The sequence below is a fragment of the Squalius cephalus genome, assembly GCF_949319135.1.
Source record: "Squalius cephalus genome assembly, chromosome: 1".
NCBI classification, from domain to species: Eukaryota; Metazoa; Chordata; class Actinopteri; order Cypriniformes; family Leuciscidae; genus Squalius; species Squalius cephalus.
The window spans coordinates 55,892,692-56,013,078 of NC_137122.1; the positions used below are offsets into that span (position 1 = coordinate 55,892,692).

A 120,387-nucleotide genomic window follows, 5' to 3' on the forward strand; every position below is an offset into this window, starting at 1 on the left:
AGTGGCTGAGGTTGCTGAAAGCTCACCATGTTTTATAGCGCTTTTCCACTCCATGGTACGGCTAGGTACGGCTCACTTTTGGGGAGTTTTCCACAGTGTACAGTACCTAATAATAATAATAATAATTTGTTACATTTATATAGAGCTTATCTGGGTACTTAAAGTGCTTTACATAGAAGTGGGGAATCTCCTCATCCACCACCAATGTGCAGAATCTCCTGGATGATGCAATGGCAGCCATATTGTGCCAGAACGACCACCACACACCAGCTTATTGGTGGAGAGGAGACAGAGATGAAGCCAATCAGTATATGGGGATGATTAGAAGGACATGATGGACAGAGGCCAAGGGGCAAATTTAGCCATTTTTAATGACCACAGAGAGTTAGGACCTCAATTTAACGTCTCATCCGAAGGACAGTGCTTTTTTGACATTATAGTGTCCCCGTCAATATACTGGGGCGTTAGGACCCACACAGACCAAAGGGTGAGCATCCCCTACTGGCCTCACTAACACCTCTTCCAGCAGCAACCTAGTTTTCCCAAGAGGTCTCCCATCTATTTACTGACCAAGCTAAACCCTGCTTAGCTTCAGTGCCTTAAGTCACATACCATCTCCACCAAACGCAGCTTGATAAGATGTAAATAGCCAAATGCCTCATCATCTAATTAGTGATGCACATGAATGGATGAATGTGATTCCCACTGTCTCTACCTGCTATCTAATGAAAACACAGCCAAGGGAATGGGCTTGGCAGAATCAACAGGGAAAGAAGAAAGAATACCTTGTTGGGCTTGACTCTAGTCTGGCACTGTGAAGAGACATGAGGGGTGTAGAATAAGTATGTTTCTTTACCCCCGGACCTCACTTTCCTTCTAGATTCTTGGGGTTTTAAATAGTCATTCAAATATGGCTGCTGTCTACTTGGATGCTGAAAGTATTTATCAAGATTACATTAATGTAAGCAATAATATAAGTTTTTTTTTTTTTTTTTTTTTAAAGCAATACTATCAAAGGAATGATGAATTTAGCACCTTTACCTCAAAAACAGTAAAAAAAAAAAAATAATTATGTTTTTCTGAATGGTCAAGACAATGTGAATCCTAAAGTGGCCATTGAGCTTCAAGACAGGACTTCCATTCCTACAGCTGCAATCTTTATGTAAAATGATCAGCTCTCGTTGAAAATTCATGAGTTCTGGTCACTTTGTTGCTACAAATCAATTAGTGGGATCCATTCAACCGTAAGTGCCCTGCGAAGTGGACTACATAGAGTATTCTGCCATCTTAAGTGAGATTCCAATCTGAAGGGAGTGCACATTCATTTCGAAGGAAACTGCAAACAGCATGGGGAATAAGGGTACATTGCAAAATTGCTTCTCAAGAAGTGGAGAGGGAAATTTATCCACCAGTGAAAAGTAGTTGAAGTTCCAGCATTTTTATTCTAAAATCACTACGCAATAATGAGTGTGTGAGCTGAATGAGTGTAAACTCTATGAATGAAATCAAATAGCCGCATTGCCTCTCAGAAATCAGGGCTTTGACAAGAGTGATATCAACTAAAATACAACATCATAGAGATTTTCTACTATTTGATATGTCTATTTAAATGTTTTAAACCTTGTACGAAATGATACACGAATGTGTAAAATGATACTAAAATGTGATGTATAAACACTGCAGGTCACTGATTGGTCAGAGAGAATCGTCACTACCAGCGTCATTGGATTTGCGACACGAGACACCAAACCCGAACAAACAAACCTCTTCGTCTCGCAGTGAAAAACATCCACATGCCGAGTATCAAGAACACCATTGCATCAATATGCTCCATTGCTCCTGTGTTGTGTGTTTGTTTGTGTCACACGTTTGTTTGTTTCGCGTTTATGATTGTCACAGCAGTAGAGGCGGAGCAACTAAAACGATCAGTCTGTAATTCCACCCACTTTGAAGCGGTACTAAAACAAACTGAGCCAAGCTGAGCTGAGCAGTGGAAAAGCACTATAATTTCATGAACATCCACTTAAAGCCCTGCCCACTTCAGGATTTATTCATACAGAATACAAATACAAATACAGATACAAATAATTTTGTGACTGTTACAGATACACATACAAAAACAGATATTGGCTCCGCTGCACACCCCTATTTATTTTCATATTAAAGCTGCAGTCTGTAGCTTTTTTGGGTTAAAATGATCCAAAATCAATTTTTGAGCAAGTACGTAACCAGCCAGTGTTCAGGACGATCTGCTTGCCTTGCTCGATTCAAAAAGGTAAGCTTGTAATAATGTATTTAATTCCAGTGGTACTGGTGGATTTCCACTGGAAATTCGAGCATGTCTTTGCGTCATTACGTCACATCTGTCTACATAAACATCTGCCAGCAGCCATATCACCCTGTAGCCCAAGACTGGTTGCCCACTGAAGCTAAGCAGGGCTGAGCCTGGATAGTACCTGGATGGGAGACCTCCTGAGAAAAACCAGGTTGCTGCTGGAAGAGGTGTTAGTGAGGCCAGCAGGGGGTGCTCACCCTGTGGTCTGTGTGGGTCCTAACGCCCCAGTGTAGTGACGGGGACACTATACTGTCAAAGAGCACCGTCCTTCGGATGAGACGTAAAACCGAGGTCCTGACTCTCTGTGGTCATTAAAAATCCCATGGCATTTCTCGTAAAAAGTAGGGGTGTAACCCCGGTGTCCTGGACACTTTCCACACATTGGCCCTTACCAATCATGGCCTCCTAATAATCCCCTTACATTGAATTGGCTCTATCACTCTCTCTCCTCTCTCCACCTATAGCTGGTGTGTGTTAGCGCACTGGCGCCGTTGTTCTGTGGCTGCCGTCGCATCATCCAAGTGGATGCTCACACTGGTGGTGGTTGAGGAGAGACCCCTGATATGATTGTAAAGCGCTTTGGGTGTACAGTAGTACATATGAAAGCGCTATATAAATGCCTCATTCATTCATTCATTCATTCATAAAGAAGAGTCTCGGCTAGTAGGCCATGAGTGTGAGGATGTTGGAGGTGGAGATTTATAGCCTTTTCTCACAGGATTTGATATGATTAAACTTATCAATTTGATGGCGGATTCAAACGACAATCACCAGAGACAACTGGAGATTCACCCATTGTAAAACGAGAAAAAACAAGAAAAAATGAGACTGCAACCGGCCCATGCGAAAACAAGGACAAATATCGGAAGGGCATTAAATGTAGTCACGTAATGCTGATGTTGATAACATTAACAATTTGAGAACAAAGTATAATTTGCATGGTTTGACGTGATATGATTAGCGATCGTTAGATTTAATCTGTGTGATTTACTGCAATGCTTTTTTCCCCTTAGTTGGTCAGAACAAAAGTGGATGCTACTTAATTGTTCAGATGACATTTTCCGGTGAAAATCCTTCTGTTGGTCATAACTCCAAAAAGTAGAATCTGTGATTGCGAATGACAGGATCCACACCGTAGCGGCGATTGGATTGACAGCCGCACATTCTCCTCAAAACATTGGATTCATCAGCGCTGTGCCGTGCCGCGGCACAACGCACGTAAAGTTGATAATTCCGCGAATAACTGCAATTGCAGATTTCGAACAGAGATGGCGACAAAGAGGAAAAACTGCGGACTGCATCTTTAAATTATGAAAATGAAATGGAAAAAAAAAAACGTTGCAATAGCCGTTTATCACTCACCTTAACAAAATGAACGCATTTTATTAAAGTGAAACGAACTTCAACAGTGCTCTGCATGTAGTGAACAGTGAACACTGTGTAGGGACCTTGTCAATTGAAACAGCTGTCAGTGCTGATGTCTCTTAAGTGCTAAAATTACAGCACAGTTCTTTTTATCCAATAAGAACTATGGCAAGATGATAGCTATAGTTCATAACATTGTGGGCACAGAGCCCCTAATTGAGTCATTTAGACACACAGATGCAATTTCCCGTTAAGTCCTTTTCACCCATGGCTTTCTTTGGCTGACTGCTCTTTCCTGTGCTGGTAATTAGCCAGTAATCAATACTGACTCACTGGACTATAAGAGGTGAAACCTGTTTCATTAACCCACAAACCGCTTAATCTCCTGAGTGATAAAACCCAGAGTAGCAATCTCATTTATGTATGCTGATCCCAAGTTTTAAGAACTAATTAGAAAAATGTTGTTAAAAGAATATTCAGGGTTAAATGAGAGTCAATATATCTCTATCAACAGCATCTTTGGCTTGCTGTTGGTTATCACTGAAAATTAATTAAATCTCTCAGTTCATAAACTTTGCGTTTCCAAGTTGGGGCATAAGAGTGAGAAAACATTGTGGACGCAATCAATCTTCAATATTAATAGTAAATTTGTTCAAATTAATGATTTTTTTTTTTCAGCATGTACAAAATACCACAGTATGCACAATTAATTGAATGTACAGCAGAAATTGTATTAAAAACATAGAAAATCAAAAACATCAAGTTATTCAAACACACCTGACATCAAAATCACATACGGTAAATATGAGTTCACTCAACATTCTTTACTAAGAAAAAAATTGTATGTTCTTTTTTTTAAGTATAGAATGTTAAGTGAACTAATTTTTATGTATATATAACAAATATGTTCTTGTTAATTTACATACAATTACTTCCAGTTGAATTTACTTAAAAAGTGTGATGCAAAAGTGGTGCATGGATATTTTAAGTGAATCCAACACATAATTTTGATCAGTCCAACTCGTAAATACGAACTTCCCAGGAGAACTCGAATGCACAAGTAAATACAGCCTAAGTTGCATTTAACCTGGAATATTTCTGTAAGATATTCATAACTCACATACTTGAACACACCAGTCTCATAATAGCATGACCTACATAGAAGAGGGGGGGGGGGGGACATACAGGCGAAAGTCTGTTGACAGTGGGCCTTTCCAGAACCAGACCTGAATCACTGCCACATTGTTAAAACAGCTGAAAAGTGTCACACATATAGCCCTCATTAATGTGTTGCTGGAGAGGAAGAATGCATTAACACTGACACACTGTCACATTCTCTATACCCCATCACAATGTTCACTGCAGGGCAAGACTGCATCAACAAGGAGGGAGGCGCTTCTCCTGGACGAGTCAAGACTAATGAGACACAAACACACACTCACACACACCTTCCTTCCTTCAGTCTACTTTCTCTGTGTATCTTTCCATCCTTCACATTCCATGGATTCAGTATAGCAGCCTGCTATTGCAAAGTCCACGAGTTATTGTCAGCGGCTGGGCAGAATAGAGGAAGAATATTTAAAGACTATTCCAGATGCAATAATCCAGTGCATGTTTTAAACTACAGTCTGTGAAAGAGTGAATCATTTCTTGCATTCTGTTATCATATACCAGCCCGTTCTCATCTCAGGGCGTCATATAGCACGCAGTGTGTTTATCGTCCAATGTTTACGCGAAAATGAGTTTTTACGTCCATATAATACGCAGTTTTCGCGTGCATTTGATACGCACTTTATTGCGTGTAATACACACGCACCCCACACCACTAATCCTACCCAAACGTATAATACACACGCACCCCACACCACACTAAACCTACCCCAACCAACCCATGCGTATCCTATGCACGTAAAAACTAATTTTCGCGTATACATTGCACAATAAACACACTGCGTGCTATAGAGACGCATTTAGTGTGAACGGGTTGGCGCATCATATGGACATAAAAACTCATTTTCGCGTAAACATTGGAACATACTGCATGCTATATGATGCCCTGAGATGAGAAAGTGTTGCATATACCATATGTGTAGCAACCCATCAACCAAATACTGGAATGTGATTTTGTGGTCAACATTTTTTGTTTTTGTGTTCATTTCATGTCTCTCTACACACTCTTTTCTACATAGTAGTATAATAGTACAATTCAAATCAATATTGTTCATTTATTTTTACATGGATTGATAATTTTGTGGCATTAACTCTATTACTATAATGACTGGTTGACTGGATAGTATCCCTATAACTTAATACCATCATCTTTCTCGTTCTAATATCCATCAAGGAACATTTCAGCAGAATATGGCAGAAGAGCAAATGTATTAGCACTGTATTTACACCAGATGTGAGCAGAGCGATGCGTCAAAATGAAACTGCCGCCATTATAACAAATGCAGCGCTTCTACACTGAAATCATGTGTTTTTGACATAGAGTCACACAGTTACTCAAGCCAATGCATTTTCCCAGTCTGTCTTAAATAAAATGATTTTATTTACAAATATCATATTTGTGTTTAGTTATGGATTTTATTCTTTATGTTCTCACTGTTACAGATTAATGAATTAAATAATTTTATTGGGTCAGTCGGTCACTCTGGCATCTGCAGCAGCTTGTAATGTATAGCAATACTAACACTGCATGTAAAATTATTTAAATGATGGTTAAAATAAACCCGTCCATAATCAGCTTTATACCAGTGGATTTAAATAAAGTAAGATTTTTATTTCAACAGATTATATTTGCACTTAACCTTTGATGGAGTGTAGAGTTGAGCTTACAGCTGATTTGTCCATAATAGTCAACATTATGAGATGAAATGCAGATTTGACGCCTACTGACGTGACATTGCACCACATGTAAATGCTCACTTTCAAGTATGAAAACACACACTAGACACCATTATTAGGGATAGCTATAAAGGATACCCTTGTGAAAAAAGTGCACTTAAGAATTTTAAAAAGAGAACTACTTGTGTAAAAAATATACTTTAAAAGAATATAGCCTTCTCAAGTGTGAACTGAATGTAATGTTTTCGAACACTTAATAACATGTTATTCACAATTACATTAAAATGTAATACAGTTCACATTTACATTGAATGTAATCAGAGTGCTTTTTTGATCACCAAAATGACATATTTAAACGTTCTTTAATAATAAAAAAAATCTTCATGCCTTAAAATAGCTTGATTGTAACTCTACACCCTTGCCTCATTAATTATACGTGGTTCTATGAATATGCAATTGAGCCCCGCCTCCACTCACTCACACCAGCTCAGAGATCCACTGGTTGACGATCACGCGTTGATCTGATTGGTTATAAGGTAGTTTGTGACGTCAGAAACACCAGCGATTTCAAACCGTGTTTTTGAAACTGTCTTTGGTTCACTGCAGTTTTAAGGAGAAAATACTCAGCAATGGTGTCGACTTGTAAATTTACAAATGGTTTGTTTTAAAGCATATTTAAAACACCACATAGACATATTGTAATGATAACCAGCAGGAGTGCCCTTGAAAGCCTCTAGAGGGCACTCCACACCAGACTATCATGTTTCACTCACAAACTACATTTCCCATAACTCACTGCCCGGACTCATCACTTATCACTGATCACATTCACCTGTACCTTATTCACTGATTGCATTCACCTGTGTCTCATCCTGTTAGTCTGTCTATTTATACCATGTTCATTCATTCATTCACCGCGAAGTCTTGTTGTACTGTTAGTCTGCATTTCCGAGCATTTTCCCTGGTTTCATGTTTCTTGGTTTTCTGGATATCTTGCCTTGTTCCCTGGATTACTCTCTTGCCTCTGGTCCCTGCCTGTTTTGTTTGTTTGTTTACTTGTTTGTTTGGACTGCTTACCTGTGTTTCGACCATTGCCTGTTTTTGGATTACGATTCTGGATAACCCTTAAAATAAAGCTGCATTTGGATCTCTCCCTTCGTGTCTCCGAGCAGTTCGTAACAGAAGACTTCGCCACTTCAGATCCAGCAGCCGAGAAAGAACCGAGACCCACCATGGACCTACTAATCAGTCTCTTCCGCCTCCGCCAAGGTAACCGATCTATAGAGGAATATGTTGGAGAATTTTGTGAGCTCTGCCATGGGGTAGACTTGGAAGATGCCGTCTTAAAGGATAGTTTCCGATATGGGCTTGAGGACATGTTAAATTATCTCATGCCAGACAACACCCCTCAATGGACTTTATGTCAATATATTGAATTCGCCCTGAGGATAAGCGGCTCATCCTTTTCTGTGGGCCCTGTGGATGAGGGGGCGTTTCCAGAGACCGTGCCCGTCACGTCTGCTGAGCCTGAGCCTCTTCACGCCAGTCCAGCCGAGCCTGAGCCTCTTCACACCAGTCCAGCCGAGCCTGCACTTCACGCCAGTCCAGCCGAGCCCGCACTTCACGCCAGATCTGCCGAAGCCGAGGCAGTATGCGTCATGCCCGCCGCCCCTGAGACTGAGAGCGTCATGCCCGCCGCACCTGAGACAGCAAGCGACATGCCCGCCAAGCTAGAGCCTTCACCGCTGGTCCCGTCCAGCACAGAGCCCTCTTCACCGCTGGTCCCGTCCAGCACAGAGCCCTCTTCACCGCTGGTCCCGTCCAGCACAGAGCCCTCTTCACCGCTGGTCTCGTCCAGCACAGAGCCTTCATTGCCGCTGGTCCTGTCCAGCTCAGAGCCCTCTTCATCGCTGGTCCTGTCCAGCTCAGAGCCCTCTTCATCGCTGGTCCTGTCCAGCTCAGAGCCCTCTTCGCCGCTGGTCCTGTCCAGCCCAGAGCCCTCTTCGCCGCTGGTCCTGTCCAGCTCAGAGCCCTCTTCATCGCTGGTCCTGTCCAGCTCAGAGCCCTCTTCGCCGCTGGTCCTACCCAGCTCAGAGTCCTCTTCGCCGCTGGTCCCGTCAAGCTCAGAGTCCTCTTCGCCGCTGGTCCTGCCCAGCTCAGAGTCCTCTTCGCCGCTGGTCCCGTCAAGCTCAGAGTCCTCTTCGCCGCTGGTCCTGCCCAGCTCAGAGCCCTCTTCGCCGCTGGTCCCGTCAAGCTCAGAGTCCTCTTCGCCGCTGGTCCTGCCCAGCTCAGAGTCCTCTTCGCCGCTGGTCCTACCCAGCTCAGAGTCCTCTTCGCCGCTGGTCCTGTCCAGCTCAGAGCCCTCTTCGCCGCTGGTCCTGCCCAGCTCAGAGCCCTCTTCGCCGCTGGTCCTGCCCAGCTCAGAGCCCTCTTCGCCGCTGGTCCTGCCCAGCTCAGAGCCCTCTTCGCCGCTGGTCCTGCCCAGCTCAGAGTCCTCTTCGCCGCTGGTCCTGCCCAGCTCAGAGTCCTCTTCGCCGCTGGTCCTACCCAGCTCAAAGCCCTCGCCGCCGCTGGTCCCGTCAAGCTCAGAGTGCGCTGATCCCGATCCAGAGACTGAGCTTCACGTCACTTCTGCCGATCCAGAGACTGAGCTTCACGTCACTTCTGCCGATCCAGAGACTGAGCTTCACGTCACGTCAGCCGATCCAGAGACTGAGCTTCACGTCACGTCCACCCGTCAGGAGTCTCGTCCCGCCGAGACTGAATCTGTTCCTGAGCCTGAAACTGATCCTGATACTGAGCCTGAATCTGTTCCTCTTCCTCTTTCTACGCCTGTGTCTTCGGACAAGATGGCCGAACCCACGCCTGTGTCTTCGGACAAGATGGCCGACTCCACGCCTGTGTCTTCAGACAAGATGGCCGAATCCACGCCTGTGTCTTTGGACAAGATGGCCGACTCCATGCCTGTGTCTTTGGACATGATGACCGACTCCACGCCTGTGTCTTCGGACAAGATGGCCGACTCCACGCCTGTGTCTTCGGACAAGATGGCCGACTCCACGCCTGTGTCTTCGGACAAGATGGCCGACTCCACGCCTGTGTCTTCGGACAAGATGGCCGACTCCACGCCTGTGTCTTCGGACAAGATGGCCGACTCCACGCCTGTGTCTTCGGACAAGATGGCCGACTCCACGCCTGTGTCTTTGGACATGATGACCGACTCCACGCCTGTGTCTTCGGACAAGATGGCCGAAACCACGCCTGTGTCTTTGGACAAGATGGCCACCGCCGAACCAGTGTCTCCGGACAAGATGGTCTCCGCTGAGCCGGTGTCTGGTCCTGAGCCGGTGTCTGTTCCTGTTCCTGAGCCGGTGTCTGTTCCTGTGCCCTGGCCGCCTGAAGGGTCGTCTCCGCCCTGGCCGCCTGAAGGGTCATCTCCGCCTTGGCCGCCTGAAGGATCGCCTGCACAGCCTGCTCCGCCCTGGTCGCCTGCACAGCCTGCTCCGCCCTGGTCGCCTGCACAGCCTGATCCGCCCTGGTTGCCTGCTCCGCCCTGGTTGCCTGCTCCATCCTGGCCTCCTGTATTACTGCAGTCTCAAGGTCCTCTTCCGCTCCACGGACCTGGCCCTCCATCCCGCCCCCGGATCCGCCTCCGGGCCACCTCCCACCTGGACAGTTTTGGAGCGTCTGGAAGCCGCTCTTTGGGGAGGGGCTATGTAATGATAACCAGCAGGAGTGCCCTTGAAAGCCTCTAGAGGGCACTCCACACCAGACTATCATGTTTCACTCACAAACTACATTTCCCATAACTCACTGCCCGGACTCATCACTTATCACTGATCACATTCACCTGTACCTCATTCACTGATTGCATTCACCTGTGTCTCATCCTGTTAGTCTGTCTATTTATACCATGTTCATTCATTCATTCACCGCGAAGTCTTGTTGTACTGTTAGTCTGCATTTCCGAGCATTTTCCCTGGTTTCATGTTTCTTGGTTTTCTGGATATCTTGCCTTGTTCCCTGGATTACTCTCTTGCCTCTGGTCCCTGCCTGTTTTGTTTGTTTGTTTACTTGTTTGTTTGGACTGCTTACCTGTGTTTCGACCATTGCCTGTTTTTGGATTACGATTCTGGATAACCCTTAAAATAAAGCTGCATTTGGATCTCTCCCTTCGTGTCTCCGAGCAGTTCGTAACACATATAAACAACATTAAAAGCTTGAATTTTGTCTTTGAAATATTGTTAAAGTTACTGTTGAACTGACAAGCATTTATGGTAAACTAAAATATACTTGTAATTACACGTGTAATGATGAAACTGCAATTTAATAATTTAGTTCAAGTGTAATATCAAATAACACAAATTATAATCTAGTATTTTACATGTGCTTTATTATGTTATTCAACATCTGAATAAAGATTATTTAGTGTTTTTAAAGCGTGTTCTCTTTAAGTGCACTCAAGTGGCCTTTTATTTCATTATATTACATAATCTGCAAGTACAGGTTTTTGAAAAATATACTTTTAATATTTGAAGTACACTACAAGTGCACATTCAAAACAATTAAGCAATTTTTTTCTCCCACAAGGGCATCCCAACCATCCTATCCTTAGTTCAAGCCATTCATCTCCTGATTTTCATTGAGCGATTGCAGGCCGTGATCCATTTAAGCGCAAATTGACTCGTCTGCAGAAAAGACAATTTAGATGTCGAGTATGATCGTTTAGCGAAGCAGGCAGTCTGTACGCGTGTCATTGATGTAATGGGCATGCACTTAACTGCCTTAATGAAGTGTGAACGACACGGCTCAGTGTGACCCAGGGGTCAGTTAACAGGGAAAAATGACTGAAGTCTTGACATTAAATGCCTGACTTATCCTATTCAACCAGCCAATTTAGAATTCCCTCCCCCCAAATTAGATTAGTTTGTATTCTGAACAGCGAAACACCTGTGATGTAAATTCCATCTTACTAACTTGATCCGGAAACTAATTATAATCTTGTGCAATGAAATGCACTTTAGTCCAAACTAAACTAAACTAGAAAAAAACAAATTTGAATTAGTTAATTTGGATTCAGTGTGAACAAAGCTTTACATGAACAATTACACATGCAATAGACCTTGTTACTAAGATTAATAGCAATAAAACTCTAATTTGGACACAATACAACAATTAGGAAGAAAAATTAGGTACACTGATATGTGTATATTTCATCAGTCATTGAGGTTTCATTGGCCTGACTTCACTAGATTGAAGATAAAAAGAGAGTAGAGATGAAACGGCATGCGGAATGATGACTAGCATGAAAAATGCTCAAATTAAAATGCAGCGGCCACACACGCTTCAAAGGGTATTGTTTCTGATTAATGCTGTTTGTTTGAGTCAAATGGGTGATTAATTATGGAGTTTAATTACAGCAGATAAAGACATACCAGCACAGGCATATGAAAGATGAATTATGTCATTGCTACTTAAGTGATAACATGTGGATTGAAGTTCACACAGGGTGTTGCTGGTAGTGCTGAGCTGGATAATGTCAAGACACAATGAGGGCAATATTGAAGCACTTTAATTTGGCACATTAAATGAACACAAATCAAGCTGTTTGGACCAATATCTCCATTTCAACGTAGTACAGTCATTTTAAGAAAGTTTGGCCAATTTTTTTTAATTCTGTCATCTTTTACTTTTGTTTATCTTCGGAAGACAAATAAAATGAATTGACCCCGCTCTGTGATTTTACGTGGCCTACGACTTTGTGGCAGAGTTGCTGTTGTTCCCAATTGCTTCTACTCTGTTATAATACCACTAACAGTTGACCGTGGGATATTTAGTACTGAGGAAATTTCACAAATGGACCTAACAACTTATCATGCTTGAATTCACTGAGCTCCTGAGAGCGACCCATTCTTCCACAAAGGTGTGTAGAAGCAGTCTGGTGCTTGATTTTATACAACTGTGGCCATGGAAATGATTGGAAAACCTGAATTCAGTTATTTGGAGGCGTGTCCCGGTACTTTTGGCAATATAGTGTATGTGCCCAGCATGCAAAACCTTGAAAACTTTGCCTAATCTGGTGATTATTTAATCCTCAAAAATGCTCAGCTTAGTAAACAACACACTTTTAAACAACACATTTTGCTCCATTTTGACCATGTGGGAATATCGCTGCAATGGTTCTAAACAAACACATAGATGAGATCTAGCAGAGTCTGAGATAATGTTTTCCACACAGTCTGCTTTTGGCTCTATCTCTGCCAGCATTTATGAGGAGCAAACTGCAGTTGTAGACTGATACTTGGATTTACCCAAATCTCTCCCGAGGCCTTTGCTTTGGGCACTGAATAATCCTGGCTGTCACTTCAAAGACTGAGCACCTCCTGTATTCTCCACAGTGAGCCTGGGTCAGTTTCAGTGGAGTTGCCTAAATCCCTGCCTGAGACACGAGTCCAAGACCAAGATAAGAGCTGACGGCAGTGCCTGAATGTGGACCAAATAAAAGGAAATGAATGAGAAAGGGGTTTTCAGTGTTTAAAGGCTCTACACAGGATTTGTTTGATTATTCATTATTCAATATTTAAATCATCTTTAAACAGAATACAGCGATAAGTCATGCGAGGCTATATGTTTACAGCACTTTCACGTACCAGTATAATAGCTGTTCTAAGTCACGACAGTCTACCATAGATTTTAACTGAACAAAGAATTAGAGGCTGTGCTTCACTGGGAGTCTGAGAGCCGCGTGCACGTTTTTATATAAAATTATTTCATTGCATTAGAACATTAAAACATTTTTTTATCGATATATTTTCTATGTTAGAAGCCATTTCAGAAGCAGGTTTTAGGAGCAACACTGCAGACAGCTAGAAAAAAAAAAGTGAAAAAAAGTTCACATTTTGCCACGGATAAGTGACGTGCACTGAAAGTGAAAAGACTGTGTCATTTATTTCTAGTGCATTTTTCGAAAATCATAGTTTCTGGTTTAAACCTGTTTTACTTTTGTATTTTTGCTTGACAGGAGAGTTTTGAACACATGCAGAATTTTTGTGTTGTTGGTGGTGTTGGTGTTTTATATTATATTGATCTACATTAAGTAACATTAAGTAACAATGTTTTTGTGTTTGGGAAAATACATGTTTTGATTATTAAATCAAAATGTAAGGTTTGAACCAAACCATACATTCAATTTGAGGGCAAAAAATACATAAATATTTTTTGCAGCTGTTACCATTTCACATGGTTTCTTTTGTGCCTGTCCTAAACAGCCCTGTGTAGGATTCTTGATATTGTTGGCTGGTATGCATTTTACCTCTAGCTCCTTCAAAGAGATTGTTTGTCTATGTGCTTTTCCCAGAACTCTCCTTGTTCTCGCAGAGTTTAAAGGATGATGTTTTCCCCAGTGCTAGTGGGGTTTAATGTTGATTCCAGATCAAGAGTGCTCAATGAGAGATCAAAACATTTGGATAATTGTTTGTACCTTCTAATTTATGCATTTATTCTATTTAATGTAATGTCTGTAATGTTCTTTAGTCTTCATTTTCAAAGCTGTTCCTGAACAATGATCCCTAAACTCTGGGTTTCACAATATGTGATTTACTTCAGAGTTGTCTTCACTAGGGAAAATGTGAAGACTTGTGCAAAAAAAAAAATTTTTTTTTACATGAAAATGTCTTTTAAAAATCTCTTTGTCTGTCTGTCTATCCATCCATCCATCGGCCCACCTATCCATCCATCCACTCATCCATCGGCCCACCCATCCATCCATCCACTCATCCATCGCTCCATCCATCCATCCACTCATCCATCGCTCCATCCATCCATCAGCCCATCCACTCATCCATTGACCCATCCATCGGGCCATCCACCCGTCCATCGGTCCATCCATCCACTCATCCATCCACCCACCCATCCTTCGGTCCATCCATCCACTCATCCATCAGTCCATCCACCCATCCACTCTTTCATCAGTCCATCCACTCATCCATCAGTCCATCCACACATCCATCCATCCACCCATCCATCCTCTTCTAAGCAAATTAAAGCAGAACATTCTAGCAACCCCCAAGCAATGCAATAGTAACCACATAAAACACATTGGCAACCACTTAAAAATGACCAAGCAAATATCTAGAACTCTGTAGCAAAACAAGGTAAAAATGAGGTAAGCCTAAAATTAGCCTAAAAATGAGTTATGGTAAGGTAAGATAATTATCTAATCAATCTATTTTATCTAACTTTTAACATTGTATATTGTAACCTGAAGACATCTTAAACTGTCAGCAAGGTGTCGTCAAACCAACATGAACATTTTTCTTGATGAACTTTAATTTGATATATTTACTTGGTAGACTTACTTTATTTCTCGACAAATTCTTTTTTTCTAAACTTTTAGGTTTCCCCTCCATGTACTACGACCTTGAGTTTCATGTTCGAAGCCCTTAATTGCAGAGAGCAGCCCAAACTCATTAATATACCCCACAATCATTATAAGAGCATCACGAGACACCTAGTGAACTCAAAAGTCTGAACTCTGATTCAACACTGAAAATCTGGAAATTATTCTTTAAATTATTCTTTAAAAATGTTAAATAATTCAGATTCTGCACTACTTGTAGGGTTGTGACACAGAGCATGTTAATGTTCTTGATGTTCTTGTTTCCAGGGAAGCACATCTTGTTCAGCTCAGAAAGTGTTCAGAAGTGTGCTCAGCTCTAGCAGCATTTGCTTGTATATGCCTCTTGGATTGATATTTTGTTTCCAATGCAATGCAATGAAATTCACCCATTTTTTTTTATGTATGAAGTAAATAGCAACTGAAAAGCTTTTCAGACTTTGTTGATATAACGGATTTCATAATTGCATCACACAAAGATTCACTCTCCATCATCTACATGAATGGATGGATGGTTACATAAGCCTTATTAGGATTCGATATTTAAAACTATCCATCATTGATTGTTATGTAGTGTAATGGGATTTTCCCCCAAGTAAATCCAAAGGTAAATGATCTCTGACAAACATCACTGTACGACTGCGTCATTTGTATTGAATAATCCCTAAATGTCAAAGGCAAGTGTCATGCCAGACTATATCCTCATGTCGCCATGGTTGCAGGTTTTTAATCCAGAGTTGACTTGGTCACATGCTTCCTGTGACCTTGAGCTTGTATAACTTATAGAAAAGCCCACATTCAGAGGATTTAGGATGTGGCTCACACAGGGAGGGAAATGAAGTTGTTCAGACTATATTTAGAATTTATTACTAAACACTTATTTGATACTGCACAGTATGCACTGTATAAAATTATATTATGCAATGATAATTCAAACAATAGTATGCTGTTACATGACATCATCGTTGCATGTGAGTGGCATCCAATTATCTTACCAGAAATAAAAATGGTAATATCTGTAATTACTATACCAGTTCATTCATCACATTGGAAATGGAAGGCCATTGCATTGTGGGATACAGTATCCCATGCAGGAAAGTGCAAGTTTTCCATGAGTATAAAAACAAACACTGTGGACAGGTAATATATTAGAAATTGCAGTAAGAAACTTGGTTAAAATAAATAAATAAATAAAAATTAAAAATAAAAACACATCAGCTAAGGTGCACATATTGCCCTCTGAAACGGCATAATACTACTAAACACAAAATTTGATCATTATTGAACTAGCAATGAGCCTGTAATTTAATTTTAGCTTGCTTCACAGTGGTTTTCCTGACACATACTATGTTATACATTTCTGAATTACTGCTGTACTCAGTGTAAGCAATGACAATCCCAGGAACCACATCTGGCTTTAGTGCTAAGAAAAAGGTATGGTTTATTGGTGGAGGGGGAAAATTAATAACAGCAGATGTTTGCAACAACAAAACCAAAAAAGGACTAAACAAAGAACCTGGCCCAGATTTAGTCTAATGCTAATGACACCACTATTACATCTTAACATCTGTGCCAATGTTTCTGGAGGTAACAGTCATTTTCATAATAGGTGCACACAAATATTTTCATTACAGCTGGTTTTGAACAAGCGTATTAAAATCACAACTGGCATTCTATCTATCTATCTATCTATCTATCTATCTATCTATCTATCTATCTATCTATCTATCTATCTATCTATCTATCTATCTATCTATCTATCTATCTATCTATCTATCCATCTATCTGTGTCTGTCTGTCAATCTATCTATCTATCTATCTATCTATCTATCTATCTATCTATCTATCTATCTATCTATGCATCAACTTGGTACTAAAGTATCAGTATGTTTGACATTCCTATATGCAATTGCATATGCATAAATTCCAACTTTATTGGAATTTTAACTTCATTGGTAAAATTAAAGGATTGTGTGCAAAAATTAAATACGCTGAAGTGTAAAATACTTTTGGATGGGCACAAATGAGTCAATTGTTGACATGGAGCGATACATTGGTGTAGACAGCAGCTCAAATGATTTGGTTTTGTGAGAAGTTGTAAGAGAAAAACTCATATTGACTTTAAATGCACATTTTGGTAGTCTGGAAAAACTGAACAAGGTTTAAGGGACATTTGTACAAAAAAAAAAAAAAAAAAAAAAAAAAAAAAAACACAAGGAAAAGGGATATTTCCTTCAACCCTAAAACACAACACAATGCATACAATATGTAATATGAAAATTTAGGGAAACACCTGTGAAAAAACACTGTATATTGGGCCCTATTTTTACCAACTTTTCTTAGAGTGTGCAACAAAATAACTGATATGACCACATGCTGTTTAGCTTAATGTTCAATTTGTCTGGTCTAGTTCCATGACTAATGAGATTGCACTAAATTATGTTTGTAAGGACCAATGCAAGATTCAAGCCTGATAGGAGCTGCAGGCTTCTCGTGGCTAGAACTCACGCAGTACAATTATAATGCAGTTATAATATTAATATATATATATATATATAAACTACTTTACAGTATGTTCTTGCAATAACTGAAATATGCACTTATTACAGCAATTACAATAACTGGGTAATAACTAGGTACTAACCCTGAACATACCCTTAAACCTAAACTTAACCCATGTAGTTACTTTATACCAGCACTTTCTTAGGTAAGTATACTGAAAGTACACACACTAAGTGCAACACTAAAATAAAACCTTTTTGTCTGCCGATAGTTTCACAAGTGTCTAAACAAATTCTGTATATAATGACCTAAAACCAGGATAGAGTTTACTTAACTTCAGTCGACAAACGTGACCCTAGGACTGTATGTCTATTTTTGCTTTCAGTGAAATTAACTATGACTTGAGTACAGATGGATTTCCTAATCCTGTTCTTTTAAATAGAAATGGTCATCTGATCTGAGGTCTTCATTCTGATGGTATGGAGACTGTTTGAACAATGTATTTTCACAGGGCATATCCTCACCTGAACTATTCTAATCCGTCATCCCATAATCCTTTATTAATCAAAGCTTCCAGATACATTTATACCAAATGGATGGAAAGACTCAGCTCACCAAATAGAAGAAAAACAAGTCTTTCCCCTTCCATGCACTAGCAACCTTTGCTCAGCTGGCTTGCTAGCACGGCTGTTAGCTTGCATAGAAATTGAGGATCTAAAAAGTCCTTTCCTGTCTCTAAGAGTACACAAAGATGTGATGTATTAAAGCTCTTTTTGAAGCAGTACATATCATTATTCTTCCCAGCTTCAATAAGCACAGAGCTGAAAATGCCAAGTACCTCTATAAACAGTCAGACATGCAGAAACTCTCCTGAGAGAAGCACAATCCACAACCAACTTTTAAAATGGTTTCAGGAATAAATGCTGTCCTGATTCAGCTATCTCTTTGAGACATACTGTATAAACAATCTTTGGTTTATTGAATAGCCTCAAACTTGCTCTGATGACCTTATATGGAAAATGAGGTTGAACTTTGCCATCATTTAATCATGCTTAATGTGACATTGGAATCACAAGAATAACTGTGACAAGAGCTCTTTTCAGTCCGTTGTGTTCTGTTCCTCATTATTTTTGTTGTATTCTTGTGTAACAATATGGAAAATGCAACAGATAACTGTGCTCTTGTGGTCCGCTCTCCTGATTTAATAAACAATATTCCATGAATAATTCACTGGAATGCACACAAAAATCTCTTTTTTCTCCTCCAAATCCTCACTTGCATCTCTTTCCCGGTTTTCCTTTTGCAAATGGCACTTTGAAACTTATTTATCTCCCCTTTTCACTTCCATTTCCTATAATACATTTTTACTAGGGCACAGAAATAAAATATTTTTTAATATTGTACTGAAGTACATTTTCCAGTCAATGAAACCTTTGCTTAACGCAACATGCAAACTGTATATGTTACATAATAAAGACTTACATGTGTTATTATACATTTTACATGGTCTAGTGACATTGGTGTGGTAAGACTCATCTGAGCTTTTGTAGTTATTCATAGTTTGCTGAAGTAATTTGTTAATACTTTTAGGTTTTCTTCTGATGTTTGATGGTTGAAGGATATGATAATAATGTAAACCCATTGTACCAATTTGTGTTGCATTTATAGAGCGAACCTTTAATCATGTATATTGCCAGTTGCTAATTGCTTATAGCTTATACACTCACCAGCCACTGAAGGTACACCTCGCCAGAACCGGGTCGGACCCCCTTTTGCCTTTAATTCTTTGGTCGCACATGTGCTGGAAACATTCCTCAAAGATATTGGCCCATATTGGCATGATAGCATCACACAGATGCTGCAGATTTGTCGGCTGCACATCCTTGATGATAATCTCCCATTCCGCCACATCCCAAAGTTGATCTATTGGATTGAGATCTGGTGACTGTGGAGGCCATTTGAATATAGTGAACTCATTGTTATGTTCAAGAAACAAGTCTGAGATGATTTGAGCTTTGTGACATAGTGCATTATCCTGCAGGAAGTATCCATCATAAGATGGTACACTGTGGTCATAAAGGGATTGACATGGTTATGAACAATACTAAGCGAGACTGTGATGTTTAAAAGATGCTCAGTTGGTACTAAGGGGCCCAAAGTGTGCTAAGAAAATATCCTCCACACCATTGCACCAGCAGCAGCCTGAATCACTTAAACTAGGCAGGATGGATCCATGCTTTCATCCCAAAAACCGTACGGTCTTCTGCTGCTGTAGCTCATCTGCTTCAAGGTTAGACATGTTGTGCGTTCAGAGATGCTCTTACCTTGCAAATACCTTGGCTGTAACGAGTGGTTAATTGAGTTACTGATGCCTTTCTATCAGCTCGAACCAGTCTGGTCATTCTCCTCTGACCTCTAGCATCAACAAGGCATTTTCCACACATAACTGAAGCTGACTGGATGTTTTCTCTTTTTCACTGGCAGTAGTCAGAACAGGTGGTCTTCAAGCCCACTCTAAAAACAGGTCTTTAAAGTCCTGTCGCTTCAGGACACCAGGTGGCACAGTTCGAGGAACTCCTGCACGTAGTCTTCCAGGGGACGGACAACTTTGGAAAGGGAGAGAAGATCTTCGGGGAAATGACTGGAAAATCCACCTTCTATCACGCTCAAGCTTGGATGTAATGACCAGAACTGAGGTAAAACTCAAACGGGTAAGTTTATTTGTAGATGTGGCTGGAACTCAATGCATAAACAGGTGATGATATTGCAGATCTTTAGCAGATGAGATAGACTTGTATTGTTAACTTTAAATCTTGTCTTGCAAATCCGTTGGAGCACAAACACACGTGGGAACAAGACTAAAATGAGGGAAGACTGGAAGAAAACTGGGATTACTAAACGACTGGAAGATGGCTTGGATGAATGGAGATCGACTTCAATGAGGTAACAGCAGTATGAATGAGGTAGCAGTAGCTAGCAAGGTACTGTAGTCAATAACATCAAGTTAGTAGGTAGTATGTAGCATCAAACGAGGTCAGGCCATGACTGAGGGAGTGTGTGTGTGGTTTATATAGTGCTGGTGATTGGGGCTAGGTGAGTTCCAAGTGTGTGTGGTTTCTAAAACTTTCTAAACTTTGTAGAAGCCCTATGACATGTGTGCTAACAAGGCTTATCAAACGCTCGATGGTGTTTTATGCCCCCAATGGCTCCTTAGAGGCAGCTAACCCTACCCTACCCTCAACCTTAAACCTACCCATCCCCTCGCTGCCTGGAAGGCGACGTTGGGGGCATAAAACACCAAAGACCCTTCTCAAACAATATAATAACTTTGTGTGAAGAACAGACTGAAATTTCACTGAAAAACTTTTTTATTTTATTTTAGCTTTCAATCAGAGGAAACATTGATATTGGGGTCTAGCAGAGAAACCAGTCAAAGAGTCATCCCAAGTCTGGTATATGAAAACAAGAAAATTTAGTTTCCATCATGGAATTTTCTTAGATTAGTTCAAATGATTTAGACCAGGTTTGGCTTTATGCCATTTCAAACAATTCATGGAAATACAGGAAGCTAATTTTATCTGGCAAGACAATTGTGTTTATCCTGACAAATGGGATCTATTAATTAATGCAATTTGTGAATGTCATGTTAAAGTCATTAGATTCAGTCAAATAAAATTAAGCAGTTTGCTTACCAGGGCATAAAAGCATTTATCTGACATTTTCTCTGCAGCAGTGTCATGATTTAGCTTGGTTTCTAAGCTCTCTGCTTTCATATTAATAAAACTCTGAGAGAAAAATCTCATTTTGTAGGGCACAAGCTAAAACTCACACTCCCCAGGTGCCTATTTGAGGACGAGAAGTTTGACCTTTTCCAGAGAAACTCCAGGAGTGTTGGTAATGAAATGAACACCTCCCACATATGCTTCCACTGCACAGAATTATAGTGATACCAGCAGTGTCATTCGCAAGCATAGAGAAAGATTGAGATGACCACTGAGTGCTGTAATCTCACTTTTGATCCCAGACGAATGTTTCTCTCTTTCCAGATGGGCTTGAGGTGTGTCATTGCAGCAGTTGTTTGAGCAAACCTAGGTGTGCTACTTTAGTTTTTTTCTGATTCTTCTCCAGTTAGTCCATCAATGTCATCTGCAGAATGGAGGTTGGTGATTGTTCTGCCACCTATGCTGATGGTACCCTCATGGTCTTTCAGGGCATCCATCATGGTGAAGAGAATGAAAAACAGTATACACAGCCTTGACTTACACTTATTGTAATCCTGAACCAGATACTAACGGCTCAATTGTGCAACTGCACTCTGACAAGGTTCAAGCTGATTTTGTACTTCTTCATTGTCATTCACAAAGCTGTGTGTCAAATGCTTTCTTGACGGACACAAACACTTAGTAAATAAATTGCTTGTGTTGCAAGTTGGGCTGGGTATTGTTCAAAAATGTTCGATATCGATAACAATACCGGTTCCTGAACAATACTCTTTTTTTTTTTTTTTTCAGAGTGTAGGCGAAAAGACATTCAGACAGTAATCGTCACTTCCAGTATCAGCACTTGGACAACTGTGTATCTTGCCAATGTTGATGCTGGATTAAAAGCACTTTTTGACTAAGATGTAATCAATCTGATTGTGGTGCTCTCCACTCGGGCTTTGCCATGCCGATCGTCTGGATGTCTTGTCTTATGGCACACTTTGAAGTGTTGGGCCTATGTATTATTCTACATAGGCCAAACTATGGGTACTACTCCCGAACCCACAGGGAACTATACAGTATATATATTGCTTTATTTTAGTATAGGCTACTGCATGTATGTGGATAAAGTTGGATATATTATACATTCAACTTTATATAAAGAGCTGGACAATAATACAGTTTAGATTTTGTGATGTAAACACAATGTCAAGATTTGCTGGTATACTGTTTTGCTTTATATGAGTGTACTGCATATATTTTGCAACATTATAAACAATCAAGTAGTCAATATTTGCTTTATAAATATATAAATGATGAAATGCCATTGCTGTCGTATAATTAAACATTCTAATATAAATTAGATTTTTAGACTGAATATGAATGTTTTTTTGTTTTTTTTTTCTGTCATGCTTCAACAGATTGTGATCAAAGCTGATAAAATTTGAATAACATTTATGAGTAGCTTAATGCAATTTATGATATTCACCAGGAAACATAACTAACAGGCACGGACAGCTTTTTTAATAACAGACCAGCCATATAACCGCAAGCCACACTCTTCAGACAAGGATAAAGAAAAGAAGCTGTGAGTTGGGAGCTTCTCTATGTGACGCCAGAAAAAAGACATTCTGCTCACTGATTTGATCTTAAGGTTTGGAGGTGTGCTGAGATTTTCAATCAGACTGTTCTACCATAACCAAGCAACCAACACAATGAGACCCTTGTGCTTGAGGAAAGATGACCAATGTGATAACAGCATGCTTCACAATGTGTGTGACTCACTAGCTGAAAAGCAAAATGACAGGCTATTGTGCAAGTGAATATACACAAATGTGTTGGAGGCTTGCATAAAAGTACCCTCTGAGTAATAGGCCGTTACACACTTTTCATAAATTACAAACCACATATATCCTTCTTTGTGCTAATTAGGGCTGAACGATTAATCGCAATAAAACCACACGCGTTTTGGCAAACGCTGCGATTATTTTATGCGCAGCTTGTCAGTGGAGTGCGGCTGATTGGTAGCAAATACTGCCCCATCTGAATGCCAGAGGCGGATGTTTAAGTGCGATTACATGTAAATTGCGATTAATCGTTCAGCCCTAGTGCTAATTTAATGAAAATTATCGAGATAAGTCTGAAGTCAAACGTCTTAAAAACATGTATTCTAATTTAGCCTAATTAGAGATCTTTTGTTTATTGTCAAGCACTAATCTCAATCTCTCTCAGTCTTGGCAGAGTGAGTGATATGCCAGTGGGCTATAGGTGTCAGTGGATCATTTGTCAGCTTTTGTGGCCTAGCTAGACTGCCAGGGAAGGGAAGATTATTCATCTGGAGACAGGCATACTTGACTGGCTCACTAACCAGACAGAGAAAGAGAAAGAGGGAGTCATGCAGATTTACGTACTCAGGAGCTTTTGGATGATAGTGTCTTGGCCTCTCACTGACATTTCCATCAGAAGGATCAGATGGCAGAATGATAAAGCCAGGTTACTGCTACTTATTCATCACTGGGTGTAAGGATCTGGTGTCAAAAGATAGCCAAATTTAGCATAATTCAATAATTCACAGCAGGGTTTACAGCTACAGGCAGTTTGAAAGAGCTGTGTTCTGATAAAGGACACCCACGTACTGAAGAGATGTTGCATAATCTGTCAGAATTGGCCAACTGCAATGCATCACAAAAATGCTACAAAAGTACAAAGACTACGATCTCAGGTTGACCAGTAACACAAGATGGTCCCTCTAGTCAGTTTAGTACTGGAGAAAAGATGTTTTGTGTTTTAAAGCACCAAAAAAAACACAATAAATTAATGAATGTCTAAACATGTCCAATTCAGAAACCCTGCAAATACATTTCAGTTCCAAACGATAAATAAAAATTACGGTTCAGCATAGTTAAAATATATAGAAAATACAATCAGGATACATGACAGTGTATAGCGAATAATTTGTTTACGTTAAATTCATTTTAGCAGTGCACACACTGAGTATGACATGAAGACAGAAATGTAAAAATTTTGGTACTTTTACACACACACAAAAAAAATTGATCTGACCTATAACAATTGACAATGAGTGTATACGTTACCTAAAGATAAGGAAGAAAAAATTATTAGAGTTCAAAGAATGAGCTGTCTATTCAGTTTTATACACTTCATTAGGTAGGTTACATCTGTTCAACTGCATGTTAATGCAAATATCTAATCATCTAATCACATGGCATTAAGTCGATGCATTTAGGCATGTAGACATGGTCAAGATGATCTGCTGAAGTTCACACTAGTGTTGCCAAAAGTACCGACTTGGGTACCAAATCGGTACTGAAATAAAAAAAAAATTGATGATACCAACATTTCCCTCTAGCATTTTGAGCGCTGTTGAATGGATTCTTAAACACCTCTGATTGGCCATTGTGTTGACACGCTCAACATGTCTCTGACTGGCCATTGCGCGCGAACGCTCAACATACATGTCTCTGATTGGAATTGCGTTCACGCACTCAACATATATGTCTCTGATTGGGCATTTGCGTTCACGCTCAACATGTATGTCTCTGATTGGGCATTGTGTTCACACGCTCAACATATATGTCTCTGTTTGGCCATTTGCATTCACATGCTCAACATATATGTTTCTAATTGGCCATTGCGTTCACGCACTCAACATACATGTCTGTGATTGGCCATTGTGTTCACACGCTCAACATATATGTCTCTGATTGGCCATTGCGTTCACACGCTCAACATATGTGTCTCTGATTGGCCATTGTGTTCAGACGCTCAACATACATGTCTGTGATTGGCCATTGTGTTCACAAGCTCAACATACATGTCTGTGATTGGCCATTGTGTTCACACACTCAACATATGTGTCTCTGATTGGCCATTGTGTTCACACGCTCAACATACATGTCTGTGATTGGCCATTGTGTTCACACGCTCAACATATATGTCTCTGATTGGCCATTGCGTTCACACGCTCAACATATGTGTCTCTGATTGGCCATTGTGTTCACACGCTCAACATACATGTCTGTGATTGGCCATTGTGTTCACAAGCTCAACATACATGTCTGTGATTGGCCATTGCGTTCACACGCTCAACATATGTGTCTCTGATTGGCCATTGTGTTCACACGCTCAACATACATGTCTGTGATTGGCCATTGTGTTCACACGCTCAACATATATGTCTCTGATTGGCCATTGCGTTCACACGCTCAACATATGTGTCTCTGATTGGCCATTGTGTTCACACGCTCAACATACATGTCTGTGATTGGCCATTGTGTTCACAAGCTCAACATACATGTCTGTGATTGGCCATTGCGTTCACGCACTCAACATATGTGTCTCTGATTGGCCATTGTGTTCACACGCTCAACATACATGTCTGTGATTGGCCATTGTGTTCACACGCTCAACATATATGTCTCTGATTGGCCATTGCGTTCACACGCTCAACATATGTGTCTCTGATTGGCCATTGTGTTCACACGCTCAACATACATGTCTGTGATTGGCCATTGTGTTCACAAGCTCAACATACATGTCTGTGATTGGCCATTGCGTTCACACGCTCAACATATGTGTCTCTGATTGGCCATTGTGTTCACACGCTCAACATACATGTCTGTGATTGGCCATTGTGTTCACAAGCTCAACATACATGTCTGTGATTGGCCATTGTGTTCACACACTCAACATATGTGTCTCTGATTGGCCATTGCGTTCACACGCTCAACATATATGTCTGTGATTGGCTACGATGCTTTAACAACATGTTGTCTTCACCGAGCGCTTGGATACACCCGGGAGCATTTTAAACTCCAGACTGAGAAATGGGATCTTACTTTTGGCGTGCGTTAATACAGCGTTGTGTTAGGTCATGCTGTATGTCGGGTGGTGGTGTCTAGGATCCCTGTTTTTATAAGCTTGTAGCTTCAGAGGGAGTCCTTTTTTCACAATGTATTATTTTTATTGGCAAATTGCATTTCAGTTTGTATGTAAAATTGTGAAAATAAAAAAATCAATCAATCAAAGCAGGCTTCTTTCAGCGGATCCGTCTATCAGTGGATCTATTAGGGATCCTCTGATAGACAGCAGCTTTCAAATGCTCCCGTGTGTATCTGTGCAAGCGCTCAGTGAAGCCAGTGAATGCCAACGTGTGTGGATGTGCAGTCGTCAAATCTGCAGCAACTGTGTGACATGCCATCATGTCGATTTAGACTAAAATATCTGAGGAATGTTTCCAGTGTCTTGCCATGAAGAATTCAAGCAGTTATGAAGGCAAAATGGGGTCAAATAAAGTGTCCGGTAAGTGTATAAATCTTATGACATCATTTGAATTCAGAACAGCAATGTTCATATTGATCTCTGTTTCATATTTGATATTTATCCATCTCTCATTATCTTACTATTTCTTTGAAGCAATTGGAGAACACTACACTTTTAAAGATGAACTTGGCAAGACACATGGGAAACATCAAAAATAGTGCCAGACGGTTAATAGGCTTATTTTGAGGTTTTATTTTTGAAAAATAAATTTTGATTATTTAAAGGGGCATTCCACCCATTTGAACATTGTTTTTTATTTAAAGTGGGTCATATATGTAGTTGAAATGTAAAATAAATTTTGAATTTGGTGCCTTCGTGACCGAGGAAAGACAAAAAATAACTTCAGGACGCATTTGTATGAAAGACAACAACTCCCACAATGCACCACATTGCACAGCTCCGCAAGCCACTCCCACTAATCCAGAAAGCGCATATCTGCCTATAAGAGAAATCACTCTTCCGTCTACAAGGCTAGCTACCACCAGAGCTTGAAATTCATTTCACATTCACACAAAATGTCTAGTTAGTTGGCGAACTCATTAGTGCATTACTCCTCGTTTGTATTTCTTTCGAAAAGGTGAATTATTGCATGGTACCTGGATGTTCAGTCAGAACATATGCGGTGCGAAACTAGGATAGTTCTCAACACAAACGTCCGTGTCCTCGTCTGATTCAGAGATTTCGTCCAGGAGAAATTGTCATGGTTGAAATTCTTTGCCGCAGACGGACTCTATCTCTGTGTTCGTAGTTGCATCTTACAGTCTATGAGTTGCATAGTGAGATCACCGGCGCCACCAGTCCGCCCTAACTCGAGCCAGTCTGGGCTCCTCGTCCACGGCAGGCAGGTCTTCTGCCTCGGCTGCTCTTCGCTATAATCCGGCTTGTAAAGGTAGCCACAAACACCTGATTCAAGCATCAGACTTCCATCTTCTTCTATATCATATTGAGCACTCTCCTCCGCTATTGTCATAACTTTACATCTGTCTCCACAGCGCCTGTTAGCTTAGCTTCAAACAAGATGGAGGATATTGCTTTCAGTTTCAGAGAGTAAAGTCCCACCCACTGATCTGTAATAGGTCTGTAGCGTGAGCGGGTCCCGCCCCCTGGGAAAGATGAGGAACTAGTGCTTGTAGTCTCAACAGAAATCCCCCCCTCTTACACTTCCTCCTACAATGACGCAAAATTACGATTTTTGCGTCATTGTAGGAGGAAGTGTAAAAGGTAAATAACGGATTTCTCCCGTCTCAGGGGAAAATGAGAGAGTGTTGCACGACCATTCAATAGTATGACTGGGTTTCTAACAATGCAAAGCTTAATGCAAATGGGTGGATTGTCCCTTTAAATATGAATGTTTTAGGGCTAAAGAAAACCAACATCGGGTGTGTTTCCCAAAAGCATCATTATCCAACTATGACCACAAGGTCATTTAACTAACGACAAAACTAATGATGTAACTTGCGACCATAGTTTTGATGTGCCGCACTTTAGTATAAATCTTTTTCTTTGTTTTCTTTTTTCTTTTTTGGAATCCTGGTACATAAACCGCATGCCAATTTGGTCTTTGAATTGGTGGAATCTATAAGGTTTTTTTTTTTTAATGCTGTAATGTAACCAAAATGCAATGTTGTCAAATGTCACAAAAAAGTTTGGAACTTTACGCTAGAGAGCACATCGGAAAACAATCTAACAATAAAACAAAGCTTTGAGAAAAAGCATCTGTTGGAATCAGAATTAGCTCTGAGCTCCTGCTGCTTGTCTGATTTTGAGAGTCAACGAGCGCGTTTAGACTGGGGCAAACTGAAGTGTCAAGGTGTAGTGCTCTATGTAGATGAGGGAAAGAGAGAAGGCTGTTTGCATGTCTGCAGGGATGAGAGTAGTATTCACAGAGCATCTGTCACGCATACTCACAGCTAATCACCAACATACGGCCTTCTCTGTAGTCAAACACAAGCACACAGATTGATCACTGTGAAACACACACCAGTACACACACATATATGAATCAGAAACACAACACATCAATAGAAAAGAAAGCTTATTTGCTGAGTATTCATGATTTGTCAGGTGGGTTTTATTCGAAACCCATCTGAGAGAAAATCACAAACGAGTTTGTTTTAATTTCTAAGTTGCTTCTTCTAGACAGCGATAAGATTGAATAATAAATAAATGAAGACATTTCCTGAAATCTCCTCCTCCTTAGAGTTTTGTTTTTCCAGAGAAACACCCAGTAATCTCACTTGCTCCCTTTCAGAGGAGATCTCAACTACATCTAAAAAAACACTCTAAGCTGTAAAAAATAGGGTCCAAAGCATTGTCCAATGTTAATGACCTAATTATCTGTATTGATTTTCACAGCTATTTCCACATATTTTGAATTATGCATTGTATTGTGATGTACTAGGGTTTGAGGAAATTGCCAGTTCATTCTGTTTTTGTGCAATTTTTTTCACTCTCAGAAAAAACCCTATGACTCAATTTTAAAGAAACCTTTATGCCAAAAAGGTTCCATATAAGGGGATATGTCTTAAATGATTGCATAATGCTGTTATGTTTAAAGTATGTTGTTCACGAGCTGATAAATTAATACAATTTAATTATAATTAAAAATGAATTACAACTGAATTAAAACTAAATCCAAAAAATGATCCCATGATGGGAACCCCTAAAAGTTTCTTCTACATGAAGCCTCTGACAGAACACTTTAAGGTTATATATATACTGTAGAAACTTTTCTTAAGACATATGCCTCAAACTGTGATCAGTTAAAGTCAGAGATTTTAATATGAAAACTTCTCACAACTTCTTCGAAGACAAAATAATTTGAAATATGTACACATTTATTCATATCTACACTTAATTTATCCCAACAATTGACTAATTTATGCTTATATCCAATGGTATTTTGAGAACAACAAAGTGTCAAATAATAACAATTTTGACACAAATATAAATGTTCAGATAGATATCAGCTTGCATAAAAAGCCTGCAGCATATGGTCAAGATGATTTAGGAAACAGTTACTTTTGTCGTTACAGTTGTAAGAATAGTTACTTCTAATCTGTTCAAAAAATATGCAATGTGTGTGTAAAATCTTTGGTTGTAATGGAAACCTTGTCGTCATTATCCCATAACGAGTGTCCTGAATTCGCCTTCTGCTTGGCAGAAATCCGTCTTTTGCTGTCCTCAGCCTCACCTCCTAATTCCATTACTGCATTACAGCTAAAGCACATGGGTCACGGAAAAACATTGCCACGGGATCAATCACAGTCTACATGATGTCCATCTTCCTGCCACCCCGTTTCCCCCTCTACCAGTGTGTTACTCCAGATCCGAAGTAATGTGCTTCACTATTCTTGAGTAGCTTGAGTTGGTAGAATGACTGAATGAGGGAGCAGGTGATGGTTTTTAGATGGCAACACAAGGCCGCTCAAACAGAGGCAAATGTTTGTTTGAGAGCAGGGGATGCTTAAGCCTGTGACTGTAAACATACGAGGACACAAGGTACAAGCTTGAGTTAATCACTGGGAATGAGCAAACCACTGGAAATGACAGGAACCATAGATTTAAAGACGATGATTAATAATTAATCAGATTTTTGGGGAAATTCAGCATGACTGAATAGAGGGGGCGTTTACATGAAACTCTTTTAAACTAAAAACGGAAAACTTTTTATGTGTTTTGGTCGTTCATTTGCACAACAACAGGCCTGAAAAACAACGGGGGCATGAAAACGCCATTTGAAAACGGGTTTCATAGTGCAATTTTTTAAAATCGATACCATTATCGTCTCTGTAAAACTACAAAACTACAAAAACGTGAATTTGTGCAAACGGTGATGTCTTGCGCATGCTTATTACATGTTCAGTCTATAGGCTATAACTACTGGCCTGACATGAATAATACAGCATCTTTAATCGTTTCCGCGGATCTGTTGATTGCCACAAGCATTTGCAAAAACAGGTTACAATGAGGTAATATTATTCTCCTCACTCCTCAACCATCAAACATCAAAAGGAAACTTGAAAGTGTAAAATTATATATAAAAAAAAAAAACTTTCAGCAGACCATGAATAACCTCAAAAGCTCAGATGATATTCCACTTCAACTTTACGGACTAAATGCAAGTCTAAACTAAATGCAAGTGTATATAATGTTAATCTAAAAAGTTAATTAACTGGAACACTGATGGATATTTCAAAGTGCTTTCTGTCATTTTGACAGATATTGTATTTTCCTATATAAGTAAATATTTATAGTAAGGATTAGAAGTGTAAAAAGAAGAAAATTATCTTTTAAATCACCCATGTGGAAATAAAACTGCATGGGAAAGAGAAATGAGCAAGGATTTGAAAAGGATTGATGAGAAAAACAAGATTATTAGTGCATTTCAGTGAATTATTCATGAGACATCATTTATTAAATCTGGGGAAAGCAAACTACAAATATGCTGTATATGTTGTCCTTTTCATAAAACAGTAGAAATCAAAGAAAAGAGAAAATAATCAGGAGGAACAGAAAACAGTGGAAAGAAAAGAGCTCTTGCCACAGTTACTTTTGATACCAACGTAACATTAAAATACCAAGCGTTACATCATTTTCATGATGGATAAAAAAAAAAGAGCATGAATGAAAATGTCCGACTCATTCAGTCAAAACAACGAATAAGGATTATTTGTAGTGCAACCTTAATATTTCAGTCCTTTTGGGTGGAAATTCCCCATTCACCAAAAATGCCACCTATTTTTTAAAACCCAGTTGGTGTAGTAAAGTGGATAGTGAAAGGGTATGCATTTATTTATTTATTTAATCAAGCAATCTCCAGCCCATCGGAGATGACCCTTATTAGGAGACATGAGTTTAAGGGCTCAGTTCATCTGACCTAAAGTCAGACTCTGTTATCGCAGGGCAGAATCCATAACTGAGCTTAGTGTTATTTGAAACAACTTTAGAAGTTGTATTGAACCATTCTGACACTGTTTAAGAAGAACAAAAGTTCATGACTGGGTGGAAAAACTGGGAGGTATTGGTCTACCCTCAAATGATTCTTCAAACAAACTTTGCCTATAGATGATGATCCAAAATCTGGTCACATGTACTTATTTGTGAGGGTGTAACAATAGCCTCATGTCACGATTCGATACATATCACAATGCGATAATATTGCGATACTCCAAGACATATGATAATAGGTTAACAAAAAACAAACAATAACAAAAAATAGGTTAACTGTTGATTAAAATGCTAAATTAGATATTACACTGTGGGTGTAAATTATTAGGCTTGTGCTGGAAATTCAATTCACAGAACAATAGTGACACCAGAATAAAAATATTCATGATTCTGAAGCTGAAAATACAGAATTATTTTAGACGAATATGCTTAATAATAATGTAGGCCATTTTTTACTGGTGACATACGACATTTGGCATTATCAGGACCCACAAATATTCCCCCATTGCATTAGTATACATTATATTCAACATTATATATAGTAGTTTAATGTAGTATTGACAATAAAACTCTGAAAACGTGATTTTTTTTCTCACACAGTCATTTTTATTTTGGGTGAACTATACACAATATACAGTATATTGTCACTATCCACGATCCATATTGTTGCATTTTTGTATTGTGATATATTGTGACACGATATATATTGTTACACCCCTACTTATTTGTATAAAATGTCTGATTATGCAGTGGTGGACCTTTTGACACTAATCTCAACTGGAAAATAATGGAAAAGGAACAGGGACTCGGGGCCCAGATGGAATTGGTGGACTTTTTTTTTCACATTGTAAAATTAGCCAAAATATTTTATAAATGAACACACAAGGGGCATGGGGACACTGTATGTACAGTATACCTTTGTGAATAATGGACATTCAGAATCCATGGGAATCTGTGGAGTTCAGCAGGCGTGTAGTGGTGTGAGTAGTGGACTACATGTGACTGATCCCTAGAGTAAAATCTGGCATCAGTTGATGTCCGGCTGCCAGTGATCAGGCTTTAGTAGCCTTTGGCTCTGTTTCACTACCTTCGAATCTGAGCCAACATGCAATGAGTGCTGTGATGTCATCCATTCATCACACCTCTGACCGCTGGTCAACCGATCGGATATCTGCCAGACCTTCAGTATCAGCACTGGCCAATAATATGATAATAATAATTGGGCAATCAATTGGCCACAACAACTTTAAATCCCAGATTGAACATGCCAGAGTAACCCACCACTTCCATTTTGACAGATTATTCAGGATGTTGTTGAATATAACTTGTTTTCACTGATAGATGATGAATCACTCATGGAACACTGGACTAATCAGGCTATGAGTGATTTGCTTTCATCCCTGTTTATCCTCTTCCTCCTCTCTTTGTAGATGTGATAGCTAGATGAGCCAATCCGTCATGGTTAATTATAAACAAATGACAGGAACGAGACTTGTGTCTTGGATGCTCATCTGACTAAAACTGCTTGTACATCATGCATATTATAAACAAGAGCATAATAAACAGGCCTTTGTTATTTCAGTTTTCTGGAAGAAATGCAAAAACTTGCTGTAGCTAAACCCAAAAGGCAATACCGTGAACTTAAGTTTACCATATGTAAAGTAACCCGTGTCTCCACATTAAACCTCAATCGGAACTAAAAGAAACCTAAATGCTTTGCTTAGTACTGTGTAACTACATTATGAAGAGGAAACACATGACTTGCTTGAATATTGGACAAAGAGCTCTAACGGTTACAAGCACACGTAGTTACGGAAAAATTACATTTAAGGTGTACTGTATCCCTTTTGGAAATATTACAATGAAATTTGGGACATTTTTCACCTACGCCTTAGGCAGCACAAATAATGAATTTTTATTGTTCTGCACAGACAATCCGTTCTGAATCTAGTGGAGGCTGGAAGCTTTTTAATCTCTGGCTTCATTTCCTATCACAGTAACTATTTAGAAAAGTTCCTCGCAGCCTTGTGATCATGTTACAACCCTGGGGAAGTGAGCAAGCGATAGCACCATGCTGTAATAATGGATTATTATTTCAAGAATGTGCATTTCTGCACAGTAAGTAGACATTTTCAGGGTAACAAAGGGGTTTTTACTTCAGATAATTTGGTTTTCCTCTTTGCTCGGCTTTGGAAAACGTTCCCCAGACTAATCAGGTTAAGTAAGGAAAATCCCGCCTTGGCAACACCTACAGCCTCTGATCCTTCTTGAAAACATTCTTGAACCGCTGAGCCACAGTCACTGGCCTTTGATCTGCAAAGCAAACTGCAAATGCAATCTGAAATTTAGATTCACCTGTGTTTGATCTGATTCCAGCAACTACTGATGTGACTGACACTATGCGAGATTGGAGTGAGAGGTCCTCCTAAGATTGGCCTGTATAAGTTAAGAAGACACAGCTAGAATTCATACTCTTAGGTGGGTTCCTGAGAGAGAATGAGGACTAAAATACTTTCATGGCTCCAGTAAAGGGCGCCCCGCTGTCCAACTCGAAACAACTTGTTTTTGATCTAGGGTATCAAACCTACCAACTGCGTTTGCTGAAATCTTGCTCTCCTCTGCCAGTACTCTCTCTAATCAATTAAGTAAGAAAGAAAGGTGAAAGACTAACGCCTGCTACAGAATTCGCAATATCGGCAACCCTATAAAATCATTACAAATCAGACAGCGACATGGATCTATTAAAGTTGGCTATGTAGACTGTACGATGATGAAACCTATCGAATCGTAGGCTACGACGCAAGTTAGTATAGAAGAATAAAATGTCATTAGCATTCACTAGTGGTAAACACATTTTTAACCACCGTTTAGGAGCCATGACCACAGAAATCGCCACGATTAGTAATTTTTGCCTGGGACAGCCCAAAAATCATACAATGTGTACCAGGCATAAATCTGACTTTTCTCCCCATTTTCCCTCTCAGATTGCAATGTCTCATTTGCCAGCAAATCCATGTGAAGCTCACCGCAATAAGAACAGGAGCACCATGCAAAAATAATTGTACGAAAGAGGTATGATTCATGATGTAACTTTACTGTAGAAAAAATGTCAAAACTTCTGTGAACAAGACCTAAATAAACAGTTGTGCTTCTGAAAATTGACTAACATAACGCCGACCAAAAAATAATGCTCTTTTGACTTTTTGTTCAAATCAAGATCCAAAAAAATGGTGTAGGACATAACATGAAGATATACAATTGTCAGCTTAAGTCTGTTTACAGCACATTAAAAGGTATTCAAAACCCATTTTACTCTGTATACATAATGCATAATTCAGGGTGAAACATGATATTCAATGAGAAAAAAAGTAGGATTTCATTTTATCCAGTTGTATTCCAAAATGATGGTTAGAACTTAGCTGTGTGTAAGTGAATGTTCAGAACAGCCTCCCATATGTGTGTATCTACTGTACAGTGAAACAGTGCAACCAGGTGGCAGAAGCTTATCCAACATGCATTAAACTGATTACATTTACTGGTTGAAAACTGTCAACAAATACAGTACATCTGGGGGTTCAATTAAAAGGATAGTTCCCCTAAAAAAATAATTGGGTCTTTTACTAATTTCATGTAGTTTCCAAATCTGTATGGCTTTCTTCTGTAGAACACAAAATAAGACTTTATGTCTTTCAAGCTTTAAAAAGAATACATAAACAGTAAGAGACCATCATAAAAGTGGTCCAAATGACTACATTCCAAATCAATTTGAATCATTTTTGTTAACAGGCTCATTAAACAGATTTCACTCAAAAGAATAATGTGTTCATGAATCAGACATTGCTGCTTCTCTCATGAATGTGTTAAGGTGAGCTAAGGTAGATGTCAAGATTTTAGTTTAAAAATACTTACATTTCAGTCTGTTGCTGATACTAAGCTATTGCATGACTTTCAAAATTTAAATATAAAATATGAGTCATATGGATAACTTCAGCCTCAATTGCATGGCGGCCAGTGACTAAACAATGAGATCATTTTAATTTTAGCGTAATTTATTCCTTTAGGATTTTGATGACAGTGATGTACCAATGTTTGGAGGAGATCTTGGTTCTTCAGTGACTGGAGCATTTACATATAGAAAGGAGTGATTGATAAACAAACTGCACGTGGTATTTCCTTCTCAAAGGTGTCAAAATGCCATTTTCCCAGCCCAATTTCAATTACCATCATTGCTTTTGAGTGAATAAGACTTAGAGTGCAGAATTTTTAAATTCCTCTCACAAGTTGAATAAAGACCACTGATATTTGCTGAATACCAATTCTGATTGTTGTGTTCTGTATGCAAATGATATGGTTGATGCAACTGGTTATGCTTCAAGGCACAGATTTTTACATTAGGCATGAAGTGGCGACCCAATACAGTCCCAAAATTGTTGTTGGCCTTGCATAGACCCAACAATATGCATCCTTTTATTTTGTATTTTTTATTTTTTTTTTTCTTTCAAATGACACTGACCGAATATAGAATTTCGGCATAATTCACCACCCAAAAATACACAAAACAATTATAAACATGGATTCATTTTCACCGCAAGTATTTGATTTTTAGTAGTTTTGTTCATGGTTTTAGAGGACAAGGATATGTCTGTCAACATGCACATATTGGCATATGCCTAATTTGACTATTTACAGTTACAGTCAAATTTGTGGCCAAAATACTGTTGAGTTTATTTGGACAGACAGCGTTTTACATTATGTCAGTAAGAGATATTGGAAGTGTTTTCTCCTCCAATTGTGGGTCGTGACCCACCAGTTCTAATGGAGGATATTTAATAAAGTACAGCTGATCATTTTCTGTTTATTGATGGTATTTACAGCAATGGATTCCAAAGCGGTGTTTCTATTCTCAAGGTCAATTCTGTTTGAGTTTAATATGCCTTTAAATGGGACATTGAATCAGTAACCCTCCTCTGCAAGTATAAATCACTGACATCAGATGTCACGACTATGCATTTGCTCTGCCATCATCCCCCAAATCCTGAACACATTTAGCTGGCTGGCTGTAAATAGGGTCAAATAAAAGGTCTATATTCCGAACGACAACAAGGCAGAGAGAGTTACAGCCATTTGGTTAATGAACTCCTTTCAGAGTGAGCTGCTGTCGTACTGACGATGATAGAAAGAAAGAAATCTGCCTCTTTCCGCTGAAACTTCCCACGTTTCAAGGGTGTGGAATGAAATGAGATTTTAATTGAACGACCATAAAAAGAGGAAGAGTAGTTAATATAAATTACTCATCCCTTGCTCTCCAAGTGCTTGTTGCTTCTAATATGGCTGTGAAGTGGACGAATGATTGGAGTGACTCTAGTGACAGTTAAAGTGAAGCTGTAACATTTGATCGCCTTCAAATCTTAGTTTCGGAGTTATTTTTGGGCTTTTGCATCATTCGATAGATAGCCAAAGTATAGAATGACAAGAAACTGTTTGGAAGAGAGGAGGAAAATGGGATCAGGACACATGACAAAACCAGATTTGACCTTGTGTCACCCATATGAGCACCACAGCTCAATATGTCAAGAGGACACTCATAACTTGTTCATAACGGCACTTCACAAAGACTATAACTACTAAAAAAGGCTCTAAAAACATAAAACCAACATATAAATAATAATAATAAATGACTGATGCACTATATAACTCTTATATCTACTACCATAATAACTTGAAATAAAAACCAAGTTGATTATACAGTAGCTGACAAGTTGAAGGTAAACTTTGTTGCACTTGCCAACAGTCGCTGCTGCTCATGTCACTGAAAATCACCAGCTCCCTCTTTATATACTTTAAATCACAATTTGTTAACTTTACTCAAAACAATCTTGCAAACTTATTGCCTCAGATAAATCTAGTACAGTTTATCAATATATTCAAGTTTTCTTAACTTTGCTTAATATTTATGAGTAACAGCGCACTCCCAGAGTGCATTGTGGCATGAATAAATTCAGCAATTGCTTTGTTTTACTGTTTTTTAGCTTTATTTAACAATTTTATTTGTCGTCTTGTGTCATTATTAGCACAATAAAGACAGCAAATAAAATTGTTTTGTATTATTAATTAAAAAATAATAATTTAATGGTTAGCATTGTTGCGTTTTTGTCTGCTGAATGTTGATGTCTGTGTCACTCAAATAGGGTTGATTGCATGATATTGGCACAATTAGAGGGGAATCAACACCTTAAATGTTTAATGTTTCACAATAGTATGTGGTGTTTATGACTTGGGTATTAGCAATGCCATTTTTAATAGACTATAATTCAACATGAAACGCAGATTAGTGATTGAAAAGTTTGGTCATTAGTAAAAGCAACCTATTTATTACTTACCTTCCTGCCTGCATTACTGCCTGCATCAACAGAAAGAGAGTTAAAATAATTGAAGTTCCAAGTACCTGACCAAAGGGAACACTGATTACCATAATGGCGACAAACCATTTTAGGAAATCAACATCAATTTAAATTTTATTAAACTTATGTGATGTTCTCTCAATATTTTCAGTTGTATTGACAATTCAACATTCAAGATGACCTTGGAAAATGAGCGAAGGCAACTAAGGAGAAAGATAACTGCAGAAAATGAGTGGAAAGAATTGCCCCGCCTCAAAAACTATTTTTTTTGCTTTACAAAATGGTACTCAAACCCATCAAGTAATCTTAACTTGGGTTTTCTGAGTAAAAATGTCATAGTATGTGAATAGTACAGATTACTAGATTTTTACAATTAAGTTCAACAAATTGTAAATAAGCAAAGATAAATAAAAAATTAGTTAGAACTGTTAGAATAATATGCCTCAGAAAGTCACCTTTTGAGTTCATCTGCAAAAATAACAACAACATACAGATTCTGGAATGATATGAAAATAAGTAGATGCTGATAGATTTTTGGGTCAATGATTCCTTTAAGGCAAGTCAGTTCATTCGGCAGCCATCTTGGTTTTCATTTTGTTCATCAAATATACATGTTTGTACTACAGTGCTGTTGAATGCTTGATTCTGATTGATGAACATTCTACGGTATGCAATTATTTCTTCAGAAAACATTACAGTTCAATTATGTCAGTTATTCCAAAGGTCCTTAACAGCATAGCTTACAACAGCAAAATAACCAAGACCCAAAATACACTGACAAAGCAAACAAATATACAAAAAAAGTATAAAATGACAAACAGTTTCCATGTTTTCACACAACATTACCTTTGTATTATCTATTGAAAGAGAAAGTCCAACACACAAGAGTGTTTTAAAGACAGAAACCTGACAAATGTCTTAAAATAAAACATTTGAACAATGTTTTGAGGTGTGGTTATAGCAGTATAAGCAGAATAATTGACTGTTGAATTATGCTTTGCATCATGGCCTCATTGCCACCTCAGGTGTGCATTATTTTTCTAATAATATCCTGATTATTCAATTATTCCTTACATATTCTATTTCTTAAATGACAAAGTCGATGTCCAAAAATGGCATAGGGACTTCTTTTGTATAAGTCCTTACTTTGCTACTTTAAAAAAGTATGTTCTATATAGTTTGGATGTGTGTATGAACGTAATCCGGACAACATATTATATTACTCATGTTGTCATTGTCATGTGACCTATAGCGTCAGTAGCGTGACTTCACTTACATTCACAATTCCTCTCCTGTGGCCTCGTGGGATAGAATCGTGCCTGAAGTAGTAGGTAATCCAGGTACTTTTCACCTACTGTTTTATGAACTCTATGAATGCTACTCTTCTCACATAAATGTTTTTTTGTCTATCATAGGGAAGTATTTGTTTCGGATGCTGCCAAGATGCTGTCTTTACACATAAATAGTCACTGGAAATACTGCAACTGAAAAAAATTGACAGGGTTCAGGGTCTGGTTTGCTTCAGCATCTGCTGGACAGAAAGGGAAAAAAGCATCTTTCTCTGCTGATGGTCATTTAAAAGTAACCATCTATTTTGATGATTGTTATGTTTTGTGTGTGTGCAAGTAAAAAACAGGCCTAAAAAAAGAAAAGAAAAAGGTTTAGGGAAAAAGTCTTTCCAGAACTGATGACAGCAAAGATGACAGCATCCAGGTGGCACACTTCTGGGGTGGTTTGCACCAGACGGGCAATTGCCATGGCAATGAATGGCAATGCTAACGTCTAGCAGGTACTAGAGGTCATCGGAAAAGTGTTGTTAAGGTTGTTTCAGGTCAGTAGACTGATCGAGTTTTCATTTTCTCCATCCGTTACATCATAGGCACCGGTCCCATGGGTGCTCAGGGACTCGAACATCCATGAATAAACATGAGATATTCTCCATTCATTTTATCCAATCAAAAAAATAAAAACATTGAGATTTGGGAACCTCTCTGATTGTTTGATGTCACATCGGGTCCCGTCAGCTCATAAATACACACAATTACTGTTATATTGTTCATTATAACATAACCTGACAAACAAGCTTTTCTATTTAATTTTTTTGCACAATGATAAATTGCATTTTAACTCCAAAATCATCAAGTATATTAGCGAGAGAGCAACCTGCGACAAAGCAAACATACTGTATTTGGTGTGGGCAACCACCTCAACACCCCACAATCCCTCCCACACATAAACGGTGTAGATCACGTCGTGATCAGATAAATCTGATCATGTAGGCCTATGTGTTTATGTAAGTGTGTCTTCGTTTCACAAGTGACCTACACCAATGCAAAAGTTCATTTAAGGACAACAAAGCCATTTTCTGTGGTGCAAGTATACTTACCCATACAGCTATCAGACAGGATTGTCTAACACATAACAAGTGCATAAAAGGATTAGAAGACCTGCACAGCTTAAAGAGTGCAGATCCATGGTCTTATCCTTCACTTAAGGGCTAATGCTTGGGACCATTTAGACAAACACTCTTAAATTGGCCCATCCATGACATTCCAACCATGTGGGTGTCCACAATCCTTGAATCAAAGCGTTTCGCATCCATTGCAACTTTTGCAGCTAGTGTCTTTTTTTCACCTTTGACAGTGATTTATTCACACTTGTCTGTAGAGTATGTAACCATAGCAACCAATATTTGAAGGTTGCAGGAAAAGCATATACCCTTACAATGTCACACAAGCCCAGGATAATGGATACCAACTAATTCGGTCAAAATAGAACAAATAGTCCGGCGCTTGTACAATGACAATCATGATGCAATGTGTCCTTGATTTCTAAGTATGTTTGAGAACTATATGTAAATTAATATCAGGAGACTTTCATTCTTGATTGTTCTTTCTTCATTCTTGACAGTTGATGTGAATATTCTGATATTTTGGTTTGTGTCCATTCAGTTATGAATGAAAAGTAAATAATCAAATGAGATTAACTATCTATCTAATTCAATGGATTGTCCATAAATCCGCATTACTTGAATAACGCATGAAAATAACTGTATAATGATATATTGTTGACATGTGGCATGCAAAATCATGTTTGTTCACTTAATGCTGACACATTTTTCAGGTTAAATAAAACAAACATTACTTACACTATTAAGAAAACAACAACAACGGCATTTTGTATTTTTACATTAACAATGTAATTAATGATCTATTTGTTAAAAAGAAGTATGATGCACAGTGCGCCCAAAAACAAATGCAGACAAAAAGAAATTATCAGGTGATCAGTGCCGAACTTCCAAGAACAAACAAGAGAACAGGTCTTATCGTATCTGCTTTTCGGAGAAAGTGATAATGAACTGATGGTAATCAGCTAACCAAGCTGTACAATCTAATTAGTTGGACTTACTTAAAAAAAGCATGCAAACCGATTGCCAAAAAAAACAAAAAAAAAAACAAGTAAAGTGAAATAGGAATAGTATGTGGTACTGACAAATACTTACTTAGTATAGTTCACTTACTGTTCTAGTAACTAAAAAAGAACTGTAGAGAGTACTTGATAATTTACTTTAAATAAAATATAATTGTTACCATTGTTGTGTATTGCAGGCTGAATGTTGAAGTTGAATGTTGAACCAAAGGGATCACTAATCGCCATAATGGTGGCTAAAAACATTTTAGGGAAATCAACATCAATTTATGAAGTCAGCTTATGTGATGTTCTCTCAATTTTTTCAATTGTATTAAAATTTCAACATTCAAGATGACTTTGGGAAATGAGTGAATGCAAACAGAGAAAAATAACTGAAGTTATGAAGTTATAAAAATAACTGTAGAAGGAAATGAGTGAAAATTAAGATCCATTAAGATTTTCCCCACCTCAAAAACCACACTCAAACCAATCAATTAATCTTAACTTGAGTTTTCTTAGTAAACAAAACATAGTATGTGAATAGTGCAGATTACTAGATTTTTACAATTAAGTTAAGACATTAAGTAAAGTTAACTAAAAAGTGTTAGTTAGAATCACTGTTGGATTTTACAGTGTAGTTATATTTATTGTTGGCTTTTTATTTGATTTTAATATCCGCATCTTATACTACAGACTAAAACACTTTAAAAGACAATTGCAACTTTATAGCGGGTTTACATAATAAAGTCAGAATTGCGAGATATAAACTCGCAACTGTGTGTTATAATAAAGTCAAAATTGTTGTTATAATAAAGTCAGAAACTTCTGACTTTTTTCTCCCAATTTCTCGCAATTGACATCTTTTTTCAGAATTGTGAGATATAAAGTAACAATTGTTATAAAGTCCAATTCTAAGGAAAAAAATACTGACTTTTTTTCCTCAGAATTGCGAGTTTATATCTCACAATTCTGACTTTATAACACACAAATTGCGACTTTATACCATGCAATTCTGACTTAACTCGTAATTGCGACTTTATATCACGCAATTCTGACTTTATAACTTGCAATTGCAACTTTATATCAGGCAATTCTGACTTTTTATCTCATGTAAATTATGATGTAAACTCGGAATTGTGAGATAAAAAGTCGCAATTACCTTTTTTTTTATTCTGTGGCGGAAACAAGCATCCATATAATGTTATTGAGAAGAAGACAAAATGCATATGCGATGGAATTTTGAGTAAAACAGCTTAAAGGAGAACTCCGGTCAATTTTAACATTGAGCTCATTTTTTTGTACATTTGGAGTGCTGTCAGTACAGAGAACAACGACAAAAATCGGTGTTGCCTACACCGAGCTATTCTATTTTTAAAATTTGCACCCTGTTGACTTCAATGGGGCAAGTACTAAACCTGCTTTTAGCCTCTTAACATCCTTGATGTGTCATTACAAGTGCACAGAAAATGTGAGTGATTCCTTCTGAGTGAACACGAGTGAGTCTGACTGCAGTAGATGTGAAAGAAATGTATAAAAATGATGTTATTTAAGCCAGCGCAAATACCTTTGTTTACATCCTGTTTTTCGGTTGAAGTCCAAAGTAGTCGATTGCAGAGTTCACACGCATAGGTTTAATACCTATGATCACGCGCGTGAACTCGGCAATCGACTACTTTGGACTTCAACCGAAAAACAGGATGTAAACAAAGGTATTTGCGCTGGCTTAAATAACATCATTTTTATACATTTCTTTCACATCTACTGCAGTCAGACTCACTCGTGTTCACTCAGAAGGAATCACTCACATTTTCTGTGCACTTGTAATGACACATCAAGGATGTTAAGAGGCTAAAAGCAGGTTTAGTACTTGCCCCATTGAAGTCAACAGGGTGCAAATTTTAAAAATAGAATAGCTCGGTGTAGGCAACACCGATTTTTGTCGTTGTTCTCTGTATTGACAGCACTCCAAATGTACAAAAAATGAGCTCAATGTTAAAATTGACCGGAGTTCTCCTTTAATATTTAACGAAAAGACCTGAACTGGAAGCAATGCAACCTGTTTTACAGAATACAGAAGTTTGTTGCGTATAATCTGCGTATAGTCAATCGTAATGTGATGGAGGCATGTCCTCCTCTCACGCGACACTCCCTATTTATTCTCAATTACCCACAGCAGGCTTTAGGAGGCCTGTTCAAACTCAATGGGCTCAGGTAAGGCAAGAGAGATGTTGCTGTTAGACAGTGTCACTTAAGAAAAATTTGTGATTTATACATTCATTTGTAATTTTTGTGTTGTTTTATTCTTACAGTGGATTATTTTCTCATCCATATTTTAGATGAGGCACTGTCATGCTTGCCTCCTCGGACGAAACACCCCTGCTGTTAAATTGATATACATGCACTCATGAAGTGACTCCCAAAGAAAGATATTAGTCATACCACATTTTTTTCAAAGGAGCAAAGATCTATTAATCCATCCATCTTCCAAACCGTTTGTACTAGTGATGTCCCGAACAAGTTTTTTGTGCCCCCGATCAAAGTCATTGAATATTAAGTATCTGTCGATACCAAGTCCCAATCCGATACTTGTATTCTCTTAGTGGTTAAGGTCAAGGTATTGTCTCCCATAGGAGAAATGTGTCTTGGATGGAAGAACACCTACAACATCAACCCACAACAACCTACATCATACAAACATTAACAAACCATCACACTTACAAACAATCTTCCCTATAAAAAAAAAAACAAATTCCTATAAAACAATACCATTTGAATTCATAAATTACTTAGATAACACACAACACCCCTAGCTGCATGACATACAATACAGCACATGCGAAGAGTCCACTAAAATCTTGGCCTGGTGGATCATGGACAGCTCAAACAAATATTGTAAGGTACAGAGTCTCTGCATTCCCATGATATTCCCTGCCACTCTCACCAGGTAACATATTTGAGCTTTCATTTTTACTACTAGGCTCCCAAAACAAATGATTATAAAATGTTATCATAATATTGCTACTCACTCTGAATAATAGTAATCCTCTTAAAAAGTGCAGAGTGGTGAACTCTTGTGCAATATCACTCGACACGTGTATGCCACTTAAGCTCAATATCGATGTGGACCCCCCCAAGCACTTATTATAAGTAGTAACCTGTTTAATGAACTACAACAGAGCTCCGATCCCCCACTGGTCTGGGGTCTATGATGATCCCAGATCAGTTTAATTGACATTAATCTGCAAGTGGTCAATAAAGCAAGGTCATCATTAGAGAGGGTATATTTGTGGCTCATGTACAAAACACGTGCAGCAGACACACGTGGAAAAATTAAGCGAGCGTGCTGTTGTTACATATTCTAAGTGTCTTCAAGTCATGCACTGGAAAGTACTGAAAATAAACAAGTAATTAGATCCTGGTTGATGAGCGATGATCTTGCAGCACAGTTTCAGCTGTGCGCTCCTATTCTATCCTATGGTAAATCAAGACCTGTCAATCAGAGCGATCAAACCAATCCAAGCACGCTCCAGCTGTAAAAGAGTGTCCGATCGGTCTCTATACATCGTCCCTAGCCACTATACCTACACACCACACCCAAGATTGCCATTGAAATGCCAAACCTTCAAATGCCATTGGAAAACACTGCGTTATGATCGCGACATGATGCCGGAAGCTTTAGCCAAGCAGCATGTCGTCACTTCGCGATCTATGGAGTTTCTTATGTTGTGTTTTGGACTCGTTTGAAACCATGTCCTAATTATGGATGCACCGAATGTTTAGCAACTGAAATTATTCAGCCGAAAATAGCAAACAAATCGAATAAGTGAAAATAAATTTGGCACGAACAATGACGTTTTTGACGCGATCAAACCGCAACCAGCATCTGTGAGAGGCGCAAAAGCTTTATAAATGCAGCAAACATGTTGGCAGTGTGGAAGCATTTTAAAGGGTCGGAGAACGACTTTGCAAACACTGTTCTGTTGAACAAAATGCAAGTAAGCTGATGCTGTAATAATATATTGGCGAAACAGATTTGGCAAACGCTCCAGTGCATATTTGTGTTTGCGTTCTGGAGAACGTCAACTGTATCTATATACAACGTGTTTTTGCAGCAGTGAGCAATGTAGCCAATCACAGACATAGTTGTGGATCTCTTGAACACAATGGCCAATCACAGCTGTTTAAATTAGTCAGAATTTATTCAAATGTATCAAAACACCAGAGATTTTATTCAGAATCAGTGCTGACTTATGCAGGCACGCAAAACCTCTAATTAACAAAAAGTGTAGACACGATGCAAGTAAGAGATTTATTGTGCATTGTTGGCAGCTTCACTGAACTTTGTGAGATCGTGTTGAACTGACACAGTGTTTAGTGTTTAGTGATTTTGAACACTAAACAAGTTTAGTGATTGTAAAAAGAGCAGTCTTGGCTCACTTTCGAGGCTACAGACTATATAATCCATTGAATAAGTTGAGAACAATAATAATACAAATTGAAAGCATATTGAATGGGCTCCTACAATTCCATCTGATCCCATTTCTTTGTTGGAATGTAAAGTTTTTTTGTTTTTTTTAAACCTGGATTTATTAGGCTAACTCTTTCCTCGCCACTGATGAAAATTGCCATCATTTATGAGACAACGCTTCCCCGCCATTGACATAAATTTCCGGCTTTCTGTGTTTTCACTGTTATTCGGTAGGGAGCACTATTACACATCTTCTGAAAGAGTACTGAATCTCCTGATCAAAACACAGGCGAAGATGCAGAAACAAGCAATGTCATACAGTATGTAAGCAGAAGATGCATATGTAAAATAACGCAATCATCAACATTAAACATCATAAATCAAAATTGCCTAATGTTACTGAATGAAATGTCAACCCAGGATGAGCTACATGACTGTTAAGTTTTGGGGTGTTGATGGACTCGATCTACTCCATCTGTGTTTTGATCATCGTTCTGAATCCGATCCAGATCTTTGACAAAAACATGATTTTCTCAGCTTATTGCTCAAAATGTTGCTTTTTTTATGAAACTTATCCATATTCAAGTGTTGATAAAAAAAATAAGAATGCATCAAGCTATAGAACAAAACAGGTTTTTTTTTTTGTTAAAAAAAAGCAGAGGGTCTGTTCTTTCTTTTGATATATTGCATATTCAGATATTTATAAAACAAAATATTTTAGGGGCCATGCAATTATTTTGAACTGATCAAAAATGCTGTTAGTCTCAAATCTCATTTAAAATAGTTCAGCTCATTTGCTCTATCAGATTCATTGCAGGCAAACACTAGCTTCCTTTTTTGGGGTCATGTCAGGTGTTCCCCGGATTGAGTTCCACAGCTCTTTTGTATCTGATATTGACAAATGTTGTTCAGCCCGTTCTTTATATTGTATCTGTGATGTCCTCAGTTTCTGGTTAAGATCCTTTTGTGCTGAACTAAGTTCCACAATGTCCCCCAGCCTAAAAGCCATTTTATTCCTTTTAATGCAGTCTTTAATCCCCTGTTATATACGGTTTGCTGTTCGGGTACCTCTAAACGACTCTCTGAAGTATAATTAAATCCACACAAATGAAATGTACATAGTAATTGATTTAGTAATGTCTATGTTTGCATCCTGATAAAAAATGTCCCAGTCCGTGCAGAGAAAACATCCTTTCAGCTCTTCAAAACAGTCACTGGACCACACATTAACAACAACCAAGGGAGTTGGTTTACTTGACCGGTAGAGAGTCTCTCTCTCTCTCTCTCTCTCTCTCTCTCTCTCTCTCTCTAGAGTAGAGAAGAAAACATGTATTAGAGCAACTTAATAACTATTATGTGTTAAGTATGTTGCCGTGGATGAAAAGTAATGCAGATAAGAGGAGAGGTGCTCATCAAATGCGGAGGGGAAAATATAAGACAGGGCTTTTTAAAGGGGGCGTTCCCAGTCTGGATGACCTCATTTGGAGAGGTCACTAATTTATCTTTAAATATCCGTGACGAAGACACTGACATCAGATGCTGCTTCATGACCACCTAAAGAGCTTCTCCAGAGCCACCGCTAATATTGCCTTGATTGAAAAACTTGTGATGCCTTAAAATAGCTTGAATGTAACTCTACACCCTTGCCTCATTTAGTATACGCAGTTCTATGAATATGCAAATTAGCCCCGCCTCCACTCACACCAGCTCAGAGATCGTTCACATGTTGACAATCACACGCTGACCTGATTGGTTACAAGGTAGTTTGTAACTAGAGCTGAACGGTTAATTTGCGATAATATCGCGATATGATGAAACATGATTTTTTAACCGCAAAATCTGCGATAACACTCTGGTCACGTGACACACGAGAGTAAAGCAGTCTGCACTGCAGATGAAGCATGAACTTGGCACGCTAAGCATATAGGCCTGGCATACAGGAAAGCACAGTTTGTGTTTAATTTCTGTGATATTGTGCTATAGATTCTCTCTCCAACGATTCTGGATCGATTCAGAGAATTTCAGAATCGAGTCTGAGCTTAAGTTTTTAAACGCAGATGCGCGATGACTTTTTAAACGCAGTTTAGTTTTTAAACGCAGATGCGTGATGCCGCTGCATGTGCTTTAAACAACCGTATTAGATAGATAGATAGATAGATAGCACTTTATTGTCCGTGTACACGGAAATTTGTCTTGCAATACAAGCTCCAACAATTACGACACAACGTAAAAAAGCTAAAAACATAGAAGCATCAGTAAAAACATAAATAGATACTTAATAATATGATGGGGGCCCTGCCCTGCAAGAGTGGTCTTCAATAGCCATACATATATAGATGAAAGTGAAATTAGGGGGGAACTATCACTTCTTTACTCTCCTGTATTGATTCAGCAGAGATATTGACAGAGGAACAAATGAGTGTTTATATTTGTTCTTTCTGCATTCTGGGACCCTATAGCGCCTCCCGGAGGGCAGGAGTTGATACTCCCGCTGCAACACATGGGAAGAGTCCTGGGAATTCTGCTTGCTTCTCTCTTTCTCACACACACACATGCTGTGTAATTATTTTTAAAAGTACTTATAATTACATATGTAATTAAATAAATATTTTAAGTTTTATTAATAAGATTAATTAATTAATAAACAAAGTAGATCGGATCATGAGATATTGCTTGTCTTTGTTGAATAATACAGAAGATAAATAGCTTAAAAAAATATTTTTGCATATTAAATTGCAATCGCAATATTGCTAAAATAAAATAAAATTTCGCAATTAGATTATTTTCCAAAATCATTAAGCCCTTTAAGTGACGTCAGAAACACCAGCGATTTCCAACTGTTTTTTGAGACTGTCTTTGGTTCACTGCAGTTTTAAGGAGAAAATACTCAGCAATGGTGTCGACTTATTAATCTACACATGGTTTGACTTCAAGCATATTAAAAACATAACACAGACATATAAACAACATTAAAAACTTGATTTGCATCACAGGGGGACTTAAAAAAAAAAAGCTTAATCTACCCCGATACCAATCCTTGAGATCGGCTTGGGACATCACTGTGTTTGTACAATGTAGGGTCGCAAAAAAGAAAATCCTGTTTACAAATTTATTTTCATAAATGTATTCAATTACTGTTGAGATTTATTCTGATCTGAGGAAGCGACCTACTTTCCAGCAAAGACTGAGAATGAGAGAGAAGCCCGAGTCACTCAGGAACACGTGCGGATGGGGAAGAATAGGGATTCGCACTGGGAGTGCTCCAGGCACAGACGTCGCCTCAGGCTACGACAGCAGGAGCTGGAAACTCACTAGAGACTGGCGTCTGTTTCATCACACTCAGAGACTCCAAAGGGTTGTGTTCCAGAGGGACAATGAGCCCCAGAGGACCGCTCACAGCAGCAGATTCAACACAATCCTTTACCTCGTCCTCACCGTTAATCTGTCATCATCTATGTACAGTAATCTCAAGATGTGGTTTGCAGCTGTAGGTTGAGCTAAGGGGAAATAGATGCAAATACCTACAGGTGGCTGATTAACTGGTTAAATAAACCGGAAATGTTTCAGTCAGTTGAAATTCAAGCATCGTTCATTTGAGTTTGCAAATTAAATCAGCTGCACTTCATTTCAATAATCCACTTTAGACATTCTACTAACTATAAGTAACTTTGCAACTACATGTCAACTTACTTTGATTAATTTGCAATGACATGTCAACTAACTCAGGGTATTAGTAGACTGTTAAGGTTAGAGTAAGTAGAATTAGTTGACGTAGTTTCAAAGTTACTTATAGTCAGTATAATGTCTTTTGGGGAGCATCAAAATAAAGAGTTAGCAGATATTAAGCAGACAGTCTACTTACTCTAATGAGAGTTAGTTGACGTGTAGTTGCAAAGTTACTTTTGGTCAGTAGAATGTCTTGTCAAAATAAAGTGTTACCATTTAATCTTTATATTGAGTTATCAAGAGCTGAATGCAAAAATAAAAACATGCATAGTCAATGGTAATACAATACAAAAAGTAACAGCAACATTATTTTAGGGTTCAATTCTCGCTATTAAGATTCATTACTGGTCTTATATAGAGTAAAGGCACTTGCTGTTAACCAATTTTTTACAACATTTTAGCATTTTTACACCCTTTTACTATTAAAATTAAAATATTTTTTTAAAGCATGCCTCTATGCTTTATAATGGGATCTGTTTTATAGAATCAGCATTCTTCCCATTGTTTCCCAGGTCTATAATCTTCGTTCTGGCAGTAATAGAGGTATTCAGGAAACTGCTGCAAGCTCTTTGAATGGCACAGACCGTGATTACAATTCAAACACAGGGATAATTGAAATGTGTCTGGATAGCAGTTAGGGTAAAACTTATGCCCTCTTTGTTATTCGAGTGTCAAGGTATGGGAAGAATTTTCAATTAAACTGTGTGGATTGCGGCCAACAAACAGGAGAAGAGTGCAAGGCTGACTACTGGCCTGACACTTGTCTGAGGTGGGAAGATTGATGGCGGCACTTTTAACATTTTAGAAGGGGCTCACCCTCTGTTAAAAAGGGAGCACTGAGGGAAATGTCAGCGAATGAAAGCAGTCAGCTCGGAAATCCTCAGTGGAACAACAGCAACATCGATCCGACTAATTCAGGAAAACAAGAGTGGGTTTGGAAAAGCCAAAGACAAACACAAGGGACCCTAAGACTCTGGATTAAATTGAAGTTCAAATAATAATGCTTTTACGGCCTTAAACACTGAGCTACGGATGACACTACAGCTCTGTTCCAAAACCTGCTCTTGTGTAGCCTAAACTAAACAGCAAAAGGTCAACATTGCAGCTTGTTCTGGCCAAGAACCACCCACTTCAACAGAAAGAGACCGCCTGACCAACATATAAAGCTAAAAACCTATAAAAAAGTCTATTGTCAGAAAGAAGTACACTTTAGCATATTTTACACTTATTACGGAAATAATATACTTTAAAATGAACTGAATGGACACTTAATTGCAATTAAAAGTAAAGGTATTTTAGCTTAAATGTATAAGCTTAAGAGTTCTTTTTGACCCACTTAATTGGATCTTAAGTTCATATTTATATGTAGTTTTATAATTATGTCTTTGAAAGTGTACTGATGGATGTACTGACAAACATTTATGGTAAACTAAAATATACTTCAAAGGGTTAGTTCACCCAAAAATGGAAATGATCCCACTATTTTCTCACCCTCAAGCCATAGGTGTATTTGACTTCTTTCAGCCAAACACAATCTGAGTTATATTAAAAAATACCCTGGCTCTTCCCAGATTTATAATGAAGCTTTTGAAGATCAAAAAAGAGCATCCATCCATCATAAAAGTAATCCAGACGACTCCAGGGGGTTAATAAAGGCCTTCTGAAGTGAAGCCATGCATCTTTGTAAGAAAAATATGTATAACTTTATAAACTACTATCACTGATTTCCAGTAACGGCCGTACACAAGTCCAGTTCTGGCGGAAGAGTGACCTCTGACCTGAAACATGAGTTATCAGGCTGACTTATCACAGTTGATCCCAAAATTAAGTTAGCATGTTGCTAAGCAAACCACGCTACATGTGCAAATACACATACATTTTCAGTTTTGTAATTTATGCTATTTTTAAATTAAATTAAACAATACATTTTGTGAGTGCCTTCTTCAAGAAGGACATGAGCGAATTTAGACAAATCAAGGTATTTTAGAAGGAAGCATATTTTTGCTGAAATTATTATAAAAAAAATTTGCCTCACACCAATGTGCTCATTCTGAACCAGGTGAAAGTACAATTTTCAAACTAGCAGCAACTCTAGAAACTAGATAGCACAAAACTAGATAACTTTTATTTTTATTATTACCAAATCATTCAACTAATCAAGCACCCAATGCAGTGCCTCACTGTCAGAGAGGCTCATAGATCCTGGCCGAGCAACAGTAACAGCACTATTTTGGTGGTAAAAGTGTAACTGTGTTTGTGCAACAGGGCTACAGTGCAGAGATGCTGTTTACCAGCATTTGACGACCTGAACTACATTCTCAAGACAGATCCGAGATATACAGACTACGACACCAGGGACAAGTGCATGATCCGACATCAGTCTCCTCTCAGCACAACACTCATTAAACAGCCACAAATCAATAGCAATGGATTCTGGAGGTTTGGCTAGAGACCAGGGTCACCCTGCGTGTCAGGGGCAGTCGTCCCCAATTACCTTCTCTTTACTTCATTCCTGTTATATGTCATCTCATATATCCCACTGCCGATGCAACAGTGCCTTATTTCACAATTACTATTAGTAGCCAGTGATATCCTGGCAATCCAATGGCAACTGATAAGACTAATAAGTATAATGTGCATTATAATGCAAAGTTTCCCTTTTTACTTTATGCACCAGTGTATTAGTACTCGAGACTAGACAAAGACTCAAGTTTGTCTAATTTTCGACTACTGTTTTCTATGACTAGTCGAGACCGGTTCATTCGAGTCCAAGTCCAGGCCAAAATCCAAATGCTCTTGAAAATATGATCTTGGACTACAATGCGTGTCTATTTATGATGTGTTTAGATGTATACAGTAGTCAACATTTAAAGTGAATCAAAAAAGTTCATCAAAGTTGTCATCAAAGACAAGAAGGGGTATTGTTCAAAATTCATGTAGAACTTTGATGAAGGGTTTTGATCCACTTCAAATGTTGACTACTGTAGAAAGAATTGGCCAGGAAAGTGTCAGGAAAGTGTCTTGGCAGACTAATATACATTTTAAAATGTATTTATTTAAATGTTTTTTAAAATACATTTTAGTCATTTATTTGATATAATTTTTGTATATATATATTTTTGAAAATATAATGAATAATTACAACAAGACATACAGTAAATATTGTTCAAAATGTATTTCATAATATATGTATTTCATATTATATACAGTATATATATTCAAAATATATTTAATTGAAATGATTTGTAAAATACATTTTATCCAACTTTATCCAACCAATATTCCAATATCCAATTAAACAATTAATTATTTATTTTTTTCTATTTGAGTTTCTGATATCCTGATATTGTCAGAATTGAGAATAAGCACTGAAATGATATTCAGTATGGCATTTATAAGAAACATTAAAGTATGCCATGGCACTGACATGGTAAATGTTTTAAAAAAAATGGTATAATGATGATACTATTTCCAAAAACCATACTAATAACCATGTTTTGGTGGCAATTCACCAGCACTGTTTGACATGTTATAACTGCACAATACAAATAGCTTTCTGTCATATGTTCATATACTCCAACAGCACAAGCATCCTTTAGCTGATGAGTTTATGGAAATGACACTTTATGTAAATCAGTCTGCAGCTCTCATTGCTGTATGAAGATGAGAGACACACAGAACATCCAATTTGAGCACAAGATAACTCACAGATGCCACAGTTAAAGTCGGCATGAAACGGAAGTTGAGATTGTAATTTTTTCCTTGTTGTGACGTATATCCGAGTGAAACGGCTTCTGAAATTAGAAAAAAATGTAGGGCGGGGCTTGTTTTCGTCCTTCGGGAATTGATTGGATCGTTGGAGGTTGGGCGTTGCAAACAAAATGGAGGCAGATTTGAATGCCAGTTTACATTCAGTTGTGGAGGATTTCTCTCCACCGGACTCCCCACCGTTACCCTTCCATGAAGGATTTTTTATTTTATTTTATTATTCCCGCGAACCAAGATGAGTCAAGTCAAGTTATCAGCCTTATTAGACATTCTCTGTTATCAGTCAAGTTCACCCTCGAGAGCATCTCGATAGCACCCTCATCGACTCTGGCCGCACCCTTTCGCCATGGCACGTGACCGAAAGAGAAGAGAGGTCGTTTCGAGGGGGGATGGAAGGGTAATGTATTTGATTAAAGATTATAAGGGTACATGAATTTTAAAAAAATAATGAAGTGCACAGATAAATCATTTATAATAAACACTACAATATTACATATAAAAAGAAGATTTGTCAAATTTGATTTCATGCCGACTTTAAGACTTCATTATCATAACTTATTACTTTATCTTTGCAGATAATTCACAAAGTGTAAACCAGAGTTGAAGAGTGGATATGCAGTCACCACAAGATGAAGATCAGGGCCTACCTGAGAGATGCTTTCATCCCCACAACACAGTAAAATGACATTGTAGATTCAGGATTTGATTAGGTCTCGTGTATTTTCATGAGGCGTGCAAAATAACCCCTCGAAACAGAAACAGAAACAGAAACAGAAGCACAGTCCAAACCTCACACGTGTTGAAATCTGCTACACTCTCATCGATGGTTTTGGGTTGAATCGCTGACTGAAATGAGTGACTCCAAAGTAACGTGGCTCCATCTAGTGGAGAACATACGAGCATTTCAGCAAAACAACGACTAACTCACCCAAAAACAAGCATATATTTAATGACAATAATACTTATTTCTCGCTAGAAATAAAATGACAGTTGAAAAATATTGGGAAAAATCTACATCTTAAAATTACCCTTTAACTGTCACAAAACCTTACACACAGGATAGTGGGACCATAGGCGGCGAAAGAGGTCTCAATCTGGAGGATCCTTGGAAATCAGCTTTCGTTCTGTGGCCTTCATTTTGTATCATCCAATCATCCAAAATTCTTTGCACACCCTCTGTCTCAAAACATGTTTGCTTGCCTGTTTAGCTTTTTTTTTTTGGCCATTCCGAACTTGCTATCACCCAGCGCAATATAAACCCAATACAATCCTGTGACACCAACAAAAGTGAAATATATCACAAACATCACACTTTGTTTTTTTTATGCTCAAAATACTACACAAGCAATAACAATCAACAATAAGAAAAAAAAAACTAAAATCACACGTTTTGACAACTGTCATGCTCTTCTGAAAGAACCATGAACTCTTGACTTGTCTGTGATATTGTACAAATGTCCCAAATTTAGTGGTCCCAAATGTCCCAAATGAACGCCCATTATTTACCAAACAGTATCCTTTGATTTGGAAAGTGAATTATTTACACAGCCTATTTATGTATATTATTTATTGACTTATATAATCCTTTTATTTATGTTTTTTTTTTTTTTTTAAATGATTTTTTTTTTTTTTTTAAGTGTCACTAGACCGAGTCCTAGTTCAGTGCAGTATGCAGTAGGTAAAGCACGTAGTAGTTTAACGTCATCACGTTCAGCCCGAGGAAGTGAAACCGAAAGCAGTGTGTGTGTGTGTGTGTGTGTGTGTGTGTGTGTGTGTGTGTATTCACAAATCCAAAGCAGCGCAGTATTCAGAAACAGAAAATAACTTCACGTGTTACGGTAAGTTCGTTTTAACGTTTCATAGCTGTAATGATCATTTGCGTCTAAATAGACTTTGTCAAAAAGGACATGTTGATGTCACTACTCGATACTTCACGGTGGAAACTGCCACTCAGAAAATAGTTAGGCCTACACTTCCTCAGTTTTTCAACAGGACAATATATTAGCCTATTTTATTTTAAACCCTGGTCTAGTCGATCATGGTTGAGGCTGCTTCTGAAAACATTTAGAGAGTCAGCAAATTTACTTTTGCACAAATTTAAATACCTGAACCGAAACAGTGCCCATAAGTGAGCCAAATAATAACAACAGATTGCCCATGTGTAAACCTTAAATGTATACAATTCTTGTTTTGTTGAGTTCTGTAAAAGGATGGCGGCCCTTATGGGGCTGTTTACACCTGGCCACGTCATGCGTTTTCTGTGATCTCGATCAAGGGCGTCAGACTGGGGGTAAAACTTTACCAGGGCCCCAAGGGGAGAGAGGGCCCTTGAAAAGTCTGGAATATATATTTCACCTGGATATTTTAATTTCCTAATTAAATTTCATAATGAATGTCAGATGAAATGTAAAGTTATTGTATTGGCTGAATAACTCGTTGATTTACTGACTACATTTTGTATAGAAAAAGTAAAGACTATAAGGTCTCACGGTCCCACCCCTTGCTAATGCACCAAATGGTTGAGTCCATCTGAGCACAAACTAGAACACAAAATCTATAGTGCTAAACAGGGGGGCAGGGTTTTATATTATTTTGAAGTTTCCCCGGGTGCTGCCATTGGCTAGCGGACCACCACCTGCTGTTAGCATTCCATTGACTAACTTTACATCGAATAACTTTACATCTGAGGCGTTTAAAGACTCCATTTGTCCATTATTTATTTCTAAAGAAACACGAAAATGTATAAAAGGCTCCATTACCTTGTATCTTACGTTATGGTCCCGTAGAAGCAGTTTTTGTAAAAATAGGCTAACGATTGCGTCATAACCACGCGACTCTTTGTCGCACAGTAGAGAGATTACCGTATGGACAGGAGGAGAAGCTCGCGCGCAATCGGGGGGATGTGGAGGCAAAATGACAAAGTAATAAATCAGAATACTTAGCAAAAGTTTCTCCTGCTCCAAGCTCATGGACACCTCCTACTCACGCTCTCCGTCTCTGAAAGTTTCAGAAGGGAATGATTCAGATTTCTCTTGGCACAGCTACTAGAAGACAGATGGTTTGCTCACGTCACATCTACGTCATCAAGCTCAGCTTGAGTCTGCGCAGTACGCTTGACCATCAGGAAGTGAGTGCTTCTAATTGACTTCACTTTTCTCCGTTGAATCCAATGGGGTCGCTGTGTCCAGTTTATATACTGTCTATGGTGCTAAACTGCTTGAATATCTCCGCGATCGTTAGTGCTAAAAATGAATTGAGAGAACCCGTTGAAAGAGCAGAACATTTCACTTTCAATCATTTAAAGGGCACCTATTATGCAAAATTCACTTTTACATGGTGTTTGAACATAAATGTGTGTTGGCATTGTGTGAGCAAAACCACCCTAGAATGATAAAAATCCACCCAGTAGTTTTTTTACTATCTCAATAAATCATAAGCACTGTCTCAGAACACCCTGTTCTAGATTTCCCTCACTGTGACGTAGAAATGAGCTAAGCCCCACCGACGTGATTTGATTGACATCTGGTTTTGGCATAGACCCCGCCCTCGGTGATCTGTACGTCACCATCCTCCATTGTTTCAACGACAGCCGGTAATGTCTCCTAAGAAGTGTAGGTGTTCTGTTGTGGGATGTAAGAATGGACATAGTAGACTTCACTGACATCAGAGCCACTGAAAACGCAGCGGATGGATTTTATTTATGAAGAAAAGGCACCACTTAAACTTCCTAAATACGTTTATGTTTGCGCGAATCATTTTCTGACTGACTGTTTAGTGAACGAGGGTTAAAGTTAATCCTCAAGTGTGGATCGTTGCCTACTGTTCACGATCCAATGTCACCTCCAGAAGAAGTGTATTTTATGATTTTTGAGCAAATAGTCATTTCAATCGATGTCAGCCAGTTCAACAATTTAATGCATCTAAAGCTATTTATTGTCGTCGTCATAGGATGTCTCAACAAACAACGTCAGATAGTTTTATGTCACGTATCATTTTTTGCAGCAATTACAAATGTAAATAAATTAATACATGCTCTATCTCCATAGACAGTATATAAACGTCTATCTCCCTGCAGCATTTGTTTTCTGGTTCTGTAGCCATCTTCTCACATTTGCCACATAAGCACCTGTACGACAAGTAATGTCAACATGACACAACAGCACCCCTGGCATAAATATAATTTCGTTTGTACTTAAAAAAAAAAAAAATCATTTGTACTTAGCAAACGTTATCACAGTATTTGTGTGTGTGTAGTTTCAACAAATTGTGTGAACGTTATCACAATTGGTGTGTGTGTGTGTGTGTGTGTTGCACATCCATAATTGCAAAGGGGACGCGATTAAAACTTTGTAAGTACATAAATGTATCAAATACCCATTCCCAGACGTTTAGTCCATTCTCTTTCGTGTTTATTCTGTGCCGGACTCTCTTCATCATCTGGGTCCAGCAGGGCGGGGATATGCAGCTCATTTACATTTAAGGTGGTACACACCAAAACAGCTCTTTTTAAAACAGGCCCCAAAAATGACATTTTCAAATGGTTATAATAAATTAACTGTGGGGTATTTTGTGCTGAAACTTCACAAATACATTCTGGGGACACCCAAGACCAATATTACATCTTGTAAAAAGGGGCATAATAGGTGCCCTTTAAGTAAAGTGACTGTGGACCAGAGTATGTTAAGAAAGTCTGAAATGGTGACTTAAGCACATATGGCATTAATATTAGGCTACCTTTAATGGCATTTACTGGGGGGAAAAACTCCAATGTCATGTATAAGGTTTAGGGGGTTGAGGAACATGGGGGCCCATAAGGACTGCCTATAGGGCCCGGGATCTTGTGCTACATTCCTGATCCCGATTGTGAAAAGACAAGGGTATAAGGGCCTGTTTATTTAAGTATCCGTTTTGCGAAAACACATTTATGTGGCCAGGTGTAAATGGAATCGTTTTGATAAATCTGATAGCTATCTGATCAGAAATAAACGCATGAAGTGACCAGGTGTAAACAGGCCCTTGCACATTTAAGCCTCCTTTCCACTGCACACGAAATGACGCCATTGGACCAGAAGTCGTTCATTTCCGTTCATTCCGACACGATCATTCCGATCATGTATTGAGGGTCAGTTGTTTTGTTTGGATAATCAGTGGTTAAAGTGGGATTTGGCAGGTGGGGGAACCCTCAAATTTTGTGCAACAGGGAAAACTGAGCAATACTTTTTGGGACAAGAGTGTCACTGTGGCACCAAGTATCACAATACTTATTTACTTCACCGCAGCCCTAATATACGCTCAACGCCTAGAGAATACCCATAATGCACTGTGAGAGTCGGAGATGGTGCCGCAGCTGAATCAATCATCTATCCATTTTCCAAACTGTGCTGGTCCAGCGTAATATCATACAGATATAAATTCCTTTTTAATTGATTATTAAACTGTTTAATTACGGTTTATACATGTTAGTTTCCATAGCAGAGTTTAGGATAAATGCCAGGTTTCATTTAATTATTAAACATCGAGCTCAAACTATGCAAAAATCAGCTGCCCTTCCGGCGAACTCAGTGCTCAAATTCACTCACTCGTTTTCATTCACTCCTTCAACTGGACTATATTAGTGGAGTGATGTAGGGAATAGTGAATGAGGGAATAAGGAGTGATTTCAAACACTGCACATCTCTGCTAAAACTAACTTAACTTTAACACGCTCCGAGAGCCCCCTCTAGTGGTCGGGAGCTTTTCCTTTGTGTTGTGGCTTGTTTTCGTTTTGTTGTGATTGTGAACTTGTGTTTGCTTGTTAAATTTCTTTGTGTTGTGCACTACTTGGTCACCATACTAATGTGGTCCACATGTGACTATTTAACCATTTTTACACCAGACTTATTTTTATTTAAAATACCCATTCTCACCACAATCTTACATTTCTTCTGTACATTTGACCTATACCACAATTAATTATCTGTGCCTCTGAGTCTCATCTGTAGAAAGGCCAACACACGACCAACCCCATTTAGGACCTCCACGTTTATTGTTATACTTTAAAATAATACTTAATAATAATTTCTAAAACTTAACTAATGATTGTTGCTGGTTGTGCTGTTAGTCTCAATTAAAAAAGCATTAAAAAAAATGCATAAAACAGTCTATATGAAAACAGATAGAAGCAAGAGCAAAGTCTGTATTTTATTAATCACAAACAAAACACCAACATATAACATATATAATAAAATGTACTAATAAACTCATTCACTAATCCAGGTTTTTTGTAAATGTCCAAAATCACATATTAAAGCACTCAATGAAGTGAATTAGTGGTACTATTAAAATGATACCTGTAAAACCCACTAATTATTTTTTATTTAATTTCATGTCAAAATTCAGTGTATATGTTCTCTTCATCCACATACAGGCCTGAAATCAAACCTCTCATCTAGCAGGAAGAGAAGAAGTCGGCCTGTGAAATGAGTGTGTGTGAGGAGAGAGAGAAGCAGAAGTCGGCCTGTGGAATGAGTGTGTGTGAGGAGAGAGAGGAGAAGGCTTCTGTTCACACTCAGAGAGCAGCATCTCCAGAGTTCAGCTGTGTGTCTATTAAGAGTAACATCTCCATTGGTCTGCCGCCTAATCTCAGTGATGGACCTGCTGAGACCTCTAACCCTGTGTGAGTAGTGGAAGTGCAATTATTGAATCACTCACCGAGGTTCTTTTCTCTGAAAAGTAAATCACTTTATAAAGACAAAAAGAAAAGATGCTGGTCACCCACTGAGGGTCTAAAACTGTCTGAACTGAGTCCCAGTGAAGTGATTTAATGATCAGAGAAAGGTGTCAGGTGACTTATGTGAGACAATATGTGTAGCTGTCTTCACAACAACACAGATTCTTAGGCTCGTCTTGTTTACACCGTGAGAACTGTATTCATAAATGAACATAGTACAAACACATCAGCAGATATACAGTACATAGTCAATACATAGCAATACATAGTCTGCTTCCAATGCTAATCTTCTTTAGTCATGCTTTCAATACATTAAACAAGTGAAACAAATACATCGTTGGCTACTTTTTATGAAAAGAGGTCATTGAGTCTTTAGTTTTATGAAAATCCTCTTTGCTGTCCTTATGACATAAGAATCACTGATTTTAAACTTAAATGCAATTAGCAAAGCCTCGTGAGGCGTCTGCTCATCATCAGTCCATCGGGGGGCGACGCAGTAGTTCGTCATTCCCGCTAAAGTGAAGCATTCTTGCACCTTACGTTTTAAAGAGCAACAAATGAATTTACATCACATTCACATTTTAAATTGTACCTCAAATAGATGAATGCATGAAATTATGGATTTCATTATAAATGAATTAATTATGAAACAAATGCACAGAACACGTGCATAACAGCACTTACAATGTAATGTACTCACTTTTAGAGACTTTATCAAGACTTAAAATAAACGTCCACTGCTATGATTGGGTAACAGTTTTGCATATTAAAATATTTTTTAACGTCCGCACCATTACATGTGTGGAATTTGAAAACGTCTGATGCTGAAAAATATATTGTTACATCCAGTGTGCATTACAAGTAACTTGAGTTATGTAATCAGATTACTTTTTTCAAATAACTAGTAAAGTGTCTCATGACTTCATTACTTAAAATATCTGAGTTACTTTTTCAAATAAGTAACGCAAGTTGCTTTGTTTTTCCATTTATTGACAGACAGCTCTTCTGTCCTCATGTTGAGAGAAATCATGTGCAGAGGCATTGTGTGCGCTGTGTTTATTCTAGTTCTAGACTAATGTGAACAGGCATTTACTCATCTCACAGATTCAGTATCACTCAACATTAATAAAAACGGTGAAGTGCAATCTCAGAATATTATGCAAACCTACAATAATTAAAGATATTAATGCAAACCTGCAATAATTAAAGATACAGATGATACTCAACCAGAATAATAACCAGGTACACAACTGTTCCTGCGGCGGTAAATTGTGGGTGTGTATTTGCAGCCTCTTACCGCTAAGAGGCGCTACAATCACAGACTTTGCAAAGTGTCAGTTTATTTTCTCTATTGCATAAACTGCCGCCGCGCTGTGGCTCATTGAGAGCGATTAAAAGCTGATCAATTCAAATGAAACATTTAACGAATTCATAATCACAATACTGAAATTACTGAAATTAAATTGAATACATTTAATAATGAAAACATTTTCAACATAAAACATTGCAATAGAAAAATATTAGGCTACATCAATGAGGCTTTGCACGACCATAAGACGTTATCTCAACAGCATTCAGACGATAGCTCTGTGGTCAACGCAACAGCATGAGCCTCGCGGAGCTTCAAGCGATCCGAGATCGAATCTCAGTGTAGCCGACAGCGTTTATGTTTTACCATTCTTAATGCTTAATTATGTAACTGTTTATTCTGTTTATTTATTACATTTATGCAAAAGTCAAGCGTTTTGTTTAATTATCAATTGTAGGCTACACTACAACATACATTTTCTACATTCCAGTAGAGCACAGATGACAAAACTTATGAAGGAAGATTGTCATCCGATTGCACCAGAAAATTAAGATTATGAAGCTCGTCTTGAATTTATTTTGTATTTATTTATTAAAGGATAGCCTCTTGAGATGCAACATCTCATTTTCAAGAGGGTCCTATAATACAGAATACAACAGACAACATACACCGACCCATCACACTATATAGAATACAACTCACACCGACCCATCACACTATATAGAATACAACTCACACCGACCCATCACACTAACCTAAGTTTTATTTACTCAAAGTTAAATAAATAAATGTGAAACTATGACATTTTAACAGATAAACAAATGAACAAAGGATTGAAGTTAACTTAAAAGTTAAAAGCATAAACAAGTTGTTTTAAGATATAGAGATAGGGATGATCTGAAAAACCGAAAAGAAGTTATAGATCTCAAGGAAAGAGGAAGATGATTCCAGTCCCATGGCGCTTTATATTGAAAAGTTCTACGTCCAAATTCTTTATAAATTCTTGGTACAAAGAAAAAGGGGTATGGCATGTGTCTGAGTGGTAGGGGTGCACGATTCAGAAAATGTCACGATTCGATTCGATATCGATTTTTAGGCTCAAGATTCGATTCAAAATCGATTTTCGATTCAAAAACGATTCTCGATTCAAAAAAACGATTCACAGTATGTAAATGTTAGGGGTGGGAATCTTTAGTCACCTCACGATCCGATCCAATTCCAGAATGATTATTTATCTACCCCTGCCCCCTGCCCAGCCTTCTGTTAGTGATGTTCATATTTTAAATATACAAGTCCACTGCATTCCAAACCACATAAATGATGACTTCGTAGAGCATTTGTAAGGAAAATACCGAAAAGCGAGACAGCACGCTTCAAGTGTAACGTAACATCAAACAAAGCGCGCATCTCTCACAGCGCATCCTGTGCAATGAAGCCTGTGAATGTCCTTGTGATTCGCTTCAACCTTTCCGAACTTATGAAAGATTATTTTACGGAAAGTTTGAGTGTATGTGTGTGAGGAATTGGAAGAAAGCAGATTATGGGTGTTTCTAAAGCAAACTCAGCGTCATCGCATATCTGGTTAAAAACTAAGCTCAGAATCGATCCAGAATCGTTGGAGAGAGAATCGCAATGCATCGATGGATCGATTTTTTCTCCCACCCCTACTGAGTGGATATGAAGATCTGCATGGAATTAGATACTGTCAGAGAAAGTCTAATGAGGGGAGAAGTGCCACTCAATAAACTTCCGGTTGCAGTTCCACTCTTGTTCCATATGAGGGCGCTCACATGACGAGTGCAGAATGAATGGAGGTCTATGGAGCTATACCGCTCAAAATCCACTTTTCTTAGGATATAATTTTTTTGTCTAGTAATTTGAATGTTGTTTTCGAAAGGGGATGCAAAGAAATTACACATTGCTTGGAGTTAGATTTTTTAGAGTCACTTATTTGCTTTAAAAAGTCTTTCAAAATGTCAATGACGTCATTAGCAGAATGCTAGCGTGTTATGGGCAACAACAACTCAACCTGTAAGAAATCGAAAAGAAATAAGTACTCGTTCATTCAACTTTTGATCTATAACCCATGTTGAACTTGCAAAACCTACAATCAAATCTGAGATTTCTCAACGGCAATCGGGTGAGGGAGACAAATGTAGCCGTCTAGCCCCATTGACTCCCATTCATTTTGCACTCCTGACGAGCGCCCCCAGTGGAACTCTGATTGGAACTACAACCAATAGGACTTAAGGCGTTGGAGTGAACAGGCTTTCCGTAGACGGGCTTTGATACTGTTTTAAATAGGAGGGACAGTTAAAGGGATAGTTCACCCAAAAATGAAAATTCTGTAACCAAACAGTTGATGGACCCCATTGACTTCCATAGTGGGAAAAAAAATAAATACTATGGAAGTCAATGGGGTCCATCAACTGTTTGGTTACAGACATTTTTCAAAATATCTTCTTATGTGTTCAGCAGAAAAAATAAATTCTTACAGGTTTGAAACAACTTGAGGGTGAGTAAATGATGACAGAATTTTCATTTTTGGGTGAACTATCCCTTTAAAATAAACACATTTGAAGATAAATTGAACCCAGTGGAATTGCCTTCTTGATTTAAGTTGCAACCAGTTAAGTGATTCATACATTAAACAGTGATGAGTTCTATAAGGACACCTCAGAATAAATCTACAAAGCGAGTTAACTACAACAGCAAGGGGTATTAGATTGGTGTCAATAGTATTCTGATAGACAATGTCAGCATAATCAATAATAGGCAGTATCATCTGAGAAATTATTCTTTTTCTGACAGGAAAAGTGAAACAGTTAATAGAACGGTAAAGTGAATTTAGACAACCATATGATCTTTAAGTAATAAAGGCAATATGTGGTTTAAAGTTCCGGGTCAATCCAGAGTCCAAGATATTTAAATGAGTCAACCTTCTCAAGAAGGGTCCCGTTATCAAAATTAATTTGTAACTCCGAGGAGTAAACACGACTATGTCGAGTTCCGAACAACATGCAACATGACGTCTTCTTATTCAATATAAGTTTGTTACTATGAAGCCATTTTTGTACCAGGTTGAAGTCAGACTGTAAGGAATTCTGAATTTGTAATAGATCTGAGTTAGAGGTGTAAATAGCAGTGTCATCAGCATACAGATGAACAAAAGAATTAGAACACATTTGAGGTAAGTCATTAATAAAAATAGTAAAAAGAAGTGGTCCTAACGTGGAGCCTTGTTGAACACCCTTATCAACAAGTAAATAGTCGGACTGGCAACCCTGAAAAACAACACACTGTCGTCTACTATGAAGATAGGAGTTAAACCAAAGAAGAGCATTTTGATTCAAACCAGTAGAGTAGAGCTTATCAAGAAGAAGATATTGATCAACCAAATCAAAAGCCTTAGTAAGATCAATAAAAATTGCACCTGTAAATTGGGATTTATCAAAGGATGACAACACATCATTTGTGAACTTCAGTAGAGCGGTAGTAGTAGAAAAATTCCGTCTAAATCCAGATTGTAATGGAGATAAAATATTGAATTGACTTAAATATTTTGATAATTGATTAAAAATAAGTTTCTCAAAATTTTTTGCAGTAGTACAGATAATAGAAATTGGACAAAAATTGTTCATATCAGATCTATCACCTTCTTTGAAAAGAGGAGTAACTCTTGCACATTTCCATATGGAGGGGAATGCACAAGTAGATAAAGATAAGTTAAATACGTCCGCAAGAAGGGTACATTAATACATGAGCAGCAAGTTTCACAAATTTTGCTTCTAGACCACCCGGACCCGCTTTACTGTTTTCTTTTAGCTCACAAATGGCATGAAAAACATCAACTGGAGAGATTTTAATAAAAGAAAAAGAATTATTAGTATTAATTAAGTTCGAGGTACCAGTCATCTCATAGGAGTTAAAGTGATGGGAATCACAAATGGAAGAGAAATGCTGATTAAAAGCCTTAGAAATAAATACTGGGTCTGAAGAAATTTCATTATTTATTTTTATCTGATTTATAGGGCTTTTTTTTTTTTATTAAGAATGTGATTCAAATGATTCCAAAACTGTCTAGAATTACGAAAATCTTGAGAGAAATATTTATAGTAATTAGATTTGGCGTTCCTTGTTTTTGTCTTACATAAGTTCCTGGGGTATCTGAAATTTTCCTTGTCAGTAGAGTCTTTTGAGGAGCGATATTTGGCCCAAGCTTTATCCCTTTGTTTAAAAAGACTTATTAGATTAGAGCTGATCCAGGGTAAAGGCCTGTCTTTAATCTGCTAAATTATTGTTTTGTGAATCATTTACGAAATTGAGATGACTGACAGTGATACCCGGCCATAGCAACGGAAGACATTTTTCAAAACATATTGAAAAAAGAGAAGACTTTCAATACAGTATTGCTTTCAAAAAAAAAATTAAAATGTAAGAGAACACTAAAATTAATTAAGTTTGAAACCCCATCGAACATTTCAAGGCATAAATAAAGTGTCGGGACAGTTTATTTATTTAAAACAGGGTTGCATCGAGTTTTGAGTTTATTCCCTTTGCGATGCAAAATAAGAAACAGAATCTTATTTGCGACATTTTAAATTTGTATTGCCAACGAAATTGCAGCTAAGTTAATCAATTAAAATGGTACAAAACGAAAAAAGTTCAAAGCAACATGAATTAAGAACAGGCATTTTTCTTTGCCTCAGTCGCTGGATCTCTTTTTAGCAAGTTTATTTTGTCTCACTAACTGAGTGCGCCGGGTCTCTCTCGAAATTAAACATTTCAGGGTAAAAACACATCATACAGCTGATGATAGGCCTACTGTATATGTCGCTGCGTGTCATCCACACAAATCACGAAAGAAAAAAACTAACAAATAGACTTCAAAGATACAGCATGCCTTGCTGAATTCACCTTACAATAAAACAAGGTTGATCGCAAATTAAAGCACTCTGTATCTGCTGCTCACTCCCATTCTTTCATGGCATGAACACGTTTCGTCAACAGTTCATGTTTAGATAATGCCAGATTGTTGACAATCACACACACTGCTCAAGCATTCTAAACAGAGTTAACCATTTCAGACAGTACCGGACAGCCTCTGTCTCATTCACTTCACGTCTGTGGGTGTTACGCACAGCTCAGTGTGACATATTTCTTATTTATTAAATCCAGGCAATTGGTTGATGAAACATTGATTAAAATTTAGATACAATTAATACAAAACAAAATTCACTTTAAAGAAAGGCTTTGTGCTTTCTGTTTGAGGTCTCTGTGAGTTTTAAAGTAGTCTTTTAGTGTCGCTTTCAGAGAGCTCATGTCCGTAACGGAGAAATGACTCGTCCGTAACGTTACGGACGAGTCAGTTCTCAGTTACAGACAGTTATAGGCATTCTGGGGTGCGTTTCCCGTACAACTATATAGCTCGCTGCTTAACTACCATAGTACGATGCATCATTGGAGAAATCAACTTGCTAGTCACGACTGTTTCCCGAAACCGTATGTCACAAAGTATCGTTCAACCACGTTGGTTTATGACGTCTCGCATGTGGTGGACTAATAACTTATTTTAATTAATCTGTTTGAGATCGAATTAACGCTAGATTTTGTCATATAAGTTACAGACATGCCATCTGAAGACCATTTCTAATTTTTTTCAGTTATTTTGCTTTATTACCAGACTCAATATTTGGCTCGTTCTTACATAGTAGAGCACGTTCGCACATGCGCAGTCTTCAAAAACGGTGCTTTAAATCTCTTGACAAACTAAAAGACGTAAATTACATTTGTATGTATTCTAAATAAATAACATGGGTTGTACTGAATGTCAGCTTGCTTATTTTGCTAAAGATAAGGATTTATTCAGTCTACATCTCATGTAAACTAGAAACTATGCTTCTAACCACAGCTCGAGAGCTGTTGTTCCAAGTTACCACACAAGTTTGCGATGCTGTTTGTGAACGTTCGTTGGAACGATGGTTTCGGGAAACACCAAATCGTTGAACTATGCTGATAACGACGGAACTTGCGACCATAGTTGGCTAACGATGCTTTCGGGAAACGCACCCCTGGTTGGCTACCTACCGTGTTAAATTACACAAATATACTTTATGCATTTTATCTTTTATCTATTTAATTATTTATTTTCAGTTTTTGTATTTATTATTTATTACTATTTATATGATTTATTATTATATTATTGCTAAGGTAAGCGCATTGAGCTTTCTTCTCTTGCAATCTATTCTTCTTCATTCCAGAATGGCAGAATAACTAAAAAAGTTTTTTTTTTTTTTTTTTTTTTTTTTTTTTAATTGCACCCTCTACTGTACTGGCGTGATTTTGCATTTCTTTCAACCTGAGGCTTATTCATTTCACTTTTGGTGTGAAAGTGCCTTTACATTTGCCAATAATGAAAATATAAAACATGTTTTTTGTATCAATTTCGAAACACAAATTATGATTTTTTTAATGTCTTTGTTGAAGGTCCATGCAATCAAGAATATCAAAATATGCAACCAATAGGACTTTAAATGCAGATGAATTTTTAGGATTTGGAGCAATATTGATGGAATCCGCCTTCATTTAAGTGTTCAGTGTTCATTTAATAGAGCATACGGATACACTTTAAAGAAGCAATTTGAAATATTAATGTCTTTTTCAGCCTTTTTGTCTTATAATGTCTTTTTTCATCAGCAAGCAGAGAAAGAGAGCAGCACCTCCGATATCTAGCTGTGTTTCTATGAAGAGTGACAACTCCATTGGTCTGCCGCCTAATCTCAGTGATGGACCTGCTGTGACCTCTAACCCTGTGTGAGTATCATGTGCAACTCTGTATTTCTGTCCCCTGAATTCAGAAATTGAGAAGTGCCCTTTGACCCTCTCTGAGTGTAATCATGTAGGGTGGAACATTAAACACAAAACCAAGATTGTACAGAAAGATTACAAAAAAAAAATATTTATGCATTAATGGTCCTTAGCCTTTATTCTTTAGAAAGAATAATTTACTACCAAGTACATCACACTAATAATAATCATGCAGGTCTCATGATCACAAACTCGTCAGTTTTGGTCACTAAACAGAGGTAATTAGCTAATATCTTAGATGGCCGCATTCACGCTTACTCTATCTTTGATATGTTGTATAGTCCCCATGGATCTGCATACACTTGAATTAAAATAACATTTTCTCTAGTCAGAGATCATGACCACTACTACAGATATAAGCCGACCAATTTTACTTCTCTGGTAGTAGCTTTGGTTTGGTCATGCCATGGTTTCCCACGGACAATTAGCTAGAGTAACGTTACATTAAAACTGATGTAAAACTCACCCTATTTAGTTTGGTGGGCACATTTCATTAAAAATGAAAATTCTGTCATCATTTACTCACCCTCAAGTAGTTTCAAACCTGTATGAATTTCTTTCTTTTGCTGAACACAAAAGAATATATTTTGAAGAATTTCGGTAGCCAAACAGTTGATGTACCCCATTGACTTCCATAGTATTTTTTTAATGCATTATTTTGTCATGACTTGGATGGGGCACATGATAGTTAATTCACTGCCGGGCAGTCTGGTTGAGGAACGACCACTCCCCAAGAAGACAAAGGACGTTTCTGGAAATTAACATTTGAACTCTCTCTTGTGAAATTAACATCCCCATCCTAGACGCATGTCTCACCTCAGTATCGTCCTAATCTACATTGCTTTCCCTTGACCCCCTCTTACCCCATTCCTTCTCTCCCTCATGCTAAGATCACCAAAATTCACCCAAAAATCGAGATGGTTTAAATATGAACAATTATCATACAACACTATACATGTTTGGTATCATCTGAAATATCTCAGTGCAAATGGTACAGAGGTATCATCCCCACAGAAGTAAACCAAAAGCTAAAGTAATAAAGGTTTTAAGAGTTTAGAGATATCTTGCTTACAGAGGAGGAGGGTGGGTCTTTCATGCAATTGACATCCTGTCCTCAAAAGGTGTAAACTCTGGAGACTGTGATTAATGCAAATTTCCATTGTTAGCAAATGTTTCCATTTGAAAGAGGTTTCTGTCCCGGTCTGAGTACTTAAAGAAATGCCTCAAGAGGCTCAGGGCGATTTGTAATTAGATCAGCCCATTATGCTGAATGTCTTTCAAACACTCAACATTATGTAGCCTATAATATTTTCCTGAGTCAGGTATACATCTTTCACTCTTTATCTCTGAGCATTTGATGTTTTGTATTGATTATATTTGAATTGATTAAGTAATTGGCATGATACATTTACCTGACATAAGAAATTGTTACATTTGATTTCATTCTTGCTCTAAAATTATTTTCCTAAGTAGAATGTGTATGTTACCACAAATCTGCGTCAGGTTAGTAACAGACTAAAGTTTTGAATGGAGCATAGGGCACACCAACTGCGATTTTAGAGTTTGTTAATCCCCTTTATAGTCTTACAGCCCAAGTACACTTGAATTAGTGACAAATATTAGCCGGAACTGCGATTTTAGAGTTCCGGCTAATATTTGTAACAAAACAAAACATCAAATGCTCAGAGATAAAGAGTGAAAGATGTATACCTGACTCAGGAAAATATTATAGGCTACATAATCGCCCTGAGCCTCTTGAGGCATTTCTTTAAGTACTCAGACCGGGACAGAAACCTCTTTCAAATGGAAACATTTGCTAACAATGGAAATTTGCATTAATCACAGTCTCCAGAGTTTACACCTTTTGAGGACAGGATGTCAATTGCATGAAAGACCCACCCTCCTCCTCTGTAAGCAAGATATCTCTAAACTCTTAAAACCTTTATTACTTTAGCTTTTGGTTTACTTCTGTGGGGATGATACCTCTGTACCATTTGCACTGAGATATTTCAGATGATACCAAACATGTATAGTGTTGTATGATAATTGTTCATATTAAACCATCTCGATTTTTGGGTGAATTTTGGTGATCTTAGCATGAGGGAGAGAAGGAATGGGGTAAGAGGGGGTCAAGGGAAAGCAATGTAGATTAGGACGATACTGAGGTGAGACATGCGTCTAGGATGGGGATGTTAATTTCACAAGAGAGAGTTCAAATGTTAATTTCCAGAAACGTCCTTTGTCTTCTTGGGGAGTGGTCGTTCCTCAACCAGACTGCCCGGCAGTGAATTAACTATCATGTGCCCCATCCAAGTCATGACAAAATAATGCATTAAAAAAATACTATGGAAGTCAATGGGGTACATCAACTGTTTGGCTACCGAAATTCTTCAAAATATATTCTTTTGTGTTCAGCAGAAGAAAGAAATTCATACAGGTTTGAAACTACTTGAGGGTGAGTAAATGATGACAGAATTTTCATTTTTAATGAAATGTGCCCCCTCAAGCAGTCATGGCAAAATAAACAATTGTAATTAGTTGCGTTACTGTATGGTTATTTAATAATGAGTTAAAAATTATGTGCCCCCTCAAGTAAAGACATAATGATGTCACAAATCATTAACTAATATATGAATATACATTTACACTAAAAGTGCCATCCTTATTCACCTCTGGTACAAAAACCAAAGATACAAATTATTTGTCACAAAGCTGCAGGTGGCAGATTATGATATTACAGTTTAAATTATGACAGTTATTATTAAATCACGTTTAATTCAAATTCAGAGTACTTATTTATTCTTACGGTGACTGATTAATTTATTTTACTCCTAAATTATGTTTTATTAAAGTTCGGGAGGAGCACGTGCAGATAATTAAAGCGAGTGGAGAGCACTCAGCAATCAACGATATATATTCAGCAGTCTCACCTCAATTCTGTGACAGTTTAGCAGCATCCCTCCACTACCCCTTCTCCACACTTCTAGTCCTAACCATTTACATACTTGGGTTGGGGGGTACTCTGGGTTCGGGCTCAGAGCCCTCCCCCTGGACAGCGCGCCAAATACGCATTAAACTTTACTCCCTCTAATTGTATGTAAGTGTGAACTCGTGAAATGTTAATTAATGCATTTACTATCAAACATGTACTGCTGTTATTCATGTATGAATAAGGATTGCTCTTCATTGGTTCATGATTAGTTCATATTTTCACTAATCTTGAGTTCATGTTGAAGTAACTATTAATTGAGGTACTAATACATGATTATTCATGTACTGTTATTGTAAAGTGTTACCTGATGCAAGTTAGGTCTATACACTATATAGGTCTATAAGTGTATTGCAGTGAGGGTTAACATTGATCTATTGATGGGCCTATTTAAATCAGGTTTTGTCTTGGCAACTTGGATCTCAGACAGCTGGGCTCCCAGTTGTATCTCTCTCATTCAGGAAGTATTTCACATGCAAAGTGGTTCTGGTTAGTTTTCTTAAATTTAATTTATAATTGGTTTAAGTTTGCATTTTAAAGCAATACTGTTAACAATACCTATGTTTTCTTTTTAAAACTATATGTTATTCAAATTCTAGCATTAACAGGTGTTAATTTAATAGAGCATACAGAAAAACTTTAAATAAGCAATATGAAATATTAATGTCCTTTTCACAGAATTATCTGCAAGAAGAGAAAGAAAGCTGCATCTCCGATATCTAGCTGTGTTTCTATGAAGAGTAACAACTCCATTGGTCTGCCGCTTAATCTCAGTGATGGACCTGCTGTGACCTCTGCCCCTGTGTGAGTATCATGTGCAACTCTGTATTCCAGTCCCCTGAATTCAGAAATTGAGAAGTGCCCTTTGACCCTCTCTCAGTGTAATCATGTAGGGTGGAACCTTTTACACAAGAACCAAAGTTGTACATTAAGATTCCGATATATTATCTCTGCATTACTGTTCTTTAGCTAGAAAGAATAAATCAACTGATGTTTTTTTTTAATAACAAGTACATCACAGTAATAATAATCATGATGTAAAAAAAAAAAAACTTTAAATAAAATTTCAGCATTGCTTTTGATAAAAACATTTTTTTTTTTTTTTTTTTTTTTTTTTTTTTTTTTTAGTGCTTAAATATAAAGGTAAAAATATACAGGTCATCATTTGCCTTTAAATTCCTGCTGTGCATCATTAATCTACAGTATATAAGAAACAATATTGGTCTTAGAATAGAACCTTGAGAAACTCAAGAACACAAAATTGGGTTACATTTTATTTTGATAGTCTGCTTTAGACATTATGTTGACTATAGTAACGCTGCACTTACATTTCAACTAACTCTCATTAGAATATTAGTAGACTGGTAGGGATACTTTTCAGGTTGGTTGAATATTGACGTACTTGCAAAGTTACTTATAGTCAGTAGAATGTCTGTTGGGGAGCATCAAAATAAAGTGTTAGCAGATATTAGGCAGACAGTCTACTAATACTCTAATGACTGATATGTAGGTACAGTGTTACTTAAAGTCAACAGAATATCTAAAGGGACCAACAAAATAAAGTGTTAAATAAGATTCAATAAGAACCAAATAAGATGTTTTCCAATATGACATTAAAAAATACAATAAAAATATTTTCTCAAATTTTATAAAGTTCTATCCTATTTGTTTTGTCTCTCTGATCATCTTAATGTCTTTTCAGTGGTGGGAGATCTGACCAGATCAGATATGTGTCCTGTCAGACCAGCTCATCCTCCTCCTGTCAGAAACACATCAGTCATCATGACACAGAAGCAGCCCTGCAGCTCGATTCTCACCAACCAGTGCATGATGATCTTCAGAGAGTCAAAGACCAGCACAAAACCAGCATGAAGAACAGATATGAGAGGGTATTTGAGGGAATCAAACTACAAGAGAATCAGACCCTCCTGAACAGGATTTACACACAGCTGTACATCATAGAGGGAGAGAGTGAAGGAGTGAATGAAGAACATGAGGTGTTACAGATGGAGAAAAGTTACAAGACACTCCAAGACACTCCAATCAACTGCAATGACATCTTTGATCCTTCACCTGAACCTGGATATGAGGAGGAGAAGAGAAGAGAGAAGAAAGACAAAATCAAGACTGTTCTTACTAAAGGCATCGCTGGAATTGGAAAAACCGTCTCTGTGCAGAAGTTCATTCTGGACTGGGCCGAGGGAAAAGCCAATCAGGATGTAGATTTCATGTTTGTGCTTCCATTTAGAGAGCTGAACTTGATTAAAGATCATCAGTACAGTCTTTACAGACTTCTGCTGGACTTTCATCCTGAACTTCAAGATCTGGACTCAGATATGTATGATGAATGTACAGTTGTGTTGATCTTTGATGGTCTTGATGAAAGCAGATTGACACTGAAGTTTTCAGACAGTGAGAAAGTTTCTGATGTGACTGAGACTTCATCAGTGGGTGTGTTGATGTCAAACCTCATGAAAGGAGATCTTCTTCCCTCTGCTCTCATCTGGATCACCACCAGACCAGCAGCAGCCAGTCAGATCCCCTCAAACTACATCAAGCGCGTGACAGAAATTCAGGGATTCAATGACCCTCAGAAGGAGGAATATTTCAGCAAGAGAATCAGTGATGAGCATCAAGCCAGCAGAATCATCTCACACATCAGAAAAGCAAGAAGCCTCCACATCATGTGCCACATACCCGTCTTCTGCTGGATCTCAGCCACTGTGCTTCAAAACATCCTGAAACAAGATCTCAGTGCAGAAATCCCTCAAACTCTGACTGAAATGTACATCCACTTCCTCCTCATTCAAACTCATATGAGGAACCAGAAGTATGAAGAGAGAGATCCAGAGAAACTCCTGCAGTCCAACAGAGACGTGATTGTGAAACTTGCTGAACTGGCTTTCAATCAGCTGATGAAGGGCAATGTGATGTTCTATGAGGAGGACCTGATTGAGAGCGGCATAGACGTCACTGACGCCTCAGTGTATTCTGGAATTTGCACTGAGATCTTTAGAGAGGAATCTGTGATTTATCATAAGAAGGTTTACAGCTTTGTTCATCTGAGCTTTCAGGAGTTTTTTGCAGCACTGTATGTGTTTTTCTGCTATCTACACAAGAACAGTGAAGTTCTGAAAATGTTTCTCACAGGAAAGTCCAGAACTCAGTGTGGGAATGTTCCTCTGGATGTGTTTCTGAAGGGAGCAATGAATAAAGCCTTGAAAAGTGAAAATGGACACCTGGATCTTTTACTTCGTTTTCTTCATGGCATCTCACTGGAGTCCAACCAGAGGCTCTTACAGGATGTGCTGATTCACACAGAGAACAACCCAGAGAGCATCAAGAAAATAATCCAAAACCTCAAACGAGGTCAAAAAGACAAAGTCAGTCCTGAAAGATGGATGAATCTGTCACACTGCATGATTGAGATGAAGGATCATTCTGTTGTTAAAGAAATGCAGACATTTTTAAACTCTGAAACAAAAACAAAAAGTCTTTCTCTTGCACAATGCTCAACTTTGGCAAACATGATCCTGATGTCAGAGGAGGTGATGGATGAGTTAGACTTTATGAAGTACAAATTCAAATCAAAAGAGGGGAAATGGAGACTGTTACCTGCTGTGAGGAACTGCAGAAAAGCTCTGTAAGTGTGAAAATATGAACATACAGTATTTATATTTGGGTCAATGATATGACGTGCATAGCCGACCTGGGAGAGGGGTGAGTCGAGAAAGCGAACTTTGTCGACCTCCTTCATCATGGCCAGGTTTAGGCAGAGCGTCCACGTTAGTGCACGTTAGTGCACGTTAGTGCACGTTAGTAATCGTCTGCCCAAGGGATTATTTTTATTATTTATATTATTTTATTATCTGCATAATCATATATAAGATGTATTGACATAAGTTCAGCTACATAATTAAGTCTTGAAATCTTTTGGGGACACAAGCTCACCAATAATGAACATGCCTTTTAATCAGAGTACTCCCTGTTTTCAGATTTGCAGACTGTAATCTCATTGATCAGCACTGTGAAATAGTGGCTTCAGCTTTACAATCATCAAACTCCCCCCTGAGAGAGCTGGACCTGAGTAACAATGACCTGCAAGATTCAGGAGTAGAGCTGCTCTGTGCTGGACTCAAGAGTCAAAACTGTGAACTCAACGTACTGAGGTTTGACTTTTTTTCTTATCAGTTCATCATACAGATAAGTGTTTGAAACGGTTAAGTGTCTTGCATCGCACTTTCGTGATGTAACGCTGCTTTAACTGTCGGGAAGAAGTCTGCCGCGGAGCTCGCTTCAGTACGGGCTCGCCAAAAGTGCTAAGGGAGCGCTCGTGAGCACCCTTTTGAATCCTAAAATCACAAATGGGACACCAACGGACACGTGCATGCAGCAGCCATTGTAAGTTCACAAACCGAAAGTGCATGTGAAGTGTGCCATTTGGGACCGGGCCCATGGAGCTTCCCCTATTAACAGGTTATATAATGATTTTGTCACAGTGCTCGCGTCTGGCGCGAGACAGTGTTAAAGCGAAATAGGCATTTGCTTACAGTTTTGCTTCAACAGGGCTTACAGCAATTAATTGTATTCTGTCCAGTAGCAGCATGCATAGATATGCAGATTGCATTGTTTGTAAAGCATCATGCCTAGCACTTTCATACGGTAATGTCTTTGTCAGGTCGGTTTGCCTTTGTTTGCATGGTGCTTTGTACAATGCAATGGACGATTCAATTTAGGGGCGGATTTGCGGTGGTAAACAGGATATATCCGTAGTTTAGGCAAGGTTCGGTTACAAAATTCATTATGAAATTGGTCAAATCATCTAAAAACAGTTAGGGATAGTTTAAAGTTCATTAATTATGAAATTAGTTAATATATAAAGATACTTAATAGCAGCAGAAGTAAGAAATCAATGTAGATGTGTGAGGGTCCAGTGAAAAAGTGTTGCTGGTAGTGAACTCGATACACCATGTCTGCAATGAGGGTGCCACACTGTGAACGCGACAAAAGAATGTGCAAATTTGTTTGTTTTTCATATAGAAGTACGTCAGAAATATAAATTTGTGTTACTCGCATCGCGACGCGTTCAGCGTAGAAGCTTCACCTATTATATGTTCCATTGTTTTTATGATGTCGTGCCACACGCGTTGGCGTAGTCACAATATAGACACTAAGTGAAATAGTCATTTGCTTACGTTTTCGCTTTTCATTAGCTTAAAGGTATGTATTAGGTTAAAGGTAAGTATTTTCACCACAGTTACATTGATTAACGATAACTACCTCTTTCTACTACCGAGAGCATGAAGCAGTATTTCAACATAAACCTCATGCAAAACATTCAACGATACGTTATTTCCAAAGGAGGAGGTTTATTAGCATGAGGAAACCAAGAACTGTGTGTCTGCCTACTTAATAAAAAATATATAAATGATAAATAGTAGAATGTAGTCATCTTAGTGCTACAATAAAAAGCATAATCAAAAGTATTGATAATGACAATGACTACTATCAAATGACAAAGAATTTAAAACTATTTGTTCAGGTGGTTGCTGTGAGTTCTTTTCTTCTCTATTAGCTTGCGACATGATATCCTGTTTGGTAACGACACACATAGTGTACATTTCTACCTTGGTAACTTTGAGCTATATTGCTCAGGCACAAATAGCTATTTAGGTCATTAGTTAAATAAACCTAAGGGTGCAGCACCCAGGTACACATTGCTAAGCCACTAGTTTTAAGATATCTGGTCAAGTGGCCAGGTACACACAAGAATAGTCCACTAGCGTTAAGCCATTCTGGCAAAGCAGGGCCAGGCACACATACATAGTGAACATGCGGTTCTCATGGCTCTCTGGAGCAGCAGCAGTACACATGTGTTGGCAATAGATGTGCTTGTCTTGGAAAGCCTCTTGCACTAGCCGTGCACACTCCGTCACACCAACACTGGAACTAGTTCCCTCTTGATCCGTTGACCACAATGATGATTGTAGAGCAGAGCGAAACAAGCGTCCGCTCGGCTCCCAAGCGAAATCTTGATGTGAGTATTGCACACAGACCCTTATATACCCAGAATCGGGGGTGTGGTCACTAGCCAACGTGCATTGTTTCATTAATTTACCACTTGAAGGTGATTGGGCTCTCAGGCGAGATCCCAATTCATAAATCACAGACGATTAACGTCGATCATAACTGACTGATAGGGAACTTAGCATCACAATTGGATGTAAATATTTACATTGATGTTGTATGCAAACAGCTTCTTATCAGAAACATAAGACAATGCACACAATGCTCTCAATCAATTTCTAACTACGTGTAAAGTTTTTATGCTATGAATTTTTTATTGTTGCCCTATTTAGATTGTCTGGCTGTAATCTCACTGATCAGTGCTGTGAAATTGTGGCTTCAACTCTACAATCATCAAAATCCCTCCTGAGACATCTGGATCTGAGTAACAATAAACTGCAGGATTCAGGAGTGAAGCTGCTGTTTGATGCGCTCCTGACTCCAAACTGTCAACTCGACACACTGAGGTATTTTACTCTGCTGTGTAAAATATACATGTAGAATATAAATGTTACAGGTAATACTGACATAGTTAAATAAAAAAATGTTTTAAGATATGTCTGTTTCATCAAAATGCATTGTGTATCACTGCACTGAAAAGACATGCAAACAAATTTGTGACCGAAATGATTTCCAACTAAAAAAAAAAAAAAATACCTGTAACAATTGAAGAAGTTTTTTTTCTTAGACATGTATGTCAACCAATTATAGACATATATGTTGAGCGCATGAACGCAATGACCAATCAGAGGTGTTTGAGAATATGTTCAACAGCGCACAAAATGCTAGGGGGAAATGCTGGTTTCGTCACATTTTTAAACTTTCAGTTCCAACTTGGTACCGAATTCGGTACTTTTGACAACACTATACACTGCAGAATTTCACATGTATCCAGGAGTATTACTGACCATATATGCGTAATACCATGGCTCTGTATACTGCCAAAATGTTAACAATTAGGAAGTTAGTGAGGTATTCTTCCATGCAATGGCCTTTTGTTGCCATCAAAAGTAATCCACATTTTTATTCAGGGTACATTCACACCTTTGTGCCCCATCTGGCCTCCCTCTTTGGTCACCTTTGTGCCCCATCTGGCCTCCCTATTTGGTCATTCATGTTAAACTGGATTGGTTGCTTTGAAGCTAAACCAGACAGCTTTTGGGCCACTGAGTACACAGACTTTCCTCAAAATTCATATCAGTGGTATATTCTACACACAAGAATAGTCCACTAGCGTTAAGCCATTCTAGCAAAGCAGGCCCAGGCACACATACATAATGAACATGCGGTTCTCATGGCTCTCTGGAGCAGCAGCAGTACACATGTTTTGGCAATAGATCTGCTTGTCTTGGGGAAAGCCTCTTGCACTAGCCGTGCACACTCCGTCACACCAACACTGGAACTGGTTCCCCCTTGATCCGTTGACCACAATGATGATTGTAGAGCAGAGCGAAACAAACGTCCGCTCGGCTCCAAAGTGAAATCTTGATGTGAGTATTGCACACAGACCCTTATATACCCAGAATCGGAGGTGTGGTCACTAGCCAACGTGCATTGTTTCGTTCATTTACCACTTGTAGGTGATTGGGCGAGATCCCAATTCATCAATCACAGACGATTAATGTTGAACATAACTGACTGATAGGGAACTTAGCATCACAATTGGATGTAAATATTTACATTGATGTTGTATGCAAACAGCTTCTTATCAGAAACATAAGACAATGCACACAATGCTCTCAATCAATTTCTAACTACGTGTGAAGTTTTTATGCTATGAATTTTTTATTGTTGCCCTATTTAGATTGTCTGGCTGTAATCTCACTGATCAGTGCTGTGAAATTGTGGCTTCAACTCTACAATCATCAAACTCCCTCCTGAGACATCTGGATCTGAGTAACAATAAACTGCAGGATTCAGAAGTGAAGCTGCTGTTTGATGCGCTCCTGACTCCAAACTGTCAACTCAACACACTGAGGTATTTAACTCTTTTGTGTAAAATATACATGTAGAATATAAATGTTACAGGTAATACTGACAGTTAAATAAAAAAATGTTTTAAGATAATAATTAAATAATAATAATTTTCATCAAAATACATTGTGTATCACTGCACTGAAAAGACATGCAAACAAATTTGTGACCGAAATGATTTCCAACTCCCAAAAAAAAAAATACCTGTAACAATTGAAGTTTTTTTTTAAAGAAGCCCTAGCATTTCTCTCACATTTCACATAAAGGTGACTGGCACCATTCGTGTCTTACTCAATTTTAATATTGCATGGGGAAAAGAAATCTGGGCCGGGTTTCCCGATAACGATGTATCTTAGCTCTTAAGAGCGCTTTCTACGTGCAAGGTTACGAACGCTCGCAGCAATTCCATGAGCGTTTCCCAAAAATGCACTTAACATGAAGGCGCGAGAACGCGCTCTACATGCTACTTAAGAGTCGCTGTCCATTCGCGAAGTGCTGAAATATAACCTTATATGGAATCGTATTCTGAACGTTTAACCTAATAATTGTCATCTGTTGTGGATTAGCAATCAATACAACTCTATATAAAGATCCTACCTACAGGCGGAGGCACTGACAAAATGGCTGAAAAAAAACAAAAAACAAAAACAAAAAAAAAACAAGAAAAGATACCTTTCAAAAAGATGAAATTAATGTCCTTTTAGGGGAGATAGAGCGAAACAAAGATGTAATTTTTAACAGATTTAAAGGATTTCTTTTATTTATTTTTTGTTCATTCATTTAATTTTGATTAAAATTATTAGATTAAATTATTTCTATTTTTTTTTCTGACCTTTTTAATTATTTAATTTATACATTAATTTAACCAACAACAAAAAAGAGTAATGAAATGTGTACAATAAAGTACAATCAAAACCTTATATTATAATCACATTGCATTTGAATAAAGTTAAAGGTGTAATCTGCCGGTTGTCCTGCAGGTGTCCTCATAAATCTGTCTTCTTACGATGCACTTGGGGATGTACGATTACTCCAGAGCACTCATAGATCTACGAAGATTTTCAAGTGCTACTTAAGCTACGATGCTTTTGGGAAACAGACCATAATATTAAGATCAGTCGTAAGATCGTTTTTACGATCAACTTAGGCTTACGATGCTTTTGGGAAACGCAGCCCTGATCAGTTATCTGGATACAGAAGCTTCTTGATGTGGATAAATGTAAAATGTTCTGATTGGTTGATGATCTGATCTTCTTGATCTGATCACGGTGATCACATGTCAATGTAAATTGTAAACAGAGCCACAGACTCATGCACAACTATCACAAAAGCCTGTAAACGGTCACTGATGCTCAGAGAGAAAACACTTTATATAAAGAACTACTACTTTTAAACAGGATCATTTGTGGAAAGCAAGTTATTATACATCAGCTATTTTGCAAGGTGAACGCATGAGCTGAACTGTACTTTAAAATTGTCAGGGGTTTTTACTTATGAGATGATCATTTGAATTTGAGTCATTTGAATGAATATACAAGGCATTAGATTAATTATCTTCATCTGTGACAAGTCTAATAATAAACAAAAAAATGATTATAACAGTACACTCATCACTATTTAAGTCATACTGTATGATTTTTTTTTAATCATTTGTGAGGCCTTAAAGGGGTGGTATAATGCCCTTTTCACAAGATGTAAAATAAGTCTCTGATGTCCCCAGAATGTGTATGTTAAGTTTTAGCTCAAAATTCTCTACAGATATTCTAATATAGCATGTTAAAATTGTCACTTTTTGAGGGTGAGCAAAAACGCACCGTTTTTGTGTGTGTTCCTTTAAATGCAAATTAGCTGCTGCTCTCAGCACAGGGGGTGGAGCTTCAAGAGCTCCTGTCCTTTTACCTCACACCGACATGCACTGGAAATGTCAATGTTTATGTTCAAACTGGAGTCAGACAATGATGGAGAGACTCAAGAAGAAGTGACAACATGTAGAAGCAACAGGACGTTTCTGAATGGTTAGTTGATGAATTTATGTAGCTTATGTGTAGTTATCTTCTAGTCAGTGATTAGCATATTCTGTCATGATAATCTATAAATCTTGTTCCCGGGGGCGGGGTTTATGTAAATTTTAGGGTTGGTGATGTCACTAACCCGGGAGGAATGTCTTGTAGTCCCTACCAGCCGTTTGTTGTAGTCCTTAAAAAACGATTTCTTTAAAAGCAAATATCTCCCTTTGCTTTGAACTTTGAGTGTTGTAACTTTGCAGATGTTGTTTATGCTCAAACAGCAACATTACACACTAACTAAAGTCAGAAAAGTGAAATCATAATCAACCACCCCTTTAATCAACACTGAGTGAGCTATTGTTGCACATCAAATATCAATGTTCAGATCATTGCAAAGATCCAACTTCTCTCCAAAACAGAACCAGTTTTAGCATTTTTGTGATAAAGGAATGACAATCACTAATATTATCAAACAGTTAACCATAGACGTAGCGTGTGTAAGGCTGCATACATTAAATTTAGATCTGCTCATTTTGCATCATACTTATTACTCGTTTTACAGTATTGCACATTATAACCAATCCCCAGAGATTGGGAACTCGAGTCACATGACTTGACTCGAGTCAGACTCGAGTCGCAAATTTAAGGACTTGAGACTTGCTTGACTAAATAAACTGAATGTGAATCATATTTGTCCGTCATACATGAATGAAATGGGTAAGATTTATGTAATAGTACACAGCAAAATGCCCATGTTAAATGAACACTGGCTAGTAATCGTGTGTGCACACTACTGAGTGTTAAAGTACCTTTGATGCAGTGCTAAAGTTAGTGGGATAATTAAGTGATGATTGAGCATTAATGATAAACACCTGCTATCAACAAGCAGAATCAACAAAGGAAAGATAAACAACAACAGAAAAGTGAGAGAGAAACTCAGATGAAATCAGCTGAAGATAAAAAGACATTAAACCTGTGAAGATCTCAGCAGAGGGGGATTGAACAACTCCACAAACGGCATTGCCAGCTTCACTTATTACTAACTAGATTGACCTTATTTCTGCCATTTCTGTTTTAATGAAAATAGTTTCATTTGAAGTCACCATGATGGAGATATGTTGCTTTAGTTAGGCTCTTGACCCTTGACCTTTTAACTTTTTTTTTTTTCCTCTGGCTTCTGTAACTGTGTTTATAAAGCACATTTGTTACAACAAGGAAAGCTACAATTATTTATTTCTGTCTTGCACTAATAATAATGATCATGCTTTTACTAAACTGCGTCAGCGTCCAGGACCTTAGCACAGTCTGGGTCATATCTATAGTCAGTGACTGACTGCCTGACTAAATCACAACAGTGAATTAAACTACTACACATAATCAAATAACCGTATGAACATATTCATGACTGGCCCTAAGTTTAGAACAACCACTTTAGCACAAAACGGACCACTATTGGATATATAAGTAACTGCGTGTGTGTGTGTGTGTGTGTGTGTGTGTGTGTGTGTGTGTGTGTGTGTGTGTGTGTGTGTGTGTGTGTAACTCTGCAACTGTATTACATTTCAGTCACTTGGCCTGCGGGTCATATGGAATGATCGGGTGGTCCAGTTGTGTTCCACAGACCATATGCTTTGCATCCTTTGTATATTATCTGTAAAAATGAAGCACACTAACATGAACACTTGATGTTGTTGTAGGTTATCTGGCTGTATGGTGACAGAGGAAGGTCATGCTGCTCTGGCATCAGCTCTGAGATCAAACCCTTCACACCTGAGAGAGCTGGACCTGATCTACAATCACCCCGGACCCGTGACTCTGGACAAGTATGTGAGCAGTAACAATCCTCCTGTCTTCTGTCTATATATGTGAGAGAATTTGCCATTGTTTTTGTTGTTGTCAAGAGATGCTTCTTTAGTTATAAAAAAAGATTGCAATTTAATAATAAAAAAAAGTCAGTTTATTTATTAAAGTAATCTACTTGTAAAATAAATCTCGCTTTGGGTGCCCGGCCAGATGCTGTGCTTCACTAGGCGTCTGAGAGCATTATGAACATTATTTGCATTGAAAAAACAAACAAACACACTCACAAAAACAAAACAAAAACATCTGAATGTTCATTTGACGTTGAGCTTTACATTATATTTAAAACTATATTTTTGTACTGGATGGAAGCTCAGATTCTCTATATGATGAATTTAGGAATTTATGATGAATAGGAATTGGTGCACAACAGATCCATTGACTAATGTCGTATCTTGTAAAATGCTCCCTGTACACCGAGTACACGTGATTGAGAATTGTGAAAGTGAAAAGCGAGCTTGCATTCAAATGTGATTACCCCCTACCCCTTAAATGTATCCTGTCATCAGAAGAGCAACTTCACCTTATAAGTATTCTTATTTTGGAAAACGATATATATATATTTTTTAAACGAAAATTTGTATTTTTTTATTTTTTTTTACTTCATTCCTACTTAATTACTATCACTACATTCCAAAACATATCATTTTTACTCCATTATATTTCATAAAAACGTATTGTTTGTTGTTGTTTCGAGCTGAAATTGACACATGCCCCAACAAATGTCATGTCCGATTCATGAACAAACTGATTCTATCTAATGCACCTGTGGAATTAGTTCACAAGTCACACTGAACAATTCAGTTGTGAATCAGACTGATCCGATTGCAGCTGTCCTTGATTAAACAGCTGTGTGTTTGACTTGAAGCTGTGCAGACCGATCAGTGTATGACATCATATTACCGCGAGAGCGATTCGGACACATATGGAGCGTCTGTTCTCTAATCATTCTCACAGTAATTTGACGTCATACACCGATCGGTCTGCGCAGCGCCACTTCAAGTCTGACACCTAACAACTCACTGATTCAAATGAACCGGTCAAAATGAGGCAAGATCCAGTCGCCGGAACTTGAACATGCATGCGACTGATGGTGTGAAAATGAATTATTATTAATAAATATTATTTCACTTGTTTGCACACTTGAATTGTCCGTAACTTTAGTTGATATTTTAGTATATTTAAGTTTAAAGCTTTGATGGTGTATAATACAATTTGGTAATAAAATGTGTGCTTAATTGCAGATCAGTGCATATTAAATGTCTGCACTAATTGTTCTTATTAGTGCTGACTATTATTTAGTGTGACTAGTGCTGCCTAGAATAAATATATAGTTCATTGATACTTATTTTAACGTCTCCAAAGCCAAGCCTCCTTCAAAACACATGAACACGTACAGCATAGAGCAAACAAAAGCATCACAAGAGATGGCGTTAAATTATCTCATGTCTCAAAGCACATCACATTACATTAATAATGAACATAAACAACTTAAACAGCACTGACCTGTACACCTGACTGCTGCAGATTCATTTCACCATTGATAGTGTCGAGATGGAAACGCATAAATTTGAGCCATGAACCGCTCCGAGTATAACGTCATGGGTTTCCATATCTTTAAAATGATAGTATTTATGGCATTAACTCAGCATAAGTTAATTGCTTTGGTTTTAAACTGCAGGCTTCATACACTTGCCGACTTTGTGAATAATTACAGAGAAAAACTGGGCATCATAAGCTGCATTTCCACTGTCAGGCCAAGATTTCACCAACAAATGGAAGTTTTATCAGAAAACTAATCAGAAAGAAATCACTGGAAGCAGCGAGATCGCAAAACGAACATGATAAAAGCGACCGTTTGCTGGCATTTTTGTTGTTTACTAAAACCCAAGCATCCTTGTTTTACCACAGGTTTATAATAAAAAGTGATACAATGATCATAGTGAATTAATTTGAGTCAAAATTGCACATTAGTCACACTGAAATAAAGTGGTTTACCATTAATTCACAAAAGAAAGAGGACACACAAGTGTGAATAGTGTCCTCTGTGTGAATAGTGAAAGAGGACACAAGCCCCGGAAGTGACAGTGGAAACAGGACTGGCCCATACAGTGCATTATAACACTAGATGAAGCCTGCATTCATAATATATCACAAGGGTTTTCATTTGACCTTTTTTTATGATTTGTTTTCAGTGCCAGCAATGGTGCCAACGCTCCCTTTGCACCATCTGGTGGTGATTTGCAAATTATCGCGATTATTTGTGTAATTTTACATACATTTGTATGTAATTTAAGAAAACAGAATACAATACTGTATAAATAATACTGATTTTTTTTTCTGTATAAAAATGAGAATTACTGTAATTTGTCATTAATGGCACAATATTTTAAATAACAGCCGAGTTGTTTTTACAGATTACAATTTTACAGATATTGTTTGTAATTTTACAGTTTTGACTGAAATTTAAAAGAAAAGAAAAAAAAGTTATTTTTGATAAAATTAGGATTTATTAATAGTGTTGTGTTTATCAAATATAAATGAGAAAGCACGTAATGCTCCATCAGTAATGCTCCAATGTGCTCTGAAACAAAAGTTTAATTTCACATTGTGTTTGCTTATTTTACAGGCAACAATAAAATGTCTCTTGGTTAAAGTGATGGGTTTAGCAGGGTTGGTGAAAGATCCAGATTTAGTATCTCAAACCATTACAGTAAGATTAGGTGATAAACACATAACATGTCGGATGCCTGTGGTTAATCGTGCTCTGTGGATCATTTTTAATAGATGAAATGATGACTGGGATAATATAGGCTCATAATATAATGACCATGTCCTGTGAGAAAGGCCTTGTGGATTGGAAAATATCTTTTTCAATTTGTTTCCATGAAGACTGTGAACAAGGATCAAATCATTTCACGACTGAGAACAGACACTACTTCATCTCTGTCTGATTTAAAGCAGAATGCAAGATTTAATGACCTGCAGTCTCTAATGAAAATAACTGTATTTGTACACTTACAGTGAATATATGCACTGCAAACATCAACGACAGCTTTGACTTGTCATTACTGTAAAGTGACCATGGTGTAAGTGGGATAATCCATGACTAGGTGTGTGTTACACAATCTGAATGAACACAGACAGACAGATTATTGATTGTGCTGTGATTTAGTTTCATGTTATGATGTGGTAAACCAGCAAACACAAAGAAGAGACGATATAAATATCTTGTTTATCTTTGATAAACAAACCAAAAACAAAGGCAAATAACAAAGGTTAATCAAGATCTAAACTTAAAGAAAACAAGAAAAACAAGAACAAACGGCAACTAATCTAAACATAACCCTGACATTGACCATTTCTTTAGTGAAAAATACTATAATAGGATTACAGAATCAAGATGTTGCTATCTAAAGTATTGTTTTTTTCCTGATTATTTTTAGCAGGATCATATTGTTTTATTTTTCATACTGATTCATTTTCAAATTATTTATTTCAGTTTTTTTTTTTGTAAATATTGTCCATCCATTCATTCTTTAAACCACTTGTCCTTCACTGATGGCCAAAAGTATGAAATAATAATATTAAGTAATATAATATTATATATATTAATTAATAGTAATATATATTAAGTAAATAATTAGTCTCTTCTGCTCACCAAGGCTGACTTTATTTGTTCAGCCAGTAAAAACAGAAATATTATTAAATATTATTATATTTTAAAATAACTGTTTTCTATTGTAATATATTTTAAAATGTAATTTATTCCTGTGATCAAAGCTGAAATTTCAGCATCATTACTCCAGTGTTCAGTGTCACATGATCCTTCAGAAATCTTTCTAATTCTGTCAGATAAACAATAACTTGTTTCTTCATTCTGGATGCAGACACAATGTTTCAGGAACTTACTTCACAATCACTATTAAACAGTCCTACACTGTTACAGATTCAACTGGTATATACTGTATTTACACCCATGTTTATCAGTTAAGGCACTGTCAAAGACTTACACAAAGAAGGTTCACTCATATTACTATTAATGGGAGAAACTGCAACACACAGTATAGTGTAATAAGTCCCGCCTTCTAAATAAAAGAGCCAATGGGCAGTTGGTGAAGTGATCGCATCACTGCTGCTGCTGTTAGAAGCTCTGGTTGCTATAGAAACAGTCAGTGTCCTGAACTGATGCAGCCTGAAAAATAAGCTTTTGTCATGATTTGAGTATTTAGAAACAGCATTTATGAGACAGTTGTTGTCAGATTTAATTGGGGATTTCAAATATGAAATTTAGAAATAAGCTTGGCAAACAGAATTGCAGAATTTGATGTTTCCTCATTCAAAGAGAGAGAGAGAGAGAGAGAGAGAGAGAGAGAGAGAGAGAGACGTTTCAGAAATGTCTGTGGAGTGAAATGGCTCGACTTAAAGAGACTTTGTGCTGATGAGAACCTTTAAAAACACAGTCATTCATAATTAACCCTACATGAAAGAAAGAAAGAAAGAAAGAAAGAAAGAAGGAAAGAAGGAAAGAAAGAAAGAAAAGAAAAGAAAGAAAAGGAAAGAAAAAGAAGGAAAAAAAGAAAAGAAAGAAAAGGAACGAAAGAAAAGGAAGAAAGAAAAAGAAAGAAAGAAAGAAAGAGAAAGAAAAGGAACGAAAGAAAGAAAGAAAGAAAGAAAGAAAGAAAGAAAGAGAAAGAAAGAAAGAAAGAAAGAGAAAGAAAAGGAACGAAAGAAAAGAAAGGAAAGAAAGAAAGAAAGAAAGAAAGAAAGAAAGAAAGAGAAAGAAAGAAAGAGAAAGAAAAGGAAGAAAGAAAAGGAAGAAAGAAAGAGAAAGAAAAGGAACGAAAGGAAAGAAAGAAAGAAAGAAAGAAAGAAAGAAAGAGAAAGAAAGAAAGAAAGAAAGAAAGAGAAAGAAAAGGAACGAAAGAAAAGAAAGAAAGAAAGAAAGAAAGAAAGAAAGAAAGAAAGAAAGAAAGAAAGAAAAGGAAAGAAAAGGAAAGAAAGAAAGAGAAAGAAAAGGAACGAAAGAAAAGAAAGAAAGAAAGAAAGAAAGAAAGAAAGAAAGAAAGAAAGAAAAGGAAAGAAAAGGAAAGAAAGAGAAAGAAAGAAAAGGAAAGAAAGAGAAAGAAAGAGAAAGAAAGAAAGAAAGAAATAAAGAAAGAAAATGAAAGAAAAGGAAAGAAAGAGAAAGAAAGAAAAGGAAGAAAGAGAAAGAAAAAGAAGAAAGGAAAGAAAGAGAAATAGAAAGAAAGAAAAGGAAAGAAAGAGAATCAAACAGAGAATTTGTGTTCACAATATGAGAAACTTCTGTTTTTGTGTAATAACTCTCTCTCTCTCTCTCTCTCTCTCTCTCTCTCTCTGTGTGTGTGTGTGTGTGTGTGTGTGTGTGTGTGTGTGTGTGTGTGTGTGTGTGTGTGTGTGTGTGTGTGTGTGTGTGTGTGTGTGTGTGTGTGTGTGTGTGTGTGTGTTTTCTAGTGTGGATCACGGAGGAGAGTTCATGATGTCAAGATTACACAAATGTAAGTCCAGAAACACAGATTTAGTGTGTGTTGTTGTAAATGTTGGTGTTGTAATGTGTGTGTTCTTGTGTTCAGATGCCGTTGATCTCACACTGGATCCAAACACAGCACACACTGATCTCGCTCTGTCTGAGGAGAACAGAAAGGTGACGCGTGTGGAAGAGAGTCAGTCGTATCCTGATCATCCAGAGAGATTTGATGATGTTCTTCAGGTTCTGTGTGGAGAGAGTCTGACTGGACGCTGTTACTGGGAGGCTGAATGGAGTGGAGATTATCCTGATATATCAGTGTCATATAAAGGAATCAAGAGGAAAGGAGGATGGAGTGACTGTGGGTTTGGACTGAATCAGAAGTCCTGGAGTCTGAGACGCTATAATAACAGATTCTCTGTCTGGCACAATGATAAACACACTGATGTTTCTGCTGGTTCAGGATCCTGTAAGAGAGTAGGAGTGTGTGTGGACGTGTCGGCCGGCACTCTGTCCTTCTACAGCGTCTCTGACACACACACACTCGCACACTTACACACATTCACACACACATTCACTGAACCCCTCTGTGCTGGATTTACACTTTATAATGTTAACTCTTCAGTGTCTCTGTGTCACATTAAACACACACACACACACACACACACACACACACACACACACACACACTGCCTGACACGCATACATACAACTGACTAACACACACACTGACTGAAACACACTCACACAGACACACACATTAAAAAACCTTTGCTGTTCTTGTTGTTGCTTCTCTCTTGTGTTTTCTGTGATCACTGTATAAACTCACGGTCCTGTTGTGTGTGTGTGTGTGTGTGTGTGTGTGTGTGTGTGTGTGTGTGTGTGTGTGTGTGTGTGTGTGTTATCGTGTCTGAACGTTTGTTGATGTTGTTTTGAAGATCTTGTTGATCATATTAAGAATATCAGCAGGATGTTTTCTTTGTGTAAATATGTGATTATATATTTGACTCTGCTGATTCTGTGAGGAAGACGAGCAGAGCTGATGTTCAGGAAACTGTTTAACTTGTATTAATGCATATAACTTATGGAAACCATAGCAACCGCCTAGCAAACACTCAGGACACTCAGGACACTGGACTGGTCCTTCATCAGAGGGGTTTATAGCGCTGATGAAATGATCTTTGGGACGGTTGTCTTCACTGCGGGTCTGAGCGGCTCTGCTCAGTTTCACACTGGTACTTTATACGTGTGGAATCCAGATGTTTCTCAGAAGATAATCTCTTTAGTTATATAGAACTCACAAAGATCTTTATAATTTAATGGGGTCATTAAAGATGTTTGAAAAAGACATTACAAATTGTGAACTGCGAGAGAAAAGAAGTATTTATGTAAATAGATTTCAGATGCATAACTTTTTTTTAGTTAAAACCACCCTGACTTACAGTAAATGTATTTGTTTGATTGCATTTGTTTTGATTCTTAATTTTTGTTATCTGTCAGCTAGACCTAAATTATATTGGTGTTATGAGATATTGCATAATAAATTGTTCTTTATAAAAGTTGTATATTGTTCTTGCCTTAACCTGTTAACTGTCACCCCCCTTTTTTGAGTAGACATGAAAATGCACATTTCGAACTTAAATGGTTGTAATTAAAGAATGCTTTGGAGTATAGACATACAATTGGTCTTGTTTTAAAGAAGACATTTGGCAGATTTTTGTAGAAGTGAAATAAATTAAGAAAGTGAAACAGAAAAAAAGTTATAGAAGTTTGAGTTTATGGAAATGTAAAATGTAAAAAATTTAATTATTCATATTTTATATAAAATATATATATTTTAAAACCTGGGTGACTCTAAAACTGCAAAAAAATCAAAGTAAAAAATCTGAACAAGTTGTGTTTCAAAATTTAGGTTGATATCTCAAAAAATGAGCTTTCAGTAAGATTTTGTTTGGGCGCAGTACCAAACATTTTCACTAGGTGACAACCAGACTCCATTACTGCCCATATAAGGGCGCCTCCATTTCCATATGTGGTTTGAGTGATCATCTGAACCATTATTTCCACAATTTTCATACAATTTATGAAGTTGACATTCTATTCAGAAGTAATATGGGAAGTTTGGCAGATTTTGATATGAATTCAACCTCTAAGAATCACATAAAAATGTTCATTGCTATTTCAAAATAAAGGTCTGAACACGCCTTAGGAATATTACCACTTACCATATTAGGTTAATACCACTAACAAGGCTCAAAATAGCCTCACACTAACACGGTAGCATAATGAGGGTCCCTACATGCAAACCGAAGCATTGAGAACTTTGTAAGTGTACAGACAGTTTAATAAGAAGATACTTTATAAAGACAGTACATTACGCGTATACAGCAGGAGCCATCTTGGAAAACAGTCTCGACTAGTCGAGCCACGAACGCTTTTTTAAAACGAAAATAATAATTTTATTTTTATTTATTTATTTTCTCTGTTGCGTTCAGTGCTTTCTTCCGGAAACAACGGACCATATGAGATTCCAAGTCACAGTTCATCTCACTTAGCACGGCGTTCGTGGCTCGACTAGTCGAGACTGTTTTCCAAGATGGCTCCTGCTGTATACGCGCGTAATGTACTGTCTTTATAAAGTATCTTCGTATTAAACTGTCTGTACACTTACAACATTCTCAATGCTTCGGTTTGCATGTAGGGACCCTCATTATGCTACCATGTTAGTGTGAGGCTATTTTGAGCCTTGTTAGTGGTATTAACTAGCGATTTACTTTTACTTACACTATGCCCCATAATAGTGTTATAAGCTAATCTGTTTTTAGAGATAAAACTCTTTACATTCGATTATCATGAAAACGCATCCCAGAGAACGATCGACTCGGTAACAATGTGTTAATTACCCTAGGTTCATTTTTCACCGAAATTGTCCTTTAAAAGAATGAATAAAATCATGAACACAGTCTTAACACAGACTCCACACTCCCTGGAGATTCAATGATTTGTGTGTGTTCTGTGACAATCTAAAAGAAGAATTACAGAGTCGAGATGTTTCAGTGATGGAGATTTAGGAAATAAAGGTGAATCATCCCAACCTAGAAATGATAAAACCCTGTTATCAGAGGAACAACTGCCTTCATATCCACACACAGTCATTCACCAATACAAATATATGTTATGACATTTAAATGAGACTAACAATATTCCCACAACCAGTAGCCCAAATATTAAAGGGTTAGTTCACCCAAAAAATGCAAATTCTGTTATCATGTCGTACCCAACACTTTCATTTTTCTTCAAAACACGAAGATATTTTAAAGGAAATCTGAGAGATTTCGGTCCGTCCGTTTAAAGTTTGTTCGCCCAAAACTGATGCGGTCACACTTTATATGAGGTGTTTTTCACTTCTATGTACTTCCATAAAAAATAAGTTCAATGTACTCATTGTGTTACACTTTTGCTGCTAGTTGTTACGGTTAGCAGGGAAGAGGCGAGAATCTACTCAATAATTTATTAAATAAACACACAAAGAAAATCCAAACAGGGGAAGATGATAATTCAAACAGGAAACAAAAACACAACAGTTTTACAAACATTCATTTAAAGACAACAACCGAAAAAAGACAACTGAAACACATGGGTATTTATACACTGGATAACAAGGAACAGGTGTGTGTAATGAATTACCATGGAAACAAACAAGGGTAACTTTAGAAACAGTAAACTGGAACAAACTACAGGAAGTGAACAATGGAGACAGAAAATACACTTCAAAATAAAAGTCCTAGAACACAAAACACAAGGGAAATCGTGACCCTGTTGAGGTGGATACGGTACGTTTAAGGACTGGTTTAGTGCTCTGGGAAGGTTTAAGGGTCAACAGTGGTTATTGATGTAATTACAGAAATGTGGGTACATGTGGGTATTGTAAAAATATAAATTCTATGTAAAAACATGTATGTACACAATAAGTTCATTGTATCAAATGATTACATTTTAGTACATACTAGTTAAAGACACCCAATATAAAGTGGGACCCTTTAAAATATTCAGAAAAGAGATTGTGAAATAAATCAATATGAATGAAGTGGTTTAATCAACGTCTTCTGAAGAGACACAATCGTTTATACATACACATATACACACACACACACACACACACACACACACACACACATACATATATATATATATATATATATATATATATATATATATATTATTTACTACGACACCTTCTAATTTATATAGCATAACCTGGCCTTTTTATTCACAGAAATATTGTTCTTTATATTGGAAATTTTCTGTAACATGCTTGGATTAATGATGGAAGTAAGCAGCTTCCCAGGAACACCGTCCTGACAACTCAAAAATATTAATAATAAAATCATTCTTAAAAACTTACCGTAGTGATTCAGGGTAAATCAAAATCACAGTTTGGAAAATTAATTTTTGATATGATTGTTAAACTTTGTTCATTCGTTCCAAACAAAAAACTTGCACATTGTAGCTTTATGCGCCACTTTCATAAAGTTGCTCAATCAGACAACCAAAGTAAAAACATTTACACATTTATTTGTAACAATGTACAGAAAGCTTGCATGTAATTTACAGAAAGCCAGTAGTTTATCAGAAAAAGATCAGCACTCATCCAGGCGTTTGTTGGTTTAATGTGAACCTCTGTTCGGGAACTGGTGATCCCGCAGAGCTAAAGTCTCTCCAGCTGGATGAAGACGCTATCTGGAAACGGTGGAGTCTGTGTGTGACTGGTTGGAGGAGGTGGTGGCGGCGCTGAGCAGAGAGAAACCGCTGTGACTCGACTCCAGACTGCTCATGGAGCCTCTGATGGAAACACACACACACACACACACACACACACCTTTAAACAGACCATTTGGCTTTCCAGATGATAGTTTACCATGATTCATTCATATTTTTATGCTAGCACTTTGCGATATGTAAACATCCAGACCTGAAGTCAGTGGACTGCAGCACTTCTGTGAAATACATGACTTTGCATTTGTGTGAGGAGACCTGCAGAGAGGCCAGAACATCATCGACACGCGGCCGACTGGATGAAGTGCATGTTGGAGTGCTGTAGAGACGCCACTGCAGGATGTAGAATCCAGGCCAGCGCGTCACATGAGAGCCCTGATGGGAAAGAAAGCAGAGAATGAGAGTTTGTCTGGTTTGAGTCGTCCATGTTGCTGACAGGTTTGGTGAGATTCCCTCACCTGTACGCTCTCTCCCTCTCTGCAGGTGAGGGCCGTCTCCACCATGCTGTAGTCTTGTCCCAGCATCCACGATCGGTCAATGAGCTGGACGTTGTTTCCGCCGGGACAGGCGAGGTTGTGCGCGCTCAGACCGTCTCTTTTAGCTGGCTGAGGGACTCTTCTGGAGTGATAGATGTTGAAGATCACGTCGCCTTTACACACGTCAAAGTCCCACGTGATGACGGACGATACGTCTGTGATCTCTATCAGCACCTGGAGATGAACAGAGGGATTTATCTTTATTTCATAATGCATAACACACAGCGCTGCGCATCATTCAGAATCAACCGGGAATCTGGGATTTGAATTGCAGGAAAACATTCAAATTAGAATTTACATAAGGAAGTAAAAGTAAAATGTTTGAAGAAAGTCAGTAACCAAACAGTTGGACCCCATTGACTTCCATAGTATTTTTTCCTACTATGGAAGTCAATGGGGTCCATTCACTGTTTGCTTACTGACATTTTTCAAGATATCTTTTTTTTGTGTTCAGCAGAAGAAAGAAATTCATACAGGTTTGAAACTATTCATTTAAAAGAAAATTCAGAGTTTAAAAAAATATATTTTTCAGTAACAAATCAGTCATGAAATTGTCTATTCCTATTCAAATTCACACTCATGAATTAAAAGGGAGCCAACTCTGAAGTTTATGGTAACACAATAATACACTATAAGATGCAAATATGTCCAGATCTGCACTTTAAACAGTACAAACTAACAGTATTCGTCCTTCACGCTGCATGTCTTCTTATAACCAACAGATGGCACCACTTATTAACACACTGAATGTGAAAGTGAACGTTGCCCAGCTGAAGTAACCAGTAAAAGCTGTGTATTGTTGAGTGTTGTGAGTGTATGAGCTTTACCTCATGTGGAGATCCCTTCAACACACTCGCGCTCTTGTAGATAGATTCATTCCACAGTTTAACCTCCTCGTTCTCCAGATCCTCGGCCGTACGGTACAGAGACTTGGGAACCAGACCTCCCTCAGGAACATCACACTGAATTAAACATGAGGAGATTAAACATTAGAGTGATGTTTTTGATCATTTCTGTCTGAATAAATACTGTACACTGTCCAGCTACATGTGTCCTGTAGTAGTGAATGACTTCTCTTGGTTTTCTGTGGCAAGTCAGGTTAAGGTCAGCGTTGCCCCTGTGCTTTAATAAAAGACCATCACGAATATACAAGTATACTTGTACAATAATTGTGCACGAGTACAAGGAACATAAAAAACACCACTACAACAAACAAGTGATATGGCAAGCAAATTCTGATTATAATGGCAAAGTGTTTCATGTATTCATTGATATAATCAAACACATCATATAACAACGGCATGATCCCATGTCTTGATGCCATTACATTATTTTACCTTCACATTCCAGGAGAGAAACACATGACATTGTTGCTATTGATGCGTTTTATATTCTCTTGTGAAAAAGAAGTGTGCCTAATTGTATTTAATGTGCACTTGTAGTGTACTTCAAATCTAAAAGTATATTTTTAATCAACTGTACTTGTAGATTATATATTATTAATGAAATAAAAGACCACTTAAAGAGAGACACTATGTTTCTTAACACACTTAAGTACGCTTTTAATAACTTGTCAAATTAAAAGTTTTACTTTAATGTACATTTCAAATCATTTTGTTTTAATAATATTGTCTCATGCTTTGAAGTGGATTTCAATTTGAACTGTAATGTGTTTGTGTTAAATTAAAAATAAATATAAATGTACTAAATAGCAGCTTCACCATTACAAATGAGTAATTTCAAATATAGTTTAATACATGACAAGTTTCAACTGAAATGCCATTGTATTTTTAGTGTACCATAAAAGCCTGTCATTCAGCAGTAACTTCACATTTCACATAAGACAACATAAGTAATAATGAAGTTCAATCATACTTAAGTGGGTCAAAAAACACTCTAAAGTTCAACTAATTGCATGTAACATTCATGTTAAACTATAATTAATTTTCATTTAATTGCAATTAACATGCAATTAAGTGTCCGAAAACTTTACATTCATTCTGCATGCAAGTATATTCTTTTAAAGTATATTATTTCCGTAATAAATCCTCTTCTGCTAAAGTATGCTGAAATGTACTACCGTTTTACAAGGGTTTAATGCCTGTTGAAGTGCCTTAGAGAAGCGTCTGTTTGGCACAAACCACTGTATCATTTTATGATAAATATGCACACAAAGACCAATATTCAAATATAATTATGCAAATTAATATCTGGGAATGAGTTGTTGGCCTAGGGAAGGTGCGTGACATGTCCTATCACTTCTAAACAGAGTTCCAGCTTAATGATCCCGCATGCATCTACATATAGGCCTATCTCTGCTTTCCTGAAGAGCTTCAGCTTAATCTAACCAGGCCAGATGAGAAGCACATGACCACATCTCAACGGCAGCGCTATCATCAGATCTGCTCTCTACAACATGAGTAATATCAGACCCTAACTCTCTTAGTAAAGGCTCTTATCATCTCAAGGCTAGATTACTGCACTACTCTGGAGACCAGCTTTGTGAACTCCATCAACCCTCTACATGTACTAAAGAATACAGCAGCACATCAGGTTTTCAACCAACTGAAGAGGGTTAACACAGGACCAATGTCCTGCAGTTTAGCTCCAACACTTATTAAACACACCTGAACCAGCTTATCAAGGTCTTCAGGATTACTAGAAACTTCCAAGCAGGCGTTCTGGAGTTACACTCTGCAGGACAGTGTCCTCCAGGACTGAGGCCTTGTCCACACTAATACACTTTCGTTTGAAAACGCATCTTTTCTCTGCGTTTCGGCCTTCCGTCCACACTGAGACGCCGTTTTTATTAATGATGAGTTGACACGGGTTAACATGTCAGATCTCACCACCTGCAGTTCTGAAGACTCACCAGAGAGTCTCCTCCTAAGAAGTCAGGGATGAAGTCTCTGTTGATGTAGTCCACCAGTCCTCCAGGCCCCTGGTAGTCATTCCCAGCGTAGATGAGAAACTTCTTCCGTGTGTTTTCATCGATGAATGGACTCACCTGAGAGCAGAACAAAAACATGACATTTACAGAAGCCCAGAAATTAAATAAGGCCAAATGAGTGAAATAACACCGCGCTAACATGACATTTAACTGTGATGGGTCAGTGTGTGGAGACATTTACAACCATTAAATGAAGATTGAGTAGGTGTTCATCTCAGTCTTTCCTAATATCTTTAACTATTTGTTAACATTCTTTTTATGTTCTTAGTGTGTCATAATGTGAAATCCTATGAGTGTGTGTGTGTTTACCAAAGTCCAGAGCACAGGAAACACTCTGGGTGCTCTGATTATGAGGAGACGGCCCAGTGTTTCAGGGTAGTTGGCTCCTACAACTTCTATCATCCTCAGCAAGGCTTTGATGGCCGGTCTCCACAGATGCCTCATATTTAACCCCTCAAGATCCACCAGACATGTCCAACAACTACAGCACAAGAGCATGCACTTATTTAGGGTGGAGGCACCATACAGTAAAACACACAATGTGTACGGCCACTAGTGTTGAGAACCGATAAAAATGAATAAATACTGGAACTGGCTGGTTTTCTTGATGTTCGGTTCTAAGTGGAGTTGGAATTGGAACCAAATCCAGAACAATCAAATTCCTTTTGATTCCCATTTATTATGGCCAGTTTTGAGTAAGTTACTCTAAAAATGTAATTAATTACTTGCTACTAATTTAATCTTCAACCGTGTAATTTGATGACTGTACTAATTACTCTATCTATAAAGCATTGCATTACTAATTACTTTCTAAATCCCACATCAACCTCGACCAGTTGAACCATACAAGAATAGACATGAAACTGCTCTTTTAATTCTTTCAAATAAATAATATAAAATTGCATAAATTATTCTTGAACTGACCAAAGTGTTTAAAGGGAGAATGATACATTAAAAACATTGATTTTAGCATTAGACGTTAAATTCACTATAGTTTTAAATATATACAGTATTTAATGCAATGACATCTGAAGTAACTATTAAATTACAGAAAAATCCTGTCCTTTACTTTTTCAAGGGGAAAGTAATTAAATTACAGCAATTAATTACTTAGTAATGCATTACACCCAACACTGATTATGGCCACTATATAGAGATTAATACAGGACATGATCTGTTTGGTAATGCATGAATAAATGAAGTACCTGATTGGTTTTCCAAATATTTTGGTTTTCTCTTGACAGTGTCGGAGACCTTCCTCGTTGATAGACAGCACCTAAACGTTGGGTCAAAGGTCACGGGGGTCAGTGAATGTGGTCATTTTATTTAATTGAATTTGAATCCCTGGTGTAGCCAAGTCATTTTTCTACTGCTAACACCAAAAAATGATTTTTTGTTTTTGTTTTTGTTTTGTCTCTGACTTGCTCACTGTGGGATTAAAGCATTATGAGTTTTTTTCTAGAAGCTCCCTTTTAAGAAAAGGGTGATATGACCAAATTATTTACCAAAATATGTGATTTTCAACCACAGTATGGAACGATATAGCGCTTCTGTATGAAATCAGAGATGTTACAAATTGAAATTAAAGCCAAATTTCTCAAACATTCTCAACACATCAGACTCTGTGAACACCTGCTATTTTTCACTTAAGACAACCAAATCATACAGTACATATTCATTGATGCTTTTAAAGAATTTTTACTCTACAGAAACAAAATCACCTATTGAAATACCTACAGATATTTCAATCTCCTAATTACCTTTAAATGCTCAGTCGTTTGCCCGAGCATCAGACTTTGACAAGCAGGGTTTTTTCACTTGTGACAAATCTTCAATAACACTTTTTGAGAATTGCGTACTCTCGCTTAGAAACAAAACCGACCAATGTTTTAATATCTAAATTGCTTTGAATGCTCAAACGTGTGTCACTGCTGCACTAACATATGAGCTAGAGCAGACAACACTATAAATACAATATAGATAGATCTAAATCTTCTTGCTCTGTGGTAAAGCACTCAGGCATTATTAACACAATGACTGTAAAGCTGCTTTGGAATGATGTGTATTGTGAAAAGCACTAAATTTGATCTGACATTTCGATTTGTCATTTCATACTGTTTGTATTCGTCTAACTCTTACATGTCTCAGAAGAGTCTCTTCTCCCAGTGTCCGCACCAAACCTTTGGTGTCCATTTGTCCAAGTCGAAGGATATAGAGAGGACGTCCATCTATATAATACACACAGAGAAGCACATAACCACATTAACATCTGCTTGTTTGATATTAATACAGCCTTTGGAAAACACTCGCTCAGACCAATTCCTCTGTTCGATCCGTATCAAGCTCTCGCTTCAACTGCTCTTTATTTCAAAGGCTGCTTGTAAGTCCGGCACAGGACTAACACACATCCAGGATTGAGAGGGGAAATGCCTCTCCATTAGTTCTGTGGCCGATAATCAGGATTTAAATGATAATGTCTAAAGTAGTAAAGTGAAAGTAAATGTGATGGACCTTTGTCATGGTGATGCCAGCCTCCGGTGTAATAGTCCTGCAGGAGCTGCGGACACTGCCACGTGTCTAACAGGAAGTCGATCTGATGCTGCTTCCTCCACGTGAGCGTCTGACACAAAGCCTCTTTAGCCTTTTCCAGATTAAAGTCTCGTGAGCGCAGGAAACGCAGCACGTGCTCGTCTTTAGGGATCTGATGGGATTCATATAAATATGGATTTAATTCAAATAAAATCTCCCATCTGGTTGGAAAATCAGGTTTTTGAAAGAAGTCTCTTCTGCTCACCAAGGCTGCATTTATTTGATCAAAGATACAGTATTATTACAATTTAAAATAACTGTTTTCTATTGTGATATATGTTAAACTGTAATTTATTCCTGTGATCAAAGCTGAATTTTCTTCAGTGTCACATGATCCTTCAGGAATCACTCTAATATGATGATTTGATGATCAAGAAACATTATAAATGATGAAAACAGTTGTGCTGCTTCATTTTTTTTTGTGTAAAGTAACGCTTTTCATTATATACAGGTTTTGTTTAAAACAATCACTTCATAACTTATTTTGTTCAGTAAATATACTGTCATTAAAATTTGTTCATTTTAAAATACAGAAAAAATAAATAAATACTAAAAAAGTAAAGATTATGAAGGATCCCATAATAATTTAAATTGGCTTAACAGTACTAACAATACGTATGATATTTTATTATATGATTTTATTAAAGTCCCCCTGTGGTGAGATTCCAGCTTTTACTGTTGTTTATATGTCTATGTGGTGTTTTTAATATGATTTATGACAAAGTAAAGTAAAGTCAACATAATTTTCTCCTTAAAACTGCAGTGAATCAAAGACTCACTTTTGAAATCGCTGGTGTTTCTGACGTCACACACTACCTTGTAACCAATCAGATCAACGTGTGATCGTCAACCAGTGGATCTCTGAGCTCGTGTGAGTGAGTGGAGGTGGGGCTCATTTGCATATTCATAGAACCGCATTGAATTACATTCAAGCTATTTTAAGGCATGAATAATTTTTTGTCCAAGTAAAAAAAAACATTTGAATATGTCATTTTGGTGATCAAAGATGAGTTTTAAGGGATAAAACTATTGACCACAGGGGGACTTTAACAGAATCATTGACATTAACCATCTAAATCTAACCATGTCATGTGAACAAATAGAAAAGTCAGCCATGTCAAGTATTAAGCCTTTAGCCTTTTTACCCCAAATAACATACTTTTATATTTTCTTAAATTCAAAACTGTTGATTTAAAAAAAAGCTGAAAACCATAACACGACCTTTGTTTCAAAATATATTTGGTAATTGTATTGATTCTCATTTGCTACCTAAATCGATTACATTTTTAAAAACATTAAATATTAGATCAAATTAGCACAGAATCAACTTTGCATTGCTTCCCGCCATCGTGTCAAAGATCAACCAAATTTCCACATGCATAGTGAGACCAGGGTGTTTAGGAAGGAGTTTGTGTGGCATCTAGTGGTTTAGAGTACAGAAATAAAATCAATGCACCTTTAGCCCCGCTGTCCCCGACTAGTGCTTTATCCTGAACATTGCACTCACCTTTCCTTTGTGTGTTTCCTGCAGCCACTGTCGAAGGCGAATTAGGCAGCTCTCCTGGAAAGGAGTCAGCTGTCCCAGATAGCGTGAGATGTAGTCTGCATCTAACTTGTTGTCTGCAAACAACACACAACCATCAGACAGCTGAGAAAAGTGTAGGAGATCATTGACTTTTCACTTAGAATATCCAGCATATCGGCCTCCTCTCGTACTGATATGATAGATCATTTGAACATGTTCCTCCCATCATTTGAAATCAATAGTGAGATAATCACTCAGTGCGGTGTGTGTGAGGACTACTGTTTGTGACGTGCACAGAGATGCCAATGTAGAGAGCTTCAAATAAGTCAATATAAATAAGACAAGCTAACTGGAACGTTCTCTTAATGTTATGAACAAACCTTCTTCCAGTAACATTAATAGAATGGGAAAACGTTTCAATAGTCCACTTTAGACATAACTGTAAGTAACTTTGCAACTACATGTCAACTAACTGTCATTAGAGTATTAGTAGACTGTCTGCTTAATATCTGCTAACTTTATTTTGATGCTCCTCAACAGATTTTCTACTCACTATAAGTAACTTTGCAACTATATATCAACTAACTCTAACCCTAACCCTACCAGTCTACTAAAATACTCTAATGAGAGTTAACTGACATGTAGTTGCAAAGTTATATATTAGAATATATAGGCCCGGTTTCACAGACAGGGCTTAGACTAAGCCAGGATTAGACCATAGATCAATTAGGACATTTAAGTATTTTTATAAACATGCTTAGAAAAAAACATTACCGATGTGCATCTTAAAACTAAAAAGGCACTGATATATTTTTAAGATCAGTCAGTGCAAGTTTATTTCAGTGGAAACAGCTCAGACTTACATTTTAGTCTAGGACTAGCCCTGTCTGTGAAACCAGGGGATATTGTTATAAGTGAGGTTTGTTTCTTTCAGGGTGGAGTTAGGACACTGCCTTTGAAAGGCAGCTCACTAGAATTTGGACATGTTGATTCTCGTTATCATTCCATTCCTCCTGCATTATTATATTTATGAGCACACGCTCGCGGGCAGAAGTATGATTCATCTCACCATCCGGAGAGCCTGGCAGGACGTCTGTGGAGCTGGGATGAGCTCTACTGTTGCATGCTGGGATAGCTCTGGCTAAGCTGACAGGCGGTTGGTGAGGCGGGATGGTGGCGGGAGGAGGGACCCAGCGGGGCATGTGGGTAATGCCCTCCTCCTCCAGCTGTTTGAGGTGAAATTCAATAATCTCTTTTCCCTGTAGAGAGAAAGAGACAAACAGAGAGTGACACAAGAGTTTAGTCAAATGAAACAAGTAAACATTGGCTTTAGGTACACAGACGTATGAAAAACACACTCTTACACGCAAGCCAGCCACAACCAGGACATTGCAAGAAAACAGATCCTGATGATAGACATAAAAGGAATCTAAAAGTGGGAAGGAGATTCTTGAAAATAAAGCAGTAAGAAACAGTCATTATCACTGTCTGAGTCTAGATGTAAACATTTATTTTGTGAAATATATATAAAAAAAATAATGTTTCAAATGTTTTAGACTTAGGGCCAGATTTAAAAAAAAAAAAAAAAAAAAAAAAAAAACGTAACAAAAAACTACTGTCATGATTTACTAAAGACACGCAGTGAAGAATTATCTCTGAAAAGGCGTGGACAGGGTTATTTTTGTGGCATTACATTTGTAGGAGTTTCCCTTTCAGATGCAAAATTTATAGGAGTAAAGTATTTAAATGAATCATGCAAGGTGATTCAGTCTATTTACTGGTATTTGCGCCTTTATTTACCACCCAAAAATAAGCAAGTCTTAAACCAGATGCTAATTTGCTCTGCTCTAGGTAGATTGCGTAGGTCATTAAGGCTACGTTACATTAAGGCTACATCAAGGATACATTACTCCACATACATTTGAAATCGGCATTTTCATTTAAAAACGCTCTCCATCCACACTAGCGTTTTCAGGCGTTTCAATGTAGAAGAGAAACTTTTGAAAAATGCCTGAAAACGCTAAATTCACCTTACAGCGCATGCGTAAAACCTCACAAAAGCTCACTGAGATGATACAGACGGAAATATAAATGTTAGCAAAATATCTCAGCATTCACTGAAGCGTCCAGGCCGCTCTCAGTCACCATTATATGTTTGGTCTAAATCAAGACTGCTCTCATGTTTTGTGAGTGAATTCTGTCAACTTTGCAGGACTGTGACATGAAGAGTGTGTAAAGTAACATATTTTAGCAACAGTGTGAAAGTGAATAGCACATAACAGGCACAATACCATTACAAACATGAATATCTATTGGTACAATATGCGTCACATGACTAAACTTACGTCATCGTTTTTTAAATACCTCTGTTTTGACGGTCCACACTACAACACGAAATTTATCCACTTTCGACAGCGTTTTCATTCATAAAAATGGCGTCTCAGTGTGGACGGAAGGCCGAAACGCAGAGAAAAAGAAGCATTTTCAAACTAAAGCGTATCAGTGTGGACAAGGCCTAAGGAAACGATCCAGCTGCTTCTGAGTTCAATATGCTTCAGTAGATCACGCGCATAACTTTACAATCATGATTTTTTTGGAATTGTGCTCTCACGCTAATCTCCCTTAATCTCGCTAGTAAATCTGACCCTTAATATTTACTTGTTCTAGTTTTCCAGATAATCTTCTTTTGTGCAGATCCCTTTAATGAGATTGGAGGGGGGAAAAAAATTCTCGTTGCTTTTGAATTTGCTCGCAAAAGTTTGAGATGGGAAGACCTATATTCCAATGCTTTTTCGAGGGAACAAAAAGTCTCTCAAAAGGTATGCAATGCAAATGCAACGTTTCTAGAACATTTGGAAATACTGTAGGAAAAACACGATGTAACATGGCAAGCAAGGAGAAAGTTTTGAGGTGTGGACTTCAAAATAAGAGTCTTTGTGAACAGAGATATGTATTTAGGTATAGATATAGGTTTGAATTTGGCCTGTCACATGTCCTGATCCATCCAACCAAGCAACCAAGCAATGCACACACACCTTTTTAATACTGGCGGCGTATTGCTTCATTGCGATCTTCTCCGCGGTGCTCTCGAAGCCGAAGAAGGATTTGATGTCCATGCTGGCGGACTGCTCAAAACAGGTCCAGTCTTCATTCTCCGGGTGAACCTGAGGAGGGATCGTTCAATCATCAGGATAAAGCAGCTAACACATAAACACGTGTCCTTAAATAAGAGGGAAACGGCAGGGAGAGAGCAGCGCAGACCATGTAGCAGCAGTGCTCGTAGACGTTGACTCTGCTGGAGAAGGACTCGTTGTACGCCTCTATGTGCAGAGTTCTCTCTCTTCGGTCCAAAGAGTTCTTCTGGATGAAATACAAGTAGTCCACTCCTGCTATCTGTACACACAGCCATGCGTCACAATCATAATCAAGGCACCGGCTATTATGAAGTTTTAAAGGCTAAATGAAATACACACAAAATGAAGGAAGAGTTCACCTAAACAAGTCATATATTGTTATTTCATTTATTTTCCCACATGTTGTGCCAAACCTGTGATACACCAATGACGAATTTTTGAAGAATCTTCAAGCATTTATTTATTTATTTATTGCATACAGCAACATCTCATTTTTTGTTGTTGTGGTTTCATTTTTCTTTCTTTTTTTATAGCATCAAAAGGGTTTTTTAAATAATTTTACTATAGTCATTTCTCTTTTAGGATCATCAATTAACTGTGCCAATTAACTTTACATACAGTAATCGCAGGGAACAGCTTCTCGTATTATTTTAATGTTCAAATGTTAGTCAAATGAATGCTCACAGTGTCATACTTTATGACATTTTGGATTCTAAAAGATGAAATACCCTCTTTAGAAGCCGAGGAGCCTCGACGTCCACGGTACACCTGCGTTCAGTCACTTGTGTCGCCCCATCTTCACTATGACACTCACTGATGATGTCGCTGTTCACAAACATGGGTATCAGCGGACAGCTTGGGAATCTTTTGTCATAGGCCTATGAGAGAGAAAAGATGAAACCAATGTAAAAAAAAAAACTCCTTACGAGAGAGAAGCAGATGCAGGAAAGCAGTTTTTGCAGACAATGCAATTTTAATAAAAATATGGTTCTCTTCAGCTCAGCTAATGTGTACAAATGACCCCCATTTAGATTATATATGTTCCTGAAAATGTGTCACTTGTCTTGTGATGTGTTATTGTTTTATTTTCAGTTGACTTAGTGGCTCATATGACCAGTTTAGCAAGTACAGTGTGTCACATGAAGTCTTAAGTCAACGATACCAATAAACTACAGGTACGCCCATCAATATTTACTCCCTAATCTCTCGCTTTTTAAAGTTCCCACTTTAAGAAGTCGCAGGAGGACTGTGTTAGAGGAACCAGTGCAACACAGTAATCCTTGTGAAACAGAAGCACACTTTAACATACTTTTAAAAAGAGTGCTTATTACGGAAATAATATACTTTAAAAGAATATCCGTGACAAATGAGAGATATGAAATGTTTTTTGGATATTTTATTGCATGTTAGTTGCAATTACATGTAAATGTATTATAGTTTACATTTATATTAAATGCAAATATTGCAATGTATATTTACATATAATTTTTGACCCAGTTTTAAGTACATCATTATATCATTTCAAAATTACATTATTGTCTATGAAATATGGTTAAAGTTCATGCTGAATGTGCTGACAAGCATTTATGGTAAACTAAAATATCTAATGTAATATCTATTGAAAGTTGAATGTTGTTTATTTGAACGTTTTTGTAATTGAGATGATGTAGCTGCAATTTACTAAAATTAACATAATAATAACTAAGTGCATTGTGTTATTCACTATTACATTTAAATTATAATCTAGTGTTTGGTTACATATGTTTTGGTAAGTGCAGTTCTTTAAAGCACAACAAAAGATTATTAAAACATCATTATTTGAATTCTCTTTGTTATTTGAAGTCTTTAAGCACACTTATGTAATCTTTTATTTCATTAATATTGTATTGTCTGCAGGTAACATAGTCAGACATATACAAATAGTCTTGCATATTATTGTTAAAAATCCTTATTTTACCAGCATTCTTACTTCCAGAATGCTACTGTTGGGCTCTATTAAGTTTTGTGTCTCTAATTATGCATATATTATCCACTACAGCTCTAAACTGCATCCACGTTAATGCATTAGCCATCAGAGCAGAGATATTTCTGCTGAGCAGGGGATGAGGGTTTTCAAGTACATGTTTGTTTTAGTATGTGTACTCTGCAATTCCACTGAAAGTCACGTGCGATCCTGCTAAAAATCAAACAATTCTAATATGTACACAATGCATAAAATGTAAATGATCTATAGAGTGTACTGTGAGACCTATTAAACAAAGGCAAGCTCCTTCGCTCTGAATTATACACACACTAACTGTATATGCAACAGTTTAGTACGCTTCATTGTTGTCACACGATCTGGTCATGCTGCATCCAGTTGTCATCTTAGTTTAGTTTAGATTTTTTTATTAGGCATTTATCCATTTTTGCATAAAGAATTGTCATGCTGGACTGAAAGGTCATGTCATTTTGATCACTGTAGTAGCTCATATGCATACTGAAAACCTGCAAACTGCACAGTATGCACTGAGTATGCTAGCCTCTTTAAAATGCTTGACCTTCGTGTCAAATCAATAAAGTGATGATGTCCATGGACGTCATCCATTAAAGCGATTGATCAAACAATGAAATGTTTTCTCTGGACTGAACACAATAACAGCTTTTATGTAAGAGATTAAGCATTGTGTATTAATTTCTACTTTCAGGAACAATAATCCTCACTACAGCAGTCCAATAGCTGAAAAATGCCTTTTAAATGCATATTTAATTCCTGAATTTAAATTGAATGCAGCTGAATTACAATTCTGTATAAATGTAAAATTATAATGGTAATTTAATTGAATATTGAATAAAGCAGAATTAAAATAGAACAAATTTCAAAAAGATCCATACAACTACTATGCTTTTAATTATACAATTTCATTTGAACATGAACATTACACACTATGTGAAATTTCCAGAAATATATATATATATATATAAAATGTCATTATATTTAATGAACTAAAATAAAAAATAAAAATCTACTTTTATCCTGAAATGTCCATATCAGGGGAACAATATACATAATTAGTCAATATGAATGAATCTGTGGTGTTGAACTAATGAAAGCCGTCAGCCCACTCTGTTTCAATTTGGTTTTAAAATAATGGCGTTTAACAGAACTAAATTAATCTACATTAAAACTACATTACACATGATGATGAACAGAAAATCCCACCAATCAGAGAGTAGCGACAACAAAACGTGCCAAAAGAGCTCTTTAAGCTCCGCCCAATCCCACGACACACTGCGAATGACGTAACCCTATACTCTCAAAATACTTGTATATATTGCAATAAACTTAAAATATATTTTTATATACTGTATATAATTAACATTTTAAATAAGTAGTTTTATATTTCTCAATCATTTTTTATTCGATTATGCAGTTTATGGGATAGTAGTTTTTTCCCCTTCACTAAAATCTTGAACCTTTATATTTTTTTTCCCATTTTCAAATACTTTTTTTGCCTCAAATCAATATTTTTAATGTTATTATTTAGCTTGCAGAAGGTCGATTTGGTTCTTTGCTTATAATGCTTTTAAAAAAAAAAAAAAAAAAAAGGAAATTGATGCGAACAAATACTTCCGGAACCACTCTCCCTTTCGAGTGCCGTTGGCAAAGCATGCTGGGAAATAGACATCCCAGCCGTTTCAGTTATACTCAAGTTCGTCTAAATTAAAAGAAATAATTTCATAAAACTCAAAACAATGAAACAGTTCAGTTTACTTAAAATTCAGTTCTGTGAACTTGAAAGATAAAGAAAGTGCTAAATACTCATAAAAGTTAATTTGACTCAACTAATTAGTTTAATTTAAGTTTGTCCAACTCAAACCAATTAATTATTTTGAGCGTTAGGGTTTACGGTGTACTTCCGGAAGCAAAGCCGCTGAAAAAAATGGACGGGCACTAATACACTCAGTTCAGTTCAAATTCGCTCAACCCCCGTGATGTGTGCAGTCTTGGAAATCTAGAACAATCCCTATAGTTTCTCCCATACTAACACAATGACCCGAGGTTTCTGCCCCAGATGAAGTTTGATTGACAGGAGAGGCAGCAGCGACCCGTGCTGACTAAAGCATGACGTCAAACTGTGCACTCAGCAAATCTGAAAAAGCAATACACAATAATAATGTTGATAAGAGCGAGTGATTAGCGCTTTCGCCTGGGGAAATTATGTCACTGTGGGGGTGAGGAGGATCAATGCGTGTGAACTGTAACCTAATTAACCGGCTGATCAATCATGCCTTGAGATTACTGACACTGTGCCAGAGTTAACACTGCGGCAGACTCCCTCCACACATTCAGACCAGTATTATATGGCATTCATGTGTGAAATAAATTGAAATGATTTTTTTAGTGTAGCTATGAGAAAGAAAGCTATTGAACATTAAAACTCTCCTCCCATAAATTATATGATGGATATACTTAACCAAAAATGGCAAAATCCTATTGCCTCATCTTTAACACTTGCTTTGATATATTATTATCTAATACAGTGACAAACAGTAATACATTTTTTAAATGTGTCCTAAAGTTATGGCTCTTTCCCTTGAGAAAAAGAAGTGTGCTTAGTTATGTTTAATGTGAACTTGATGTAAGTCAAATCTTAAAAGTATATTTTTTTATAAAACCGTACGTGCATAAAATATATTATTGAAATAAAAGCCAGTTAAATACTTTCATGACTGTTTCTTAACACACTTAAGTACACTTATAAAAAGTACACTTTTGTTATAATGTCTAACAAAAGCTTAATTTACAGTGCATTTTAAATCATTGTTTTAATACTATTTTGTCATGCTTTAAAGAAGTGCACTTGTTTTGTAAGTGTTGACTAACATACTAAAGCACGTGATTATAATCTGAATAGTGTATTTGATAAGTTCATATATTTTAAATGTACTAAATTGCAACAAATACACTTAAATACATGCCACATTTAAATAAAGATGGCATTAAAGTATATTTTAGTTGACCAAAAATGCTTGTCAGGTCATTCAGCAGTAACTTTTTACCGTATTTCAAAGCCAATGGAAGTGATTATGTAAAGATGTTAAAGTGCACTTCATTTACACAAGGTTTCTCAGTTCACGGTAAGTGTTAAAGATCACTTAATGATTGTGTAAAGGGTGAGATAACATTAAAAGCTCACGAGACAGCCGTAAAAGGATTTGAGCGTGTATGGGAGTGCTGATGTCATCTGCTCTTGTCAGCTTTATCAGGGCAGCTGCTGATGTGGGGAGGGGCAACTATGCGTTTTGGTGGATCGGATCACAAGTGGACGAGGGAGACGCATTCCCGTGTACACCTGTTTTTTAATCCGTCTCTTTTGTCCACTTTCAACCGCTTCAGTCCTGATTTCTTCGAGCGGAGGGTTTATGGGCGGGTAAATGTTTGGCCTTTTTCAGATCTTTCGATCTGATGGACAAAATAATCACAGGAAATTTACATATGAACGCATGTGGAGACGAAGGAAAAACACACGGAGAACATGAGCTTTAGTTTCTGCTCTGACTAACACAAGACCAGCCGAAAGCTGTGAGTGTGTGTTTGAAATCAGGAATTGTGAGAGAACATTGTGCTGATATGTTTTTCATCTTCAAACCAAACTTCCCAGACAGCAACGTAGTGTCAATCCAGATTCGGCCCACACGTGGATTCCACACGGCCCAGATGTGGGCTGGATCTGGGCTGACACTATGTTGCTGTCTGGGTTGGGTCTCTAGCCGACAAAGTTTGGCTAGAGCTCTTCCCATAATGTTACACATTAGTCCAGTAGACGAGCTTTTGTGGCTTTTGTAACGCATTCGATCACTTGAGTGTTTACACTACGAAAGCACTCCGGTCGAATTTGCTTTCAACTCCCTCTGGAAGTGGTCAAAAGTGGACAAACTCAAAATGTTTTAGACCCCGTTTACACCTGTATTTAGCGTCGTCCACTTGTGATCCGATCGACCAACACGCTGCTTAATACCAGGTGTGAACAGGGCTTGAGATCGGCCTACTTCAAAGATCCAGCGTTTGTTTTGCATATGAGGCACCACGAAAGTAGACTAAATCTAAATGTTTTATTATTATTAAAACAGCCAATCAGATATTAAACCTCATCTATGAAGTTAAACTGATATTTTCATTGGGCATTCATAGTATGAAGAGGTGAACTGGATAGAACACCAAACATTCGTTAATAAAAAACAAGCGTTAACAATGTAGAACTTTACTGTGCATTGACAAGCCAGAGGATATTAAAGCAAGAATACACTTGAAACCGTACGTTACAGTAATTTTGACCATTGACATTGGTAAAAGTTTTAATATAAAGTGAAAATTTCAATAATTGATTAAATTCTTCTCCCAAGTTCATTAACAAAGTTTATAGACAGTTATTGGCATCTGCTTATCTGCATTTTACAACAGCTTCAAATCTTAGAATCATCTAAATCTAATCAGTTTTACAACAGAAAAAAGATAATATATCCCATTGAATAGATTTCAACTGGTTTTCAGGATGCATATTTCACACTGAATGAAAAAAAGATATACTATTATTATTATTGGACACTAAGTGGTGATCCCACACAACATTGTTTATTGTAACAAAAATGACTAGGCTATTACCATGACCATCCCAACGATATACAAAATTATGAACATATAAGAGGTAAAATAGAGGTATGTAGTATAAATATAGTAATAGCAGAAGTATGATTTACAGTGTTGATAGTTTGTCTTCTAAATGTTTCTTGAATCTTGATAGTTTCATGCTCTCTGCAGGCAATACTATTACTGTATATTTCAGAATGTCTGGACTGCGGTATTGAGCGATTAGCCAGGAACGTTTGAAACACTGGTTCAATTCAAACCATGAATGCTATTAAAGCAATAAAACAATAGAAAGCTGTGCTCTGTGAGGTTAAAGATTTACCAGCATTTGAGCTGACGACTGATCTGACAGTCTAGTGAACTCTAGAGCAATGCAGCTTTGAGACAGAGGACAGCTGACTAGACAAACTTTGCAAACATTACTCAATAAAATACTGAATACACATAAATTAACAAAGACAAAGCTGGAAACACACACACACACACAGAGACACAGAGAGAGAGAGAGAGAGAGAGAGAGAGAGAGAGAGAGAGAGAGAGAGAGAGAGAGAGAGAGAGAGAGAGAGTAGAGAAAACTAGATGTAAAAGGATTTAGCCTAATGTAGATAGACTTTTAAACAATATGATGAGATATGCTCTCTCATACGCATGTCATTTCTTAAAAACTCACCGCCATTACTAGCTCAAAAGGGAACTTGTAAACCCTCACAGGGGACTGATATTTCTGCACCATCGCTGCACTTCTAATGGAAAGCCCTTCCTATGGAGAAAAATAATAATAATAATCATAAACCCAATGGTTAAAACCAAATTTATGAACAGCATTATGATCAGAATCACAGAACCGATGTAAAGCATATGAAACATTGTTTATATATATATAAACTTTCACCAAAAATATATAGACTTTCACCATGTTTGGTAATAAATTGCTTAGTGTTTGAAACGCAAAGCATACTTTTTAATGTAGTAATCATCTAAGATGCATGGCCTCTTTGTGAATGTTTAAAAGATACAATACAACAAGTTTGAACAATAGGCTACAACAACCCCGAGTTCTAACTGGAAAAAATAATAATTGTACAACCAGTGACCAAAAAATATGCATGTGGACACTGTCATTATTCATAGTTCATATTCGTTATTGTTGTATCTTTAGCACGGGCCGTTTTAGCGAAACACAAGTGAATCGGCATGTAAACAAAGTCTTCACTCCAAAGCGATCACACGGTAAAACGTCCAGGACAGCTGTGAAATGAAACTCTTAAACTTTACCTTTGAAGTCAAAGGCGCAGAGAATGCAGTGGAATTGAAGTCTTGATAAAATCTGATGTGAAAAAGTAAGAAGAATCCAGCCTGTGTTTCTTTAGTTGTTCTGCTCCATTTCTCCTGCGGAAGTGAAAGCTGCAATTGTGTCAGATGAGAGGTTGCGTAACCCACGTCACTCACACAAACTCCGCCTCACAACTCTAGTTCAGACCTTGTTCAGACACACAGAGCTGAAGAAAAAAAACAACATAAGCATTTCACTTTTTTTATCTTTTCATGTGTTATGTGTTTATGAGAGTATATATATATACAGGAACTATCAAAATAAAACAGTAAATGAATGTTTGTCAGGATCGTTGATGTTCAAAGTACAGCTTTGATGATTGCTTGACAAAAGCTCGTCTAGAGGTTTTCTGCGCGAGGTGGTTACATAAACTAATGTTAAAAAGCCAAGGGTCTAGAGCCCAAAGAAAGCAAACACTGATCAACATAATGGTCTTTATTATGTTCAACAAAACATCAACATCTAAACCTCTGTTAATTCTCAATAAGAACTTTTGTATGAAATAAATTGTCAAACTGGATAGGCATAGGTGAAGATGCTGAGATCTTGAGAGAGATCTGTAAGTGTTTAATGTTCTGCAGTCATTTAACTGTGTTTTTTATTTTATTTATTTTTTTCATGTTATTTTTTTATTTTTTACAGTTAAGGTGTTTGATCATAATGATTCAGGAAATAGCAGCATAGTAAGTTTTGTAGTGAAACATTTAATTAAACGTTCTGTTAAATGTTTTGCACTTTATTTAAATTAGGACATTTTATTTATTTTTAACAGTGTGAACAATGGTCCCAACTGTCCCTTTGCACCATCTGGTGGTGATTTCGCGAATTATTATCGCCATTAGTTTTGTAATTTCACATACATTTGTATGTAATGTACAGTTTTTCTCCATTGGTTTGGCTCATTTCTTGAAACAGAAATGACATTCTCAAAACAACATGGACAAACCTCCAAACCACTTGGCAATTGTTCACAACAGAATTTAATTTCTCATTCATTTCATCAAATTGCAAATGTCTAAGTACATGTCTCAATGTCTCAGTACATCTTTGCAAATGATTAAGTACAGGTAGCCTACATTTAGCACAATTTCCAAGTGAATAGATCTTGTTGATCTAAACTGATTGTTGATTCTCAGTCTAATGGTTGTTCGCTCCAAAACGTGTCAGCGTCATTTCATTGTATAAGTCATCACATGCACAATAGTCTGTTCAATTGTCAAAATTAGTCAAGAACATAATACCATGAATACCATATATGAATCCCTTGGAACATTTGATACATTTATTACAACAATTGACAGTCAGGTGAAACTACAACTTGACTAACGAAGGAGGAGTTTCACACATCTCAGATGACCAATCAAACAGTATGTTTAGTTACCTGACAGGTGCTGTCCATGACTGTGAATGCTGCCAAACATGTATGTAAAGAGCTTGACCATGCAGGACCAGTAAAATTTCTGAACATGGAGGCACCTGGCCAAGTAAATGAACAAGAGCAACTGCATGCTCAAGGAGGAGGATGAGGAGGATGAGGAGGAGGATGAGGAGGAAGATGAGGAGGAGGAGGAGGAGGAGGAGGAGGAGGAGGAGGAGGAGGAAGAGGAAGAGGAAGAGGAAGAGGAAGAGGAAGAGGAGGAAGGGTGCATGGTGGTGGAATGGGGGAAGAGGCCGGGGAGCACGAAGACACCATGCTGTCCCAGATGAAATTCGGGCCACAATTATAGACCATGTCATCAACCATGGCCTCACAATGTCGGAGGCAGGTCGTCGAGTGCAGCCTAATGTGCCTCGCTCTACAGTCTCTTCCATCATCCAAACCTTTCGCAGGGAAAACAGGTATGTTGTCAGTCAATGATGGAAATATATGTTGTATAGGACAGGACACTGCATAGAGCAAGAAATATATTTATTTACACATTTAACTATTCATTTAGTGTGTGTGTGTGATAGACCTACAGCAATATCTTACCTCAATGGGATGTTACTGTATGATACTAAAAATGACATGAAAAACAATGGAGAAAATAAACTATGGATTAGTTTATTTTATACAGTATTGATGATACAGTATACAGTAGTATTCCAGTCACTGTGCAGTGATGCATTAGAATTGTGGTAAAGTTATTGTAAGTAAAACAACAATACAATTATATGGGTACCTCATTCTGTAAGGAATACATAAGGCATACATTACGAATGGAGTGTTGTCCTTTGAATTCTATGTCTAGGATTGGACGACAACCTTGCACGGGTGGCAGAAGAAAACTTCTCAATGAACAACAAGAACAAGAGATCTGTAACATGGTGATGGCAAATAATGCCATCACATTGAGACAGATCCGCACTGCAATCCTACAAGACAATGCCATATTCCAAAATGTCAACTCTATAAGCATCTCCACAATAGACTACAGATATTGAAGAAGCATGAGATGACAATGAAGCAAATTTACAGGGTACCATTTGAGAGGAACTCTGATAGAGTGAAAGAGCTGCGGTACCAGTACATGTAAGTCAGTTACTGGTTGTCCATCATTATAACCTTTTTACAATTAAGCAGTGGTTCCCAAACTTTTTTGGCTTCAGTACCCACTTTACCTGATTTGTGTATCCAGGTAATCCAGGTATGAAAGTATTTGATTTATCTGACTTCAACATTTCCCCTAAAAACTGCAGCTTACTGTATGATGCAATCATCATTATAATCCTTATTTTTAAAAATATAACATACAATAAGAAAAGTGGTCAAAGAGCTGCAATTAGTGACTCCCATGTAAATCTATCTAATACTGTGGGTTTAACTGTAACATTTCAGTAAGTCTAGTCATTGATGATTTCCCCCCTCCCCTTTCTGTCAAATACCCCCTGTAGTACCTCTGCATAGGGGTACATCTACCCTAGGTTTGGAACCACTGGAGTAGTGGCCAGTAGTATACTGAACTTGTGGAGAACATAGAACATTCCTATGTAATTGTCTGTAACTGTAGTGTTAGTGTATGACTCTTCTGTATGACTGATTTGATGTTTTCTTTTTTTACGATATTGTAGAGAATAATGGCATTGGAAGGAAACGAGACCCATCACATCCTCGTGTTTGTGGATGAAGCTGGCTTCAACCTGGCCAAGGGCCGAAGACGTGGCCGTAATATTATTGGCTACCAGGCCATGGTGGATGTCCCAGGCCAGCGAGGGGGCAATATAACTATGCGTGCTGCCATATCTGAGAATGGTGTGGCCACTCACATCCCCAGTCTTGGCCCAAACAATACGCAGAAGCTCCTCATCTTCTTGGACCGCCTTCATTTTGATTTGATCCCTGAAAATGAGAGAGGTCTCGTAGGGCCTCACCTACCACAATTTGTCATTGTATGGGACAATGTGAATTTCCACTGTGGCCCGCTCATCAGGGCCTGGTTCACTAATCATCCAAGGATGGTCATGGTGTTCCTACCACCTTACTCTCCTTTCCTCAATCCTATTGAGGAGTTTTTCTCCGCTTGGAGGTAGAGAGTGTATGAGCATCGGGCTCAAGATCAGAGGTCCCTGCTCCATGCAATGGACGCTGCGTGTGAGGATATTACAGGAGATCAGTGTAGGGGATGGTTGCGACATGCGCGACGTTTCTTCCCTCGTTGTATCGCAAGGGAGAATATACGCTGTGATGTGGACGAGAATCTGTGGCAAGACAGACAGCAGTGTGTGGAAGGCCAGGAGGGTGAGGACGGTGGCCAGGAGAGGGAGAGGGAGGCTGAGGACGGTGACCAGTGAAGAACTTTATTCTTCAGCTTTATTTATTTATTCTTCGACCAGCTTTATTTGCTGCACTGTAGGCTGCATATAATTTTCATTGTTTTTTTGTTTGTGCGTTTATTTTACAGTATATTATGCTGTATACATTTTATTTTTACTCTAATGTATGGAAGTTATTTTATGTGTGTGAATGATAATTTCAATTACAATAAATTACAATTTCCTATAGTATGAGTGCAATGTGTGATGTCAAACCTTGGAGGCTACTCTTACCCTAAAATCCTATTTCTTTTTTTTTTTCAGTTTTATACACAATTGTATTGTGTTAGTTAGACAAAAAAAAAAAAAACAGTACAGTAACCATTGTCAATGAAGGACTGGGCTAAGACTGAAAGGTGGGCATGAGGGATATTTCAATGGTCCTCTGCCATAGTGACAAAACATCTAAACATTTTGACTTGCAGTGCTTACACAATGCCAAAGGGACGAAGCATTTTGGGGGCACTGACTGTTTAAATGAGAAGGAAATTTAGTTTTGACACATGAGTGAAATGTTTTGGGAGAGGTATGAGCTTTTGCGGTTGAACCATGGTGTTGTGCCAAACCATCCACGTTATTTTGGCAAAAGCACCAAGAGTGTTGAGAACGTCCGATCTGTTTCAAGAAATGAGCCAAAGCAATTGAGAAGGATCTTTGCCATTTCCGTGGCACTGACTCTTTATATGGGAAAGTAATTTAGTTTTGAAGCATGAGTGAACAGTTTTGGGAGAGATATGAGCTTTTGCAAGGGAGTTATAGTGTTGTGCTGAACTGTAAGACTGTTTTGCCAAATGATCTTACTGTGCGTTCACACTGGACGCGAATAGCGCGTCAAATTCGCGCCTAGTTATACGCTTGACCACTTTGTGTTAATTCGCGCGTCAAGAGTGAAATTGACGCGCGTAAAAACAAAAGTTTGAAGCGAAATTTACGCGCATCAGAGGCGAAAGTTTCGAAACCCGTTGGCGGCCATCTTTTTTTAGATGTTTATCGAGCATTAGCATTAGCATTAACCGAGAGAGTCACCGCTCGTATATGCTCTGGAGAGCAGAAACAGCTGCGTAGGGGACATCGTCGCTGTACTCGGGTCCACCAGACCCTCCGGAGGGTTTCAGGAGTTTCACAGTTTGCTCCAGGAGCTAGGTTTGGTGGACCTAACGGTGAGGACGCTGACGAGGACAGCGTAGGCCGTATAAGGCCTCGGCCTCGAGTGGTCGCTGCCTGACGAGCCCGCGCTGTACAGCCCGGCGCGAGGTTCACCCTCGCCCGCACCCACCTATTCTGTCATTTATTTTTGTTTTGATAATAAATGGAGCCAGCCTCCAAAAGTGAAACCTGTCCTGTGATTTTTATTTTTATTTTTTATACACTAAATTGTGTTTGTTGTCTTTACAATAGATTAATAATGTTTCATATAATTAGAATAGATATGGAATAAATAGCATTCAATACAAAATGAGTATCTCTCATATATTGAAATCGAGTTTTTATGTGAAAGATTTGCTTTGTTGTGCATTTTAGTCATATTACAAAATAATTTATTGAGGCCAAACATAAAATAACATTATAAACTGTCACTTCACCACGTGACAGCAGTAAGCAGGCAGGCTCCTGATTGGTTAACGCGGCGTGAATTTACGCAGAGGTTCAGATTTTTCAACTCGGGCGGCAGACGCGAATTTGCGTCAAACGCGTGAATGCACAAAAAGCACTAATAAAATAATTTGCGCGTAACGCGCCAGACGCTCAATTCACGCGAACTTGACGCGCGAATGAGGCGTATTCGCGTCTACGCCTCATTCGCGCCGCAGGAATTTGCATTGACTAAACATTGAAATCATTCGCGCCTGACGCGCTATTTGCGTTCGGTGTGAACGCACCATTAGAGTTTTGAGAATGTAACTTCTGTTTCAAGAAATGAGCCAAACCAAAGGAGAAAAACTGTATTAATCGCCATTAGCAGCTGGCCTTGGATCAGCGCTCACTGCAGCTGGCTTGAGATCAGCACTCTCTGCAGCTCTAGGCACGGGGTCTGAGGACAAAACAGGTCTGACAGGGACTTCTAGGATCTTGACAAGACGTGATAAATAATCCAACAGGGTTTTGGCAGCAATGACGACAGGCATCTCCTGACGAGCTGAAACAGACTGTAATACTGCTTTAGCAGCAGAATCGGCCGCAGCTTTCTCTTCAGCTCTCACGACTGTAGACTCAGATACAGCTCTCTCTGTTGCAGATTCAGAAATAGCATAGTAGTTTAAGGAATAACATTCTCTACCGCAGTCTTCGGAACAGCCTTTTCTGCAGCAGCCTCTGGAACAAATCTCTCCAACGCAGACTGGGGAACTGCGCTTTCTGCAGCAGGTTCAGGAACAGCTTCTCCTGCAGCAAAGCCCTGAACCACACTTACAGTAGCAGGCTCAAGAACAGCACTCTCAGTTACAGCGGCAGGTTGGAGAGCCATCGCGGACTCAGGGGGAGACAGAGATGGAGGACAGAAAGCTCCCTTCTTCCTCCTTTTTCTCCTTGGCCGCGGAGCAGAGGCCTTAGCCAGGACTTGTGACCGGTTGGGGAAGCTCAGCAGGAACCGTGACTGGTAGTGGAAGGACAGTCTCAGGCAGGGTTGACTCCGTCGCTGAGGACTCCGAAGCAGACTCCCATGAGATCCATCTCCCTCGTTTCCTGCAGAGACTTATAGGCACGGAATATGCCTCGGGATTCGAAGAGGGATGAGCCTGGTCCCCCAGTGTAGCTACAGCTAGGACACGACCCTCCGAGATCACTGGCAGCTTGGCAGAAGGTGGAGACCTCGAGGAAGAAGCCTGCGGCTCCTCCCGAGAGAAACGATCCCAGAGTTGGGCATAATTTCTCAGGATCCACTCACCCTGGGACAGGAATGGAAGGTTGACCCTCTTTCTGTCGGTGGGAGCCAACAAACAGCATTGTTCACAGATCTCTGATTGTCGCTGGAGCTGGGAGAACATACTGTCTGCTGGGTTCTTTATTCGGCGGTTCATTCTGTCATGAAGTTCATGAACCCAAACGCAGACAGAATGCACTACACACAAGGTTTATTGATGACAATAATGGGGAAAACAAAACCCACGAGGGGGCAAAACAATGACAAGAGAATAAACAAATAACTTAAGACTTTGACTAGACTATAAACAAACAGTATAACCAGACAACTCTTCACTTTAGTAACCACACAACCCACAGATGAGATACATACAATAAGTATCTCAATGTTTGACAATGAGCAACAATGAACCACACAAGACAGCAAACACAAGGGGATTAAATAGGGAGACTAATGATAACATACCAGGTGACACAGGTAAAGCAATAATGACAAAATGAGGATAACAAGAGGGCGGGGCAAGAGAACGAGACAACACAAGACACGGGTCTGTCATGATCCTGCCTCAAGACTAGAGAAAATCAAGGACACGAGGGCAGAATCATGACAAGTGTTCTTGTGTTATGTGCTTATGAATTTAATGTCTTAAACCGCTGATCTAAGTTACCTTGCTAATAAATAGTGTTTTCACTATAGTTTGGATATTTATATTTGCTCGGCCATAATAAGGGATTCTTTCAAGATTCCCTATGAATTAATTCATAATTCCCTTTGAGCTTAATTTACCTGTTTGACCCTTACAGCACCATATGACTAGGAAGTCAAAGCTCAAATCACAGTCTTTGATTAAACCAGAAAACCTCATAATTAGTGAACAAAAACAATTTCTAATGGCAGGTCTCCTAAACATTACATCGCTCACACCCAGGGTGCGATTGCCGGGGGGAAAGGGTTTAAGTTACGATCCTATTTCCAGTGGCCTTAATCCATGCACGGCTTTTCAAAATGTCACAAAGTGTTTTGTTATTGTTTAGAATGAAATATTGAAGTTTATAAATACGTATTTTGGCACACTTGGCCGAGTGGCGCTAGCCTGGTTCTACCAGACTCTCGTACATTTCATTTGTACAGAGAGTCTGGCCTCTCTCCATTGACAAGCGTTAACTTCCTTGTAGGCGGGTACTCCGTTGAAGTTTAAAACTATTGGATCTGCCCAGAGTCACTCTGGATCTGCCATAACCAATCGCTAACCTTTGGTCGTGACGTAACCCTACAACTCAAACTAACGCACGACATCAACGTCATCGTTCTCAGCCACTCCCTCTGTTCGCTGATTTGGCCGCCAAAAATTTGGCCGGAGAAAACCAAAGAATACACCACAATCCCAGACGTAGTACTGAAGGGAAATAAAATTGAGCGGAAGTACGCAGGAGGGCGGAGCCAGGCTAGAGTGGCGCTACGAATTCTTCTAAAATCGGATTTTATTTCTAACATGTTAAATTAACATTCGACAAACGCGAACAAACTTTTATTTAAGTACACTCACAATAACAATTAAATGTTGTGCTTTTGTATAAAAAAGAAAACAAACAGGGTGTGCTTTCTGCCGCCTCGGTCTCCGTGAACTGGATCGCGTCACAGAAATGAACCAAAACTCACGATGAGAAATATGTCTATAGAAAGCTTGAGTGAACAAATATTCTCTGATTATATAATCCATATGAAACCATCCAATATTAAATTGGCTTTGATATAACCATGGCTGTGTATTCCCTATATTC

At 37.8% G+C, this 120,387-nt stretch overlaps 2 protein-coding genes across 2 annotated transcripts; one reads left to right on the forward strand and one right to left on the reverse strand.

The window, feature by feature from the left end:
* Nucleotides 1–54,937: 54,937 nt before the first annotated feature.
* On the forward strand, nucleotides 54,938–90,035 carry LOC307155473 (uncharacterized protein). Its single transcript, XM_079866117.1, has 11 exons — nucleotides 54,938–55,050; nucleotides 59,619–59,867; nucleotides 67,927–68,043; nucleotides 71,765–71,890; nucleotides 72,789–74,729; nucleotides 75,082–75,255; nucleotides 77,446–77,619; nucleotides 78,957–79,130; nucleotides 82,830–82,955; nucleotides 88,468–88,511; nucleotides 88,587–90,035. Exons 2-11 carry the CDS (start codon nucleotides 59,671–59,673, stop codon nucleotides 89,198–89,200), a joined length of 3,687 nt encoding a protein of 1,228 aa, XP_079722243.1. The 5' UTR covers nucleotides 54,938–55,050; nucleotides 59,619–59,670; the 3' UTR covers nucleotides 89,201–90,035.
* Nucleotides 90,036–92,753: 2,718 nt separating this feature from the next.
* sec14l1 (SEC14-like lipid binding 1) lies at nucleotides 92,754–112,047 on the reverse strand. The gene is made up of 16 exons (XM_079866213.1): nucleotides 111,897–112,047; nucleotides 111,292–111,381; nucleotides 104,719–104,868; nucleotides 104,118–104,249; nucleotides 103,892–104,020; nucleotides 101,926–102,115; nucleotides 100,839–100,951; nucleotides 99,254–99,443; nucleotides 98,882–98,970; nucleotides 97,948–98,018; nucleotides 97,052–97,223; nucleotides 96,665–96,799; nucleotides 94,620–94,754; nucleotides 93,715–93,966; nucleotides 93,453–93,631; nucleotides 92,754–93,322 (listed from the first exon to the last, which is right to left on the reverse strand). The coding sequence occupies exons 2-16, from the start codon at nucleotides 111,352–111,354 to the stop codon at nucleotides 93,217–93,219; spliced, it is 2,106 nt and encodes a 701-aa protein (XP_079722339.1). The 5' UTR covers nucleotides 111,355–111,381; nucleotides 111,897–112,047; the 3' UTR covers nucleotides 92,754–93,216.
* Nucleotides 112,048–120,387: the final 8,340 nt, after the last annotated feature.

Bases quoted from the DNA above. Each gene is read 5' to 3' on its own strand.
- sec14l1 (XM_079866213.1), bottom strand. From the start codon at position 111,354: ATGGTGCAGAAATATCAGTCCCCTGTGAGGGTTTACAAGTTCCCTTTT. The intron at 98,971-99,253 runs GTCCATCACATT...TGTATTATATAG, and splicing joins CTGGCATCACCATGACAAAG to ATGGACGTCCTCTCTATATC. The intron at 98,019-98,881 runs GTAAGAGTTAGA...CCCAACGTTTAG, and splicing joins AAGAGACTCTTCTGAGACAT to GTGCTGTCTATCAACGAGGA.
- LOC307155473 (XM_079866117.1), top strand. From the start codon at position 59,671: ATGAGTGTGTGTGAGGAGAGAGAGAAGCAGAAGTCGGCCTGTGGAATG. The intron at 68,044-71,764 runs GTGAGTATCATG...TCCTTTTCACAG, and splicing joins GCTGTGACCTCTAACCCTGT to AATTATCTGCAAGAAGAGAA. The intron at 82,956-88,467 runs GTATGTGAGCAG...TGTGTTTTCTAG, and splicing joins GGACCCGTGACTCTGGACAA to TGTGGATCACGGAGGAGAGT.